General features: G+C 39.8%; 1 protein-coding gene across 1 annotated transcript; it reads left to right on the forward strand.

Annotated features, from left to right (window-relative positions):
- Positions 1-45,784: 45,784 nt before the first annotated feature.
- On the forward strand, positions 45,785-98,246 carry LOC128663814 (vitelline membrane outer layer protein 1 homolog). The gene is made up of 5 exons (XM_053718336.1): positions 45,785-46,097; positions 46,278-46,593; positions 69,533-69,648; positions 86,835-86,947; positions 97,830-98,246. The coding sequence occupies exons 2-5, from the start codon at positions 46,575-46,577 to the stop codon at positions 98,122-98,124; spliced, it is 543 nt and encodes a 180-aa protein (XP_053574311.1). The 5' UTR covers positions 45,785-46,097; positions 46,278-46,574; the 3' UTR covers positions 98,125-98,246.
- The last annotated feature ends 21,754 nt before the right edge of the window (positions 98,247-120,000 follow it).

Consider the following 120,000-nt stretch of genomic DNA (forward strand, 5'->3'; position numbering starts at 1 on the left):
CTCTGCTGTGGCCAATTAGGGACCCTTATAAATAGGTCACTAGAGTGTGCAGCCAATGGTTGTGCTGGATTTAACAGTGTTCTGCACTTCCATTTCTAACAGGAACTGAAAAGCTCACAATTTCAGAATGGAATTACAGGCAAAGAGGACAAAATAAATAATGAAAGTATATTGCAGAGTTGTTTTATATATACAATTTATCATTTTATATTACCATCTCAAAGTGTTTAATGTCCCTTTAAGTGGATACAGGGTGCTCCTATCTCTTCAGTATGGAAAGAATCTCACATTAAATTACTTAACAAATCCTTTATCACTCCAGCGAAAATGGCAATTTGGCATAATAACACTTTCAGCAAATGCCCTAAATGTAGTAATGTAAATGCTGATACTATGCATTGCTTTTGGTCTTGCAATTATGCAATTCTGGAGTGAAGTGGAATTCTGGCTGAATAGAAACCTAGATTCTAAATTGAAGTTTAAAGCCAGAGATATTATTTTTTTATTGGGGGGGGGGGGGTCGATAGGGAAAATGCTAATCTAATAAATATTGCAATTATTGTGGCCCGTAATCTGATATTGAAAAATTGGAAGAGTATGACAGCACCTACAATATCATCCTTTGTACATGCTATATATTATCAAACAATCTTTGAACAATTTCATACTTCCCCTCTCCACAATAAAAAGGTGCAGGATTTTTTAAAGAAATGGTTAAAAGTTATTTTGTCTTACCCTCGTACTATTCAATTCACACTAACATGTCAATATCATAAGACAGAATACTTCGAAGTACTAATTTTGAGGAATATTTTTCCAGCCCAATGGTATTAGTATGATTTGGTTGATAGAGAGGTTTATTTTTGAAGAGGGTGGGGGATCGGAGAGAGAACCCATTTTTTTTTTGTGTGTGTTGTCGTTGTTGTTGTTATGGTGATGTACTTTTTTGTGTGTTGTCGTTGTTGTTGTTGTTGTTATGGTGATGTACTTTTTTGTGTGTTAAGGAAAAAAGGAAAGAGTGGTAGCTGCTAAAGGATAAAAGAAATACCATGATACTTATTAAGCAAAAATAGTATGAATAAGGTAATTTTTATAAGCTGAAATTGTATGGAATTCACTATATGCTTATTGGAAATAGATGTTCAAAAACATTGAGTTATATAATTATTATTTTTTGTTTTGTTTTGTTGTTTTACTCCCAATAATTTATCATATCATATCTGGAATTCAGTCTATGTGGAATCCAAATACCCAACTTAAAAATCCAGTATATCTCACGTTTAGCCAAAAGTGGATCTAGAGGTCATTGCCTTCTCTATAGCACACAATCTAACTGTGTTCAAACTACTGTTCTGTTTGGTTGCAAAATGTTGCACCAAGAATGTGGAGAACCTGCCTGTATTTATGGTGGACAAATGTTCCCTGATACGGGACTTAATATCTCTAGTCGTGAGACCTACATATTGAATTTTGCATTGTATGCAATTGATTAGATATATTTTCTACAGATTTAAGCTGTGTAGGCGACAGAATAGATCCTAAGGTTCAAAATTTTTTGTAAGAGCAACAAATGACTTCCTTCTCTACATTAATCGATCTATCATCTACCGCCAAGATGGAAAAGTGTTTTTTTATAATGCCACAATTTTTAGAGTATTGGGCACTATACCCTGTTACAAAGTGTACCCCTCTGAATTCATTGTTGTGACTCGTTATTTGTCTGTCCTGCAAAAGTGATTCTCTTTGAACAGATTGCACATTTTGTTTAGCTCGTTGTATATCCCAGCTGGGATATCTTCATTCCCTGAGTCTCAATTGTAGCTGATTGGCCTCATTTAGGAAATCATTCTGATCACTGCAAATGCATCTGATCCTAGTGAATTGACGCTTAGCTACAGCATACGTCACATGTTTGGGATGGCAACTTGAGGCATGTAGCAATGTATTTCCTGATATAGATTTGCGATATACTCTAGATATAACTATTCTATCATTATTTCCAATGAGAGTAAAATCCAAAAAGTTAATCTGTGGGAAATTATATTCATATGTGAAATGAAGGCCCATATCATTTGCATTTAATTTATCCACAAAAGGCTGTATTAAATCTATTGGACCTGACCATACAATCAATAAATCATCTATAAAATGTTTGTACATCTCTATGTGAGATCTATATTGGTTTCTATCTCCAAAGATATGTTTAATTTCCCACCAGTTTCATCAAAAGAAGGTAAGCTCAGACGTTCCATGTAAATAAAACTTGACTTTTATTGTCCATAATTAAAATCTGGAGATACACACAAAGAAGGAAAAAGGTAGGGTGATAAACAATACTTTCCACAATAATTTCCCACCAGCCTAGAAATAAATTTGCATATGAGGGAGAAAATGTTGTTCCCATGGCTGTACCACACCTTTGAAGATAGAACACCCCTTCAAATTTAAAAAAATTGTGTGTTAGGAGAAAAGATGTAATCCTAATGATGTAAAGTTGAAATTCACTTTGATACTCTGAGAAATGTTGCAAAAAAAGTGTAATGCTTCAATGCCCTTATCATGAGGTATCGATGAATACAGAGAAACTGCATCAATTGTTAGCCAAGTATAGCCACTTTTCCGTTTGAAAATCTGAGTAAGTTTAAGTATATGCTTGGTATCCCTGATGTATGATGCTAGTGATACCACAAGGACTAATAAGATTGAATCCAACCATTTGGACAGGTGCTCCAAGAGAGAATCTATGCCACTTACTATTGGGCGACCTTGTACATTAGTTGCCGATTTATGCACTTTTGGAAGATGGTGGAACAGTGGAGTCTTGGGAAATTTCACATCTAGATATTCTGCTGTTTGTTAATCCAAGAAGCCCTGTTCATTTCCATCATCCAAAATGTGTCTCAGTTCCCTTCTGTATAGTGCAGTAGGATCCCCATCTAGTATTGTATATTCATGTGCATTCTTTAGCTGGCATAATGCCTTTGACACATAATCATTGCAGTTCATGACCACAACCGTTCCGCCTTTATCAGTAGGACGTATGACCAATGTTTCATTACCTTCTAGAGATCTTAATGCTTCTTTTTGTGCTCTTGTTAGATTATGTTTCTGTTGCCCTTGGTTCTTTTTTAGAGAAATTAAATCTGTTTCTACCGTATTGTGAAATGTTTCAATGATCGTGCCCCTACTTTGTATGGGATAAAAGTTAGACTTACTCTTGAAAGACATTCCTCTGTTGATTTCACCAGAATAGATTTGTGCTTCAGACTCAAGCATCTGTAGTGAAAGATCACGTTTCATCAAAATTGAGAAATTCTGGGACAGTAAAAGGGTGTGTTGATGGTCCCTCTCTTGTTATGTTCTTCCCACAAAAATATTTCCCCCAACGTAATATTTCTAATAAGACGATTAACATGAACCAGGGTTTGAAAGATATTAAAGACAGTAGAGGGAGCAAAGCCTAATCCATAACTAAGTAGTTGATATTGTTCAGATGTAAGTGCAATAGATGAGAAATTAATTACATTTTTTACTTGTACCTGCTCTGGAGACGTCTTCTCTGGAGTTGATATCTCTCTTGTGTATTTTGTGTTTTTTGACCGCCCCTCACGGGATCTTGATCCACTGGACAACCCGAACTAGATCCGACTGAGTGACATTATCTCTATCACTAACCTGTGTTGTACCAGCTATAGAAGAAGCAGCTGAGGTTTGACAATCAGAATATCTATTCCTTTTTCTATAAGAATTTTTCTCTTTGGGTCTCACTACTTGTTTGGTGTGTGTATTAGTACCTGTTTGTAATGTTTTTGAGTTTTTCAGAATACCTGTTCTCATGTGCGTATTCATTGTGTTAGATGTTTTTTTTTTCATCAGGGGAGTACTCAGTCTCATTATCTGAAAATGACACAGACTTTGAAATGTTGCCCCTATGCCTACAATGTTTTTCATTTTATTAAATAGGGGCTCATTGTGCCTGTATTCACTACACTTTTTCCTATTCCAAATGTAAACAGTATTTGATAAATAGATTTGTCCTTGATAAATTTAGAATGTTTATTCTCCATAATGGATTATTTCCCCTGTGCAACTGAATCGTGCAGTATGCCATCAAACTTGGCAAACACCAGGGGGTCGATCCGATAAAAATCGTCGCCCGCAAAAGCCGGCGACGCCAATATATACGCTGGTTTGGTATCCTATATACGGCGTAACCTAGAAGTTACGCCCGTATATTTCTGCCGTCGCCCGTAGTTTTTTGGGCCATAGGCAGGTATACCAAACCAGCGCAGTTTGGTATCCAATATGCAGCGTAAGGACTTACGTGGCGAAAATGGAGAAATCTTACTCCATTTTCACCTCGCCACAAAAAGCAGCCGTAAGAAGCCTTACGCTGACTATTGGAGCCCCGTAACTCCCTAAACTAGCTAGAAAATAAACCTAACACCTAACGCATGCGCAATGTCTATCTACCTGTCAACCGCGATCCCCCGCCGCAATCCCTAATAAAGTTATTAACCCCTAAACCGCCGCCATCTACATAAACTAACCCCCTACTGTGAGCCCCTAAAACCGCCGCCACCTACCTTATCTATCGCCTAATGTGAACCCCTAAAACCGCCGCCATCTACCTTATCTATCCACTAATCTGACCCCTTACACCGCCGCCACCTATATAAAAATTATTAACCCCTAATCTAATCCCCCTATACCGCCGCCAGCTATATTAATAGTATTAACCCCTAATGTAAGCCCCTTACACCGCCGCCATCTCTATTAAAATTATTAACCCCTAATATAATCTACCTACCCCGCCGCCAGCTATGTTATCTATATTAACCCAAAGTATATTATAGTTAATATAGTTATTACATTATATATATTAACTATATTAACCCTAATTATATTAGGGTTAATATAGTTAATATAGTTACTATAGTATTTATATTAACTATATTAACTCTATCTAACCCTAACACCCCTAACTAAATTCTTATTAAATTAATCTAATTCATATTATAAACTAAAATATTCCTATTTAAATCTAAATACTTACCTATAAAATAAACCCTAAGATAGCTACAATATAATTAATAATTACATTGTAGCTATGTTAGGGTTTATATTTATTTTACAGGTAAATTGTTAATTATTTTAACTAGGTATAATAGCTATTAAATAGTTATTAACTATTTAACATCTACCTAGTTAAAATAATTACCCAATTACCTGTAAAATAAATCCTAACCTAAGTTACAAATACACCTACACTATCAATAAATTAAATAAACTACAAATATCTATCTAAAAATACAATTAGATAAACTAAACTAAATTACAAAAAAAAAAACCACTAAATTACAAAAAATAAAAAAAAGGTTACAAGATTTTTAAGCTAATTACACCAATTCTAAGCCCCCTAATAAAATAATAAAGCCCCCCAAAATAAAAAAAATTCCCTGCCCTATTCTAAATTAAAAAAAGTTCAAAGCTCTTTACCTTACCAGCCCTTAAAAGGGCCTTTTGTGGGGCATGCCCCAAAGAATTCAGCTCTTTTGCATTTCAATAAATATACAATACCCCCCCCCAACATTACAACCCACCACCCACATACCCCTATTCTAAACCCACCCAAACCCCCCTTAAAAAAGCCTAACACTACCCCCCTGAAGATCTCCCTACCTTGTCTTCACCACACCGGGCCGAACTCCTCATCCGATCCGGGCGATGTGTTCCTCCAAGCGGCAAAGAAGAAATCTTCATCCCGGCGATGTGTTCCTCCAAGCGGCAAAGAAGAATTCTTCATCCCGGCGACGTCTTCCTCCAAGCGGCAGCAACGTCTTCTTCCTTCCGGCAGCATCTTCCATCAAGCGACATCTTCAATCTTCTTTCTTCGCTCCGCCGCCGCGGAGCATCCATCCTGGCCGACGACTGAACGACGAATGAGGTATCTTTAAATGACGTCATCCAAGATGGCGTCCGCCGAATTCCGATTTGGCTGATAGGATTCTATCAGCCAATCGGAATTAAGGTAGAAAAATCTGATTGGCTGATTGAATCAGCCAATCAGATTCAAGTTCAATCCGATTGGCTGATTGGCTGATTGGTTTTTTTGATTAGCCTTGGGGTGCTTCCTAGCAGAATGAGGCATTGTATGAGGTGCTCAGACACCCGTGGAGGTGGCTAGTATCAGGCCATTATGTAACCAAGAGATATACACACCACTGTATAAGGAATAAGCGGGTTAAGTGCACATATGCATTGACATTCCTAGTTCAACACAAATACCTTTAGAGCGGGGCTGGGCAGTGTGTCATGAAAAGAGCTACATCACAATGTTAACAGTCTACCATTACCTTACCAGTAACACACAAGGTAAAGGAACTCGGTGAGTGAGCTGATATGGGACTGGTAAAAATGGGCAGCTAAGGATATTATAATCCTAATCCCCATCAGCGCATAAAGCTTGTCACTCACCAAGGGCCAATAGGACCCCTTTTGACTCAGGGAGCAGGGGATATGACCCGAAGGAAGGGGAGAGGGGAAGTGGAAGTGACCAACCCAGACTAGCTGGTTTGGAAAGGGAGAGTCTCGAGGGGGTCACACTTATTACAGTACCCCAAGAGGAATTACAATTTTAAGCACAACTAAAACAAAGTAGATGAGAACCAGCTTATTGCAGAATTATATCAATCCAGGAGGCCTGTAAATGCAAGGGGTTAGAGCAAGTATGAAATGACACTACCCTTTGGGCTACTGGCTCAAAGACAGCGAAGGGAACATGTGGTCTAGTAGTGTACCCCAAAAACAGGATCCATAGAAAGGAAAGGTTTGAGTTAGATTAGTAACACTACCCTCTGGAAATTAAATCCAAAGACACCTGAGCTGACGCAGCAGCCTTAGAAAGTATAAATATTTTTTATATTATTTTTTTTTGTTTTTCTCTTTTGTTATAAAGGCCTTTTAGGCACTCTGTGGTGAAAGCGGGACACCTTCGTCTCCAGCTGTAGAATCGGGCCCCCGATGTCGCAAATGTTCCCCGGAATTCCTCCTCGTGAAGCAGTACCCCAGTGTACTCACCAAACTCCGCAGGCACCTCTGGGTCCAGTCTATTGCACCTCCCGTCAACCTCCAAGGCGTGGGTGATTGGCTGCAGTGCGGGGCATCCAGGAGATGTTCCGGCTACCCGTCTAAGGCTGAATGAGGAGGTAGGTGCTCCGGAGAGGATCCCCGGTACTCCGGAGCAGGGTGAAGCAGGTAGACGGGTGCAGGGAAGTGGTGGCAGGAGGCCGGGTGAAGGAGATGCTGCGTGGTCTTGGTGCAACGCTAGCTGGTCCCCTGTAGTTGCTGTGGGGAGAGTATCCCTTGGCTGGGTCTTCAGATAGGAGTGGCTTCTAGATCTCCGGAGTGGAGCCCCGACCCTCCGGAGAGCGGGATCCCCCACGGTCGCACTCAGCACCCACACCTACAAGCAGGAATAGATAGCCCAGGGACTGTATGTAAAAAGTCCAAAAATATGGCCAAGAGGTCCTTGGGTACCACGGCTGAAAGAATATAGAAGTCTAAAATTTCAAGTTAAATCACCAAAAAGTGAAGAAATAATTGTTTCTTGAGCAGAGCTTAAGAAAACACGTCTGTTCGTTCCAGCGGTTAACTCCGCCCCTTGATTTTTTTTATTTACAGCCACTATTTATAACCCTTTCATGACCGGGTTATAAAGTCTACATCGGAACAACGTTCCGATGTAGACAAATTGAAATCACTCGATTGTGCAAACGATCGCAAGATTTCAATTATGGGATCGGGTCTGGGGGGCTTCCATATGACGCTAGAAACGCTGTCCGCAATCAAATCCTGCAAGGACAGCTGTTGGTTATGACGTTGTATTCCGTCATAACGGCTTTAAAGCCCAGCGCCGTTGTGACAGAATACAACAGCATAACGGCGGCAAAGGGTTAATATCACTTTTTAAGGCTATTTTAAAATTCAAATTTTGAAAAGTAAAGTCTCTGCCCCATCTCTAACACTGCATGTAATTACATCTTCTTCCCTAGAACTTCTTAATTTAACAAGAAAAGTCCACATTGTTTATCAAAAAGTTTATTTTTGGAGGGTTACGTATAGATTAGATTTCCATTAATCAAAAAGTAAAAATGTTTTTTTTTTGCCATATATCTTTTTGTTTGTTTTTAAAAGAAATTATTAATGCATTACAATTTATTAAAGCAACATTCTAGGAAAAATAATGAAGTAACTTTATAGCCACTACTATAGTACCAAAAATCAATTTCATGAGAACTCCATTGCAAAAACATCTTGGGCAATTTGAGTGTCATTTCCAGAGAAGTAGAAGATTTGCAATTTAAATCAGTAAAATAACTCAAAGCTAAACATGGAAAATCTAAACATATTTAAAAACAAGCAAAACACCACAGACATTTCACAGACCTTCATGGAAGCGTATTTTATCAAAGCAAAAGTAAAATAAATAAATTCACTATTGATTATGATTGTCCAGTATTTTTTAATGCAGATTTTTTTAAAATTAAAGTAATATCAATTAATAAGATCTACAAGCAGTAATTTAATACAATTTTGATCAATTTTATAATGACATTTTTTTATAAACGTTCAAACATGTCATTGCAATCCTAAATAAATCTTACATTTTTTTGGGCTAGATTAAGAGTGGAGCACAATTTTATATTAACTTTGCTAAAAGGAGGATTTTTGTTCACGTCAGGTTACGCTCATATTACAAGTTGAAAGTAAAAAGTTTGTGCGCAAGCATAACATATTAACATATCCCCTCATAGACTTCAATAGAGCGTGAAAACTGCAAATAAAACTAACACCTATACTCGAATATTTCACATTCCCGTGTCCTTCACATAAAAGAATATGTTCTAATTATTCTCAAATAAATATTTCTATATACAGTATATCTGATTATTTTTTGGTAACGTATATATTTATATCTATATGTATATGTATATATATATATATATATATATATATATATATATATATACATAGTACTATGCAAAAGTCTTAGGCCACCATTAGATTTGTTGTTTTAGCAATGGTATAATGACCATATATAATTATTTCTCAGCCTCTTTATTATAATACAACCAGAAAATACAGGAAATGTATAAGCAGTATAAATAAACAGAAAAAAAATCAGAACAGCTTCTATAGACTAAAGTGGCATGTATTTAGTGTAACCTCCCCTTACACTTGAGCAATAGCAGGAACCTGGCTCTTGTAAACCCAAATGGAATGGAACCCTAATTAATGTCATTGCTAACACCTGTATTTGACTTACTATTTCTTGTCAAAATGACTGCTGTGAAAAAGGTCTATTACACTAGGTTTGTGCTAGACATGCTTGAGCATTACATACTCATGTGGTATGAGTTTTATCCATTGGAACTTGGTAATAAGACCAACATTCAATTACATCATTCCATTCAAAATGCCAAAAACCACAGAATTTGACAGACATAAAATCATACTTTTGCATCAGCAAGGCCACTCTCAAAGGGAAATCAGCAAACAAACTGGATACTCAATATGGGGTATTCAAGATGTTATAAAGAAATTTGAAGAATCGGGAGAGGGTATGGACAAAAAAAAGGACTGAAAATCCAACAAAACTTTCAAAAACTGATGAGAAGTTTATCAGAGTTTCTTCTTTTAGAGACCGGAAGAAGTCCAGCAAGGACCTGGCTCAACATCTGGCAGCTTCATTGGGATGCCATGTTGACCATTCTACAGTCCGAAGAAGCTTGATCAGGAATGGTCTTTGTGGAAGGGGAACAAGGTGAAAAAGCTAAGATATGCTAAAGCTCACAAAGATTGTAATGAAGATCAGTTGAAAAGAGTATTATGGAATGACAAATCCAAATTTTAAATGCTTGGGTCCAATCATCTACAATATGTAAGAAGAAGAGTTGGAGAGAGATGGAAGAATGAGTGCTTGCGGCAGTGAGGGTCTGTCCTGGTTTGGGGCTCCATTTCTGCCAGTGGTGTTGGCGATATTGTCTGAATTGATGGAATCATTAATGCTGAAAAATACTGACAGGTTTTAATTCATCATGCCATTATTTCTGGAAAGCACCTGATTGGAAATAGTTTTATTTTTTAGCATATCATATTTGGAGATAAAAACAGCTGATAAAACACTGACAGGCATGGACTGGCCTCCACAGAGTCCAGACCTGAATATTATAGAGGCAGTATGGGATCACCTGGATAGAGAAATAAATAAAAGACAACCTAAATCTAAAGAAGAACTCTGGGAAGTGATGAAAGAAGCCTGGTATAATATACCAGAAGATTAATTCAAAAAACTTCAGGACAGTTTCCCCAAAAGAGTTCAAGATGTGCTAAGTGCCAAGGGTTGTCACACTAAATACTGACTTTTGCCTGAAGAAGCCATTTTGTTCTGAAAATTGTGTTTTTTTATAGTTTGTGTACATATTTTCCTGTATTTTCTGTTTGTAGCTTAATAAAAGACCAAAAAATAAACATAGATGGTCATTAAAACCTTTCTAAAACAATATATATATGTTGCGGGTAAAGTTAGAAATTGTGTAATCCTAGCATTACCCAGGTAATCCTAGGATTACCCAAACAGCTCTGAGTAAAGCCTGAATTAAACATCATGGCCTCTAGTTATCAAGATGTCAACTTACCTGCATTCGACCGCACCAATACGCTCGGCTAAGTTCGCCTAACATCGCTGCAGCGGACCTGAATACGTTCTCTAAAATTACCAAAAAAGCTGTCAAAAAGCTGCGTACCAAGTACGGGGCGATGAGCAGCGGACTGTTGTTAACTAACAGTCATCGATCTCGCTGCTCTTCGGCTTTTTTACAGCTTTATTGGTACCCTGTCACTAAGCACCCACACTATACTATACTGTTTTACCCCCTAAACCGCCGCTCCCGGACCCCGCCGCACCTAAATAAAGTTATTAACCCCTAAACCACCGTTCCCGAAACCCACCGCCACCTACATTATACATATTAACCCCTAATCCGCCGCCCCCTATACCGCTGCCACCTACATAAAGTTATTAACCTCTATCCTGCCGCTCCCGGACCCTGCCGCAACTAAATAAAGTGTTTAACCCCTAAACCACCGCTCCCGGAGCCCACCGCCACCTACATTATATTTATTAACCCCTAATCTGCCCCCCCCTACACCGCCGCCACTATATTAAATTTATTAACCCCTAAACCTAAGTCTAACCCTAACCCTAACACCCCCTAACTTAAATATAATTTAAATAAATCTAAATAATTTTTCCTATTTAAAACTAAATACTTACCTATAAAATAAACCATAAAATAGCTACAATATAACTAATAGTTACATTGTAGCTATCTTAGGATTTATTTTTATTTTACAGGCAACTTTGTATTTATTTTAACTAGGTACAATAGTTATTAAATAGTTATTAACTATTTAATAAATACCTAGTTAAAATAAATACAAAAGAACCTGTAAAATAAAACCTAACCTAAGTTACAATTACACCTTACACTACACTATAATTAAATTAATTACCTACATTAACTACAATTAAATAAAATTAAATAAAGTACAAAAAACCAAACACTAAATTACAGAAAATAATAAAATAATTACAAGTTTTTTAAACTAATTACACCTAATCTAATCCCCCTAATAAAATAAAAAGCCCCCCAAAATAATAAAAAGCCCTACCCTATACTAAATTACAAATAGCCCTTAAAAGGGCTTTTTGCGGGGCATTGCCCCAAAGTAATCAGCTCTTTTACCTATAAAAATTACAATAGCCCCCCAACATTAAAACCCACCACCCACACACCCAACCCTACTCTAAAACCCACCCAATCCCCCCTTAAAAAAAACTAACACTAACCCCTTGAAGATCACACTACCTTGAGAAGTCTTCACCCAACCGGGCCGAAGTCCTCAACGAAGCCGGGCGAAGTGGTCCTCCAGAAGGGCAGAAGTCTTCATTGAAGCTGGGCAGAAGAGGTCCTCCAGACGGGCAGAAGTGTTCATCCAGACGGCATCTTCTATCTTCATCCATCCGGCGCGGAGCGGCTCCATCTTCAAGACATCCGACGCAGAGCATCCTTTTCTTTCAACGTCTTCTTAGGCATGAAGGTTCCTTTAAATGACGTCATCCAAGATGGCGTCCCTTCAATTCCAATTGGCTGATAGAATTCTATCAGCCAATCGGAATTAAGGTAGGAAAAATCCTATTGGCTGACGCAATCAGCCAATAGGATTGAGCTTGCATTCTATTGGCTGATTGGAACAGCCAATAGAATGCAAGCTCAATCCTATTGGCTGATTGGATTGAACATTTAGTGGGTTTTTTTTTGTACTTTAGATAATTTAATTTAATTTAATAGTATTTAATTAATTTAATTATAGTGTAGTGTTAGGTGTAATTGTACCTTAGGTTAGGTTTTATTTTACAGGTAAATTTGTATTTATTTTAACTACGTAGTTATTAAATAGTTAATAACTATTTAATAACTATTGTACCTAGTTAAAATATATACAAACTTGCCTTTAAAATAAACCCTAAGCTAGCTACAATGTAACTATTAGTTATATTGTAGCTATCTTAGGGTTTATTTTATAGGTAAGTATTTAGTTTTAAATAGGAATAATTTAGTTAATGCTAGGAATATTTATTTATATTTATTTAAATTATATTTAAGTTAGGGGGGTGTTAGGGTTAGGGTTAGACTTAGGTTTAGGGGTTAATAAATTTAATATAGTGGCAGCGGTGTAGGGGGGGGCAGATTAGGGGTTAATATATATAATGTAGGTGGTGGTGGGCTCCGGGAGCGGAGGTTTAGGGGTTAAACACTTTATTTAGTTGCGGCGGGGTCTGGGAGCGGCAGTTTAGGGGTTAATAAGTTTATTAGAGTGGCGGTGGGCTCTGGGAGCGGCAGTTTAGGGGTGAATAAATTTAATGTAGGTGGCGGCGGTGTGTGGGGGGGCAGATTAGAGGTGTTTAGACTTGGGGTACATGTTAGGGTGTTAGGTGTAGACATTACCATATAAATCAATGGGATATTGGGCAGCAGCGAACTTGAGCTTTCGCTGCTGTCAGACTCCCATTGATTCCTATGGCATCCGCCACCTCCAGGGCGGTGGATTGACAACCAGGTACGCTGGGCCGGAAAAGTGCTGAGCGTACCTGCTAGTTATTTGATAACTAGCAAAAGTAGTCAGATTGTGCCGAACTTGCATTCGGAACATTTGGAGTGACGTAAGCATCGATCTGTGCCAGACTGAGTCTGGCGGATCGTATGTTACGTCACTATATTCTACTTTTGCTGGTCTGTAGGGTTTGATAACTAAGGCGAATCAGGCTCGCCACAAATACGCTGCGGAATTCCAGCGTATTTGCGGTTGACGGCTTGATAAGTAGAGGCTCTTAAATCTACTCAGAGCTGTGGTTGAAGCCCAAAGTAAGATCATAAATCTACTCAGAGTGCATTGATTCACTGTATAAAACATAGATACAATGCACTGTATTTAACACATCTTCTATATATTTAATTAAAAAAAGACCTGATTTTTAGCACATTTCAATGACAAATACATTTATCAAACATATATACGAATCACTGTAATTCCCACATCTTTATTATCTAATTTTACCTCTGACAACGCCCCCCCTTGTAACCCGCATTCCCCAAGGTTCACTCGGGCTGGATTCCCTTGAAACCCCCAGACAGAGGCAAAAAAAATTGTGTAGATCGGGAATTTCAGTACTTTGGGCTTTACCCAGAGCTGCTTTGGTAATCCTAGGATTACCCGGATTTCTTACTTTACCCTTTATATATATAAATATATACTGAATATCCACTGGAGGTCAGTCTTCTGGGTGACTGCTAACTGATCCCAGACCGCTCCATCTGCACCACTAGGGGTGCCGTACTAAATGTGAGTGTATCTATCTGATACCTTATTTATCTTTGTCATCAAACAATATTGGGCCATGTGGCGCTTCTGTGTTCTTGTATGGGATCCCAAGCATGGTGACAGCTGTGCGGGCTCGACCCTGTCAGTGACAGATGACGGATGATACTCTGTCTGCTATGGATATCAGAGGGATGCATAGTATAATCGTGGTCAAAGGCCCTAGAGGATGTGCTGCTGTTTAGGATTAGTATTGATCAGTGTTTTAATTGCGATGTCACAATACCAACAATGTAGGAGCTAGGTGTGTAATCAGTGGAAGGTGTTTGTACCTCCCTGGTGTGACATCACAATACAGCTTTTATGGTATTAAATAGCGGATGCATATGTCCACATTGTGAGTGTTGCTTTAGGGATCCAATCAGGAGTACGTGTTTGGTCTGCTGGGTCGGCCCATGTGAGCCTGAGGCCGGGGCATAAACTGGCACAGTTATGAGGAGGGAGGGATCGATCAATGTAAATTATGCACTTGAGTTAGACACTATACAAATTATTGTAACTATTTGTTTCACTAACAGATGATATATTCTACATATTTATGATATGTTTTGATAGATAGTGGGTTCATACAGTTGGCACATTCCTTTTTGCGCACGGTTTCCAATGATTGGTAGCTTGATAGGGGAGGGTCATACAGGCCTATTTAATTGTGTTATTTCATTCACTCTGGTTGTCAGAAGAAGGGACGTCTGTGGTTCCTGAAACGTCACAAATAAAGTATTGCTTTGATGTTAGAAGTTTAGTGAGTGCTTTTCCTCTCATTTGCTAAAAATATAGATATATAGTTAGAGAAAGATATTTCTGAAAGAGGATGTTATGACTGAAATATCATATATAGAAAACACCCTATATTTAACAAAACATATATACTACATTCATCTAGGGTCGTTTAGATAGATCCATGTATTATGGGCACTTTTTATATCTAGCCTGAAAGGTGAGACACACTTTTACAAATTATACCGAGCCTTTCATTATAAGTAGAGCATAACACTATGCTATACTTGTGCATAAAAAATGATCAATTAAATAAATACATAAGCAGATTACATCAAATAAATACATTGGAGATATGGATATATAAAATATAAAAATAATATAAAAATAGGTATTTAGGGGGGGTGTGTCCTAACAACGGCTCTGAGTAGTCGCACTTTTCTTGTGCTCCGGGTGAAAATGTTATAACCCGCCGGTTATTGATATTATCTTACAGCACCTAGCAGTAATACCACTTGTATCGTATAGCTTTCCATCATTCATCACAGATATAGCACATTTTGCTGTGTTCATGAACCCAGAGGCAGAATAGGACAGTAGAGGCCTGTAGCGGCGGCTTTCTCACAGGCAGCGCTTCCCCCCCCGGAACCCCGGGGTAACTTGCCATCATCGGACCTGCTCAATATTGAATCACTCAACTTTTGCTTAAAGAGGGACACAAACAATAAGAAGACACGGAACTCCACGAAAGCAAAGTGATCAGCCACGAAAACCTTTATTATCCCAGTAATCAAAATGGCGACCGCAAGGAAAACAGAGCCGCTAGAAAACCTAAGTGACCACATGGCTAGATTTGAGGATCTATGCCGACACCTTATGGACAGCGCTCCTCTGGACTATTTGCTAAATCGGATCTCTGATGCGGATAAAGTGCTGGTTATTGCAGAGGGTAAGCTGGAGATAACTACATCTGCCATAGACACTCAGCAGGGGAAAAAACTTACACCTAGGGGCCTCTCTGGTATCAACGTACAAGCCAGCACAAGGGGATGCATCGTCAGAGTCTTCACGCAGCCATCTTGCAGAAAAGCCGGAGGAGGGACACACAAAGAAGACCAAGCACCTACCGAAATATGGAGCGACTTCCCAGAGATAAGAGGACACTTAAGTACACATGAGGATGGAAGGGAATTTGTGAAAGACTCTTGGGACTTTGCAAGTATGAAACAGGTATGCTTCTCGCTTGACATATTTATTCCGGATGACACTGCAAGCGATACCACTCCCCAACAAGTGACTCCTCAAGAAGGGTATGATAACATGCGGCCCTTAAATCCACTAGGGACTTCCAGAGGCATTTGCTTCAATTTGCTCCAGACATGGACCCAAAGAGACCACTGCAAAGAGATTAGTGCTCCTAACATAGAGACGCTTTCTTTCCTGCTCATTAAGCTTGGAGGCCGATTGAGCATTTATTCTACAATCTTTGCGTTGTTTACAGGTTAAAGACGCCAGTAAATGATCTGGGATACCGCATGGTTCCTTACACAGTTATATAGGTTATCACACCCCAGTTGGTGTTACGCTGTTTGCTGGTTTGATATTACCCTATGTTTATTTGCATGATGTATTGTTAGCCATAGTTCTAATGCACTAATCCCCATAATATTCTTAAGTTATACTGTTTATAATAGGCTGCCTCCAAATTCACAGCCCTTATAGTGTTTTTTGATACAGATATTATAACTTGTTCTGCTGCTAATGTTTCTGCACAGATGTCCTATGTGGGGGTTTGAGGGGCCCCCAGGGGGTCAATTTTGTTTTTTATATGTTATACAGAAACAAGGCACTAGCCTCAAATTTCAGATTGTTCTGGGTGGTCCCCATTGCTTCAGACTCCAAAATATTTCTGATACAGGTGCCGTTGTGGTTCCGCTGCCAACACTCTTGATGCATATGCTCTATGGGGGGGTTTGTGGGCCCCCCCCCCAGAGCGATACTTATTCACACTAACAGTGAGGGTGGCACTCTTATTAGCATACTGGGCCTGTATATCATGTTAATTCAACACTAGTCTCCCTTTTGTGGTCAGCGGCCGTGGCCACAGGAGGAATAAAAGGAGAGGAAGGAAGGAAAAAAAAAAAGGGTGAAACAAAACAAAAAATACATAAATATCAATAATAGAGGGGCTTTGCGGACCACATTTTGCGACACACCCTAACAACAGCTTGGGAGCACCGTGAAAATATCACAGTTAATACTTAATTTTTGAAACTACCTTCCATGGGATTATGTTTTTTCAAAGAGTAGCTTTTTTAATCTCTAGACTGCTACATTTTCCCTCTCCATAAATTCTAACATAAATTAATTCTGTACCTTTGGATCTGGCAGGTTTGGTGATGGACACTAGTTAGTTTGACTAGTTATGTGTATGTTTTGTTTATGTTTATTCTAGCATTATCCCTACGTGTTTTCTATATATTGCAAATAAGGACCCAAGAGTGGTCCATAATAGGTTTAATAGGGACCAAAATGAGGAAAATCAATTAAGAACCACCAGAATGTGTGTTGTATATCGCTGAATGTATATTTCTTATATCCTTTTTTTTTTTCTTTTGGTGTCTCAAACCACTGTAATATGTAAATCCTCAATAAAAATATTAAAATAAAAAAAAAATAGGTATTTAGAATAAATAAATATATGGATAAACATATTAACCATACTTGATTAAAGATCCAAATAAAAATAAATTATAGAAATATGTAGAAGAATATCTATAGCTGTCTAGCCTAATGCTTGCAAGGTGTCTAGGCGTACTTTCTGAAGTGTTAGAGCATTTGATGGTGCTTATATGAAAGGAGAGTATAATAAACCTAAGTGTAATGTGAACTGCTTCCCATGGGGAGGGTTCTAGTAATAGAATAAATAAATTTAACAAAAATTAGAAGATTGCCTCTATGCTGATGGTCAATTGCATATAGGTGTTTTTTGTACTACTATTGAGTGTTACAGAAGATGTGCCACTTTGAAGTCTGCATTTAGACCCTTAGGGTACAGACAGTCTAGTTCGAAGATCCATTTATATTCATTTAATAGAAGAATTTTCTCGAAGTCTCCTCCTCTTCAATTTTTTTTTACTTTTTGTAACCCTGTATATTTGAGAGCCTTAATATCACCGTTGTGTTTATCTTGGAACTGTTTATATAAAGGTACTTCATCTTTATTGCCTTCTATCTTCAGGATATGTTCTCTGATTCAATCTCTTAAGGACCTGCAGGTCTGACCCACATACTGCAGGCCACAGGAACATTCTTGTAGGTAAATAGTATCTTTGTCCCTACAGCGGATCATCTGCTGGATTTTGAACTTTTCTTTTGTGACATGTGACTGTACGTTTTGGGTCCTAGTACCATGCTTACATGCTTTGCATGTGTGGCAAGGGAAAAAACCTTTAAGGTTGGTGCCTTGTATTCCTCTCACTGTGTCAGGTGTTTTCCCACTTACACTGGGGGCTAGAATGGTTTTCAAGTTTGGTGTTTTTGTATATATGAAATGTGGTCTTTCGCTGAGTGTTTCACCAATGACATTGTCTTCTTTTAACACGTTCCATTGTCTCCTAATGATCCTTTCAATTCTGTATTTATTCTGACTATATTCAGTAATAAATGGAATGTCCATAGTGCCTGTGTCTGGCTGTTTGGCTTTGATGTTATAGTTGAGGAGGTTATTTCCATCAATTTTGTCCACTTCCTCTACTGTTTTTTTTTTATCTTGTCCATATTGTAACCTCTTTCCTCAAACCTTTTCAATAAAATCTGGGATTGTTTCAACCATTCTTCTTATTGGGACTAAGAGTATTTTTAAGTAGTAATTTCTATATTTATATATCTGTATATATCTATACCTATATATAATCGTATACTATAAATATATATTTTATGAAAAAATCATCAGGTATATATAGAAATATTTATTTAAGAATAATTAGAACATATTTTGTTAAGGATATTGCAATGTGAAATATTTATAATTCTTGTCGGGTTTAGCGCCCTTGAATAATCGCTGATCGCGTTAGTGCACAAGAATGGGTGTTTGTTTTTTCTTGCAGTTTTTACGCTCCATTGAAGTCTATGGGGGAATACGTTAACGCAATCGCGATATTTGAACTTCAACTCATTGTGCACATCGGGTTTTCGCTTGCGCACACACTTTTTGCTTTCAACTTGTAATATGAGAGTAAACTGACGTGGGAAAAACTCCTCCTTCTAGCAAAGTTAAGGCAAAATCACATTACTGATGAATTTTAAAAAATCTGCAATCAAAAATACAATATAGTCATAATCAATAGTGAATTGATTTCTTTTACTTTTGCTTTGGTAAAATATGCTTCCATAAAGGTCTGTGATATGTCTTTGGTGTTTTGCTTGTTTTTTTAATATTATTACAGTTTCCAATCATATATTCAGTTAATTTGAGTTATTTTACTGATTCAATTTTCAAATCTTCAAATGGACTGGAAATTACACTCAAAATTGCCCAAGATGTTTTTGCATTGGAGTTCTCATGACATTGCTTTTTAGGACTATAATGGGGGCTATAAAGTTACGTCATTATTTTTCCTAGAATGTTGCCTTAATAAATTGTAATGAATTAATAATTTATTTCAAAAGCAAACATAAAGATATATGGCAAAAAACAAAACTTTTTTAACTTTTTGTTTAGCACCTTAACAACCACGACGTACCCTGTACGTCACTGGTCGTTAAGGTATTGTCTAGTTATAAAAGTGGGGCTCTTGCCGCGAGTGGACCAAGTTCCTCCCTCCTGCAGGCTTGCTAAAATAGCTCTATTGAAAAAGTCAACCCATAGAAAGACCAGCAACATACAGGGTATGTTGCTGGTTGTTAAGGAGTTAATGAAAATCTAAACTATATGTAAACTTTTGGATAAAAAAAAAAAATCAGAGAGAGGAACAAATCCCTTTGATCGTAATGAGTATTTCATTTAAGAGGAAAAAGATTTCCACATACACATATCAAAGGTTATGCCAATAATTGCATATGTCATAATCTTTTGTGTCAACATTTCTTAGGTACTGTGTGTTATGTGAAGAATAACGTTCAGTGATTAAACTGAAATAGCACAGAATTCAATACATAGATAAAAAATATAATAAAACCCAAAATGCTTAATAAATGGCCCTATGCTGTTAACCCACAAACCACTATAACCACATAACCAAAAAAATCCTACACTATTATCACCTAAACTGCCACACCAACATCACAATAAACCCCTACATTATATAACCCCTAAACCGCCACAACTCCCATCGCAATATAGACCCCCTACTCTATTAACCCCTAAACTGACACAACCCCATATCAATAAACCCCATACACTACTTAACCCATAAACAATTGCTAGAAATCACAAGGATTATCCAGGAGCCTAGTTAAAAACGGATTTTGGCTCACCCACTAGTTGCACCTCCCTCCAAAGGTGTAACACACAAATGTCACCAAAAAACAAAGATTGTGGGGAGCGCCCCAAAGAGGCTATCCGTTTTGGCTTATTAATTCAATTTACCTAGTCTGCCAAACATTTATCATTCCATCCATATAGAGATATCATTCAATTAATAATAAACTGCTTACAGTAAATGGATTAATACAATTTTATTTTCTATTGGAAAAAATTAAAATAAAATATTGTTTACTCAAATGAGTTCAATCAGCTGCAAGACACCGGTGTCCTATCCTAAACAATTATATGCAATAATAAAAGAACTAAACTCATCAAATATAAAACAGATTAAACAACCGCTGACGAGCGGCATCTTCAGCATTACTCTGTGATCTATTATCCGACCAGGGGCAGCACAGGCACCAGTGGAATCGTTTGAGCTGCCTGTATGAAATAAAAATAAGGTATCATGTCCCTTAATTTTTAAAAGGTGAAACGTATAATTGAACATTAACGGTATTATAGAGACACAACTTTGACACATCAACAAAGCGTTTAACTGGAACCTTATAGGAGATATTGAATGGGCTAACAAACTCTTTGAACTAACCTGTGCAGTTTGTTGTAACAAGTTACAACAAACTGAACTAGATATTACTGAATAATCAATTGCTATTGCAAAGTTGTATCAAGTTTATATATGTTCACATATATTTAATAAGTGTATTATATATTGAATTTTAATATAGATGAATTTTAATATTGATGAGCTTTAATCTGTGAGTTTATATTTGATGAGTTTAGTTCTTTTATTATTGCATATAATTGTTTAGGATAGGACACCAGTGTCTTGCAGCTGATTGAATTAATTTGAGTAAACAATATTTTATGTTAATTTTTTCCAATAAAAAATAAAATTGTATTAATCCATTTACTGTAAGCAGTTTATTATTAATTGAATGATATCTCTATATAGATGGAATGATAAATGTTTGGCAGACTAGGTAAATTGAATTAACCCATAAACAGCCACAAACCCCATTGCAATGAAAACCCTACACTAAGGGCCAGACTAGGACCAAAAAGAGGCATTTTATGGTAATATAGCCCACTCCCCCCGCTGACCATTTCTTATTTAAGTATATATATATATATTTATAAATATATATATATATATATACAGTATATGCGTGTGCATGTATATATATGCCTATATATGTTTATATGTGTATTTATGTGTTTATATGTGTAAATGTGTAGGCGCACACATATATACATATATACACATATAAACACATAAATAAACATATAACATTATATATATATATATATATATATATATATATATATATATATATATAAATCCAAATACATAGAGAGAGAGATGTATCAGAAATCAAAATAAGATTCTGAAAAATGAGAGGGGTTTCAGCACTCCTTTATCCCATATTTGAAAAAGGTATAGACTGAAACGCTTCACAAGAAAGACAAATGCATATGTGGGTTCAGCAAGCAAAAAACATATAGGTTTATTACAAAGGACATAAGACATATACAAGTGAAAATTCTATCACCTATGATGTGCTACACAACAGAATAATCAGTACTGCTGCAGTAGATAAATAAAGGGGGGGGGCAAGCTTGCAAAAAGAAAGAAGTGGTTAGAACATCAATAAATCAAATCAGGATATGCAGCTTTACAACAGAGTGCATAGAAGGCAGCAAATGTCTCTGTATTTATATTATATATAATGCTCATTAAGCCTGATGAAACAGCCATTGGTAGGCTGAGAAACGCGTTGCTTTTATTATATTATTATTTTAAATAATGTAAGTACTTTTTTACTTACCTCTTGCTGCCGGACTACTATTTTTCTCCACTATCCTTGCCTACTATTATCTAGATCTCCACCTGTGGATCCTGGGGAGTTCCAGACCATTGGTTCTAAGTCTGCTGGTTGACTGTACTGAACCCAGCCTGTCTAGATTGCACCAGGGAAGGTGCTCTACTATATGTGAGTGCATTATATATCATCATATTTCACTTTGCCTATACAAACAATACTAGGCCATATAGGCACTCTTGTGTTCTATATCATTATCTGCAGATAACTGAATATCCACCGGAGGTCAGTCTTCTGGGTGACTGCTAACTGATCCCAGACCGCTCCATCTGAACCACTAGGGGTGCCGTACTAAATGTGAGTGTATCTATCTGATACCTTATTTATATTTGTCATCAAACAATATTGAGCCATGTGGCGCTTCTGTGTTCTTGTATTATTTACAGATTGCTAACCTTGAATCGTGTCCTTGATCCTCTATAGATAGCTGCCTAGACCTGCAACATCATTTACCCGGTGTGGACTCTATTATCTCTAGATGAGATTAAATCTGTGTTAGAAATTGTAGACATTACATTTATCACTTCTGTATTTTATTATATCATTACTTTGTTAGTATATGGGCATCCTAATAGGGATTATATTATAATTTTTTTACACTTATGTACCATATATAGCATTATAGTCCTATATAGATACACCATTGTCTATATCCACTTGTCTAAGAGGTGTGTGTATTTGTGCACCACTTATTTGTGTGTTTTGCGTTTGGGATGTGCATTGCACTGGAATGTGCATTGCTATAACAACATATGTTCGCATTTTCAAAGTGAACATTTTATAAGTGAGGCACTAGCAATAGAATTATACAAGAACTGCACTCACTACTTAGCACAGTGCTGCTTATTAAGACAATATGCTGCCTATTGACATCTGCTGAAGAATTGCACACTACATCAAGCTAACCCTATTCTCTCTCCTCTGCTTTCAGGTACTTGAATAGAGACCCTGTCAATCTGCAACTATTCACTGCACTTTGGTGTTTTCTACTCTCCTGTAACTCTCTTCTGGTATGTGAATAGAGACCCTGTCAATCTGCAACTATTCACTGCACTCTGGTGTTTTCTACTCTCCTGTAACTCTCTTCTGGTACGTGAATAGAGACCCTGTCAATCTGCAACTATTCACTGCACTCTGGTGTTTTCTACTCTCCTGTAACTCTCTTCTTGTACGTGAATAGAGACCCTGTAAATCTGCAACTATTCACTGCACTCTGGCGTTTTCTACTCTCCTGTAACTCTCTTCTGGTACGTGAATAGAGACCCTGTCAATCTGCAACTATTCACTGCACTCTGGTGATCTCTACTCTCCTGTAACTCTCTTCTGGTATGTGAATAGAGACCCTGTCAATCTGCAACTATTCACTGCACTCTGGTGTTTTCTACTCTCATGTAACTCTCTTCTGGTATGTGAATAGAGACCCTGTCAATCTGCAACTATTCACTGCACTCTGGTGTTTTCTACTCTCCTGTAACTCTCTTCTGGTACGTGAATAGAGACCCTGTCAATCTGCAACTATTCACTGCACTCTGGTGTTTTCTACTCTACTGTAACTCTCTTCTGGTACGTGAATAGAGACCCTGTCAATCTGCAACTATTTACTGCACTCTGGTGTTTTCTACTCTCCTGTAACTCTCTTCTGGTACGTGAATAGAGACCCTGTCAATCTGCAACTATTCACTGCACTCTGGTGTTTTCTACTCTCCTGTAACTCTCTTCTGGTACATGAATATTTATATAGAGCAAATGATTTTAGTTTGTTAGTTTAGTCCTACATCTGTTGTACTGTTATCCAATGTTTTATTTCTAATTTTCATTTAATCGCCATGTGATGTTCAATCCTTATCAATACTTGCTATTATTCTAAAATTTATAGCTGTCTTATTCCATAGTTTTAACCTCCCCCAAATGTTATTGTCTGTTTACTTAACATCTCACCCTGACCAGACCAGAATCAAACTTTCCAATTGGCCTTTCCAATTGTCTTTGATTAGCAACCAACTAAATTTAGTGGACTGTATTGCTATAACAACATATGTTCACATTTTCAAAGTGAAAATTTTATAAGTGAGTCACTAGCAATAGAATTATACAAGAATTGAACAAGGATTGGGCAAGGGGCAAGAAAAAGGCAGGTACTTTTGTAATATTATGTTTGATATACCTTACTGTTTTCTTATGTAATTGCTACTGTAATACTGTGCCTTATGTGTTTAACTGGTTCCCTCTTTTGTAAAAATGCCTAATATCTTCTTATTCCTTTTTGCTGCCTTTTTTCTCTATAACAAACTACATTATTCAATTACTCCTTCTCCTTCTCCACCTGCACTGTTCATTAGCCCATCTCTCTTAAACTCACCTTACTTTTGTACTCACAAACTTTACCTATTCCCAAACACTCTCTCTCCCCCCTGCACCTTGTCTCAAAAGCAGTCTCATTACTGCAAATCTGTATCTCATCTCATGTCACAATCCCTCTTGCTTTTACTAACTGCTGGTGACATCTTCCCTAATCCTGGTCCCCAAAAACTGCCTAGCCGTGCACATCCATGTATACCATCCCACAGACTCAAAAAAACTAAACTCTGACAACCTTACTCACATTCCTCTTGCATCAAAAGCCACTACCCCTTTCACTTGTGCACTCTGGAACTCTCACTCTGTTTGCAACAAACTCACTTCTATACATGACCTCTTTATCTCCCACTCCCTCAACCTTCTGGCCCTAACAGAAACCTGTCTCTCTCCCCTAGACACAGCATCCACTGCTGCTCTGTTACATTGGGGTCTCCACTTCAGCCACACTCCTAGGTCTGGTAATATACACGGAGGTGGTGTAGGTATTTCACTTTCCTCTCGTTGCACCTTTCAACAAATACATCCCATCTCTTCCCTCACATTTTCCTCATTCGAAACCCACATGATTTGCTTATTCTCTCCTCTTTCTATACGTGTTACAGTCATATACCGTCCTCCTGTCTCCTCAACTCAATTTCTAGATCACTTGGCTTCCTGGCTCCCTTATTTCCTTTCCTCAGATACCCCTTCCCTCATTCTTGGTGACTTCAACATCCCTCATGACAATCCCACTGCCTCCTCTGCAAAACAACTTCTGCAACTAACTTCCTCTTTCGGTTTGTCACAATGGACTGATTCTTCCACTCACAAAGATGGTCACTCCCTTGACCTGATCTTTAGCTATCGATGCACTCTCTCAAACTTCACAAACTCCCCCTTTCCTCGTTCTGACCACCATCTCCTTACTTGCAACATATCATCCCTCCCTACAACTCTCCCTCCTTCTACTCCGCAGACCAAACTTCACAGAAGCATTATGTAATTAGATCACCAACAGCTTTCTAATTCCCTCAAACCTCTCCTCTCATCCTTCTCCTCCTTTTCCTGCCCTGACCAATCTATCTGCCACTATAATTCCACCCTTACATCCGTCCTTGACAATCTGGCCCCTCTTACCATAGTTCGGAAATCAAACACTCATCCTCAGCCCTGGCATACTCCTCTGACACGATACCTATGCAGATGTTCCTGTACTGCTGAGCGGCACTGGAGAAAATCTGGGAGGTCAGCTGATTTTCAACATTACAAATGTATCTTGAACTCCTACTACTCTGCCCTTAATTTCCATAAGCAACACTACTTCTCTACTCTTATCTCTAATTTTTCTTAAAACCCAAAACATTTGTTCTCCACTTTCAATACTCTTCTCTGCCCTCCCCCACCTCCTAATACAACTTCTCTGTCAGCTCAAGACTTTGCCAACCACTTCAATAACAAAATCAACTCCATCAGAAATGAAATCAGCTCTCAACATAATTCCATTCTCTCACTCCCTCAAATGCTCTCAATCAACCACAACCCACATAACCTTAAACTTAGCTCATTCTCCCCTGTTACTGAGGAAGAGGTTTCAGGACTTATACTGCACTCTCACTTCACTACCTGTCCCCTTGACCCAATCCCCTCACAGCTACTCCCCTCCCTCTCTGCCACCCTTACCCCTATACTCACACACACTTTCAACCTCTCCCTCAGCACCGGTATATTTCCCTCATCGCTGAAACATGCACTGGTCACACCTATCCTCAAAAACCTTCCCTTGATCTTACCTCCCCATCCAACTACCGCCCTATTTCCCTCCTCTCTCTTGCATCAAAGCTTCTCAAAAAACTAGCTTATGCATGCCTATCCCATTTCCTTACAATAAACTCCCTCCTTGACCCATTGCAATCTGGATTTCGTTCTCATCACTCCACAGAGACAGCAATTGTTAAGGTTACCAACGACCTACTTACAGCAAAATCAAAAGACCACTTGTCTCTGCTTATCCTCTTTGATCTGTCCGCAGCCTTTGACACTGTTGACCACCCTCTTTTGCTCCAAACCCTCCAATACTTTGGCATCTGTGACACAGCCCTCTCGTGGCTCTCTTCCTACCTGTCAAACTGTACCTTTAGTGTAGCCTTCTCTGGAGCCTCCTCTGCCCCGTCACCACTTTCTGTCGGAGTACCACAAGACTCTGTCCTCGGTCCCCTTCTCTTCTCAATCTACACGTCATCACTAGGTTCCCTAATAAAGTCCCACGGTTTACAATATCATTTGTATGCCGATGACACCCAAATCTACTTCTCTGCACCAGATCTATCTCCTTCCTTGCTAACCCATGTCACTAACTGTCTTTCTCACATCTCCAACTGGATGTCCTCTCACTACCTCAAGCTAAATCTCTCCAAAACTGAGCTCCTTGTTTTTCCCCCTTCTTCTAAACTCTCCACCCCCAATCTCTCTATAACTGTCAACAACTCCATCATTACCCCTACCCCACATGCCCGATGTCTCGGGGTCACATTTGACTCAGATCTTTCTTTCACTCCTCACATTCAGTCATTGGCTAAAGCCTGCCGCTTCCACCTTAAAAACATCTCTAAAATTAGACACTTCCTTACACAAGACACAACTAAGATTTTAATCCACTTTCTCATTCTTTCCTGTCTCGATTACTGCAACTCTGTCCTCTTTGGTCTCCCCACCTGCCGCCTAGCTCCTTTACAATCCATAATGAATGCCTCTGCCAGACTCATCTTCCTTACACGTCGCTCTTTGTCTGCTGCACCTCTCTGCCAATTCCTACACTGGCTTCCTCTTGCCTCTAGGATCAAACACAAAATTCTCATTCTGACATACAAAGCCCTCAACTGCACTGCTCCCCCCTATATCTCAGACCTTGTCTCCAGATACTCTCCCTCCTGTCCCCTTCGCTCTGCTCATGACCTTCTACTCTCCTCCTCTCTTGTCACCTCATCACACTCCCGTTTACAGGACTTCTCCAGACTAGCTCCCATCTTGTGGAACTCTCTGCCTCGCTCCACAAGACTCTCTTCTAGTTTTAAAAGCTTCAATTGCTCCCTAAAGACTCTACTGTTCAGGGATGCATACAACCTACGTTAACCTTTCTTTATACCAGTTCCTCTCCTCCATTGCTATTTCCTGAAACCCCTTAGCATGTAAGCCTAAGAGTCCAGCTGTTTGTAGATCACCTTCTTAAGAGCTAACCACAACAGTGCAACTTTTGGCAGGGCCCTCTACCCATTTGATCCCTATAATTGTTTTGTTGTACTCCGCATTTGTTTATAGCGCTGCGGAATCTGTTGGCGCTCTTCAAATAACTGATAATAATAATAATAATAATCTGCATGTGTATGGTTGTGTGCGTGTATTCATTTGCACATTCACATTTGCCACACAGCCCTACTCACTCCATTCGGTTCATCTGAATAATTTAGTTATCATACTATTATATTATACATAGTTCCATAAGGGCGCCCATCTTCATATCGGCAACCCAGAATGTTGTAAAACGTAACTTCTGACAATATCTGGCAGGACCTGTGTCTTTCTCCATCCCCCTCAATGGGCTGCAGGGTTGACTCGCCCAGAAGCAGGGCCCGAAGAGTAGAACCCTACCAATCACCTAGGTGGCACTACCACCTGTCATGTAGCCTATACCCACAACCAATATAATCTATGTGCAAACCCGCACTATCTATACATTACCTATCGAAAACTGCATTGGGATGTCAAAAGGGAGCGCATCAAACTGAATAAAATAAATTAAAGATAAATCAAAAACGCCTCTATTAGAAGACCCAAACAGCATACCGCTAGCCAGTGTGTTAATCAACTAAGTGATCCTTCTCAGGGGGAGGAACTACCAATATTCAAAGTCACCGGGCTACCTGCTTACGGTGACCAAAGATAAAATCACCCATCGCTCTTCAGATGATGGCCCATTAATCAAGCGGCACATCATCAACAACAGGTGGTAACCCGGCACCAACCCCCCCTATCTATATCTCTCTGTCATCCGAATCAGCTGTGTGCCCTGCACATAGAAGCATAAGCAGAAGTCCAAAGCACCACCTAGGGCCCTAAAAATATCTCAGGCAACCTCAAATGAACCAGGTCGAAGCCCCCAAACCAAGACACTCACAGGACAGTTTAAAGGACTCTCTAATGTGAACTGACCTAACACCTATTGGCGACAAACAGCTTTGGCTAAAAAGGAAGAACGGTTGCTTCAAGTGTACGAGCTGTGTGACGTGCAACAGTATGCACACAGGGGCGAGCTTGCAACACCCTGAGAGAAAGAAAAAGTATAAAATCAACCATGTTGATTTCCATGTGGTTTGTTCTACACTCGAAAAACCATCTAAGATGCCAGAACTAGGATGGCCAACCACCGCTCAAGCATCAGATCAGCTTTAAAAAGTGGGAAATCCGACCAGCCGGTGGCACGGCATTTCCTGGAACAAGGCCATACAGTTACAGATTTGAGATTTAGGATCATTGACCATGTGCCCATCCCAAAAAGAAGGGGCAACAGGGCCAAGACCCTTCTGCAGAAGGAGGCCAGATGGAAACATGAACTGGGGACTTTGTTACCGAGGGGCCTCAATGTCCAGACTGGCTGTCAGTGTTTCCTTTGATGGACTTTCACACAAGAGATTCATATTTACATGAGAGTGCTTGATCTCATTAATAGCGACTAGTCTGGGGATCACCCTAAGGACAATGAGAGTTCACAGTTTCATTCACTATTACCATATATGTTTGACGGGCCTAGCAGGGCTTGTTTTGGTAATTCGTTGGTTTTCCATAGGGTCCTTTTGTGAGCATATTTAGGGATTCAATTTTATTGATATTGTTGTTTCCATTTTATTGATATTATTGTGTAATTCCGGGATATCCTGTTAAGAGTTCCTATATTTGAGGAGTCTTGAATACATTTTTCCGTTTGATTCTTGTTGACAGGTTTATTTGTTTTTATCGACTGTATGTTTAATACATTGTTTTCATGTATTTTATGTAATTACACTTTTGTGTTCATAGTTAATTTTTTCACTTGGTTTGATTGATCCCCCTTCCATGATCCTGTCCTGTGAGTGTCCCGTGTTCTGGTTTGGGGGCTTCGACCCAGTTCATTTGAGGTCACCTGAGATATTGTTAGGGCCCTAGGTGGTGCTTTGGACTTCCGCTTATGCTTCTATGTGCAAGGCATGGCTGATTCGGATGACAGAGAGATTTAGATAGGGGGGTTGGTTTTGTTTATAATGTGCCGCTTGATTGATGGGCCATCATCTGAAGAGCGATGGGTGATTTTATCTTTGGTCACATAAACAAGTAGCCCGGTGACTTTGAATATTGGTAGTTCCTCCCCCTGAGAAGGTTTCGTTTAGTTGATTAACACACTGGCTAGCGGTATGCTGTTTGGGTCTTCTAATAGAGGTGTTTTTGATTTATCTTTAATTTATTTTATTCAGTTTGATGCACTCCCTTTTGACATCCCGATGCAGTTTTCGATAGGTAATGTATAGGTAGTGCGGGTTTGCACATAGATTATATTGGTTGTGGGTATAGGCTACATGACAGGCAGTAGTGCCGCCTAGGTGATTGGTAGGGTTCTACACTTTGGGCACTGCTTCTGGGCGAGTCAACCCTGCGGCCCATTGAGGGGGATGGAGACAGACACAGGTCCTGTCAGATATTGTCAGAAGTTATGTTTTACAACATTCTGGGTTGCCTCTGAATATCGGGGATGTTGGGAGAGACCGTCAATGGTGCAGTGAGTCCCTGTGTATTGCGGTGTTATGGAAACAATAGCAGTCAAGGGCACTAATGAATGTTTGTATTGGTTGTGATCGGGTATCCCGATATCCGATGAGTGGCCTACTAATGGGTTGGCAGATTAGTGGGTTTTTGATGCCACTGTTCTGGACCAAGGTGAATGAACTTGATGTGATATGAATATAATTTTATTTTGTGTTTATGTTTACATGACTGATAGGCGGTCCTACCGAGTCATGCAGTCTCAGCCTATTACACCTATGGGCATTGATGGCGGGGCCCAATGGGAGCCCGAGCGTGGTGACAGCTGTGAGGGCCCGGCCCTGTCAGTGACGGATGACGGGTGATACTCTGTCTGCTATGGATATCAGAGGGATGCATAGTATAATCGTGGTCAAAGGCCCTAGAGGATGTGCTGCTGTTTAGGAGTAGTATTGATCAGTGTTTTAATTGTGATGTCGCAATACCGACAATGTGGGAGCTAGGTGTGTAATCAGTGGAAGGTGTTTGTACCTCTCTGGTGTGACGTCACAATACGACTTTTATGGTATTAAATAGTGGATGAATATGTCCACATTGTGAGTGTTGCTTTAGGGATTGAATCAGGAGTGTGTGTTTGGTGTGCTGGGTCGGCCCATGTGAGCCTGAGACCAGGGCATAAACCGGCACGGCTATGAGGAGGGAGGGATCGATCAATGTAAATTATGCACTTGAGTTGGACACTATACAAATTATTGTATCTATTTGTTTCACTAACAGATGATATATTCTACACGTTTATGATATGTTTTGATAGATTGTGGGTTCATACAGTTGGTACATTCCTTTTTGCACACGGTTTCCATTGATTGGTATCTTGATAGGGGGAGGTTCATACAGGCCTATTTAAGTGTGTTATTTCATTCACTCTGGTTGTCAGAAGAAGGGACGTCTGTGGTCCCGAAACGTCACAAATAAAGTATTACTTTGATGTTAGAAGTCCAGTGAGTGCATTTCCTCTCATTTGCTTTATACTTACCAATAGCAGCTGACGGACGGTGGTGAGAGTGCATATACCAACTCTTTTTTTGATTTATCTATATTTTTATATATATTTTTAATGATAGATCGATCCACATAATTGCGGACACATGTCTAAATGTTAGGATTTATATATATTCTTTATATTCTTCTATTCCATTTCAATTTTAGTTTAGTATAACTTTTCGCCCATTTCAAAGATGGCTGCAATGACCTCATTTAAAAATGGCCGTCAACACTTTGCTCTCAGCCATGTATTTCCATAAACTGCCCACACATATGTCACTTTGCCCATTTCAAAGATGGCCACTTTGACTTAATTTAAAGATGGCCACCACAACCTTAGATCTGTATATTATTTTAAACCACACTAAAGAACTACTAAAAATATAACCTTGCCCATATTATAAATGGCCGCTATTATTCTATACTTACTCATTGGTCAAAACCTCACACACCCATATTTCTGAGGGCGGCAAAATTTGGCACCTCCCCTTGGTTCTGATAGGCTAAACTAGCCTTTAAATACTTCAAAGATACACACGCTGGTATAGTCTTGACAAAGGCCAAAACGCAAAGACAGACCCCCATTCGACATACCAGCCTGACATACGGTAAGCACGTTTCCATTTACGAGCTTTGTCCTAGTAGCAGACTTCTGGTTGTATTTCTAGTTTCTGTTTAGCTCTCCGGATCAAAATTACCCTTGATTCTCTACTACAGATCAGCCTTCAGTATTTGAATTTGTTCAGAACTTTTTGTTCTCTCCATATGGCATTTTTATATTTTTTATTGTTGCATTTGCATTTTTATAATACATTTTTTCATTTTTTATGCTCTGAGTCATTTTTATTGCTGCAGCAATTACCACTTTTTAATACATGTTATAATACATTCATATTTTATCACATTTTTATATGCTCTGTTATATTACTGTATGCTATTACATTCTAATACGTTCTACTACATCAATATGTTTATATGAGATATATCATACTCATTCCGCATTTTATCCAATAAAGGGTTATGAGTAAACTATTGTATTACTAGTTACATACGGTAAGCACATTTCCATTTACGAGCTTTGTCCTAGTAGCAGACTTCTGGTTGTATTTCTTGTTTCTTTTTAGGTCTCCGGATCAAAATTACCCTTGATTCTCGACTACAGATCAGCCTTCAGTATTTGGATTTGTTCAGAACTTTTTGTTCTCTCCATATGGCATTTTTATATTTTTTATTGTTGCATTTGCATTTTTATAATACATTTTTTCATTTTTATTGCTGCAGCAATTACCACGTTTTAATACATGTTATAATACATTCATATTTTATCACATTTTTATATGCTCTGTTATATTACTGTACGCTATTACATTCTAAAACGTTTTACTACATCAATATGTTTATATGAGACATATGAGATATATCATACTCATTCCGCATTTTACCCAATAAAGGGTTATGAGTAAACTATTGTATTACTAGTTGTATGTTTATCGGAAATCTGCCAAAAATTATATTCTCAATTATTCAATATTCGATCAAGAGACATTACACTCTTTTATACATCATGCCTTATTATTTTTCGACTTTCTATTCTCATCTCAGCTCTTATTAGCCACTATTTCCATTAACGTTATATTTCTTTTAACATTATATGTTTGTTAGCACATGCAGTGATCTACAATAGACAGTGTTGCATTTTTCACATTGCTATAAAGTAGCCCTAAGGCACTCTTTTTCTTTCCTTTTTATATATGTTACTTTTTTATATACAAGTAGCTATAATGTTTTGACATTTATTTCACAAACCACTTTGCCGAATTATGAAAGGTCTTGCGGACCTGATCCGACAGTGCGGATCAGGTCCGCAAGACCTCACTGAATGTGGAGAGCAATACGCTCTCCGTATTCAGCATTGCACCAGCAGCTCACAAGAGCTGCTGGTGCAACGCCACCCCTGCAGACTCACGGCCAATCGGCCGCTAGCAGGGGGTGTCAATCAACCTGATCGTATTCGATCGGGTTGAATTGCGACGATTCCTGTCCGCCTCATCAGAGCAGGCGGACAGGGTTATGGAGCAGCGGTATTTAGACCGCTGCTTCATAACTGCTGTTTCTGGCGAGTCTTCAGACTCGCCAGAAACACGGCCCTTCAAGCTCCATACGGAGCTTGATAAATGGGCCTCCTTATTTCTAGCACACTGTGCACGATCGCACACAGTGGAGCCTTTATGATTTATTTCTCTATTGTTTAATTCTACAAAATAAAAAAAAAAAAAAAAAATTTGATTTTGCACCTTCTGTTGATTTGTGTATAACTTTTTGTTTTAACTTTTTGTTTAATAAGTTTCTCAAGCATGTTTTCTTGCTTATAATTGAATATAACTGATATAATTTGCGCATCCTGTAACTGCACATGGTCAGACATATTGCCAGGTACTGCATGCATGTTCTATATAAAGTTACACTTGCATATATAGTACATTTCTACGCCGCACTTAAGCCACTCTTCTTATGAAAACAGCGCTCCTACTTTGCACTTTGTATATTTAAAATTACTCTTACGGCTAGATTTAGAGTTCTGCGGCCAAAGGGGTGGGTTAGCTACGCGTGTATTTTTTCCCCCGCACTTTTTAAATACTGCTGGTATTTAGTGTTCACAGAAGGGCTGTGTTAGGCTCCAAAAAGGGAGCGTAGAGGCATATTTACCACCACTGCAACTCTAAATACCAGCAGTGCTTACGGACGCGGCCAGCTTAAAAAACGTGCTTGTTCACGATTCCCCCATAGGAAACAATGGGGCAGTTTGAGCTGAAAAAAAACCTAACACCTGCAAAAAAGCAGCGTTCAGCTCCTAACGCAGCCCCATTGTTTCCTATGGGGAAACACTCTCTAAGTCTGCACCTAACACCCTAACATGAACCCCGAGTCTAAACACCCCTAACCTTACACTTATTAACCATTAATCTGCCACCCCCGCTATCGCTGACCCCTGCATACTTTTTTTAACACCTAATCTGCCGCTCCGTACACCGCCGCAACCTACGTTATCCCTATGTACCACTAATCTGCTGCCGCCCCTAACACCGCCGACCCCTATATTATATTTATTAACCCCTAATCTGCCGCCCCCAACGTCGCCGCCACCTACCTACAATTATTAACCCCTAATCTGCCGACCGGACCTCACCGCTACTATAATAAATGTATTAACCCCTAATCCGCCTCGCTCCCGCCTCAAAAACCCTATAATAAAAAGTATTAACCCCTAATCTGCCCTCCCTAACATCGCCGACACCTAACTTCAAGTATTAACCCCTAATCTGCCGACCGGACCTTGCCGCTACTCTAATAAATGTATTAACCCCTAAAGCTAAGTCTAACACCCCCCTAAGTTAAATATAATTTTATTCTAACGAAATAAATTAAATCTTATTAAATAAATTATTCCTATTTAAAGCTAAATACTTACCTGTAAAATAAACCCTAATATAGCTACAATATAAATAATAATTATATTTTAGCTATTTTAGGATTAATATTTATTTTACAGGCAACATTGTATTTATTTTAACCAGGTACAATAGCTATTAAATAGTTAATAACTATTTAATAGCTACCTAGTTAAAATAATTACAAAATTACCTGTAAAATAAATCCTAACCTAAGTTACAATTAAACCTAACACTACACTATCAATAAATAAATTAAGTAAACTATCTACAATTATCTACAATTAAATCAACTAAACTAAATTACAAAAAAAACAAACACTAAATTACAAAAAATAAAAAAAGATTACAAGAATTTTAAACTAATTACACCTACTCTAAGCCCCTCAAAATAAAAAAAAATGCCCTACCCTATTCTAAAATAAAAATTGTAAAGCTCTTTTACCTTACCAGCCCTTAAAAGGGCCTTTTGCGGGGCATGCCCCAAAGAATTCTGCTCTTTTGCCTGTAAAAAAAAACATACAATACCCCCCCAACATTACAACCCACATACCCCTAATCTAACCCAAACCCCCTTAAATAAATCTAACACTAAGCCCCTGAAGATCTCCCTACCTTGTCTTCACCACGCCGGGTATCACCGATCCATCCAGAAGAGGGTCCGAAGTCTTCATCGTATCCGGCAAGAAGAGCTCCTCCAGCGGGTCCAAAGTCTTCCTCCTATCCGGGCAGAAGAAGACATCCGGACCGGCAGAAATCTTCATCCAAGCGGCATCTTCTATCTTCTTCCATCCGGCGCGGAGCGGGTCCATCTTCAAGCAGCCGACGCGGAGCCATCCTTCTTCACCTACGGACTAACGACGAATGAAGGTTCTTTTAAGGGACGTCATCCAAGATGGCGTCCCTCGAATTCCGATTGGCTGATAGGATTCTATCAGCCAATCGGAATTAAGGTAGGAAAAATCTGATTGGCTGATTGAATCAGCCAATCAGATTCAAGTTCAATTGGATTGGCTGATCCAATCAGCCAATCAGATTGAGCTTGCATTCTATTGGCTGATTGGAACAAGTTTCTGTGGTCGCAAATTTTTTTTTACAGCACCACTTGTAATCTAGCCCAAATTATTTTAGCTGTGGAATTCGATCAGTGCATATTGGTCTTCTAAGGGCCAGATTACGAGTGGAGCGCAAATTTATGTGCGCAAGCGATATTGGGTTTTTGCGATCGTTTGTGCGCAGGTTAAATTGCACTTGCATTACAAGTTGAAAGTAAATGCGAAAGTGTGAGCACAATCGAGATTTATGCTAGCATGATTACCGCATCCTCAGAGCTGTGGTTAACTGTTTTGCCAAACAAAAAGTGTCAGAAAACACATCAAAAATACATTGCAAAGTATAGTTACACTCAAGGGCCTCTATTTATCAAGCTGTCTACTTACCTGCATTCAATGGCCCCAATACACTCGCCTAAGTTCGCCTAACATCGCCACAGTGGACCTGAATACGTTCGCCAAATTTATCCAGAAAGCTGTCAAAAAGCTGCACACCAAGTACGGTGCGATGAGCAGCGGACTGTTGTTAACTAACAGTCATCGATCTCGCTGCTCTTCGGTTTATTCGCAGCTTTCTTGCTATACTGTCACTTAACACCCACACTATACTATACAGTTTTACCCCCTAAACCGCCACTCCCGGAGCCCCCCGCAACTAAATAAACTTATAAACCCTAAACCACCTCTCCCGGACCCCGCCGCAACTATAATAAATATATTAACCCCTAAACCGCCGCTCCCGGACCCCGCCGCCACCTGCATTATACTTATTAACCCCTAATCTGCCGCCCCCTATACCTCCGCCACCTACATAAAGTTATTAACCCCTATCCTGCCGATCCCGGACCCCGCCGCAACTAAATAAAATGTTTAACCCCTAAACCGCCGCTCCCGGAGCCCGCCACCACCTACTTTATACCTATTAACCCCTTATCTGCCACCCCCTATACCACCGCCACCTACATAAAGTTATTAACCCCTATCCTGCCAATCCCGGACCCCGCCGCAACGTAATAAAATGTTTAACCCCAAAACCGCCGCTCCCGGAGCCCGCCGCCACCTACATTATACCTATTAACCCCTAATCTGCCGCCCCCTATACCACCACCACCTACATAAAGTTATTAACCCCTAAATAAACTGCTGCTCCCGGAGCCCGCCGCCACCTACATTATACCTATTAACCCCTATCCTGCCCCCTGAAGATTACCCTACCTTGAGCCGTCTTCAGAATTAAGGTAGAAAAAATACTATTGGCTGATCCAATCAGCCAATCAGATTGAGCTTGCATTCTATTGACTGTTCCAATCAGCCAATAGAATGCAAGCTCAATCCTATTGGCTGATTGCATCAGCCAATAGGATTTTTCCTACCTTAATTCTGATTGACTGATAGAATCGCCATCTTGGATGACGACATTTAAAGGAACCTTTACTCTTCGTTAGGACGTTGATGGAAGAGGATGCTCCGCGTTGGCTGGATTGAAGATGGACCCACTCCGGATGGATGAAGATAGAAGATGCCGCCTGGATGAAGTCTTCTGGCCCTCTGGAGGTCCACTTGTGCCCGGCTGGGTGAAGACGGCTCAAGGTAGGGTGATCTTCAAGGGGTTAGTGTTAGGTTTTTTTAAGGGGGGATTGGGTGGGTTTTAGAGTAGGGTTGGGTGTGTGGGTGTTAATGTTGGGGGGGTTGAATTTCTTTTTTTACAGGTAAAAGAGCTGATTACTTTGGGGCAATGCCCTGCAAAAGGCCCTTTTAAGGGCTATTTGTAATTTAGTATAGGGTAGGGAATTTTATTATTTTTGGGGGCTTATTTATTTTATTAGGGGGATTAGATTAGGTGTAATTAGCTTAAAATTTTTGTATTTTTTTATTTTCTGTAATTTAGTGTTTTTTTTGTACTTTAGTTTATTTTATTTAATTGTATTTAATTGTAGGTAATTGTAGTTAATTAATTTAATTTATTTAATTGTAGTGTTAGGTGTAATTGTAACTTAGGTTAGGATTTATTTTACAGGTATATTTGTACTTATTTTAGCTAGGTAGTTATTAAATAGTGAATAACTATTTAATAACTATTGTACCTAGTTAAAATAAATACAAAGTTGCCTGTAAAATAAAAATAAACCCTAAGCTAGATACAATGTAACTATTAGTTATATTGTAGCTAGTTTAGGGATTATTTTATAGTTAAGTATTTAGTTTTAAATAGGAACAATTTAGTTAATAATATTTATATTAATTTAAATAATATTTAAGTTAGGGGGGGTGTTAGGGTTAGGGTTAGACTTAGGTTTAGGGGTTAATAAAATTAATATAGTGGTGGCGGTGTAGGGGGGGCAGATTAGGGGTTAATAAATATAATTTAGGTGGCGGCGGGGTCCGGGAGCGGCGTTTTTTGGTTAATAACTTTATTTATTTGTGGCGCGATCCGGGAGCGGCGGTTTAGGGGTTAATAACTTTATTTAGTTGCGGCAGGGTCCGGGAGCGGCGGTTTAGGGGCAATAACTTTATTTAGTTGCGGCGGGGTCCGGGAGCCACCGTTTAGGGGTTAATAACTTTATTTAGTTGCGGCGGAGTCCGGGAGTGGCGGTTTAGGGGTTAATAAGTTTATTAGAGTGGCGGTGGGCTCTGGGAGCAGCGGTTTAGGGGTTAATAAGTATAAAGTAGGTGGCGGCAGTGTAGGGGGGGGCAGATTAGGGGTGTTTAGACTCGGGGTAAATGTGTAGACATTTCCCATAGGAATCAATGGGATATCGGGCAGCAGCGAACATAAGCTTTCGCTGCTGTCAGACTCCCATTGATTCCTATGGCATCCGCCGCCTCCAGGTACGCTGGGCCGGAAAAGTGGTGAGCGTACCTGCTAGTTATTTGATAACTAGCAAAAGTAGTCAGATTGTGCCGAACTTGCATTTGGAACATCTGGAGTGATGTAAGCATCGATCTGTGTCGGACTGAGTCTGGCGGATCGTATGTTACATCACAAAATTCTACTTTTGCTGGTCTCTAGCCTTTGATAACTAAGGCGAATCAGGTTTGCCACAAAAACGCTGCGGAATTCCAGCGTATTTGCGGTTGGCAGCTTGATAAATAGAGGCCAAGGGCCTAATGATATGAGGTTTCATGTGTTAGAAAAAAAAAGTCAGGCGAAGGGATTTAACATAGAGATACATAAATATACATGTCTAAATATGGATATGTGTATATATATATATATATATATATATATATATATATATATATATATATATATATACATACATACATACATACATACATACATACACAGTATATATATATACCGAGTACAAGTACCGATACTTTTTTTCAAATACTCACCGATACCAATTACCGATACTTTTTTAATGTCATGACAGTTTACCAAGCACAATACAGACTAATGATTTAAGATCGCTTCTTTATAATTATGCACTGTATCTCAAAAGACATTTTGAAATAATAAAACAGTTTTAATGTGTTTGTTGCCACAAAGTTCACAGAACATGTTTATAAATAAAATTATTACAATAACATATATTAATATTAATAATAACAATAAATAACAGCTGCAGCAGCTGGGACTGGAAAGCTACAATTTAAAGGGGCAATTACTGAAAGCAATTGGGTTGTAGGGTGCCTATATAACTGATAAATCTGACACTTGTACTTAATACAAAGTCGTATAATTTAATTCTGAAAATAATATTGGGGAAGGAGTATCCAAGTAACCCCCTTTGAGAAAAATGGGGCATTTGTATTCTACTGACTCAACAGAAAATAGGGCTGGTCTTCATATTTTTCCAGGGCTGCTTTTTATTCCCAGTCCAGCCCTGGCTAAGGGTGTTCCTCAGACTACAGTATTTTTTGTGCAAGATGAGAGGCTTCCAGCTGTAAAGTAGCAGCTTTTGGAGCACTGCTCTGACGTACAATAATACAATAAACAGCAATTTGTATTGGCAGAACAGAAGTGAACAATTTTTAGTTAAGTCTCCACTCCAGCTTAAAATGAAATGGGAACATACAGTTTGAAAAACGCCACAAGATGGCATATGGGTAGGAATTGGAGGTATCTGTTTAAGTATCGGTGCATTTGCATGAGTACAAGTACTCATGCAAATACTTGGTATCGGCACCAATGCCGTATCGGTGCAACCCTAATATATATATATATATATATATATATATATATATATATATATATGTCTATATGTGTGTGCATATATATTTATTTATATGTGTATATATGTGTTTACAGACATATATACACATATAAACACATAAATACATATGTATACATATTATTATTATCAGTTATTTATAAAGGGCCAGCAGATTACGGAGCTCTAGTATATATAGACAAATACATAAGTGCATTGGAACTCTTTGCAGTTAAGTAGATGAAAACATGTAAAAGCATAGTTATGCAATATTCATGATTAATAAAGTGTTATACTGCATATTTACTGTATATATTTCACATTCCAATGTTCTGTACATAGCAGAATATATTCTAAGTATTTTTATAAATAGGTATTCCTATATATCTGTATATATCTATACCTATATATAATCATGTGTATATATATATATATATATATAGGTATAGGTATATATTGTACCAAAAAAACATCAGCTATATGTAGAAATATGTATTTATGAATACATAGAACATATTCTGTAATGTGAAGAACATTGGAATATGAAATATTCATATTTTCATGTTGGGTTAGTGCACATGAGAAATTGGGGCCTATCTATCAAGCTCCGTACGGAGCTTGACGCCCCGTGTTTCTGGTGAGCCTGCGGGCTCGCCAGAAACACCAGTTTTGAAGCAGCGGTGCCCCATAACCCTGTCTGCCTGCTCTGATGAGGCGGACTGGAATCGCCGGAATTCAACCCGATCGAGTAAGATCGGGTTTATTGACACCCTCCTGCTGGCGGCCGATTGGCCGCAAGTCTGCAGGGGGCGGCGTTGCACCAGCAGCTCACAAGAGCTGCTGGTGCAATGCTGAATACGGAGAGTGTATTGCTCTCCACATTCAGCGATGTCTGTCCGACCTGATCCGCCCTGTCGGATCAGGTCCGACAGACATATGATAAATAGGCCTCTATGTGATCGGGTTTGCGCGCAATTAGGGTATCAGGTTTTTTTCACTTTTTTTTCTCCATTGACGTCTAAGGAGGAATACATGAACGTGTGAGCGATATTGTAAGTTTGGCTTTTTGTGTATGTCGGGTTAGTGAGAGCACGATATCTTTTTACTTTCAACTCATAATACCAGCGCAACCAGATGCACGCAAAAAGTTTTCTTCTAGCGGAATTAGCGCTATAGAGAAAGCGCTAAATAACGCTTCACTTGTAATCTAGCCCTATATGTGTCATTAATTATCAACTGACATATTAGTGCAGTTATATAAAAATTGGTGTATACTGTCCCGTTAAAGTTCAAAATGAGGAGAAGCAGTATAGAGAGGAAGAGAAATTGGCCATCATAGAGGCTTATGTGCAGAGAGCACCACAATTTGAGAGGCCTAACTTGCAGAGCAACATCTACACTAGACATTGGGTGGAAATCATGGAGACATGCATTGCTGTTACAAACAAGCCATGCACAACAGACAGCATCAAGCACTGGTGCAGAGATTGACAGTGGGCGGTGAAAGAAAATCTTGCATTGGAGGCAGAGTGCGTCAGGCAATCTTGATGCCAACATGTTGTAGTTGTGAGAAGATGCTCATGGATATAAATTCTTAAATGGATATTAAACTATTTTTTTTAGGCATTTAAAAGAAATAGAGAAAGAAAGAAATTTAATAAAATCATGAATCAAATATAAAGGGACATTGTTGTGAAAATTAAAGGAACAACAGATTTTTATTTCATGATTTATATAGAAGTTAAATTTAAGCTTTTACATTATTAAATAAAATCAATGTACTTAGTTACCTTGTTAAGTACTTACCTAGCTAAGGTGTCATGTAAAAAGATCAATGCTAAAACAAAGAGTTCCAAGTTAAATCACTTCATATTACAATCATAAGGACCCCTGCCTGTGCTGTACTGTTGTATAGGGACTTGTCTATTAAATTGCCTGCTTGTCATGTATATATATATATTTTTTAAATATACATTTTCATATGATCTTTTTATATATGAAACATATACATATTTTCATACAACATCCCTTTTAATTGTTAAAAAATGTATGTGTTGTATATATAAAACAAATGTCCATATTCAATACACTCCCTTAATACAACTACAAAAATGACATCACTCCCAAGATACAAAATAACCTTTTTTTATTTATTGGCGGATACTTAACGGGCCATTAGAGTAGATAACACTAGTGACATTTTAATGCCACGTTTAATTTTTTTAATTTAATGCTACCCCGGTAAAGAGGTTAAAAACTTAACATAAGAACAGCTTAAGGCCCGCAGAGCACTGCTGGCCCCGAGCGAAAACTGTAACTGACAGCTGCACTAATCACACATCTTAACTGTGTAACTAGTGCTGCTGATTGGATCAGCAGCAGTTTCTGTGGGGTTAAATACATAGCATTAAACAAATTAGAGCATGTCATTTTTCAACTGTAATGTTTCTTTTACTTTTTATCTTATGTAAAAGGCTAAAAACTGGAAGATTTTCAAACATTTCACTGAAAAGTATGCCTACTCCCCTATCTGATTACATATATTAATAGACATAGTACAGTTTTTTTACAGATTCCTTTGTTATCTTGAATTGTTTGTTTTTTTAATTTATTTACTTATCTTTTAGTGAAAATATTTGTATAATCTGTTCAATAGTAAATATTGTATTTCTATATTTCATGCAGCATCACAAGAGGTAGAGCACGTTGAAGAAGCCCTTAATGAGACAAGAAATGGCAAAACACAACAGCCTGATGGTGAGATTATTAATTTTTCTGGAACAACAGAGGGGCTTCAGCTGGTGGTTCCTCCACTGATTTACCTCCTTCTCCATAGTCTGCCTTCTGGCCCTCAAGCATTTCCGGCAACTCATGTCACTAGAGCCAGGTTCCATCCTAGGAGCCAGTCTCCCTTTTATCTTCCCTCCTCCTGCTCATAAAGACTTTACGGGTTATAGTGTAAGGGTATTGGGTTGCGCTGGGGTAGGGTAGTTTAGAGGAAGAAAAATGGTAATGGCAAAATGGTAATGGCAACAATACAAAGCAGCACTAGCAAAAAAACTTAAAAACTTCCAAAATTTATTGTAGAGCTGTGAAAGACTTACAAGTCAGTGGACATACACAGAGGAGTGAAGGATTTGCGGAACACAGCTTACATCTCCTGATGCATTTCACGCCATTGTGGTGCTTTCTCAAAGACAGTTTAGAGGAGCTGTATATGTATATGCAATGTTTAAATAATATGCATTTACCTGTATAAAGGAAGCCCTAGATGAGTGAATATGAAGGAGGGGCTTTTGACCCCAGGGCAGGCCATAGGAAGGAAATGTGGCTGTTTTGATAGTGTAGGGGGAGGTGCTATGTAAAAGGGGGGTATATAGAGGTTTGTAGGAAGTGTAGGAGTCCTCTTAATTTCCGGACCGGTAGCTGAGAAGAAGCTAGCTTCTTTGGGGCCTTCTCCTTCTCACCTTAATCCGGAACTGAAGGAGTCTTACCTTCCAAGATGGCGCAATAGCAGGAGGTTTTGGCCGCAGCTGCGGCCCTATCCAATGAGTCCTGGCTGGCTATTGGCGCAACTACGGAGCGCCGGTGTCCTCCCCGAGTCAGAAGCAGTGTATAGTGGTCAAGTAAGGCCGACAAGGCATTCCAAAGCCCCTGAATGTTTGAGCTGTGATGCGCCAGTACGGTGGTCACATGGGGGACGTGGAGAGGATGGCAGCCGCAAGGAATCTGGAGCTGATGCAGCCGGAGCATGGGGAGCGCTCTGGAGTGTTGGTGGAGCCTGCGTCCAATCAGTCAGGAGCAGTGAAGTCATCACTGCGGGCGGATGGCTGCCGGGAGGCGACTTTGGCAGTTGCGGCAGGGACCGGAAGTGTCACGCTGGTGGCATCAGCTGCACAGCTTGCAGGTGAGGCTGGTTCCTCAAGTTGGTGGGGGCGGTGTTAGATTCGTGGGGCTTTACGTGGGTTTTCACTGATGTGGGCTGTATTGGGGGCTTGACGGCAGATTCGCTCACTTGGAGTTGTAAGCTAGCATTCTGTTTCAGGGTGGGATGGGTGAATCCAGCTTGTTTTGCTGGTGGCCAGGTCAGGAGGGGTTATGAGGTAGGCGGGGCTATGGGGGTTTGTATGCTGAGCTACCCAGGTACACTGGGTTGCTCCATAGAAGCATCAGGATTGGTGTTGCCATTAGACTCCTTTACCAGCACCTTTAAAAAAAAAATATTCCCTATTGGGCGGGGGTTTCTTCGTTTGCCCTGTATGTGTGTTGCTGCTCCCAGGGCCATCTTTATCACAGGGCAAAAGGGGCAGCTGCCCAGGGCCCAGTCTTTGTTGAGGGGCCCAAGAGTCCTAAAAAATATATATTTATTTTTGGTTCATGCCAGACTGCTGATGTCATGTGACATGGGACACACACACAGTAAGTCCTAATACTGTCACAGTCAAAAGTTCTCTGCTTATATTTATTTGTGAGAAACTGTGCCAGACCGTGCCGGTATCATGTGACATGCAAAGCTAGTGCCATGTGCTGTTTTAGATGTGCACTGTGCAGCACTAAATGCTAAGCCCTAACTCAGCATCCAGCCAATCCCACTGCATCAGAAAAGGTCCTGTTGGGGTTACCACTGTTACCAGGTTACTGCTCTGGTGGTGGGGATTGTTTCTGGGTAGGGATGACTGTAGGCGCATGCAGCAGAAAGCTGGAGCGACAGGCATGTGAGGATTTGGGCATCTGTGCAGCTGCACACATTGCTCTCTTCAGTCTTGAGGCTGTGTGACTCGTCTCACACTGTATCCATGCAGCCTTGGCAGATAGCATCCAGTCTGCTGGTCCCCTTAGCCCTGCTCTTTCTGCTGTGGCCCTAAGATCAACTAACTGAAGTTTTTTAGCGGAACAGTGCTTTGTAGAAAGGTGTCAGTGGGAAGAATAAGTGAGTGCACACACGCCCCTCCCCCATGCAGCATTGTCTAGTGCAGGGTGAGAGGGAACTTGTTCCTAGCAAAGAAGTGACATGTGCTGCTGTGGCTGATGTATAGTATCATGCTGTCTCAGATTTTACAGCTTCCCATAGTAGTTCTGTATTCCAGTCAGTAAACTTATATTTGTCTGCACCTCCATGCTTCCTCCTCTGTCTTTACCTTGCTTTGCTGCTATTGGCTGACCTAAATCTCTTTAACCACCTAACCTCACACCAGAATCACATTCAAAAGCATATTAAATTAATCCACAGTGGAGGAATTTATATATTTATTTACTTATTAGTACTGCTTAGGTCCAGTTTCACATATTGCAATTTATTTTTATTTTTTTAAAATTATTAGCTACTAATAATTAAAAAAGTTTAATAAAGTAAATTGATTTAGCTGTTTTTTGGGATGTTGGGGTGGAGAGCGAAATTGCATGGGGGGGGGGGGCTCAAGAAAATGTTTGCCCAGGGTCCAGTCAATATTAAAGATTGCCCTGGCTTCTCCTCTCCCTTATAGCTTCCCCATCCTCCCCAATCCCTCATGTTTGTTGTGCATTTTTGTGTGTTGGATCCCAGGTTTTCCTGTGCCCCCCAGTTAACTGTGTGGGGTATGCTGACTCCCCCCCATAAGCGCCTGTTTTCCTCCGGGGGGTTTGGGCCCCAGGTCAATCCTCTTATGCTTCCTGGTTATTTTCTGTTGCTCAGCACTGTCCTGTTTCCCTGTTGGTGGCCTTTTCTTATACACAGCAGCTGCTGCTGACCTTAGGGGCTTGAATTCAGGGTCTTTGCGGGGGGGGGGGGTGCCTGGGTCAGTTAGGGTTTTACGGGGTGCCGGATTTACACAGCTGTTGTGTTTGCAGGGAATGTGGTATGGGCATGCATAGAAATAAGGATCCCTGTTGAATTTAAAAGTGGGCCCAAGAGGTATTGTGCAAGGGGTGGGGTGGGGGGGTTCGGGACTGCAAGGGCCACAGTGGGAATGTGGTTGGGAGGGCGTGGGGTTTTTAGTTAGTGTTGAGGGGTTCATCATGATGTTCTATTTTTTAGAGGAGGAACCAGTAGTTGGTGTGGGCGTTCATGCTGAGGCTGAAAAAGGTCTGGATCATGATGGGAGCATGACGGCGACTCCATAATCTTGGGGGGCATTTTCAGTGATTTTGAGGAGGAGGACCTGGGTGAAGGCACATCAACAGGAGCTACTGCAGCTGGCCAGGTGGGAGAGTTTGACGCTTTGGCGCAGCTTTTAAATTGTTTGTCCCCGCAATTGCAAAAACATAGAGGGCAGCAGAGTAGGAGGTCTGAAGGGGTTACGGCTGCTGTGTGTAGTGAGCCATGTGGGAGTGGGGCATTTTGTGGGAGACAGATTGTCATGGGATCTTATGTGTCTTTACAGGAGAATAGGGGTCTTCTGGAAAGGGGGCCAAGGGCTGCTGGCACCAGAGCACGGCGATGCAGATCTCGCTCCCCACTACCCAGGAGAAGGGAGGCAGTTTCTTGATTATCGCCTACTTGGGCTCGCTCAGACAGGCCACCTCGCAGCAGGAGCAGGGAACGGAGGCGGCATGGGGACAGCAGGAGGAGGTTGTCTTTGCACAGGAAGCGATCTGCTGAGAGAGAAGAGCATAGAACTGTGGCTAGGCCAGTGGATCCTGTTTCTGAGGGGAGCGCAGGTCACACTTCTGGACCAGTGATGGCGCCTAGCAGAGCAGGTGAGGTGCCTTGTGGGGTGGGGGTGCCTGCGGGTACGAGCAGGAAACCAGGGAATCAGAGTGTGTTGTTGCAAGGTCTGAAAGAGCTCATTGCCAGTTTTGATAGAAGTTCATGATCCCCGGGGGCGGGGATTCAGGGTGCAGCAGGTGACTGGGGCCAAATGGCTGCGGGCGATGTAGTGTCGCAGCCTAGGGTTGTTTGTGAGCAGGGAACGACAGAAGTGGCGGGCGGTGCAGCGAGCGGAGCTTCCACTCCGGGTGCATCCGGCACAGCCGGGGGGCTGAAAGTTACAGAGGAGGCATTTCATTACCCCTACTTGTGCTCCATCGGCCCTTTGGGGCTCCATTTGGCGGCAGATGTCAAGGAGAAAATGGGTGACTCCGGGAATAAGGAAGAGGAGGAGAGGAAAAAAACGCTCTAGAAAATTGCCGAAGACTTTGATCAATTTGTCTCAGCCTTTTTGTAGTGGTTGTCCTTATTTTGTTATTACGATGAGATCTCCTCATCATACCGTACTTACGGGAGGCTGGTATGGTGGCGGTATGAAGAACAGTTTTGTCCACGACTCGCTGTGCGGCCCGAAATGCGTTGGGAGGACAGGTATATGGGCATCTGGTTGGAGAATATGACCCCTTTGCAGTCGGGTCAGTCCTTTCGAGTTAGGGGGCCCCTGCCAGTGGTGGCACAGGTGCCAGTACTGCTGTCTCTGCCTGCAAGGGGTTGTGCTTTCAGTTTAATGAGAGCCAATGCCGCTCGGTGTCTCCTGTAAGTCTAAACATGAATGCTTGGGCTGTGGAGGTTTGCATTCATTCACAAAGTGCTTTAAAAGAGGTAGAACGGGGGGAAGACCAGGAGAAGTGGCTGTTTTGGGCAAAGATGCCAGTGAGTATAAAAAGGATGGTGCCTTGGTTAAGACAGTACGCTAAGGTGAGGAGCAAGGTGGGTGATGCTGAGTTGTTGCTCCTGGGTTTCAGCTTGGGGTTTTGGATCCCCTTTCAGACAGGGGAAGGTTCTCGACTTTCGGGTAATTTTAAATCGGCCAGAGATCATCCCAAGGTTGTTTGGGAAAAATTGGCAAAGGAGGTGGCTTTAGGCTGCATGGTAGGGCCCTTCGCTAGGTTGCCTATGGCCAGCCTGCTGATTTCACCACTTGGGGTAGTGCTAAAAAAAGTCCTGGGGCAATTTCAGATGATCCAACACTTGTCATATCCGAAGAGATCTTCCGTTAATGATGGTATTGACCCAAGATTGTCTGCAGTTTCCTTTGCCTCCTTTGATACAGTGGTGGCTCTGGTTAGAGCAGCTGGGACAGGGGCACTGTTGGCGAAGGTGGATGTTGAGGCTGCCTTCCAACTTTTACCAGTGCATCCAAAATACCATCACTTGTTGGGTTGTTCTTTTGAAGGAGAGTACTTTGTGGACCTCTGCCTCCTGATGGGATGCTTAATCTCCTGCTACCACTTTGAAAAGTTTAGTTGCTTTGTGGAGTGGATTGTGAAGTGGTTGTCGGGTCTAAGATCGATGGTCCATTATTTGGACGATTTTTGTTTGTCGGCCCCTCTCAGTCCGATGTTTGTTCGAAGTTGATGTCATCATTTTTGCAGATTGTGGGCGAATTCGGGATTCCGATTGTTGGTGACAAGTCTGAGGGTCAGGGGACTTTGTTGAGTTATTTTAGGGATACTGATTCACTCTGTGATAATGGAGTGTAGCTTACCGGACCAGTCAAATTCGGGAAGATTTAAGGGTTTGGCTCTTGTTTCTTCAGGAGTACAACGGTAAGTCCATGATTCAGAGGGTTGGTTTGGGTGCTGAGTTGAACTTGTTCATTGATGCTTCGGGGGCTCATGGGTTCAGAGCTTATTTGGATGGAAATTGGTATGCTGACACCTAGCCGGCTGATTGGGTGGCGGGGGAATTGACCAAAAACCTTGTGTTATTAGAGTTGTTTCCTTTGTTGGTATCATTGGAATTGTGGGCATTGATGTTGAGGGACAGGTAGGTTACTTTCCATTCAGACAATATGGGGGTGGTTTTGGCAATCAAAAACTTTTTGGCCTCCTCCCCCCGGTGGTGTTTTTGCTCTGTTTGTTTGTGTTGGAATGCCTGAGATTGAACGTGTGGTTTAGGGCAGTTCATGTCCCTGGTGCATCTAATGACATTGCCGATGCTCTTTCACATTTCCAGTGGGAGTGTTTCTGGGCCTTGGCACCAGAAGCATCAGTGGAAGGGGATTAATGTCCAGCGGGTCTGTGGAAGGAGGCTTTCCCACATTGCTGAGTGTGGTAAGGGCGGCATTAGCCGAGAGTATGTGGAAGGTGTACATCCAGGTATGGGGGGATTGGCAACGGGTCTTGCAAGAGGGGGGTTACTCCTTTTTGAATGGTGATTGGTTTCAGGCATTAGTAGGCTGGATTGCGGTTTAGAGTAGGTTTCAGGGGTCTAAGGCAATGGTGCAGAGATGGTTAGCAGCCCTGGCTTTTTTTGTGTCAGCTTTTGAGTTTGTGGGATATTACCAAATCTTTTGTGGTCAGAATGGCAGGGCGTGGCTTGTGGAAAGGCCGATCTAGAACGGATGGAAGGCGGCCTGTGATATTCACTATACTGCAGAAGGTGGTGGGGGTGTTGCCCACAGGGTGCTTGAATGAGCATGAGGTGTTTTTATTTTGCGCTGCCTTTGTTTTGGTCTTTTTTTGCGGCTTTCCGCATATCAGAGATTGTGGCGCTTAATAAACAGGATAAAAGTGGTATTCCGGTGGGAGATGTTGTGATGGAGGAGTAACAGCTTGTCATCTGGCTCCAGAGGTCCTAGACAGATCAGTCAGGGAGGGGTCATTTAATCCATTTGAAGGTTATTGGGGGGTCCTGCTGCCCGGTCAGGGCAGTCTAAAAATTTTTGCAGTTGAGGCCAGTTGTTGGTGGGCCATTATTAAATCATTCTGACGGTTTGTCATTGTAGAAATTCCAATTTATTTCTGTGTTTCGGAAGGCTTTAGCGATGGTTGGGCTGCCAGCGTTTTAATTTGGCTCACATTCCTTTTGCATTAGGGCAGCTACTGAGGCGAGGATGCTGGGGATGAGTGATGAGAGGATACAGGGAATTGGGAGGTGGTCGTCAGGGAGCTTTAAGTCTTATGTTTGTCAGAATTTAGTTTTATAGTTCTTTATATTGTTGTTTTGTAGGTTCCGTGGACTGTTGGGTTATCGGCACTCATACATCTATTGAGCCCGATGTGCTGCAGCTGTAAGAGATGATGGGTGTTTGCCTACCGAGGAGGTGGTTCTGCGATGGCTTGGTGTTAGGGGCTTGAAATGAGATCAGGTCCCTTTGAAGGTTGTTAAATATTCCAGGCTGTTCCTCCTTCCATGTATTTTAGTGCATCATGCGGGAGGCAATGATTTGGGTTATACTGCACAGAGAAATCTGGTGTCCAGGATAAAGGAGGATTTGGGGAGATTGTGGGCGCTATTTTCTCAGCTATGGGTTGTTTGGAACCTAGGGTTTTCTGAAGGGCGGCATGGGATAGTAAGATGTTGGACACTTCTAGGAGGAAAATTAACAGGGTCTTAAGTAGTTTTGAGAGGGGGGTTTCTATTCGACATGTGGAATTTGAGGGAATCAGGTAGATGATGTTTTTTGAAAGATGGAGTGCACCTGAATGAAGTAGGGTTGCAGTTATTTAATTTTAACCTGAAAGAAGAGGTTTTAAAGGCTTTGGGTGATTGGCAGGGTTTGGCCAGTGGCTGTGCCTGTGGCGGTGTGCTTGCTGTTTGAGAAGTTGCGGAAGCAATGTGGGTACCACCTGTGGGTTCAGGAGGAGAGGTTAGCAATATGTTTACTTGAAAGAGTTTTAAGAGTTATTAAACTTCCTATGGCTGCGGCCTTTATAACCCCAAGTTACAGTGTGTTTGATTTTGTGGGTATGGGAACATAGTGCCTAAGTATGGGGTCATGCATATTAATTTGTGTTTTTTATTTCCATGTTAAAAAAAAACATGTTTAAACTCAATACAATATGTATATTAATATACATTATACAGTAAAATGCATATAATTTAAACATTGTGGGCTAGATTACAAGTGGAACACTACAAATGTAATCAACCATTACAAGTGACTGGTTATTGCTACCGCAAGTTTGCAGTAGCAATTAGCGCTTATAAAATTAACTAGAGGTCAGATCTCTGGTTCATTTTATAAATGTGCCTCAAATGTCCCCAAAATACAGTATAGTGTATTTTATTAAAAAATAAAGATAGCGCCAACATCTTTATTTTTTAATAAAATAAATGCACTAAACAATATTTTGAGTAGGGAGTGCCTTTACATTGCGTTCTATGGGAACTGTGTGTTCTCTGTAAATATATATGTATATGCTTATATACTGTACATATATATTTATGTGTTTATATGTGTATATACACATATTAACACATAAATCTATATGTATATAATCATATACATATATATTTAAATTTGCTACCATCACTGCGCTACTTACCCCCTTCGCTGCAATTAGGTTTTGATGTCGTCCCTGACGGCATTAGAATGAGGCTCCCATAGGAGACTATGGAAACGCACTCTTGTGAGCATAATGCTTCCCAGCACATTTGCATTGCTGACAACTTGTAATACCAGCGCATGAAAGCAATATTTAGTGCCCCCCTTATATCTGGCCCTATATATATGTGTATCAACATAGCTCCTAGAGTTATAATAGGGAAGGTTTTGTGTCTTTATTAGTCAGGTATAGTGAAGACATGATGTAGATGTAGGCGTTCTGTGGGAGTTAGCTTGGCATTCCAGGGGAGTAACCTGCATTTTAATTGGGTTACCAGTAGTGCAATATATTCCAATCAAGTACAAGTTACAAGTTTCAGCCATGTTTGTCTCGCCACATTTTCCATGGCTAGACTTTCCAGTGTGAGGCAGGTAGTGTAGGTATAGTTACAGTTAGCTTACACAGGCATTATTTGAAGGCCAACGAGGTCAGAAAAGTAGTTTCTCAGTGGTCTGTCGATGCTTTGAATATCGCGGCCTAATTCATGTAAAAAAAGTAATTTCGGCTTCAGGTCCCTTTAAATTGAAATAAATATTGTGGTAAAAAAGCACTTGGCCAAATTGTGCATCCACTTGCCTGTGACTCACATAAAGTATGAAGCAATCGCTGGCTGCATATGCTTCTAACGTTGGCACCAAAGGTGTGCAAACATTCTTAATGTCAAAATATAAAAAAGAGAAGTTGTTTTGAAGCAATGTAAATTGATTGTATAGCAGCTCATGTGGTTTTTATTTTGCTTCCGCTTAGGTATTAAAAAGTTATTTGTGTCAAGCTTCTTGATATTGTCACTGGTGTCTCTGATACCTTTATGGAAGACAGTTATAAACAGTTAAAGGAATGTCACATAATAAATTGTAAATGAGATAAATTTCATTTGTGTGGATGGCAGGCTTCAGGCATCATCAACATTATATACACATTACATATACATAGATAACACATAGAGCATAAAAAAAACACCAAAAAAAACAAACAAACAAACAAAAAAAAATGCTTAAATATAAGTTACTTAATAGAATATCTAATTGGATAAAGCATGATTTAACTAATGTATTATTATTAATAAAAAAATTAAGAAAATATATCTTTAATTTGAATGTTTAAAATATCTAAGCACCACGACTAGCGCTGTAACACATTTGTCACAAAATATGCCTGTGCAATGGAATGTGTAATGTCACATATGCCTTGGATTTAACCTGGGATTCCTGTAGCCCTGTTTCTGCACCACCAGAGGTATAGCTTGTGCTGATGCTTCAGGAGACCTGTTGCCTGCACTGGTTGTGCTCTTTAGCTCCACCTGCCTGCAAGCTGCTGGCAGTTACCTTGCCAGCACTGCTATAAAAGACAGCCTCACTGACCACTCCCTGCCCTGACATTGTGGTTCTACCAGTCTGTCAGTGCCTCTGACCTTGTCTGGTTTCCTGTTTGATTTTTTCCTCTGGTTCCTGAATTCTGCTTGCCTCCTGACTACCCTTTGGATCTCCCTTAAATTTGATGTAAGAGTAGACTGCTTCCCTGTTTTCTAAACTTGGCCTTATATCCTGAATATTCTATGGGATTCTCCCTGGATTTGGTCACTATTCTGACTGCTCTCCACTATCTGACCCTCGACTTGACTCCTGGCTATTCTCTCCGTACTAGCCTGTCTCTTGCTCCCTGTGGCATCATCCAGCTTTTCTGGCATCCTGTTTCTGTAACCTAGTCCTGTAGAGAATGCCTGTCAAGCTCTGATATCCTGTTTCAGTGCCTAGCCCTACAGTGGGTGCTTGCCAAATTCCTGTATCCAGTGCATGTAACCAAGCACTGCAAAGGATATCTGCCAAGTACCAGTCACCCGCTTCTGCATCCAAACTCTGGCAATGGTCTCTGCCAAGTTCCAGTATCCATTACCTGTGCCAAGCTCTGCAGAGGCTTTCTGTCATGTACCTGTCTCCAGCTACTGTGTCCAAGCTCTGCAGAGGGTCTCTGCCAAGTTCCTGTATCCAGTACCTGTACCAGCTCCACAAAGGGTATCTGCCAAGTGCCAGTCCCTGTTACTGCACCCAAACTCTAAAAAGGATATCTGCCAAGTGCCATTATCTCTGTCAAGTTCTTGTGTCCAACTCCTGAGCTCAGGCCCTGCAGTGGGACCTGCCAAGCATCTTTACCCTGCTCCTATCTTCGGCCTCAAGTGGGCATTCCAGTATTTGGCCTTAAGTGGACATTCAAGACTTCTGCCTCAAGTTGGCATTCCAGTATTCTACCTCAAGTGAGCATTTCAGTCTTCTGCCTCAAGTGGGCATTCCAGTCTTCTGCCTCAAGTGGGCATTCCTGTCTGCTGCCTCAAGTGTGCATTCCTGTCTTTAACCTCAAATGGTCACTTCAGTCTCAGCCTTAGAGTGGGTATTCCAGTTCCTGGCCCTATCATAGGCATTTCCTCCAAATCCAGATCTGGAACAGGCTCACCTGTTCACCTATCCTGCTTCCAGTATCTGAGTCTTCAGTGTCCTGTACAATAAACTTATGACTGTCTGTTTCTTCAGCTATGCCTAAAAGGGGTATTTCCATTAAAAAGTCGATCTCACTGGCTCCTTTTAGTGCACAAGATAACCTTAAGTCTGACACCTCCACACATGAACTTAAAACCCCTGAACCTGCTCTGCCGAGCATGACAGCAGCATTGCTAGCATCTTTTGTAGTCAAACTAAGTTAGTTTGTGGAGATAAAAAGTACAGTATATGGTCATATACAATTGATTCTAGATCTAGTAATACAAGACTTAGCCTTGGAACAGGAATATTTATTTTAAGACATGAGGACTTCATCATAATACCTAATTTCTGTAAAATAAAACATTGAATAACACATAATAATTGATTGATCAATTAATTAATATGCAGACATTTAAAAAAATGTATTGCTTTATGTGTATTTTCTGCACTTAGTGTAATGCAATGATATATTTGGATCATTAATACTATTTGTTTAATTAAATATATATGTATACGTAAAGAAATGCAATGCTGATTTAATCATTGAATATGTGTATCAAGTGATGACGATTTATGGTAATGATAAGTGAAACTAACAATTGTCTCTTCTTACAATATGCAATGCATTCATTTGATAGTATATGTGATTATTGAAAAAAAATCTTATACAAGGTAAAAAATTAACATTTCCTTATTTAAAAGTGAGCACAAGAAGCAATATTCCACCATACCTAATATAAAGTTACATGAACAATTATACCATGTGCAGTGTAGTCATATAATCTATTGTTTTGTTAAACCAGTGTTTTTCAACCAGTGTGCCGTGGCACACTAGTGTGCCGTGAGAGATCCTCAGGTGTGCCACGGCAGACTGACAACAGTGTGACATATTTTTTTAAACTTTTCTTGTTTTTTACTCCCAGTGCAGGGGTAGTTTGTAGGAGGCATGGCATAACAGCACAATACATACAGTATGTGTGTGTTTGTGTGTATGTGTATATATATGCTGTATTAGGTTACAATGTGTGATTTTTTAAAAATTTTGGGATGGTGGTGTGCCACAGGATTTTTTAATGTAAAAAAGTGTGCCACGGCAAAAAAAAGGTTAAAAATCACTGTGTTAAACAACCATGTTCCATTGTACCTTAAATGAGGCTTATTTATACTTTCACTATGTAACTTGCATTAATATAATGCTCATCTATAATTTAAATATAGTTTACAATGATTGTATATGCAATTCTATTAATTATAAACGGGTAGATTACGAGTTTTGCGGTGAGCTGAAAAAGCAGCGTTAACAGGTCCTAACACTGCTTTTTCACTACCGCTGCTATTACGAGTCTTGCAGGTTTAGGGGTCCCGCACACTTTTTTGGCCTTACAGCAAACCGACTTACGTAAACTTTGTAAACCCTTTTTTCTATGGGACTTCCATAGCGCTGGTATCACGAGTCTGTCCTGGGAGGCCAAAAAGTGAGCGGTACACCCTATCCCGTCAAGATTCCTAACGCATTTTAAAGTCAGTAGTTAAGAGTTTTATGGTACAACGCTGTAGCATAAAATTCATAACTAAAGTGCTAAAAAGTAACCTAACACCCATAAACTACCTATTAACCCCTAAACCAAGGCCCTCCCGCATCGCAAACACTATAATAAAATTTTTAACCCCTAATCTGCCGCTCCGGACATCGCCGCCACTATAATAAACATAACCCCTAAACTCCTGCCTTGCAAACACTAGTTAAATATTATTAACCCCTAATCTGCCACCCCTAACATCACCGCTACCTACATTATATATATTAACCCCCAATCTTCCGCCCACAACGTTGTCGCAACTATATTAAAGGGACAGTCTACACCAGAATTTTTATTGTTTTAAAAGATAGATAATCCCTTTATTACCCATTCCCCAGTTTTGCATAACCCTCACAGTTATATTAATATACTTTTAACCTCTGTGATTATCTTGTATCTAAGCCTCTGCAAACTGCCCCTTTTTCAGTTCTTTTGACAGACTTGCAGTCTAGCCAATCAGTGCCTGCTCCCAGATTACTTCACGTGCACGAGCACAGTGTTATCTATATGAAATATGTGAACTAACACCCTCTAGTGGTGAAAAACTGTTAAAATGCAATCTGAAAGAGGTGGGCTTTAAGGTCTAAGAAATTAGCATATGAACCTCCTAGGTTAAGCTTTCAACTAAGAATACCAAGAGAACAAAGCAAAATTGGTGATAAAAGTAAATTGGAAAATTGTTTAAAATTACATGCTCTATCTGAATCATGAAAGTTTATTTTGGCCTAGACTGCCCCTTTAAATGTATTAACCCCTAAACCTAAATCTAACCCTAACCCTAACACCCCCTAATTGAAATATAATTTAAATAAATCTAAATAAAATTACTATTATTAACTACATTATTCCTATTTAAAACGAAATACTTACCTATAAAATAAACCCTAAGCTAGCTACAATATAACTAATAGTTACATTGTAGCTATCTTAGGGTTTATTTTTATTTTACCGGCAAGTTTGTATTTATTTTAACTAGGTAGAATAGTTATTAAATAGTTATTAACTATTTACTAACTACCTAGCTAAAATAAATACAAATTTACCTGTAAAATAAAACCTAACCTATGTTACACTAACACCTAACACTACACTACAATTAAATACATTCCCTACATTAAATACAATTAAATACATTAAAATAAATTAGCTAAATTAAAAAAAAAAAAACACTAAATTACAGAAAATAAAAAACAAATTACAGATCTTTAAACTAATTTCACCTAATCTAACAGCCCTCTCAAAATAAAAAAGCCCACCCAAAGTAAAAAAAAACCCTAGCCTACAATAAACTACCAATAGCCCTTAAAAGGGCCTTTTGCGGGGCATTGCTCCAAATAAATCAGCTCTTTTTCCTGTAAAAAAAAATACAACCAACCCCCCCAACAGTAAAACCCACCACCCACACAACCAACCCCCCAAATAAAATACTAACTAAAAAAACCTAAGCTCCCCATTGCCCTGAAAATTGCATTTGGATGGGCATTGCCCTTAAAAGGGCATTTAGCTCTTTTGCAGGCCCAAAGCCCTAACCTAAAAAATAAACTCACCCAATACATCCTTAAAAAATCCTAACACTAACCCCCGAAGAATCACTTTCCCGGGAGAAGTCTTCATCCAAGCGGCAAGATGTCCTCAATGAAGCCAGCAGAAGTGGTCCTCCAGACGAGCAGAAGTGGTCCTCCAGAGGGGCAGAAGTCTTCATCCATATGGCATCTTCTATTTTCATCCTTCCGGCGCGGAGCGGGTCCATCTTCAAGACATCCGACGCGGAGCATCCTCTTCAAACTACGGCTTCTTCGTAATGAATATCTCTTTAAGTGACGTCATCCAAGATGGCGTCCCTTAGATTCCGATTGGCTGATAGAACTCTATCAGTCTATTGCAAATAAGGTAGAATTTTTTTTATTGGCTGATACAATCAGCCAATAGGATTGAGCTGGCATTCTATTGGCTGTTCCAATCAGCCAATAGAATGCAAGCTCAATCCTATTGGCTGATTGAATCAGCCAATAGGATTGAAGTTCAATCCTATTGGCTGATTGGATCAGCCAATAGGATTTTTTCTACCTCAATTTCGATTAGCTGATAGAATTCTATAAGCCAATTGGAATTTAAGGGACACCATCTTGGATGACGTCACTTAAAGAGATATTCATTACGAAGAAGCCGTCGTTTGAAGAGGATGGTCCGTGTCGGATGTCTTGAAGATGGACCCGCTCCGCGCCGGAAGGATGAAGATAGAAGATGCCATCTGGATGAAGACTTCTGCCCGTCTGGAGGACCACTTCTGCCGGCTTCGTTGAGGACATCTTGCCGATTGGATAAAGACTTCTCAAGGTAAGTGAATCTCCAGGGGTTAGTGTTAGGATTTTTTTAAAGGTGTATTGGGTGGGTTTATTTTTTAGGTTAGGGCTTTAGGCCTGCAAAAGAGCTAAATGCCCTTTTAAGGGCAATGCCCATCCAAATGCCCTTTTCAGGGCAATGGGGAGCTTAGGTTTTTTTAGTAAGTATTTTATTTGAGGGGTTGGTTGTGTGGGTGGTGGGTTTTTCTGTTGGGGGGGTTGTTTGTATTTTTTTTTTACAGGTAAAAGAGCTGATTTCTTTGAGGAAATGCCCAGCAAAAGGCCCTTTTAAGCGCTATTGATAGTTTAGTTTAGGCTAGGTTTTTTTTTTATTTTGGGGGGCTTTTTTATTTTGATAGGGCTATTAGATTAGGTGTAATTAGTTTAAATATCTGTAATTTGTTTTTTATTTTCTGTAATTTAGTGTTTGTTTGTTTTTGTGATTTAGCTAATTTAATTTAATTTATTTAATTGTATTTAATGTAGGTAATTTATTTAATTGTAGTGTAGTGTTAGGTGTTATTGTAACTTAGGTTAGGTTTTATTTTACAGGTAAATTTGTCTTTATTTTAGCTAGGTAGTTATTAAATAGTTAATAACTATTTAGTAACTATTCTACCTAGTTAAAATAAATACAAACTTTCCTGTAAAATAAAAATAAACCCTAGGCTAGATACAATGTAACTATTATCTAACTTAGGGTTTATTTTATAGGTAAGTATTTAGTTTTAAATAGGACTAATTTAGTTAATTATAGTAATTTTATTTAGATTTATTTAAATTATATTTAAGTTAGGGGGTGTTAGGGTTAGGGTTAGACTTAGATTTAGGGGTTAATACATTTAATATAGTGGCGGCGACGTTGGGGGCGGCAGATTAGGGGTTAACAAATGTAGGTAGGTTGCAGCGACATTGGGGGAGGGAGAGTAGGGGTTAATAAATATAATGTAGGTGTCGGCAATGTTGGGGCAGCAGATTAGGGGTTAATAAGAATAATGTAGGTGTTGGCGATGTTGGGGGCAGATTAGGGGTTAATAAGTGTAAGATTAGGGGTGTTTAGACTCTGGGTTCATGTTAGGTGTAAACATAAAATGTGTTTCCCCATAGGAATCAATGACGCTGCTTTTTTGCAGGTGTTAGACTTTTTCTCAGCCGGCTCTCCCCATTGATGTCTATGGGGAAATTGTGCACAAGGACGTACGAACAGCTCACCGCTGACTTAAGCAGCGCTAGTATTGGAGTGTAGTGTGGAGCAAAATTTTGCTCTACGCTCACTTCTTGCCTTTTAACGCCGGTTTGTAAAAACTTTTAATACCAGTGCTGCAGGTAAGTGAGCGGTGAGAAAAAACTGCTTGTTAGCACCGCATAGCTCCTAACGCAAAACTTGTAATCTCGTCGAAAGTCTTGTCATATAATGTAACATAAGAAGTGTTACTATGATGTAATAGAATTGAATGTGATGATACAACATCAACTTCTAAAAAGATATATATAAATATATATATATATATATATAATAAGTCCAGTATGAATGGCACACACTAACATAAGCAGCTCCCTGGAGCACTGCCAGTAAGTAATGTAGAATTCCAAAAAGTATCCCAGAGCCGGCCGGAATCCCAAGGACACAGAGCAGGCATACACAGGTAGATGGTAAATACAAAGGGGGATATTTATCAAGCTGTCAACCGCAAATACGCTGGAATTCCGCAGCGTAATTGTGGCGAGCCTGATTCGACCCATTTATCAAAGCCTACAGACCGGCAAAAGTTGAAATTTGTGGCGTAACATACGATCCGACAGTCTCAATCCGACACAGATCGATGCTTACGTCATTACAGATGTTCCAAATTCAAATTCGGCACTATCTGCCAACTTTTGCAAGTTATCAAATTTCTAACCAGTATGCTCGCCACTATTCCAGCCCAGCGTACCTGGTTTACAATCTGCTACCCTGGAGGCCGCGGATGCCATAGGAATCAATGGGAGTCTGAAAGCAGCGAAAGCTTATGTTCGATGCTGCCAGATATCCCATTGATTTCTGTGGCATAAAACAAATTACGTTTACACATAACACCCTAACATAAGCCCCGAGTCTAAACACCCCTAATCTGCCGCCCCGACATCGCCGCAACAAAATAAAGTTGTTAACCCCTATTCCACTGCTCCCGGACCCCACCACAACTAAATAAAAGTATTAACCCCTATCCCACCGCCCCCCGGACCCCTCCGCCACTAAATAAATCCCACAAATCTACCACTTACTAGGGCATTCAGCTCTTTTACTGCCCAAAGTCCCTAACCTAAAATTAAAACCCACCCAATAAACCCTTAAAAAAAAACTAACACTAACCACCGATGATCCACTTACAGTTCTCAAGCGGCAGAAGTCATCAGCGAAGTCGGCAGAAGTCTTCATCCAAGCGGGCCGAATTCTTCATCCAGACAGCATCTTCTATCTTCATCCATCCGGCACGGAGCGACTCCATCTTCAAGACATCCGGCGTGGAGCATCCTCTTCTTCCGATGGTCAATGACGAATGAAGTTTCCCTTTAAGGTACGTCATCCAAGATGGCGTCCCTTACATTCCGATTGGCTGATAGAATTCTATCAGCCAATAGGAATTAAAGGTGAAAAAATCAGCCAATAGGATTGAGCTCGCATTCTATTGGCTGATTGAATCAGCCAATAGGATGAAAGCTCAATCCTATTGGCTGATTGCAACAGCCAATAGGATTTTTTCACCTTTAATTCCTATTGGCTGATAGAATTCTATCAGCCAATCGGAATGTAAGGGATGCCATCTTGGATGATGTACCTTAAAGGGAAACTTCATTCATCGTTGACCATCGGAAGAACAGGATGCTCCACTCCGGATGTCTTGAAGATGGAGCCGCTCCGCGCTGGATGGATGAAGATAGAAGATGCCATCTGGATGAAGACTTCGACCCGCTTGGATGAAGACTTCTGCCGGCTTCGCTGAGTACTTCTGTCGCTTGGATGAGGATGGATGTTTGGTCTTCAAAAACTGTAAGTGGATCATCGGTGGTTAGTGTTAGGTTTTTTTAAGGGTTTATTGTGTGGGTTTTAATTTTAGGTTAGGGACTTTAGGCAGTAAAAGAGCTGAATGCCCTTTTAAGGGCAATGCCCATACAAATGCCCTTTTTAGGGCAATGGGGAGCTTACGTTTTTTAGGTAGGATTTTATTTGGGGGTGTTGGTTGTGTGGGTGGTGGGTTTTACTGTTGGGGGGTTGTTTGTATTTTTAATTTACAGGTAAAAGAGCTGATTTCTTTGGGGCAATGCCCTGCAAAAGGCCCTTTTAAGGGCCATTGGTAGTTTAGTGTAGGCTAGGTTTTTTTTTGGGGGGGGGGTCTTTTTTATTTTTATAGGGCTCTTAGATAAGGTGTAATTCTTTTTTATTTTTTATACTGCGGTTTTTTATTTTTTGTAACTTAGTGTTTTTTATTTTTTGTAACTTAGTGTTTTTTATTTTTTGTAACTTAGTGTTTTTTTATTTTTGTAACTTAGTTGTTATTTTTTTGTAATTTAGTAATTTTTAATAGTAGATTTAAATAATTTGAGTAGGGTTAGGTTTTTTAAATATGTAATATAGTTAATTTAATTGGTAGTTTAATGTAATTTTAGTATAATAGTTAGGGTAGGTTAATTAATAGTTTAATATAGTTTAATGTAATTGTAGTATAATAGTTAGGGTAGGTTAATTAATAGTTTAATATAGTTTATTTTAATTCTAAAGGTAAGTTTAAATTTATTATAAGATAGGGATGAGTTAATATTTAATGTAAAATTAGCAGCTTTTTAGGTTTAGGGGTTAATAGCTTAATTTAGTTTATGGTGATGTGGGAGGCTGGCAGTTTAGGGGTTAATAGGTTTAGTAAGTGGTAGTGATGTGGGAGGCCAGGGGTTTAGGGGTATATTACATTTATTTAATTGCGGTGGGCTCCGGGAGCGGCGGGATAGGGGTTAATAACTTTATTAGAGTTGCGGTGGGCTCCCAGAGCGGTGGGATAGAGGTTAATAACTTTATTAGAGTTGCGGTGGGCTCTGGGAGTGTCGGGATAGGGGTTAAACATTTTAGTATAGTGGCGGTGTTTAGTGACAGAGTATAAATAAAGTTGGGAAAAAGCCAAATAGCAGCGAGATCGATGACTGTTAGTTAACAACAGTCCGCTGCTCATCTCCCCGTACTTGGTGCGCATTTTTTTGACAGCTTTTTTTATAAATATGGAGAGCGTATTCAGGTCTGCGGCCGCGATGTTAGGTGACCGTATTGGTGCCGTCGAATGCAGCATAGTTGACGGCTTGATAATTCGGCCTCAGTGCCTTTAATTCAAAAGGTAATACGAGTTGGCCTGTTGACAAAAGTTTTAGCTCGCACAGGAGCTTTCCTCAGTGTCTTCTTGGACCTCCACTCCTGTGCGAGCTGAAACGTTTGGTAACAGGCTAACTCGTATTACCTTTTGGATTAATGGCTTTGTATTTACCATCTACCTGTGTATGCCTGCTCTGTGTCCTGGGGATTCTGGCCGGCTCTGGGATACTTTTTGGAACTCTCTCTCTCTCTCTCTCTCTCTCTCTCTGTATGTATATATATATATATATATATATATATATATATATATATATATATATATATACACTCACCGGCCACTTTATTAGGTACACCTGTTCAATTGCTTGGTAACACAAATTGCTAATCAGCCAATAACATGGCAGCAACTCAATATATTTAGGCATCTAAAGATGGTGAAGACGACTTGCTGAAGTTCAAACCGAGCATCAGAATGGGGAAGAAAGGGGATTTAAGTGACTTTGAACATGGCATGGTTGTTAGTGCCAGACGGGCTGATCTGAGTATTTCAAAAACTGATGATCTACTGGGATTTTCATGCACAACCATCTCTAGGGTTTACAGAGAATCATCTGAAAAAGAGAAAATATCCAGTGAGCAGCAGTTGTGTGGACAAAAATGCCCTGTTGATTTTAGCGGTCAGAGGAGAATGGGCTGACTGATTCAATATGATAGAAAGGCAACAGTAACTCAAATAACAACTCGTTACAACCAAGGTATGCAGAATACTATCTCTGAATGCACAACACACCAAACCTTAAAGCAGATGGGCTACAGCAGTAGAAGACCACACCGGGTGCCACTCCTGTCAGCTAAGAACAGGAAACTGAGGCTACAATTTGCACAGGCTCACCAAAATTGGACCATAGAAGATTGGAAAAACATTGCCTGGTCTGATGAGTCTCGATTTCAGCTGCGACATTTAGATGATAGGGTCAGAATTTGGCCTAAACAACATGAAAGCATGGATCCATCCTGCCTTGCATCAACGGTTCATGATGGTGATGGTGGTGTAATGGTGTGGGGGGGGATCTTTTCTTGGCACACTTTGGGCCCCTTACTACCAATTGAGCATTGTTTAAAACACCATGGTCTACCTGAGTTATGTTGCTGAACATGTCCATCCCTTTATGACTACAGTCTACCCATCATCTAATGGCAACTTCCTGCAGGATAATGCACCATGTAACAAAGCTCAAATCATCTCAAACTGTTTTCTTGAACATGACAATGAGTTCAATGTACACCAATGGCCTTCACAGTCACCAGATCTCAATCCAATAGACCACCTTTGGGATGTGGTAGAACGGGAGATTTGCATCATGGATGTGCAGCTGACAAATCTGCAGCAACTGCATGATGCTATCATTTTAATATGGACCAAAAAGTCTGAGGAATGTTTCCAACACCTTGTTGAATCTATGCCACAAAGAATTAAGGCAGCTCTGAAGACAAAAGGGGGTCCAACCTGGTACTAGCAAGGTGTACCTAATAAAGTGGCCGGTGAGTGTATATACAGTGTATATACAGTGTGTATATATATATATATATATATATATATATATATATATATATATATATATATATATATATTATATATATTCTAGTTTTGAGATCCAAGCACTCACTGTAGGTTGTGTTGCCTGGGTGCACTCTATGGTAGATAGGTAGAAACTTTCATGAAGAGAAGAGGCACTCACAGGACATACAAAATGTATTAATAGTTCATCAATTCAGTCAGTCAACGTTTTGGTCCTCGCAGGGACCTTTATCAAGACTGTTTCTCAGTATGAGGGTGAATAATGTACTCACCGCTGAGTACATTATTCACCCTCATACTGAGAAACAGTCTTGATAAAGGTCCCTGCGAGGACCGAAATGTTGACTGACTGAATTGATGAACTATTAAAATACATTTTGTATTAATTAAGTCCTGTGAGTGCCTCTTTTCTTCATGAAAGTTTCTATATATATTTATATATATATATATATATATATATATATACATATACATTGTATATATAACACATCTTTGTGATACATGTAGGCTTTTAGACATGTTAGTAGTAAGAAAGTAACAACCATAGCTTCATGATTACATTTAATTGTACAATGCTAACTTATATACGGCTAGATTATGAGTTGTGCGTTATGCTTAAAAAGCAGCGTTGTCTGGTCCCAACGCTGCTTTTTAACGCCCGCAGGTATTACGAGTCTTGCAGGTACAGGTGTACCGCTCAATTTTTTGGCCAGACTCAGAAATACTGCAAATCCACTTACGTCAATTGCGTATCCTATTTTTTCAATGGGACTTGCATAGCGCCGGTATTACGAGTCTGACAAAAAGTGAGAGGTAGACCCTCTCCTGTCAAGACTAGTACCGCATGTTAAAGTCAGTAGTTAAGAGTTTTACACTACAACGCCGTAGCATAAAACTCTTAACTAAAGTGCTAAAAAGTACACTAACACCCATAAACTACCTATTAACCCCTAAACCGAGGCCCTCCCACATCGCAAACACTAAAATAAAAATTTTAACCCCTAATCTGCCGAACCGGACATCGCCGCCATTATAATAAATATATTAACCCCTAAACCGCCGCACTCCCGCCTCGCAAACATTAGTTAAATATTATTAACCCCTAATCTGCCGTCCCTAACATCGCCGACACCTACCTACATTTATTAACCCCTAATCTACCGCCCCCAACGTCGCCGCCAATATATTAAAGTTATTAACCCCTAAATCTAAGTCTAACCCTAACACCCCCCTAACTTAAATATAATTTAAATAAATCTAAATAAAATAACTATCATTAACTACATTATTCCTATTTAAAACTAAATAATTACCTATACAATAAACCCTAAGCTTGCTACAATATAACTAATAATTACATTGTAGCTAGTTTATGGTTTATTTTTACAGGCAAGTTTGTATTTATTTTAACTAGGTAGAATAGTTACTAAATAGTTATTAACTATTTAATAACTACCTAGTTAAAATAAAGACAAAAGTACCTGTAAAATAAAACCTATAAGTATAATAATTTACAATTACACCTAACACTACACTATAATTAAATAAATTAAATACAATTAAATACAATTAAAATAAATTATCTAAAGTACAAAAAAACCCCACTAAATTACAGAAAATAATAAACAAATTACAAGAATTTTAAACTAATTACACCTAATCTAATCCCCCTAACAAAATAAAAAAGCCCCCCCAAAATAAAAAAGCCCTACCCTACACTGAATTACAAATAGCCCTTAAAAGGGCCTTTTGCCCTTTTAAGGCAAAAGGGCAAAAGGGCAAATCCCCCCCAACATTAAAACCCACCACCCACACAACCAACCCTACTCTAAAACCCACCCAATCCCCCCTTAAAAAAACCTAACACTAACCCCTTGAAGATCACCTTACCGGGAGACGTCTTCAAGAAACCGGGCCGAAGTCCTCAATGAAGCCGGGAGAAGTCTTCATCCAAGCCGGGCGAAGTGGTCCTCCAGATGGGCATAAGTCTTCATCCAGACAAGAACATCTTCTATCTTCGTCCATCCGGCGCGGAGCGGGTCCATCTTCAAGACATCCGACATGGAGCATCCTCTTCATCCGACCGCTCTTCTGGAATGAAGGTTCCTTTAAATGACGTCATCCAAGATGTCGCCCCTTCAATTCCGATTGGCTAATAGAATTCTATCAGCCAATCTGGATTAAGGTAGAAAAAATCCTATTGGCTGAGGCAATCAGCCAATAGGATTGAAGTTCAATCCTATTGGTTGATCCAATCAGCCAATAGGATTGAGCTTGCATTCTACTGGCTGATTGCATCAGCCAATTGGATTTTTTCTACCTTAATTTTGATTGGCTGATAGAATTCTATTAGCCAATCGGAATTGAAGGGGCGACATCTTGGATGACGTCATTTAAAGGAATTCTATCAGCCAATCGGAATTGAAGGGACGCCATCTTGGATGACGTAATTTAAAGGAACCTTCATACCAGAAGAGCCATCGGATGGAGAGGATGCCTTGAAGATGGACTTGCTCCGCGCCGGATGGATGAATATAGAAGATGCCGTCTGGATGAAGACTTCTGCCCGTCTAGAGGATCACTTCTGCCCGGCTTGGATGAAGACTTCTGCCTGTCTGGAGGACCACTTCTGGACGGTTGGATGAAGACGTCTCCCGGTAAGGTGATCTTCAAGGGGTTAGTGTTAGGTTTTTTTAAGGGGGTATTGGGTGGGATTTAGAGTAGGGTTGGTTGTGTGGGTGGTGGGTCTTAATGTTGGGGGGTATTTGTAATTTTTTTACAGGTAAAAGAACTGATTACTTTGGGGCAATGCCTCGCAAAAGGCCCTTTTAAGGGCTATTTGTAATTTAGTGTAGGGTAGGGATTTTTTTATTTTGGAGGGGCTTTTTTATTTTGTTAGGGGGATTTAGATTAGGTGTAATTAGTTAAAAAAATCTTGTAATTATTTTATTATTTTCTGTAATTTAGTTTTTTTTTGTACTTTAGATAATTTTATTTAATTTATGGAATTAATTTAATTATAGTGTAGTGTTAGGTGTAATTGTAACTTAGGTTAGGTTTCATTTTACAGGTACTTTTGTATTTATTTTAATTAGGTAGTTATTAAATAGTTAATAACTATTTAATAACTATTCTACCTAGTTAAAATAAATACAAACTTGCCTGTAAAATAAAAATAAACCCTAAGCTAGCTACAATGTAGTTAATGATAGTTATTTTATTTAGATTTATTTAAATTATATTTAAGTTAGGGGGTGTTAGGGTTAGACTTAGGTTTAGGGGTTAATAACTTTAATATAGTGGCAACGACGTTGGGGGTGGAAGATTAGGGGTTAATAAGTGTAGGTAGGTGGCGGCGACATTGGGGGTGGCAAATTAGGGGTTTATAAATGTAATGTAGGTTTCGGCGATGTTGGGGGCAGCAGATTAGGGGTTCATAAGTATAATGTAGGTGGCGGCGATGTCCAGAGCGGCAGATTAGGGGTTAATAATATAATGTAGGTGTCGGCAATGTCGGGGCGGCAGAATAGGGGTTAATAAGTGTAAGATTAGGACTCGGGGTTCATGTTAGGGGGTTAGGTGTAGACATAAATGTATTTTCCCCATAGGAATCAATGGGGCTGCGTTAGGAGCTAAATGCTGCTTTTTTGCAGGTGTTAGGTTTTTTTTCAGCCGGCTCTCCCCCATTGATTTCTATGGGGAAATCGTGCACAAGCACGTTTAGCCAGCTCACCGCTAACGTAAGCAGCACTGGTATTGAGGTGAGATGTGGAGCTAAATTTTGCTCTACGCTCACTTTTTTGCGGTTAACGCCGGGTTTGTAAAAACCTGTAATACCAGCGCTGTCTGTAAGTGAGCGGTGAGCATAAACTGCTCGTTAGCACCGCACCCCTGTTACTGCAAAACTCGTAATCTAGGCGATAAAGATTTAAAAAAAATCTATGTGGTATACTGTATGTAGGCTTGTAGTCATGTTATTAATAAAAAAAGTAGCAACTGTCATATGTATTTTTTTTTTGTGATAGTAAAATCATTGTCTAACTCTGCTTTTTTTCTATTAACTATTTTTAAATACACATATTTAAATTGTGTTACTAAGGTTTAACCATGTACTATTACATTATGCCAGACTATTTTATACAGTTGTCAATTTTGAAGTGTCCCCAACAAAAGGAATCTGTTTGTAGATGAATGAAATTAGACTGACAAAAAAGTAATACGCATAAATTCCACACACAAAGAACACACAGCTAGATAACGAGTTGTGCGTTATGGTTTAACGCTGAACAAATCACCATTTCAGTGTAAAAACAGTAACGCAGCGATAACGAGTCGTGCAGGTATTGCTATACCGCAAGCATTTTAGCCTGTAACGCAACGTCAACCCTGCACTTAAAATAATGACGTTTTTGCGTGGGATATTCATAGCGCCAGTATTACAGGTTGTGCGTTCCGGCTAAAATGCTTGCGTTACAGCCTATACTGACACAATCCATACCGCCATCTGAGAGCAGTAGTTATGGATTTTGTGTAACAAAAATGTTTCACAAAGCTCATAACTAAAGTGTTACAAAGTACACTAACACCCATAAAACTACCTATTAACCCCTAAACCGAGGCCCTCCCACATCGCAAACACTATTTAAAATGTATTAACCCCTAATCTGCCGTCCGCCCACATCCTCGCCACAATGATAAATTTATTAACCCCTATTCTGCCGCTCCCCGCCACCGCTGCCACTAACAAAACCAAACTAAAGCTATTAATCCCTAAACCGCCAGCCCCCCCACATCGCCACTACCAAATAAACCTATTAACCCCTAAACCATCAGCCCCCCCACATCGCCACTAATAAATTAAACTATTAACTCCTAAACCTATCACCCCCTAACTTTAAATTAAAATGACAATATCCCTATCTTAAAATAAATAAAAACTTACCTTTTTTAGTAGTGTTTTTTTAATGTGTAATTTAGTTTTTTTAATTGGTAGTTATTTTAATTTTAGTATAATAGTTTAGTATAATAGTTATGTTAGGTTAATTGTTAGTTTAAACTTAGGTTTTTTTAATTTCACAGTTAAGTTTTTATTTATTTTAAGATAGGGATATTGTAATTTCAATATAAAGTTAGGGGGTTGTAAGGTTTAGGGGTTAATAGTTTAATTTAGTGTTTTGCAATGTGGGGGACAGCAGTTTAGGGGTTAATAGGTTTATTTAGTGGCAGAGATGTGGGAGGCCAGAGATTTAGGGGTTAATAACTTTATTATAGTGGCGGCGATGGCGGGAAGCGGCAGAATAGGGGTTAATAACTTTTTCTAGTGTTGGCGATTTCGGGAGCGCAGATTAGGGGTTAATAACTTTATTTAGGTGTCGGCGATGTTGGGGCGGCAGATTAGGGGTGTTTATACTTGGGGTTTATGTTAGGGTGTTAGGTTTAAACGTATCTTTTTTCCCCCATAGACATCAATTGGGTTGCGTTACGGAGCTTTTCATTCCGCCCTTCAGGTGTTAGTTTTTTTTCTAACACTCTCTCCCCATTGATGTCTATGGGGAAAGCGTGCACGAGCACGTATTCTCAGCCCTTGGATTTTGTGCGGTATGGAGCTTATCGCCACCATATCGCACGCACAAGGCGGCTTTTCAAAAACTTGTAATGGCAGCGCTAGGGAGGGGGAAATAACGCAACTTTTGTCGTGTTCCTTTCCAACCCTCTATAGAGCAAAACTTGTAATCTAGGTGACAGTAACTTACGCAACTTTTCTATATATGTTTTCTTTATTACGGAAGAAATCAATTTTGTTTATTCAAGAACACTGTAAGTTTTCTTTGTACATATTAAACAAATGTTTGTATTGCTCTTTGGCACAAGTATGTGTCTACGGTAGGAATGAGTAGGGTGGGGTGAGATTATGACTGACAGAATCTGTCTCATTAGCTATATAAATAGTCCTCTCCCCGGACAGACATGAACAAACAGCTTCACATCTATCTAATAGAATTTTTTTATTTACATCATGATCAAGACTTTCCTGTCTTCACTTCTGTTCTCTCTCTTTTTTCAAGAATATCAAGCTTGGGGTCCATATTCCATTGAGGTCCCGAATGGAGGAAAATGGGGAGACTGGGGGCCGGTTAGCTGGTGTCCCTCAGGTTATGTGGCCAGAGGATTCTCTGTTAAGGTGAGGAATCTTTAAATACAATATATTCTTATTTGCCTAATAATATAAATCTGATTAATATAAATGTATTGGGGTTTTATCTTCAGATTACATGAAATGTAATTCTTACAGTAAATTGTGTTTTGTTTTTTTGTGATATATAATATAAATTAACAGTCTTCATGAGTTATTTTTCTTTCCTCTAAATGAGCACATAAAGGGCCAGATTACAAGTGGAGTGCTATTTATCTCCCCCACTCATGTGTTAACTGTGCTAGAGGTCATTTTTTTGTGCTTTGCGTAGCACTCGTATTACAAGTTGAAAGTAAAAATGTTTTGCTCGCTTCCAAACCTGACACACGCAAAAATCCGGTTAGAATATTGCAACCGTGTTAATGTATTTTTGACAGGTAAGTATTAATTTAAGATAGGGGAGAGAACAAAAGAGATGGGATAGAGCTAAAGATAGGATAAGAGAGGGGAAAGAGCAAGAGAGGGGGGAGAGAGAAAATAAGAGGGAGAAGAGAGAGAGCAAAAGAGAGGGGAAGAGAGAGAGAGCAAAAGAAAAGGGGGAGAGAGAGCAAAAGAAGAGAGGGGGGAGAGAGAAAGAGAGAGAGAGGGGACAGAGAGAGAGTGGGAGATAGAGAGAGGGGGGAAATAGAGGGGGGGAGAGGGGGGAGAGGGGGGGAGAGAAAGGAGGGGAGAGAGAGGGGGGAGATAGAGGGGGGGGAGAGAGAGTGAGGGGGGAGAGAGAGTGAGGGGGAGAGAGAGAGAGGGGGGAGAGAGAGAGAGGGGGGGAGAGAGGGGGCAGAGAGAGAGAGGGGGGAGAGAGAGAGAGGGGGGGAGAGAGAGAGAGGGGGGGAGAGAAAGAGAAGGGGGAGAGAGAGGGGGGAGAGAGAGGGGGCAGAGAGAGAGAGACAGGTGAGAGAGAAGGGGGGAGAGAGAGCAAAAGAGAGGGGAGAGAGAGCAAAAGAGAGGGGCAGAGAGCAAAAGATAGGGATGAAGAGAGATAGCAAAAGAGAGGGAAGAGAGAGAGAGCAAAAGAGAGGGGGGAGAGAGAGAGAGTAAAATAGAGGGGGGAGAGGGGGGAGAGAGGGGGGGAGAGAGAGGGGTGAGAGAGTGCAAAAGAGAGGGGGGAGTGCGCAAAAGAGAGGGGGGAGAGAGAGGGGGGAGTGAGAGAGGGGGAGAGAGTGCAAAAGAGAGGGGGGATAGAGAGCGCAAAAGAGAGGGGGGGAGAGAGAGAGCGAAAAAGAGAGGGGAAGAGAGAGAGTGAAAAAGAGAGGGGGAGAGAGTGCAAAAGAGATGGGGGAGAGAGAGAGCTCAAAAGAGAGGGGGAGAGAGAGAGCCCAAAAGAGAGGGGGGAGAGAGAGAGCTCAAAAGAGAGGGGGAGAGAGAGAGCGCAAAAGAGAGGGGGGAGAGAAAGCAAAAGAGAGGGGGGAGAGAGAGAGCAAAAGAGAGAAGGAGGGAGAGAGTGCAAGGGGTGGGACCGCTGTACTGCAAAAAATGGCCGTGTGAACGGGCTTTAGGACTATTATATCCATATATACACAGCGCTTTTGTACATACTGTTGCTGTAATATGCATTTGACAAAGGGAATGTAATATCCTCAAAACGTAATGCTTTTTATTGACTAACATTAAAGTTATATTTTAACTTTGTAAACCAGAGAGTGCCTTTGTTTCTTTGGTTCTATTTTTATATATCCATATAGATATATAGATATAGATATAGTTAAAATAAAAATATAGATATATATTTAAAAATATAAATAACGTGAAGAACATTGCTAATATAAGTTTTTCTTAACGCACTTTTGTCTTTCGCGCAGATGGCCTAGAGCACTTCGGGTTAGCACATGATAAAAGCAATAACAGGGTTTTTTAGGGTGCCCCATAAAAGTCTATGTAAAGATGGACTTAGTGAGGCCACTAGACAAAAAAGGAAAAGAGAGAGGCGCCAACCATAAAACAGTATCACAGGAGCAATAAAACCGGTGGTTCCCAACAACTCCCCCCGTGCTGGATATACTCACAAGCGATGCAGCACACGTACTGTGCCAAAAACAGCAGGTCGGGACTGTTAGGAGTCGCTTAGTGAGGCCACGTAGTCCAACCTCTAGACATTAGAGCTCCTTAGGCTTTTGCTGATGCGCAAACTTTTACTTTCAACTTGGTAGATCCATACATTTTATTACGTCTAGTGGGGATGTAGTACCAATGTGTTAACAACTTATAATATGTTTCAAATAGCGTGATACAGTGTAGGGCCTTCTTGGTGAGGGTAACAACAGTTTGCCATGTTTGTGGGGAAATGGTGGTGTCCAAGTATAATTCCCATTTAAGTAAGTGGGATAGTTTACTTTCGCTGTCTGCGTTACCTATTAGGGAGTAGTGTAGAGATAGGGGTTTAAGTAATCTATCACCTTGCCGCCAAATAGTTTCCCAAAGTGTACGGGGACGAGATAGTTCAGGTTTAAATCCCCAACTGGTCAGGAAGCTCCTCAGTCTAGTGTACTTGAATGTCATGTATTGGGGTAAAAGAGAATTGATTTTTAGTAATTCTAGTGTAGAAGTGCGGGTTAGAGGAGGAAGACCAGAGATCCGAAACTACTTGTATGCCTAGTTGAGTCCACCTCTGATGGTGGGAGTCGGGTAGTCCCAAGAGCAGGCCTTGTCAGAGAGGTGATCGGTGAGGGGTGTGGGGCTAATGTCTGATTTTGTCCCACACCGCGAGACATTCACAGATTATGGGGTTAGTAATGTTCAGGGTTCTACGTGAGTGGGGGGGGATCCAGATTAGGTCTGGTATGTATGTGTGGTATGGCAACGAAGCTTGTTCTATAGCTTTCCATTTGCTTAAAAATTGTACTGCTTCCCACTGTGAGATATGTGTTAGCATTGCCCCTTCATAGTAGCGAAAGATAGAGGGGGGGCGCTATTCCCCCCCGATGTAAAGGGCTCTGTAAAATTTTATGGGCTACTCTGGGAGATTTGTGTGGCCAAATTTACGGCTAGATTACAAGTTTTTGTCGGTAAGGCTGTGCGGTGCTAACGCTCCTTTTTTTCTCACCGCTCACTTAAGACAACGCTGGTATTACGAGTTTTCTGCAAGCCGGCGTTAGCCTCAGAAAAGTGAGCATTGAGCAAAATTTAGCTCCACATCTCACTGTAATACCAGCGCTGCTTACAGTAGCGGTGAGCTGGCTAAACGTGCTCGTGCACGATTTCCCCATAGGAAATAATGGGGCTGAGATGGCTGCAAAAAAGCAGCGTTCAGCTCCTAACGCAGCCCCATTGTTTCCTATGGGGAAATACTTTTTATGTCTACACCTAACACCCTAACATGAACCCCGAGTCTAAACACCCATAATCTTACACTTATTAACCCCTAATCTGCCGCCCCCGACATCGGCGACACCTGCATTATATTAGTAACCCCTAATCTGCCGCTCCGGACACCGCCGCAACCTACATTATACCTATGAACCCCTAATCTGTCGCCCCTAACATCGCCGACACCTACATTATATTTATTAACCCCTAATATGCCGCCCCCAACGTCTCCGCAACCTAACTACAATTATTAACCCCTAATCTGCCGCCCCCAACCCGCCACTATAATAAAGTTATTTACCCCTAAACCTAAGTCTAACCCTAACACCCCCTAACTTAAATATAATTTTAAATAAATCTAAATAAATTATTCCTATTTAAAACTAAATACTTACCTATAAAATAAACCCTAAACTAGCTACAATATAACTAATAGTTAAATTGTAGCTATTTTAGGATTTATTTTTATTTTACAGGCAACTTTGTATTTATTTTAACTAGGTACAATAGTTATTAAATAGTTATTAACTATTTATTAACTACCTAGTTAAAATAAAGACAAATCTACCTGTAAAATAAAACCTAACCTAAGTTACAATTACACCTAACACTACACTACAATTAAATTAATTACCTAAACTAACTACAATTAAATACAATTAAATTAAATAAATTAAAGTACGAAAAACAACAAAAACTAAATTACAGAAAATAAAAAAATTACAATTTTTTTAAACTAATTACACCTAATCTAATCCCCCTAATATAATAAAAAAGCCCCCCCAAAAAATAAAATTGCCTACCCTATACTACAAATAGCCCTTAAAAGGGCCTTTTGCAGGGCATTGCCCCAAACCCACCACCCACACACCCAACCCTACTCTAAAACCCACCCAATCCCCCCTTAATAAAACCTAACACTAACCCTTTGAAGATCACCCTACCTTGAGACGTCTTCACCCAGCCGGGCCGAAGTCCTCCAAAAGCCGGGCAGAAGTGGTCCTCCAGATGGCCAGAAGTCTTCATCCGATCCAGGCAGTAGAGGTCCTCCAGAAGGTCAGAAGTCTTCATCCAGGCGACATCTTCTATCTTCATCCATCCGGAGCGGAGCTGGTCCATCTTCAATCCAGCCGACACGGAGCATCCTCTTCCAATGAAGTTCACCAGTCAAATGAAGGTTCCTTTAAATGACGTCATCCAAGATGGCGTCCCTTGAATTCCGATCCAATCAGCCAATAGGATTGAGCTTGCATTCTATTGGCTGTTCCAATCAGTCAATAGAATGCAAGCTCAATTCTATTGGCTGTTTGCATCAGCCAATAGGATTTTTCCTACCTTATTTCCGATTGGCTGATAGAATCCTATCAGCCAATCGGAATTCAAGGGACGCCATCTTGGATGACGTCATTTAAAGGATCCTTCATTCGTCTGGTGGACTTCGTTGGAAGAGGATGCTCCGCGTCGGCTGGATTGAAGATGGACCCACTCCGCGCCAGAAGGATGAAGATAGAAGATGCCGCCTGGATGAAGACTTCTGCCCCTCTGGAGGACCTCTTCTGCCCGGATCGGATGAAGACTTCTGGCCGTCTGGAGGATCACTTGTGCCCGGCTTCTTGGAGGACTTCGGCCCGGCTGGGTGAAGACGTCTCAAGGCAGGGTGATCTTTAAGGGGTTAGTGTTAGGTTTTATTAAGGGGGGTTTGGGTGGGTTTTAGAGTAGGGTTGGGTGTGTGGGTGGTGGGTTTTAATGTGGGGGGGGCATTGCATTTTTTTTTACAGGTAAAAGAGCTGATTACTTTGGGGCAATGCCCCCGCAAAAGGCCCTTTTAAGGGGTATTTGTAATTTAGTATAGGGTAGGAAATTTTATTTTTTTTGGGGGGGGGCTTTTTAATTTTATTAGGTGGATTAGATTAGGTGTAATTAGTTTAAAAAAATATATATATTTTCTGTAATTTAGAGGGGTTTTTTTTCTCGTAATTTAGTTTAATTTAATTGTAGTTAGTTTAGGGAATTCATTTAATTAAAGTGTAGTGTTAGGTGTAATTGTAACTTAGGTTAGGGTTTATTTTACAGGTAAATTTGTACTTATTTTTAGCTAGGTAGTTATTAAATAGTTAATAACTATTTAATAACTATTGTACCTAGTTAAAATAAATACAAACTTGCCTGTAAAATAAAAATAAACCCTGAGATAGCTACATGTAACTATTAGTTATACTGTAGCTAGCTTAGGGTTTATTTTATAGGTAAGTATTTAGTTAAAAAATAGGCTTAATTGATTTAATTGTAGTAATTTTATTTCGTTTTATTTAAATTATATTTAAGTTAGGGGGTGTTAGGGCTAGACTTAGGTTTAGGGGTTAATAAATTTAGTATAGTGGCAGCGAAGTTGGGAGCGGCAGATTAGGGGTTAATAAATGTAGGTAGGTGTCGTTGATGTTAGGGATGGCAGATTAGGGGTTAATAATATTTAACTAGTGTTTGCGAGGCAGGAGTGCGGCGGTTTTGTGGTAAATACATTTTTTTAAGTGACGGCGATGTCCGGTCGGCAGATTAGGGGTTAAAAACTTTAAGTGTTTGTGATCAATCTATCTATTGGGTTCTTGTAAAGCGCGGCTATTCACCTGTAAGGGTCTCAAGGCGCTGAGGGTTGCAGTTCAGTTGAAGAGCCAGGTCTTGAGGTCCTTTCTGAACTTAGTTAGGGCAGTAGCTTGTCTGAGGTGCAGCGGGAGGGTGTTCCAAGTCTTTGCTGCCAGGTGAGAGAAGGATCTGCCTCCCGCTATGGTTTTCCTGATGCGGGGGATGACAGCGAGGGCTTGGTCGGCCGATCGAAGTTGTCTGGCAGGGGTGTAGAAGATAACGCGGTGGTTCAAGTATTCGGGACCGATGTTGTTGAGGGCCTTGAATGTGTGTGTGAGAAGCTTGAAGGTTATTCTTTTGTTGATGGGAAGCCAGTGCAGGTCCCTCAGGTGTTTGGTGATGTGGCATTAAAGAGGGATGTCAAGGATTAGTCTGGCCGAGGAGTTCTGGATGCGCTGTAGTCTCTTTTGGAGCTTGATGGTGGTGCCGACGTAGAGTGCATTACCATAGTCCAGTCGGCTGCTGACGAGGGTGTGAGTGACAGTCTTCCTGGTCTCGGTTGGGATCCTTTTGAAGATCTTTCGCAGCAGGTGAAGTGTGTGGAAGCATGCAGAAGAGACGGTGTTGATTTGACGGTCCATGGAGAGTGATGAGTCCAGGATGGATTTCGTGCATGGTCGGTGGGGGTTAGAGGGTGTCCGAGGGCTGTGGGCCACCAGGAGTTATTCCAAGCGGATGTGGTGGGACCGAGGAGGAGGACTTTGGTCTTGTCTGCGTTCAGCTTTAGGCAGTTGTAGCTCATCCAGGTGGCGACTGCTGTCAGCCCTTTGTGGACGTTTTTCTTGGCGGTGGTGGGGTCACTGGTGAGTGAGATGATTAGCTGGTTGTCGTGGGCGTAGGAGACGATGTTGAGGTTGTGTCATCGGGCGATGGCGGAGAGAGGGGCCATGTAGATGTTGAATAGGGTGGGGCTCAGCAAAAAGCCTTGGGGTACACCACAGCTGATTTCTGTGGGCTTGGAGGTGAAGGGTGGGAGTCTAACTTTCTGAGTTCTGCCGGTGAGGAAGGAGGTGATCCATTCCAGGGCTTTGTCGTGTATGCCGGCATTGTGTAGTCGGTTGCGGAGGGTGAGGTGGGAGACAGTGTCGAAAGCTGCTGAACGGTCTAAGAGAATGAGGGCGGCGGTCTCTCCTCGGTCGAGTAGGGCGAGGATGTCGTCTGTGGCGGTGAGGAGGGCGGTCTCGGTGCTGTGGTTGCTCCTGAAACCGGATTGGGAGGGGTCCAGGGTGTGGTTGGCTTCGATGTAGTCAACGAGTTGCGCGTTGATGGACTTCTCAATGACTTTGGCCGCAAAGGGGAGCAAAGAGATTGGGTGGTAGTTCTTCGGATCAGTGGGGTCAGCCGTGGGTTTTTTCAGTAGGGGTTTTAATTCTGCATATTTCCAGTCATGCGGGAAGGTGCCGGTTTTGATGGAGCAGTTGATGGTGCTGCAGAGCTCAGGGGCAATGGTGTCACCCGCTTTGTTGAAAATGTGATGCGGGCATGGGTCCGAGGGTGCTCCGGAGTGGATCGATCTCATGATTCTGATGGTGTCCTCTGTGGTGAGGGGGCTCCAGATGGTCAGTGGGGGGTAGGTGGTGGTGTATTTGGGTGAGGTATCGGTGGGAGTTGGTGGGTGAGTTGGGGCGCAAAGCTGTCATAGATGTTGATGATCTTGCGGTGGAAGTACATTGCAAGGTTATTGCAGAGGTCCTAGGAGGGTGGGATGTCATTGGTGTCACTGTTAGGATTGGAGAATTCCTTGATGACTATGAATAGCTCCTTGCTGTTGTGGACGTTGGCATTGATTCTATCTTGGATGGCTGTCTTCTTGGTGGTTTTGATGAGGTGGTGGTGGGTAGTGATAGCTTCTTTGTAGGCTGTTTTATTTGAGGGGGTCTTGCTGTATCTCCAGGTCCTTTCCAATTGCCTGCAGTGGCGTTTGGAGTCCTGGAGGGCAGGGGTGAACCAACTAGCCTTGTTGGTGGGTTGGCGGTTGGATGGTTTCTTGAGTGGGGCGAGAGTGTTGGGGCAGTCTGTGAGCCAGTGGTGGAGGTTGTGGGTGGAGGAGTTGGCATTTGGAGGTAGCTGGGGGGCACTTGTTCAGGGTGGAGTGCATGGGAGAGACAAGCAGGAAGGAGAGCAGGCTAGAAGAGGCTGCAGTCTCAGAGTAAGGCAGCAGCAACTTCCATTAAATAGGTACTGGGAGGTGGGAGGGCTGGGAGGCGGGGCAGGGCAGTGGCTGTAGGAAGAAAGTTAACAAAAGGAGTTACCTGTGCTGTGCTGGTAGGCGGGGAGGGCAGTGGCTGTGGCATGGGAGAGGGGCTCGGTTTAGGGGTTAATAGGTAGTTTATGGGTGTTAGTGTACTTTTTAGCACTTTAGTTAAGAGTTTTATGTTACGGCGTTAGCCCATAAAACTCTTAACTACTGACTTTTAAATGCATTATGAGTCTTGACTGGAGAGGGTGTACCGCTCACTTTTTCCAGCAATCGTAATACCGGCGTTAGGAAAATCCCATTGAAAAGATAGGATACGCAATTGACGTAAGGGGATTTACGGTATGCTAAAATCGCAGAAAAAAAGTGAGCGGTACACCTGTTTTGTCTTAGTTTAATTTATGTAAAGACATATGGCCAAAGGATTCAATAGTGTCTTTTAACTTGGGGAATGAGGATAGTGGGTCTGATGAAAATATTGTGACATCATCAGCGAATAATGCTATTTTGTGATTTGTGCCATGTAGGGTAACCCCGTCTATCTTTCTATCAGATCTAATTTGTTCCGCAATGGGGTTCAATTGCTAGGGCAAATAGTAAAGGCGAGAGGGGGCACCCCTGTCTGGTGCCATTAGAAATTGGAAAGGGGAACAAGTGAAATCCTAGGCCTTTAACCATCGCTGTGGGGGTAGAGTAAAGCGTTTGAATAGCTGTCAGGGTTTGTTCTGGAAAACCGAAGGTCCTGAGGACCTCCCATGGGTAACTCCATCGTATGCGATCAAAGGCTTTCCTTGCATCGAGTGAGATGACAGAAAAGGGCCTATTCAATCTACTGGATTCAGTAAAGATATTGAGTAAATGCCTGGTGTTATCAGGCCCCTCCCTAAATTGATGAGGTGGGGGAGTAGCATGGATATACGATTAGCTAACAATTTGGCATAGATTTTGACATCTAAGTTTATCAGAGAAATTGGCCTATAGCTAGAGCAGAGGGACGGGTCTTTTTGGGGTTTTGGAATAGTTATTATTGTGGCTTCTAAAAACTCCTTAGCAAATTTTCCCTCCTTCTTGACCTGGTTAAAAAATGTGAGGAGTCAAGGTATTAATTCCTTGACATAAGTTTTATAGACGAGTATCCATATATACCCAGTGCCTTAAAGGTCTTTAAGCTCTTGATTACATTTTTAATATATTTAAGTGTAAAGGGGGTTGTAAGGGACTCTCGTTGTTCATCCGAGAGAGAGGGGAGCTTAAGACGTTCCAAGAACGCGCAGATGTCTTGAGTGGGGGTTAGTAAGTGACCTGCCTCCTTTTCTAAGTTATATAAGCTGGAATAAAATTTCTCAAAGCACTTGCCTATCTGTGAGGGTAATTGATAGGTCTGACTCCCAGATTGGATATGGTGGATTCTGGATATGCTTGTCCTTTGTTTAAGTTTATTAGCCAAGAGAGTATCTGCTTTATTACTCTTATAATAAAAAAGTTGTTTCATCTTAAGAAGGTTAGCTTGAGTATGTTTTAGTTCTATCTGGCTAATGTGGTTTCTGAGTGTCATGATTTGTTCGGTAATGGTGTCTGAAGGTGTAGACCGGTTAGAGGTATCTAAGCGTCGTAGTTCTATATGGGAGCGAGAGAGGGATAAGCCCGACAGTTTTCTTAAATAGGCTTGTCTCCTTATTATGAGACCTCTAAAGGTGGCCTTAGCAGCACCTCAAAGAATGTCGTCTCTTACCTGATTGTTGTCATTCGTTTGGAAATAGAAAATTATATCTTTTCTAAGTTCTTCTTTAAAGGGGATGTCCAAAAGGACCTGTTGGAGAAAGCGCCAGGAGTACTTTGTGCTATTATCCTCCGTCGAGCGGAGGTCTACTGTGACAAAGTCATGATCTGACCATGAGCATAGCGATATTTTGGAGCTCTTAACCAGATCCATGGTTTCCGCTGAGCAGAATACGTGGTCCAGTATAGTGTACGTTTTATGTGGGTGAGAAAAGTGGGTATAGTCTCTGTCCCTGGGATGGAGTGATCTCCAGATAGCATAATAGTTAAACTGAGTAATAATCTGACGGAATTTGGTCAAGAGTTGTGTGGTGTGGGTAGTCTGTTTTATATGTCCAGTGGATTTTCTGTCAAGAGTTGGCTCCCAGATTATATTGAAGTCTCCCGCTAATATAACTCTACCAACTTTAACCCGGTCACCTGCAAGGAGGATTCGTTTGAGATACTTAGGTTGGTGAGAGTTGGGGAGATAGATGGACACTAAAGTGTAACTAACATGGTCTAATTTGCGCACTAAAATGAGAAACCTAGCTTGAGGGTCTTTTATGACCTGGATTTGCTCGCAACCTGTTCTTTTGTGTATCAGGATTGCGACACCTCTGGCTTTCTGTGGAAAGGGGGTATACTCTAGTGTAGTATAGTCCTTCTCTATTATTTAATCGTGTTTATCAGGTGTCCAATGTGTCTCCTGAAGAAAGAAGAAGAAATTTGAGCGATCTGGCCAGAAGGTTACGCTTGTGTGGGGAATTTAAGCCCCTGACATTGTGTGTTAGAATCTTGAGAGTGGACATAAAAGTCAATAACAAATTGTATGGGTAATTTCGGGTAGTTTAAATGACTGGAGGTGAGGGGGGGGGAAGGATTGGAAGTAAAAGGGGATGGAATTTGGCGGAAATAGTCTGCCTCAGTTGAGCCCTATCATGGTCTTCTGTTGGGGGGGAGAACAACAGTAAAGAGCAAGAGTCAACCATGTGAACCCTGCTCCGCAGACATAGTAACATTAAACATGCAAAAAGAAAAATGTAGGTAGAATAACAAAGAACTAGCAGTGCAAAATTCAAACCTACACGAGGTAAGTTTCATAAAGTGCATGTAAACCTGTGAAATAACATTAACTTTACAGATATATTTCTATCAGTAGGTCCAACAATATTTAAGACTAGGTTGGTCCCACAAACCGAGGTTTAGGAGTGGTGATGTTCAAGTAGAACCCTAGGATGGGACCACTTTAGACCTTTTTGCTCTCTGCTTGTTAATGGACCATTCAGGAGCCAAAGCTCTTAGTTTTGGATTGACAGTCTGTGGTGGGGGAGAAAGTCCTGAGTGAAGACCCCAAGAAGCGAGAAGAGCCAGACCCTGAGGAAGAGTAGAGATTACATGAGATCGGTTATCTTTTGTGACCACTAGGTTCGTGGGGAGCCCCCAGCGGTATTTGATGTCGGCTTTCCTGAGGGCTGAAGTGACCAGTTGGTAAGTCTTGTGGTATTGTAAAGTGTGCGCAGATAAATCAGGTAAGAGCAGGATGTCGCTAAATTTCTCTGAAAGAAGTGGTTTCTTGAAGGCAGCCTGCATCAGCCTATCTTTAAAGACGTAACTATGGAAGCAGACTATTACATCTTGTGGCTTTTCTGCGGGGGCAGTTCTAGATCTCAAGGCCCTGTGGGCTCTTTCCATAGTATCCACCAGTCCTTCTGGGGAGCCCACCAATTCTAAGTAGAGTTCTCTTAAGAAAGCTTGTAAGTCTGGAGTCCCGACACTCTCCAGAATCCCTCTAAACCGTAAGTTGTTTCTACGGGATCTATCTTCAATGTCAGCCATTTTGAACTCCAGCTGGGTTAGCTGTTCCACCAGATTTTCAGTGTAATATAGGAGACTGGTCTGATCAAGTGCCAAGTCATCTCGTTTACGCTCGAGTGCATCCACTCTCTCGCCTATCTCGGATATATCTTTTTTCAATTCTGCAGAGGAACACTGAATCTCTTGCGTGATAGAGCATGTCTGGTTGGCGAGCATATTCTGTAAAGTAGACTTTGTGATGTAGTGATGTGATGGTGTAACCGAGCGTATGCTCAAATGAGATTCTGCATCTAATGATTCAGGGTCACTTAGCTCTGTGTTTTGATCAGCAATGGGTACTTTCCCAGATTGAGAAAAATGATCATATACTGTCTTTTTACTAACAGTAGGGGTCTTCACTTGTCTTCTAGACATATGAGGCATGTCTCCAAAATTTTAGGGTCTATTACCTGAAAAGAAATGTGGTTATGCAAAGGCACTACAAATTTGTCTTGTAAATAGAAAACACTCCTAGTAAAAAGAGGTTATCCCAGATTACATATATTTACTGCGGAGCAGGGGCAGCTGACATCCCCTCGAGTCCTAGGCCATCTTGGTCTTATCAGGAGTTGGGCAACAGACCCCTCAGCCCCAAGGAGGGGGGTGACTACCTGTAAACCTCCCTAGGCTGAAGGGGACCCTCGGGGGATAACCCAGGGCTAGAGGGGATGCAACCCAAACCTAAGCAGAACTGATGTGAAAGGGTCACTGTGGTACAATAATGAACTCCCTCTCAATTCAGGGAATGGAGGATACGACCCGAAGGAAGGGGAAAAGGAAGATGGAAGTGACCAGCTAAGAAAGGGAGAGTTTCAAGGGGGCCCCACATTTTCCAATGTACACAGAAAAAGAAACGTTTCAATAAGACCTTCAGTACAGTTAGACCTTATGACCTATGGGATTAAAACCCTGTGGAAATAAGGTCAGAGGTTAAACAGTGAAATGACACTACATTTTGGGGCAATACCCCAAATACAATTAAGCTGACGCAGCAGCTGTTGGGTTATGGAAACAACTCAGAAGAATGGAACTGAGTCCAAGGTGATTAGTTTAAAACCAATTAGGGAAAGTTCCTTGGTGTCGCCTTCTCCTAGAACCTCTTCTAGAATCTCCACGGAAAGGGGAATCAAACTTTTAAGAGCTGTGGATTAATCCTAGTAAAATAGGGGTAGGCCCAGGTTAGGGAGGGGCTTAAATTTCTGGGTCTCCTCACTATAGGGTATAGGCACTCGATCCCTCTTATAGGTGGTAGTTGAATCAAGGGGAAGAGCAATGTTCCCAATGGGGTCATTGAAATATAGGCCAAGAGGCAGGAAAGCTGTCCAGTAGAAGCCATAGGGTGCACCACCAAAAGGGGTATAATAAGGAGGCTGTTAAAGCAATGGGATAAGCTTGGACCTCTCTGTGATGCTGTATTAGCCGTGGTTGTGTGATGTATTTTTAATGTCCAAGGACCAGGGTAAAAAAGAGCCTTGGTGAAGGTCTATATAAAACAGTTTGGGGTGGTATGGCATATATAGTAAGACACAGTTCTCACCTAGTTCCTCCGAGTACCTCGAGTACCTGCAGTACTCGCGATGGCTGTAGGGCTAGGGGGCCTTGCCAGGCCATTCCACCTACTTCTTGGACTATGTTTGCTCCATTTCCTGAGTTGCTGTTGTGCTAGCTAGGGTAGGGGAGCCAGAAGAAGCAGAGGGAGAGCATAAGGGTCACTATTCTTAGGTGCAAGCTGGGTCACTTGGCCTCTAAAAAAGATCCCAATATGCAATTATATATCAGGGTCCTGGTTGAGCTAGTGGCGATTGTGATCCGGCCCCTAATGGCTCACAAAACAATTTAAGTGTGCACAGGTTAGTTGTAGGGAATCCCCGACCCTCAGGAGCTCAAAGGGATAGGTAAGAGTCTGGGTGAGGTGGTGGTTACAGGTCGGTAAGTTCTGGCCGCAGCTGTTGTAGTTCTCCCGTAGTCTACCTCCCCAATCTGTCCGGAATGAGTAGGGGCTTATCAATCAACGTTATCTGCTACCTTAGGAAGTGTTCCTTGCACTTTTAGGACTAGATCATAATCTTAAAATTGATTAAGTTGCTTAAAAATATACGGAGCTCACAACTAGTGCGTCCTTCCTGCTCGACAGTTGGCTCCGCCCCCCGTCTTAATGCTTTTTGATGGTGTATACTATCTTTTTCTTCAGGATGACACTATCGTCAGGATTTAAAAATGTTGGGGGCACGTCTACACATTTGATATTACATTGTCATTCATAAGATTTCATCAAATGACAATTTAAGTCACTGGAGCTATAGGGATTACCTTTGCATGGAGACAAGTCTTTTATTCTCTTAACCCTTAATTAGGCAACTATTATAATATCCATGATGTGCACAAACCCTTTTGGAAAAAAAAGTCATCTTATAAGCAAGTAACACAAATATTTTTACAAGAAAGTGGTGTTACATAATACTATTCCCAGTCACCAGATATGAGTAAAAACTTTTAATATCTTAGATCTCTTTGTCAATGCAGTATTTGGTATGGGGATAAACAATACAGTATATCAAAATACAAAATACATCACATATATTCCAATTAATATACCTGTATTCCTGTTCTGGTTAAGATACTTATCTTACATAATTGTCATTTTAAATTATTTCAATTTAATTTAAATAAAACAAGGAATTTAGAAAGATCAATATTTTTTATTAAGACCATGTGGCACTAGTGGTGGGAATCCAGATTATTTGGTTTGTCCTAAATTACAATGTTCTGTCACCATCCTTCGTCTTGGTTTAACACATTTTAAAATGGTACCTTTAGGACACTTTTGATTTTTATTGTGAAAGTTGAGATAATGGGCAAATAGATTATGGGATTTTTCCACTGTCATCATTTTCAAAATAAATAAAAATCTAAAATCTATTTTAACTCCGAGACAACAAAGGAAGGCACCAGCAAATAAATCAAATTGTTTACAGAAAGAGAAGCACTCTCTCAGGAACGAACAACAGCTCAACAGCTTGTTCTATGGCGATTTAACACCTGGGAGCAACTTCTTTTAGCCCTGTAATGCTTTTAATAGAGAAGAACTTTCCTGAAGTATATCATGTCGTATTCCTCAGCCTAGGGGTTGTCACTAAATGAGTATTTAGCAACAGATGTATGATTCTCCCAAAAGAGATGCTGTAAAAATTATTCTTTAATATCAATATGATTAGACAAAACTAACTAACTATAGACAAATATTCAATCTGGGTTATCTAACAGATTAAATTAATACTTATATCTATCAAATATTAGTTGACATAAATCATTTTATTGATCACAAGATCAATACATACCTTGAGATCTGAAGGTACCAGATAACAACAGCTTAATACAAATGCAAATCTTATATACACAATTTAAACCAATCAAATTAGAGCATACCATAAGTGAAAGGCTAATTCTATATATGTTAACTTCCTTAAAAGTACTTATAATTTTGGCTGACATATAGAAAATTCTATTTAAACGTATTCATGCGCAGTCTATATAATCTGTATCTAAATATCAGTAAGTAGTGTCTTGATTGACAGAGCAACTGAATGTAAGAAACAGTAAAAAGTGTTTTTAATTGACAAGAGCAACTGAATGTACATGTCACAGTTATAAATGCAATGCCCTTGAAAAAGCATTAACCCATTACTAACTAAATTCTGACTAATCCTATCTATCGGCTAGATTACGAGTTTTGCATTATGACTCGGGGTGCGTTACTAACTTGCACATAATTGTCACCGCTCACTTACCTACAGCACTGGTATTACAGGTTTTCCTAAACCCGGCGTTAACAGGCAAGACGTGAGCGTAGAGCAAAATTGTGCTCCATACCGCACTCCAATACCAGCGCTGCTTAAGTCAGCGGTGAGCTGGTTGTATGTGCTTGTGCACGATTTCCCCATAGACATCAATGGGGAGAGCCGGCTGAAAAAAGCCTAACACCTGCAAAAAAGCAGCGTAAAGCTCCATAACGCAGCCCCATTGATTCCTATGGGGAAACTAAATTTATGTTTACACCTAACACCCTAACATGAACCCTGAGTATAAACACCCCTAATCTTACACTTATTAACCCCTAATCTGCCACCCCTGACATCGCTGACACCTGCATTATACGTATTAACCCCTAATCTGCTGCCCCCAACATCGCCGACACCTACATTATATTTATGAACCCCTAATCTCCTGCCCCCAATGTCGCTGCCACCTACCTACATTTATTAACCCCTAATCTGCCACCCCCAACGTCGCCGCCACTATAACTAAATTTATTAACCACTAAACCTAATTCTAACCCTAACACCCCCTAACTTAAAGGGCCACTAAACCCAAAATTTTTCTTTCATGATTCAGTTAGAAAATACAATTTTAAACAACATTCAAATTTACTTCTATTATCTAATTTGTTTTATTTTTTAAGATATCCTTTGTTGAAGAAATAGAAATGCATATGGGTGAGCCAATCACATGAGGCATCTATGTGCACCCACCAATCAGCAGCTACTGAGCCTATCTAGATATGCTTTTCAGCAAAGCATATCAAGAGAATGAAACAAATTAGATAATAGAAGTAAATTATGATGTTGTTTAAAATTGCACACTCTTTCTAATTAATGAAAGAAAAAAATGGGGTTTCATGTCCCTTTAAATATAATTAAAATAAATCTAAATAAAAATTGCTATTACCTAAATAATTCCTATTTAAAACTAAATACCTATAAAATAAACCCTAAGCTAGCTACAATATAACAATAGTACCTTCTCTGCTTTCTGAGGCATTTTCAGGAAGTCTAGTCAAAGGTTATGCAGTTTATGAATTAGTTTGTTCTGCATAATAATATAATAATCTTATTGGGGCCGATTTTTTTAAGGGCCGAATGGTCCCTGATGCCCCTGTTTCCGCCTTCAGGCTCGCCGGAAAAAGCAGTTATGAAGCAGTGGTCCTAAGACTGCTGCTCTTTAACTGGTCCTCTGCCTCTGATTGGGTTGATTGATACAGCCTGCTAGCGGCCGATTGGCCGCAAAACTACAGGGGGCAGCATTGCACAAGAAGTTCACCAGAACTGCTTGAGCAATGTTAAATGCCAAATGCTATCGGCATTCAGCGATGTCTGTCAGACATGATATGCTACCGTGTGTCATGTCGGACAGACATTGATAAATCGGCCCCATTATGTCAATCATAATGCTTGATCATAGTGTTTTGTCCTATAACTAAAACTTTACAGGCTCCAGTTTTTGTCACAGTTCACTATCTTTCTGCAGTCAACATTTTCTCAAGTAAGATAAAAAAACATATATTATGTACATGACAAAGTAACAAATCGATGAATTTAAATTGTTAACATTTATATCACATTTTATATTATGTCTGCTGACACAGGTAGAGCCTTCACAAGGAAAAGGAGATGATACAGCTTTGAATGGCATTCGTCTACATTGTGTTAATATCCAAAATATTCAAGAGCAAGCTATTATCTCTTCTGCAGAAGGAGGGTGAGTCAATCATTAATCTTGTTTAGAACTTGCATGATTTATATAGATAATATTAAGGCACTTTTAAATTCACTTGTCTTTTATTTCTCTTGGTATCTGTTTTTAAATGCATATGTGCATATGCTCTGTAACAATGCACTGCTGGGAACTTGCTGCTAATTGCTGGCTACACTCATTTTCCTCTTCCTCATTGACTCACCAGCTCTGTTTAGCTAGCTCCCAGTCATGCTAGAGCTATCGGCTAGATTGTGAGTTTTGCGTTATAAGTAAAAAAGCAGTGTTATGGGTTATAACGCTGCTTTTTGACTACCGCTGCTATTACGATTCTTGTAGGTACAGCTGTCCCGCACACTTTTTTGGCCTTAACACAAATTAACTTACGCAATTTGCGTAAAGTCTTTTTTCAATGGGACTTCCATAGCGCCGGTATTACAAGCTTTTTCTGGGAGGCCAAAAAGTGAGCGGTACAGCCTATCCCGCAAGATTCGTAAACGCATTCTAAAGTCAGTAGTTATGAGTTTTACTCTTCAAAGCTGTAGCTTAAAACTCCTAACTAAAGTGCTAAAAAGTACACTAACACCCATAAACTACCTATTAACCCCTAAACCGAGGCCCTCCCGCATCGCAAACACTAAAATAAAATTATTAACCCCTATTCTGCCGCTCCTGACATCGCCACCACTATAATAAACATATTAAGCCCTAAACCGCCACACTCCCGCATCGCAACACTAGTTAAATATTATTAACCCCTAATCTGCAGCCCCTAAAGTTGCCCCCACCTACCTACATTTATTAACCCCTAATCTGCCGCCCCCAACGTCGCCGACACTATACTACATTTATTAACCCCTAAACCTAAGTCTAAACATAACCCTAACACTCCCTAACTTAAATATAATTAAAATAAATCTAAATAAAAATTCCTATCATTAACTAAATTATTCCTATTTAAAGCTAAATACTTACCTGTAAAATAAACCCTAAGCTTGCTACAATGTTACATTGTAGCTAGCTTAGGGTTTATTTTTGTTTTACAGGCAAGTTTGTATTTATTTTAACTGGGTAGAATAGTTACTTAATAGTTATTAACTACCTAGTTAAAATAAATACAAATGTACCTGTAAAATAAAACCTAACCTGCCTTATACTACAACCTAACATTATACTACAATTAAATAAATTAAATTAATTAAATACAATTACCTAAATTACCAAAAAAACAAACACTAAATTAGACAAAATAAACTAACTACACCTAATTACACCTAATCTAACAGCCCTATCAAAATAAAAAAGCCCTAAAAAACCTAAGCTCCCCATTGCCCTGAAAAGGGCATTTGGATGGGCATTGCCCTTAAAAGGGCATTTATCTCTATTGCTGCCCAAACCCTAATCTAAAACTAAAACCCACCCAATAAACACTTAAAAAAACCTAACACTAACCCCCGAAGATCAACTTACAGCTTTGAAGACCGGACAGAAGTCGGGAGAAGTCCTCAGTGAAGCGGCAAGAAGTCCTCAACGAAGCCGGGAGAAGTCATTATACAAGCTGGCAGAAGTGGTCCCCCAGACGGGCAGAAGTCTTCATCCAGATGGCATCTTCTATCTTCATCCATCCGGGGAGGAGCAGGTCCATCTTCAAGACATCCGGCGCGGAGCATCCTCTTCTTCCGATGACTAACGATGAATGAAGGTTCCTTTAAATGATGTCATCCAAGATGGCGTCCCTTTAATTCTGATTGGCTGATATAATTCTATAAATGATGTCATCCAAGATGGCGTCCCTTTAATTCTGATTGGCTGATATAATTCTATCAGCCAATCAGAATTAAAGGTGAAAAAAATCTTATTGGCTGATGAAATCAGCCAATAGGATTGAGCTTTAATCCTATTGGCTGATCCAATCAGCCAATAGGATTGAGCTCGCATTCTATTGGCTGTTCCAATCCAAATCGGAAGAAGAGGATGTTCCGCGCCGGATGTCTTGAAGATCGACCCGCTCCTCACCGGATGGATGAAAATAGAAGATGCCGTCTAGATGACGACTTCTGCCCGTCTGGAGGACCACTTCTGCCGGCTTGGATGAAGACTTCTTGCCACTTTGCTGAGGACTTCTCCCGGCTTTGTTTAGGATGGATGTCCGGTCTTCAAAACTGTAAGTGGATCTTCGGAGGTTAGTGTTAGGTTTTTTTAAGGGTTTATTGGGTGGGTTTTAGTTTTAGATTAGGGTTTGGGCAGCAATAGAACTGAATGCCCTTTTAAGGGCAATGCCCATCCAAATGCCCTTTTCAGGGCAATGGGGAGCTTAGGTTTTTTAGGTAGGATTTTATTTGGGGGGTTGGTTGTGTGGGTGGTGGGTTTTACTGTTGGGGGTTTGCTTGTATTTTTTTTTACAGGTAAAATAACTGATTTCTTTGTGGCAATGCCCTGCAAAAGGCCCTTTTAAAGGGACAGTAAACCTTAAAAATAATGTTATATAATTCTGCACATAGTGCAGAATTATATAACATTACATTAGCCAAACTTTTTAAATCATAATATTGCCTTTTTATTTTGTAAAAATATCGCTGTTTTACAGACCCGCTCTCTGTACTCTGCTGATCGGGTCTGTTGTTTTTACTGAGCGCATCGGGCCAGCTGTATAGTCACAGCCCGGCCCGACCGCGCCATTAGACACAGTGCAGCTCGCTCCCGCTGTCAGACAGAGCAGGAGCAAGCTGCACTGTGTCTAATGGCGCGGTCGGGCCGGTCTGTGACTATACAGCTGGCCCGATGCGCTCAGTAAAAACAACAGACCCGCTCAGCAGAGTACAGAGAGCGGGTCTGTAAAACAGCGATATTTTTGCAAAATAAAAAGGCAATATTATGATTTAAAAAGTTTGGCTAATGTAATGTTATATAATTCTGCACTATGTGCAGAATTATATAACATTATTTTTAAGGTTTACTGACCCTTTAAGGGCTATTGGTAGTTTAGTTTAGTTTAGGCTAGAGTTTTTTTTATTTTGGGGGGCTTTTTTATTTTGATAGGGCTATTAGATTAGGTGTAATTAGTTTAAATATCTGATAATTTTGTTTTTTATTTTGTGTAATTTAGTGTTTTTTGGGGTAATTTAAGTAATTGTATTTAATTAATTTAATTTATTTAATTGTAGTGTAATGTTAGGTTGTAGTGTAAGGCAGGTTAGGTTTTATTTTACAGGTAAATTTGTATTTATTTTAACTAGGTAGTTAGTAAATAGTTAATAACTATTTAGTAACTATTCTACCTAGTTAAAATAAATACAAACTTGTCTGTAAAATAAAAATAAACCCTAAGATAGCTACAATGTAACTATTTGTTATATTGTAGTTATCTTAGGGTTTATTTTACAGGTAAGTATTTAGTTTTAAATAGGAATAATTTAGGTAATGATAGGAATTTTTATTTAGATTTATTTTAATTATATTTAAGTTAGGGAGTGTTAAGGTTAGTGTTAGACTTAGGTTTAGGGGTTAATAAATGTAGTATAGTGGAGGCGACGTTGGGGGCGGCAGATTAGGGATTAATAAATGTAGGTAGGTGATGGCAATGTTAGGGGCGGCAGATAAGGGGTTAATAATATTTAACTAGTGATTGCGATGCGGGAGTGCGGCAGTTTAGGGGTTAATATGTTTATTATAGTGGTGGCAATGTCCGGAGCAGCAGATTAGGGGTTAATAAGTAGTGTAAGTAGGTTGCAGCGACATTGGGGGTGGGAGATTAGGGGTTAATAAGTATAATGTAGGTGTCGGCGATGTTGGGGGCAGCAGATTAGGGGTTAATAACTATAATGTAGGTGGCGGCGATGTTGGGGGCAGCAGATTAGGGGTTAATAAGTATAATGTAGGTGTCGGCGATGTTGGGGACGGCAGAATAGGGGTTAATAAGTGTAAGATTAGGGGTGTTTAGACTCGGGGTTCATTTTAGGGTGTTAGGTGTAAACATAAATTTAGTTTCCCCATAGGAATCAATGGGGCTGTGTTATGGAGCTTTACGCTGCTTTATTGCAGGTGTTAGGCTTTTTTTCAGCCGGCTCTCCCCATTGATGTCTATGGGGAAATCGTGCACGAGCACGTAAAACCAGCTCACCACTGACTTAAGCAGCGCTTGTATTGGATTGCGGTATGGAGCACAATTTTGCTCTACGCTCATTTCTTGCCTGATAACGCTGGGTTTATGAAAACCTGTAATACCAGCGCTGTAGGTAAGTGAGCGATGACAATAACGTGCAAGTTAGCACCACACCCCTCATAACGCAAAACTCGTAATCTAGATGAATATGTTTTAATCCCTTTGCCCAGAGGTTAAACATATAGGGCCAGATTGCAAGTGGGGAGCTAATTAACGCTCCTGCTCAAGCGTTAATTGCATTAGAAGTAAGCTTTTTGCACTCGTTGGAAAAAGCCGAACTTAGAATATCGTGTTGGCATCCCACTCTCGCACAAACCTGATTGCATATTCTCATGTGCGCTAACCAGACATGAAAATATGAATATTTCACATTCCAATATTCTTCACATAGCAGAATATGTTCTATGTGTATATATATATATATATATATATATATATATGACTGTTTTTTGTTACTATATATTTATACCTATATATATATTTAAGCAAAAGTTCAGAAGGTATATTCACTCTCACCACCATCCTGCAACTGCCAGGGTGCTCTTAAGGAGTATATAAACAAATGAGTAAAGTGAAGCACTCACTGGACTTCGAATATCTGAGTTAAATTTTTTTCTTCTGAAGGGACGTTTGAGGTCCCAAAATGTCACAAATAATTTTTTTTAACTCAGATATTCGAAGTCTAGTGAGTGCTTAACTTTACTCTTTTGTGTATATATATATATATATATATATAAAGGTGTAGATATATACAGATATACATAGGAATATCTATTTAGAAATACTTTACATATACTATACATATTCTGCTATGTGAAATATTTACAGTAAATACATAGTTAAACCTTTATTAAATATGAATATTACATAAATATTATTATGTGTTTATATGTGTATATATGTCTGTAAATACATATATACACATATAAATACATATGTATAGATATAGACATACATATACTGTACATCTTTATGTATGTATCTCTATGTGAAAGCCCTTTGCCCTTTTTTCTAACACCCGAGACCGCAGGGTATATTTATTATGGTGCGAGCGGAAATGATCCGATATTGCGGATCATGTCCGCTGCACATTGATAAATGTTGACAGTATACGCTGTCAGCATTTATCATTGCACCAGCAGTTCTGGTGAACTGCTGGTGCAATGCCGCCCCCTGCAGATTTGCGGCCAATCGGCCGCTAGCAGGGGGTGTCAATCAACCTGATCGTATTCGATCGGGTTGATTTCTGTCCGCTGCCTCAGAGCAGGCAGACAGGTTGTGGAGCAGCGGTCTTTAGAGCTTGATAAATATGCCCCTTCATATCTTTGAGCCCTTATAACTTTTTTTGCAATATTTTTTTTAATTATTTTTATTAAATGGTGTTATTACGAGTGCAACTGTGTAATGTATTTTTGAAGTGTTTTGTGACACTTTTTAGTTTTGCAAAACAGTTAACCAGTCGCGGTAATCATTCTAATGTAAATCGCGATTGCGCTCAATCAATCGCGTTTACGTTCAACTCGTAATATGAACGGTAAGCCCGATGAGCACAAACACCCGCGATAAACCCCTTATCGCTCGCACTCCCCTTGTAATCTGGCCCATAGTTTTTAGCTATATGCAAACAAGAATGCTGAAGTAAAATGCTCTGATATATAGAGGATTTTCTTCTAACACTTTATATCCCTTTAATAATACGTTTAAATCACACTTTTAATTATAAAACTTGTACACGAATTACTAGTTAAATGAAAAAAAAATACAATAAAACGTATTAGCCTCCAGTAATGATAAATACTGAATTAATTAGGTGGCCCAATTTATTTTGTAGTGACTGCATTTATTTTGCTTTCATAAATGTCTGTGAAAACCTTTTTTTCAAAATCCCAAAATGCCAGTTTTGTACAGATTTTTATTTTGTTTTGATGAGTTTAACGAGCCTTTATGTAACTCATATCGATTTCTAATAGGTTTTTCTAATAGAGGGATTAATCAATCGACTGAGGCATTTTTGGTTCTTTTTCTGGCTGAAAAAGCCACTTTTCGTTTCAATGTGATCAGTATATCGCAATTTTGGCTATTGCCTCCAGCCTTGATTCCGTTTTCAGAAAGGCCCTACTTTTAACATGGAGCTGAAAAGTTCTTGGTGATTACTATCCATTTTTAAGATAATTTTAGATACTAATACCTATAAAATTTGCCTTTTCAAATTCAATACCTCAAGGCACTTGAAAAAGCCTGAAAATGGCCATCTTTGAACATCTTTGCTAGTATTCCAAGACTATTATGTTACACATGTGCAAGGCACTGACATGGCCTATGTCTGATTAGACTAGGGGTAAAAAGAGCAAATTACTATTAAAAAAAAGAATATAAATATGTACAAGTATTAGACTTGTGAAGGCTGCAGTATGAACTTAATTTTTTAAATATTAAAAAAAATTGATTTGGGGGACCTCATGTTCTATCTTCCCACTGTTATCTATTTCACTATCTCTTTAATTAACCTCTCCTTGATTTGCTTAGATCACTGAAAATGAAAAAAATGTACTTTGCCTATTCTTGGGCAGCTTGAACCTTTAAGGCCTTGAGGTACTATAGTGAGGATCTAGTTAGCTAGAGAAAGTTTTTTTCAACGAGCAGTTAAAAGGACAGTCTACTACAAAATATATACTGCTAGATTACGAGTCTTGCGTTAGGGTTAAAAAGCAGCATTGAGAGGCCCCAACTCTGCTTTTTAACGCCCGCTGGTATTACGAGTCTTGAAATGACAGGCTCACCGCTCACTTTTTTGGCCAGACTCGGAAATACCGCAAATCCACTTACTTCAATTGCGTATCCTATATTTTAAATGGGATTTGCCTAACGCTGGTATTGCGAGTCTTCCTAAAAGCGAGCCGTAGACCCTCTCCTGTCAAGCTTGGTATCGCATTTGAAAGTCAGTAGTTAAGAGTTTTATGGGCTAATGCCGTAGTATAACACTCTTAACTAAAGTGCTAAAAAGTACACTAACACCCATAAACTACCTATTAACCCCTAAACCGAGGGCCCCCCCCACATCGCAAACACAAATTTTTTAACCCCTAATCTGCCAAACCGGACATCACCGCCACTATAATAAATATATTAACCCCTAAACCGCCGAACTCCCGTCTTGCAAACATTAGTTAAATTTTATTAACCCCTAATCTGCCGTCCCTAACATCACTGACACCTACCTACATTTATTAACCCCTAATCTGCCGCCCCCAACGTCGCCGCCACTATATTAAAGTTATTAACCCCTAAATCTAAGTCTAACCCTAACACCCCCCTATCTTAAATATAATTTAAATAAATCTAAATAAAATTACTATCATTAACTAAATTATTCCTATTTAAAACTAAATACTTACCTATAAAATAAACCCTAAAATAGCTACAATATAATGAATAGTTACATTGTAGCTATCTCAGCATTTATTTTTATTTTACAGGCAAGTTTGTATTTATTTTAACTAGGTAGAATAGTTACTAAATAGTTATTAACTATTTAATAACTACCTAGTTAAAATAAAGACACATTTACCTGTAAAATAAAACCACTTAACACTACACTATAATTAAATTAATTCCATAAATTAACTACAATTAAATACAATTAAATACAATTATCTGAAGTTCAAAAACAAACAAACACTAAATTACAGAAAATAATAAAATAATTACAAGTTTTAAAAACTAATTACACCTAATTTAATCCCCCTAATAAAAAAAGCCCCCCAAAATAATAAAAAGCCCTACCCTATACTAAATTACAAATAGCCCTTAAAAGTTGCCCCAAAGTAATCAGCTCTTTTACCTATAAAAAAAGTACAATACCCCCCCCAACATATAAACCCACCACCCAAACACCCAACCCTACTCTAAAACCCACCCAATTCCCCCTTAAAAAAACCTAACACTAACCCCTTGAAGATCACCTTACCTTGAGAAGTCTTCACCCAACCGGGCCAAAGTCCTCAATGAAGCCGGGCAAAGTGGTCCTCCAGAAGGCCAGAAGTCTTCATCCAAGCCGGGCAGAAGAGGTCCTCCAGATGGGCAGAAGTCTTCATCCAGACGGCATCTTCTATCTTCATCCTTCTGGCGCGGAGCGGGTCCATCTTTAAGACAACTGACATGGAGCATCCTCTTCATCCGACGACTCCCGACGAATGAAGGTTCATTTAAGTGACGTCATCCAAGATGACATCCCTTCAATTCCGATTGGCTGATAGAATTCTATCAGCCAATCGGAATTAAGGTAGGAAAAATCAGCCAATAGAATGCGAGCTCAATCCTATTGGCTGATTGGATCAGCCAATAGGATTGAAGTTCAATCCTATTGGCTGATTGCATCAGCCAATAGGATTTTTCCTACCTTAATTCCGATTGGCTGATAGAATTCTATCAGCCAATCGGAATTGAAGGTACACCATCTTGGATGACGTCACTTAAAGGAACCTTCATTCGTCGGGAGTCGTCGGATGAAGAGGATGCTCCACGTCGGTTGTCTTGAAGATGGAGCCGCTCCACGCCGGAACGATGAAGATAGAAGATGTCGTCTGGATGAAGACTTCTGCCCGTCTGGAGGACCTCTTCTGCCCAGCTTGGATGAAGACTTCTGCCCGTCTGGAGGACCACTTCGCCCGGCTTCGTTGAGGACTTCGGCCCGGTTGGGTGAAGACTTCTAAAGGTAGGGTGATCTTCGAGGGGTTAGTGTTAGGTTTTATTAAGGGGGGATTGGGTGGGTTTTAGAGTAGGGTTGGGTGTGTGAGTGGTGGGTTTTAATGTTGGGGGGGGTATTGTATTTTTTTTTCAGGTAAAAGAGCTGATTACTTTGGGGCAATGCCCCGCAAAAGGCCCTTTTAAGGGCTATTTGTAATTTAGTATAGGGTAGGGCTTTTTATTATTTTGGGGGGCTTTTTTATTTTATTAGGGGGATTAGATTAGGTGTAATTAGTTTAAAAAACTTGTAATTATTTTATTATTTTCTGTAATTTAGTGGGGTTTTTTTCTCTCGCAATTTAGATAATTGTATTTAATTGTAGTTAGTTTAGGGAATTAATTTAATTATAGTGTAGTGTTAGGTGTAATTGTAACTTATGTTAGGTTTTATTTTACAGGTAAAATTGTCTTAATTTTAACTAGGTAGCTATTAAATAGTTAATAACTATTTAGTAACTATTCTACCTAGTTAAAATAAATACAAAGTTGCTGTAAAATAAAAATAAACCCTAAGCTAGCTACAATGTAACTATTAGTTATATTGTAGCTATCTTAGGGTTTATTTTATAGGTAAGTATTTAGTATTAAATAGGAATAATTTAGTTAATGATAGTAATTTTATTTAGATTTATTTAAATTATATTTAAATTAGGTGGGGTTAGGGTTAGGTTTAGGGGTTAATAACTTTATTATAGTGGTGGCGACGTTGGGGGCGACAGATTAGGGGTTAATAAATGTAGTTAGGTTGCGGCGACATTGGGGGCGGCAGATTAGGGGTTAATAAATATAATGTAGGGTTCGGCGATGTTGGGGGCAGCAGATTAGTGTTCATAAGTATAATGTAGGTGGCAGCGGTGTCCGGAGCGGCAGATTAGGGGGGTTAATAATATAAAGCAGGTGTCGGCAATGTCGGGGGCGGTAGATTAGGGGTTAATAAGTGTAAGATTAGGGGTGTTTAGACTCGGGGTTCATGTTAGGGTGTTAGGTGTAAACGTAAATTTGCTTTCCCCATAGGAATCAATGGGGCCGCGTTAAGAGCTGAACGCTGCTTTTTTGCAGATGTTAGTTTTTTTTTCAGTCGGCTCTCCCCCATTGATTCCTATGGGGGAATCGTGCATGAGCATGTTTTGCCAGCTCACTGCTACCGTAAGCAGCGCTGGTATTGAGGTGAGATGTGGAGCAAAATTTTGCTCAACGCTCACTTTTCTGCGGCTAACGCCGGGTTTGTAAAAACCCATTATACTAGCGTTGTCTGCACAGCCTTACCGAAAAAACTCGTAATCTAGCCGATATTTTTAAAAGATAGATAAGGCCTTTACTACTCATTCAATATACTTTATAACCTTGAAACCCCTAAATTTCGGCCTGTCTCAAAGCCACTACAGACTGCTTCTTATCTCAGATAATTTTTAGAGCTTTTCACAGCAAGACACGGCTAGCTCATGTTAGACATATAGATAACATTGTGCTCACTTCCATTGAGTTATTCATGAGTCAGCAATAATTGCCTATAATGCAAGTCTGCAAATAGCACTGAGATAAGGAGACAGTCTGCAGAGGCATAGATACAAGGTAATCAAAAAGGTAAAAAGTATATTAATATAACTGTGTTGGTTATGCAAAACTTGGGAATGAGTAATAAAGGCATTATCTATCTTTTTAAACAATAAAAATGTTGGTATAGACTGTCTCTTTAAGATATGAGAGCTGTTCCTGTAATTTTTCAGAAAGCAGCTAAGCTGGTTGTGGTTTATGAAGGTTTTCAGGGAACAATGAAGATAAGTTGTGTATTCATGTAGTTTATTATGATTATCAGAAATATCTATGTCTACAGATCGAGCCATTAACAAGTAAAGGGAAATGGAAATATATGATGACATTCATTTGTTGGAAATTTCTACAGTTGGGGTTTTCACATCAATGGAAGAATATTGTATTACTTATTTACACTTTTAAACAGATCTTTATCTTCTCCTACAGGTGGGGATCCTGGTCCTCAGCATTCTGGTGTCTTGATAGCCAACTTATTGCCTTTTCTTTAAGAGTCGAGCCACATCAGGGAAGCGGTGATGACACAGCAGCTAACAACATTAAATTTAAATGCTCAAACAACCAAGTCATTGAGGGTTCTGGACTTCAGTGGGGTTCTTATGGACAATGGAGCTTGGACTGTGCTAATGGTATATGTGGCATCCAAAACAAGGTGGAAGGTGCACAAGGACGTAGAGATGACACAGCCCTCAATGATGTTCGTTTTTTCTGCTGCTCAAACTGATTCTTCTTTATTTTTCATGGACAATCTTTAAACATCTTTAAACATATGTTAAAAAAGTATATATAAATCCATATCAAAATGTCCAAGGCAAGGTATACTTTATTAAATAATTGGTGAATAAACCTAACATGTCATTTGCATTGCTTCAGTAAAAATGTATCTTTAAAGTTTAATTTAAAATATTTAAGCCTTTAAGTGCTGTGACATTGTTCACTCTTGTACTTATGTAGTGTTTGACAGTTATTTTTATTCAAACATCACTTTGATTTGAGTGTTCTCTGTGAGTAATCTAGACTAGACTGACCATTCATTTGAATGATTTGACTTCTTTCAAATCAGGTGTCTCTTGACCCTATCAATAAGGGAAAAGGTACATTAGAGGCTGTGAAACAGCACATCTAGTACCTCCATAAAAAAAAACATGGGCCCATATAACAAATAGAGCGCTATTCATAGGGCAGGGTGCTCAAATTAGTGCACAAATTGGAATTACAACTCCATGGTAAAACTGAATAACCAGAGCAGGTTTAGCTTGGCTGACATCCCTTTAGCATGCCCTGTACTTTCAATAAACATCGTGACTGCACTAAACATTGCTCATATTACAAGTTGAAAGTTATTTTTGCCCTTGAGAGCAACACAGAATAGTGCTAGAAGAAATAGCTTGACTTGAGATATGAAGTAAAGCGTTAGGGCTACAAAAAAAAATATTCACCACAACCCACCCACAGACAGGAGAGAACAAAAGATAGGGGCTTATAGCACTCACCCTCAACGTAATAGAATATTAGGCTAAACCATAACATTTAAAACCGCCGGTGTACCTCATTATCACAGCTCACCACCATAAATGAAAGTCGTCTAACACCCCCCTGTTTCCTGGCATCAGTGTCATGTGTGCCCACCGCTGAAATCAACAAGTTTGAGATTATAAAGGATGTCCACTTATTTACAAGGAAAATACTGCTTAAATAAATATTTACCAACTCTGACTCAGGGGTGTTAGATAACACAGATATGGCAGCTATACAAGACTTAATTACACTATTAGATGAGTCAGAAACAACTAGTACTGACCCTAGTGTCAATGAATGGTGCCATATATTGAAACTGAAGTCAGACTTTTCTACCTCCCAGTAGTGTGTCACATAATGCTTTAACCTTCTTGAATCTGGTTTGTAATGACATTTTTGTTGATTAAAGAGAACCTAAGAACAGGTAATGACAACCTCGCAAGTGGGGAGAGAGAAGCACTGAAAGAGTTATCTAAAATGTCTAATATACAGTTTAAGAAAAGTGACAAAGGAGGGAGTATAGTGTTATGGCCTACCTCTATGTATATGGAGGAAGCCAAAAGACAGTTAATGAATACCAAAAACTATAAAAAAAAATTGGGGAACCCCACTGAGTAATTTTTGGAGCAATATAATAAAATAAATACTGAGGCTCTCAAGAATGGTACCATTGATCAGACAGAAGGCAAATTTCTAATGAGGCAAAATACAAAGGAAGCGACTCTCTACATGTTGCCAAAGGTGCACAAGAACCTGTTATGTCCCCCTGGTAGACCTATAGTGTCAGGGTTAGACTCCTTAATGGAACGTGCAAGCCAATACCTAGATGCGAGGCTTAGAAATATGGTAACCTCCCTACCATCATAGACTAGAGACTCGATGCACATTCTAAATAAGATTAAAGATCTGGAAATAGCACAAGAATCAGTATTAGTGACCAGTGATGTGAAATCTCTCTATACCAGCATCCAAACCCAATGGGGATGACGAGCGGTATCTCATTTTTTACAAAAAGACACAGGGTTGGAAGAGAGTACTAAATATTTCATCATCAGATTACTTAAAGGGACACTGAACCCAATTTTTTTCTTTCGTGATTCAGATAGAGCATGCAATTTTAAGCAACTTTCTAATTTGGACAGCACTAATTTGAACCTTGGACAGCACTTGTTTATTGGTGGATGAATTTATCCACCAATCAGCAAGAACAACCCAGGATGTTCACCAAAATGGGCCGGTATCTAAACTTGCATTTTTGCTTTTCAAATAAAGATACCAAGAGAATGAAGAACATTTGCTAAAAGGAGTAAATTAGAAAGTTGCTTAAAATTGCATGCTCTATCTGAATCACAAAAGAAAAAATTCAGGTTCAGTGTCCCTTTAAATTTGTGCTGAACCTCTCGTGTGCCCCTACATATGCCAATATTTACTTGGGATGGTGGAAGGAGACAATAGTCTATCATGAGTCAATGGTACAATTCACACAATATATATCCTACTGGTCTAGATATATAGACTATATTCTATTCGTCTGGACTGGACCAGTGGAGATATTTCAGGAGTTTGTGACAGTTTTTAATAACAATCCGTTATTTTTAACCTATTCAGTGAGTAAACACAAGGTGGAGTTCCATGATCTTACTATTTCTAAAACAGTTAACAAATTAGAGACTGCAACTTATAGGAAACCTACTGCCACAAACAATATATTGTGTGCTTTGAGCAGCCATCACCCTTCTACGATCAAAGGACTACCAGTTGGGGAGTACCTGAGGATGAGGAGGAACTGCTCAACTGAAGAGTCTTTTAAAACAGCAGCAAGGGACCTAAGGGATAGACTGTTACGACGGGGAGACTCATACAAATCTTTAGTGAAGGCTTATAACATAACCATGAGGAAAGATAGAAATTAGTTATTAAAACCCAGAACTGTATCGAAGTCTAAACCCATAAGGTTTATCACCACTTATTCACCTTATAGTGAACAAATTATGGATATTTTTAATAGGCACTACATGTGTTGAAGGCTGTTGATCAGCTAAAATCAATACTAGCAGATAACCCAATGTTCACTTATAGAAGGTCCAACAATTTAAATGACTATCTAACCCGAAGTCACTTTGACAGGAATGCTAATAAGCCCCCATTACACAAAGGTTCTATCCCCTGTGGTGGTTGTAGAGTTTGCCAACATATGGTGGTGACTAAATTTGTCACTGACCAAATTAATAAAAAATGGTTTATAAATAACCACATCAACTGCAAAAGCGACAATGTTATTTACTGCTTAACATGCAATTAAAACCTTTTTTATGTTGGAATGACAACCAGAAGTCTGGGGACTAGAGTTACTGAGCATTTAAGCAATATAAGGACTGCCAGAAAAGATGTTGATAAAGGGAAATAAATTAACAAATAAAAAAGCCCCCCCAAAATAAAAAAAAACCCATAGCCTGCAATAAACTGCCAATAACCCTTAAAAGGGCATTTAGCGGGGCATTGCCTCAAAGAAATCCACTCTTTTACCTGTAAAAAAAATACAGATACCCCCCCAACAGTAAAACCCACCACCCACACAACCAACCCCCCAAATAAAAACCTAATAAAAAAATTAACAACTAAGTTATACAAAATAACAAACACTAAGTTACAAAAACAAATAAACACTAAGTTACACAAAATAAAAAAGAAATTATCAAATATTTAAACTAATTACACCTAATCTAAGAGCCAATGAAAATAAAAAAAAAATAAAAAAAAATAAAAAATCCTATCCTACAATAAACTGTCAATAACCCTTAAAAGGGCCTTTTGCAGGGCATTGCCCCAAAGAAATCAGCTCTTTTACCTGTAAAAAAAATACAAATACCCCCCCAACAGTAAAACCCACCACCTACACAACCAACCCCCCCAAAAGAAACCTAATCTAAAAAAACCTATGCTCCCCATTGCCCTGAAAAGGGCATTTGTATGGGCATTGCCCTTAAAAGGGCATTTAGCTCTTTTTCCTTGCCCAAACCCAAATCCTAAATTAAAACCCACCCAATAAACCCTTAAAAAAACCTAACACTAACCCTCAAAGATCCACTTACAGTTTCTAAAGACCCGATATCCATCCTCAATGAAGCGGCAGAAGTCCTCATTGAAGCCAGCAGAAGTCTTCATCCAAGCGGGCTGAAGTCTTCATCCAAGCCGACAGAAGTTTTCATACAGACGGCATCTTCTATATTCATCCATCCAATGCGGAGCGGCTCCATCTTCAAGACATCCTCTTCTTTCGACGTCTTCTTCAGAATGAAGGTTCCTTTAAATAACATCATGCAAGATGGCGTCCCTTAGATTCCGATTGGCTGATAGATTTCTATCAGCCAATCAGAATTAAGGTTGAAAAAATCCTATTGGCTGTGGCAATCAGCCAATAGGATTGAGCTTTCATCCTATTGGCTGATCCAATCAGCCAATAGGATTGAGCTTGCATACTATTGGCTATTCCAATCAGCCAGTAGAATGGATGAAGACTTCTGCCGGCTTTGCTGAGGACTTCTGCTGTTTCGTTGAGGTTGGATGTCGGGTCTTCAGAAACTGTAAGTGGATCTTCGGGGGTTAGTTTTAGGTTTTTTTAATGGTTTATTGGGTTTTAATTTTAGATTAGGGTTTGGGCAAGGAAAAAGAGCTAAATGTCCTTTTAAGGGCAATGCTCATCCAAATGCCCTTTTCAGGGCAATGGGGAGCTTAGGTTTTTTTAGATTACGTTTTTATTTGGGGGGTTGGTTGTGTGGGTGTCAGCCGTAAAGGATCAGCCCAGGATTCAACCCAACTGCTAGTGTGAAAAGTAAAACACACGCTAACACACTGAGAAATATCCAGGACGTGACCCACTCAGGAAACAAAATAAGTAGGATACAATGTATTCACAAAAGAAGTAGAATCTCTGTATAATTTCTTGAGGTCTGAATTGATACACAAGAGATTGCGAACTTTAAGTAGTAGAAAGGTAAAATGATAAATGTCCCTTTAAGCAGGTTTGCAACAAAGAAATGATAAATGACCCTTTAAACAGGTTTGTATCCAATAAATGATAAATGTCCCTTTAAGCAGGTTAACAACCAATAAATGATAAAGTCCCTTTAAGCAGGTTTACAGCAAACAAATGATAATGTCCCTTTAAGCAGGTTTGAAGCAAACAAAAGATAATGTTACTTTAAGCAGGTTTGCAGCAACAGAAATAAATGTCCTTTTAAGTAGGATTGCAGCAAACAAAAATAAATGTCCCTTTAAGCAGGATTGCAGCAAACAAATGATAATGTCCCTTTAATCAGGTTTTTCAGCAAACAAAATATAAATGTCCCTTTAAGCAGGTTTGTAGATAAAAAATGATAATGTCCTTATAAACAGGTTTTTGCAGCAAACAAAATATAAATGTCTCTTTAAGCAGGTTTGCAAGGGTTAAGGCAAAAGCAAGGTCAGGCAGGCAAGGGTCAGTATATCCAGGCGACAGTTTGAGGGACTAGGCAAAAGCAAGGTCAGACAGGCAAGGGTCAGTATAGTTTGAGGGACTAGGCAATAGCAAGGTCAGGCAGGCAAAGGTCAGCATTTCCAGGAGTCAGTTTGAGGGACAAAGCAGAAGCAAGGTCAGGCAGGCTAGGGTCCGAATATCCAGGAGACAGTTTCAGTGATACGCAGAATTCGTAGTCAGACAGGCAAGGGTCAAATTCAGATTCAGAAAATAGTACTCACATAGCACCGGAGTCAGCAACAACAAACGGGCCCTGAGTAGGATCTCCCGCCAAGTTTTAAAGGCAGAGAGAGGGCTGACGTCAGGGAGGAGTGTGCTGAGGAGCGCGTAACGTTGCTAGGCAATGTGACGTAAGAGACACAGGAGATCCGGGAGCTGCGGCAACACAGCGATGAGCGGATCGAGTGTGACAGCACCCCCCCTCAAGGACCCCTCCGGGGGACAGGTCCAGACCTAGCAGGATGAGTTTTGTGAAAGGATTTAATCAAGGCAGGAGCGTGTACCTGTTGGGCTGGTTCCCAAGTCCGCTCTGTGACAGGATAACCCTTCCAATGGATGAGATAGTACAATTTCTTGCCACGAAGTTTGGAATCCAGAATGTGACTAACTTCAAACTCAGGTTGTCCATGAATCAACAGAGGGGAAGGTTTGGATAGAGACTTAGAATATCTATTTTATACCATAGGTTTCAAAAGAGAAACATGAAAAACAGGATGAGCTTTGAGAGTTCTGGGGAGAGCAACTCGATAAGCAGTAGAACAAACTTGACCCAGTATTCGGAAAGGACCCACATATCGTGGTCCCAATTTAGTAGAAGGTTGTTTGAGACGAAGATGACGCGTAGAAATCCAAACCTTGTCCCCAGGACGATATTTGGGAGCCTTCTTCCGTTGGCGATCCGCAAAGAGCTTATATCGCTTAGAGGCTTTGGATAGAAGAAGACGTATCTTCCGCCAATGGCGAGTTAATCTCCGAGCAGAAAGATCAGAAGCAGGATTTTCAGTGGAAGAAGTATGCAGAGAAAATGTTCTGGGTTGAAATCCGTAAGCTGCATAAAAGGGAGAAGATTGAAGAGACTAATTGTATCGGGCATTATGAGCCAATTCTGCTAATGGAAGATATCGAGTCCAATTAGAATGATGATGGTCCACATAATGGGGGGTAGTTATCAAGCCGTCAACCTCAAATACGCTGGAATTCCGCAGCGTATTTGTTGCGAGGCTGATTCGCCTTAGTTATCAAGCCCTAGATACCGGCAAAAGTAGAATTTTGTGACGTAAGCTTCGATCCGCCGGACTCAGTCCGACACAGATCGATTCTTACGTCACTCCAGATGTTCCGCATACAAGTGCGGCACAATCTGACTACTTTTGCTAGTTATCAAAAAACTAGCAGGTACGCTCGGCACTTTTATGGCCCAGCGTACCCTGGAGGCGGCGGATCCCATAGGAATCAATGGGAGTCTGACCATAGCGAAAGTTCATGTTCGCTGCTGCCAGACATCCCATTGATTCCTATGGGAGATGTCTGCACCTAACACCCTAACATGTACCCCGAGTCTAAACACCCCTAATCTGTCCCCCCTACACCGCCGCAACTAAATAAAGTGTTTACCCCCTAAACCGCCGCTCCCGGGGGCCCACCGCAAGTTATAATAAACATGTTAACCCCTAAACCGCAGCTTCCTGACCCCGCCGCAACTATAATATATGTATTAACCCCTAAACCGCTGCTCCCGGACCCCGCTGCAACCTATATTAAATTTATTAACCCCTATCCTGCCCCCCCTACACCGTCGCCACCTATAATACATTTATTAACCCCTATCCTGCCCCCCACTACACCGCCGCCACTGTAATAAAATTATTAACCCCTAAACCTAAGTCTAACACTAACCCTAACACCCCCTAACTTAAATATTAATTAAATAAATCTAAATAATATTTCTATTATGAACTAAATTAATCCTATTTAAAACTAAATACTTACCTTTAAAATAAACCCTAATATAGCTACAATATAAATAATAATTATATTGTAGCTATGTTAGGATTTATTTTTATTTTACAGGCAAATTTCAATTTATTTTAACTAGGTACAATAGCTATTAAATAGTTATTAACTATTTAATAACTTACCTAGCTAAAATAAAGAGAAATTTACATGTAAAATAAAAACTAACCTAAGTTACAATTACACCTAACACTACACTATACTTTAATAAATTATTCCTATTTAAAACTAAATACCTGTAAAATAAACCCTGATAGCTATAATGTAATTAATAATTACATTGTAGCTATCTTAGGATTTATATTTATTTTACAGGTAACTTTGTATTTATTTTAGCTAGTTAGAATAGTTATTAAATAGTTATTAATTATTTAATAACTACCTAGCTAAAAGAAATACAAAATTACCTGTAAAATAAATCCTAACCTAAGTTACAATTAAACCTATCACTACACTATCATTAAATTAATAAAATAAATTAACTACAAATAACTACAATTAAATACAATTACATTAACTAAAGTACAAAAAATAAAAAAAGCTAAGTTACAAAAAATAAAAAAAATAAGTTACAAACATTTAAAAAATATTACAACAATTTTAAGCTACTTACACCTAATCTAAGCCCCCTAATAAAATAACAAAGCCCCCCAAAATAAAAAAAATGCCCTACCCTATTCTAAATTTAAAAAGTTCAAAGCTCTTTTACCTTACCAGCCCTTAAAAGGGCCTTTTGCCGGGCATGCCTCAAAGAAAACTGCTCTTTTGCCTGTAAAAGAAAAATACAACCCCCCCAACATTAAAACCCACCACCCACATACCCCTAATCTAACCCAAACCCCCCTTAAAAAAAACTAACACTACCCCCCTGAAGATCATCCTACCTTGAGTCGTCTTCACTCAGCCGAGCAGTGATGGAACCGAAGAGGAGATCCGGAGTGGCAGAAGTGATCCTCCAAGCAGCGCTGAAGAAGTCTTCCATCTGATGAAGTAATCCTCCAAGCGGCGCTGAAGAAGTCTTCGATCCGGGCGATGTCATCTTCCAAGCGGGGTCTTCAATCTTCTTCTTCAGATCCATCTTCATTCCGCCGATGCGGAACATCCTTCTTTCCCGACGGACTACCGACGAATGAAGGCTCCTTTAAGGGACGTCATCCAAGATGGCGTCCCTTCAATTCCGATTGGCTGATGAAGTGATCCTCTATCAGCCAATCGGAATTAAGGTAGTAAAAATCTGATTGGCTGATTGAATCAGCCAATCAGATTGAGCTCGCATTCTATTGGCTGATCGGAAAAGCCAATAGAATGCAAGCTCAATCTGATTGGCTGATTGGATAAACCAATCGGATTGAACTTCAATCTGATTGGCTGATTCAATCAGCCAATCAGATTTTTCCTACCTTAATTCCGATTGGCTGATAGAGGATCACTTCATCGGATGGAAGACTTCTTCAGCGCCGCTTGGAGGATCACTTCATCGGATGGAAGACTTCTTCAGCACCCCTTGGAGGATCACTTCTGCCGCTCCGGATCTCCTCTTCAGTTCCATCGCTGCTCGGCTGAGTGAAGACGACTCAAGGTAGGATAATCTTCAGGGGGGTAGTGTTAGTTTTTTTTAAGGGGGGTTTGGGTTAGATTAGGGGTATGTGGGTGGTGGGTTTTAATGTTGGGGGGGTTGTATTTTTCTTTTACAGGCAAAGGGCAGTTTTCTTTGGGGCATGCCCCGCAAAAGGCCCTTTTAAGGGCTGGTAAGGTAAAGGAGCTTTGAACTTTTTTAATTTAGAATAGGGTAGGGCATTTTTTTATTTTGGGGGGCTTTGTTATTTTTTTAGGGGGCTTAGATTAGGTGTAAGTAGCTTAAAATTGTTGTAATATTTTTTAAATGTTTGTAACTTATTTTTTTTATTTTTTGTAACTTAGCTTTTTTTTATTTTTTGTACTTTAGTTAGTTTATGTAATTGTATTTAATTGTAGTTATTTGTAGTTAATTTATTTAATTAATTTAATGATAGTGTAGTGTTAGGTTTAATTGTAACTTAGGTTAGGATTTATTTTACAGGTAATTTTGTATTTATTTTAGCTAGGTAGTTATTAAATAGTTAATAACTATTTAATAACTATTCTAACTAGCTAAAATAAATACAAAGTTACCTGTAAAATAAATATAAATCCTAAGATAGCTACAATGTAATTATTAATTATATTGTAGCTATCTTAGGGTTTATTTTACAGGTAAGTATTTAGTTTTAAATAGGAATAATTTATTAAAGTATAGTGTAGTGTTAGGTGTAATTGTAACTTAGGTTAGGATTTATTTTACAGGTAATTTTCTCTTTATTTTAGCTAGGTAACTATTAAATAGTTAATAACTATTTAATAGCTATTGTACCTAGTTAAAATAAATTGAAAGTTGCCTGTAAAATAAAAATAAATCCTAAGATAGCTACAATATAATTATTATTTATATTGTAGCTATATTAGGGTTTATTTTAAAGGTAAGTATTTAGTTTTAAATAGGATCAATTTATTTAATAAGAGAAATATTATTTAGATTTATTTAATTAATATTTAAGTTAGGGGGGTGTTAGGGTTAGACTTAGGTTTAGGGGTTAATAATTTTATTACAGTGGCGGTGGTGTAGTGAGGGGCAGGATAGGGGTTAATAAATGTATTATAGGTGGCGACGGTGTAGGGGGTGCAGATTAGGGGTTAATAAGTTTAATATAGGTTGCGGCGGGGTCCTGGAGCGGCGGTTTAGGGGTTAAACTATTTATTTAGTTGTGGCGAGGTGCGGGATCAGCAGGATAGGAGTTAATAACTTTATTATAGAGGGCGACAGTATAGGGGGGCAGGATAGGGGTTACTAGGTATAATGTAGGTTGCGGCGGTGTCCGGGAGCGGCGGTTTAGGGGTTAATACATTTATAAGAGTTGCGGCGGGGTCTAGGAGCGGCGGTTTAGGGGTTACTAACTTTATTTAGTTGCGGGGGGCTCCGGGGGCGCCGGTATGGGGGGTAGAACAGTGTAGTTTAGTGTGGGTGCTTAGTGACAGGCTAGCAAGAAAGCTGTCAAAAAGCCGAAGAGCAGCGAGATCGGATGAGTGATAACTCTCACAGTCCGCTGCTCATCGCCCCGTACTTGGTGCGTGGCTTTTTGACAGCTTTTTTGATAACTTAGGCTAATTTTTGCAGGTCCGCGGCGGCGATGTGAGGCGAGCTTAGGCGGGCATATTGGGCCGGCGAAGGAAGGAAAAGTAGACGCATTGATAACTACCCCCCAATGTCTAAGATAAATCTCCAGGCACTGGTTAACTCTTTCAGTTTCGCCATTGGACTGCGGATGATGTGAAATAGACAAAGAGACTGTAGTACCAAAATGTTTGCAGAGCAATTTCCAGAACCGATAAACAAAATGTACCCCTCTATCGGAGACGATATCCAGTGGGAACCCATATAATTTCACAATATGTAAAAGAAAAAGCTCAGAAAGTCTTTTGGGAGAGGGTAAATCAGGCAAAGAAATGAAATGAGCTGTTTTAGTGAACCTGTTGACAACCACCCAAATAGTGTTGTTTCCAGCTGAAAGAAGGAGGTCGGTAATAAAATCCATAGATAAATGGGTCCAAGGCTGGTGAGGAATGGGCAAAGGCTGAAGCAATCCAGAAGGGAGTTGTTGAGGAGTTTTATTGGTAGCACATTGTGTGCATACTGAAACATAGTCTGTAACATCTTGAGTGAGAGTTGGCCACCAGACATACTGTTTGAGATTCTGAACAGTGTTACTGATACCTGGATGTCCGGAGAGAGGACTATCATGAGCCCAATGGAGGATCTTGGAACGAAGACGTTCAGGAACAAATAGTAAACCATCAGGAGGTTTGCAGGACAAAGGAAGATCCTTTTGAGCAGTCTGTAATTCCTGTAAGCAAGAAGTTGATAACTGAGCAATGACTTTATGTGCTTGAAGGATGGTACCAGATTCAGGAGTAGAGGTAAGTTGAAATTGTCTGGAAATGGCATCTGCTTTTATATTCTTAGAACCAGGTATATAGGAAAGATTGTCATGAAAACGTGAGAAGAATAAAGACCAACGAGCCTGCCTGGAATTCAAACGTTTGGCAGTTTGGAGATAAAGAAGGTTTTTATGATCTGTGAGTATGGAAAACGGTAAAGCAGTACCCTCCAACCAATGCCTCCATTCGTCCAGAGACATCTTGATGGCAAGCAACTCTTTATTGCCTACATCGTAATTTAATTCAGAAGAGGTAAATTTCTTGGAGAAGAAACCTACAAGATGAATCTTTCCTGTGTCAGGTAATCGTTGGGAAAGAATAGCCCCAGCAGCAACAGAAGAGGCATCCACTTCTAGGATAAATTGAAAATCCGGATTTGGGTGGCGGAGTATAGGTGCAGAAGAAAAGGCTTCTTTGAGAGACTCAAAAGCCTTACTAGCCTCCGGAGGCCATTCTTTACAGTTTTGCCCCTTTCTAGTGAGAGAAGTAAGAGGTGTAGTGATAGTTGCAAATCCCTTGATAAATTTTCGGTAATAACTGGCGAAGCCCAGAAAACATTGTAGAGCTTTCAGAGAATCAGGTCTAGGCCAATCCAAAATGGCAGAAAGTTTAGTTGGATCCATTTCAAATCCAGATTCGGATATTACATAACCCAAGAAAGGTATGGATCTTTGATGAAATGAACATTTCTCCAATTTGGCAAACAAATGGTTATCTCTCAACCGTTGCAATACTTTCCTGATGTGATGCACATGTTCTTGATAGGTTTGAGAAAAAATTAGAATATCGTCAAGGTATATGATGACAAAAGTGTTCAAAAAATCCCAAAAAATCTCATTCACAAAGTGTTGAAAAACAGCAGGGGCATTACATAGCCCAAAAGGCATGACCAAATACTCATAATGCCCAAATCAAGTGTTAAAGGCTGTCTTCCATTCATCACCCTTGTGCATACGGACAGGATTGTACGCTCCACGAAGATCCAGTTTGGTAAATATTGTGGATCCTTGAAGATAGGTAAACAATTCAGGAATAAGAGGTAAAGGGTAACTGTTCTTGATTGTGATTTGATTCAAACCCCTGTAATCAATACAAGGTGGCAAACCTCCATCCTTTTTCCCCACAAAAAAAGAACCCAGCCCCTACAGGAGAAGAGGAGGGTCAAATAAATCCTCTAGACAAATTATCTTGAATATATTCCTCCAAAGCTACATTCTCAGGCCTTGAAAGCGGGTAAGTCTTGCCACTAGGTAAAGGTGCCCCAGGAATAAGATCAATGGGGCAATCAAAAGGACAGTGAGGAGAAAGACGTTCTGCTTCTTTCTTGGAAAACACATCAACAAAATCTTGATAAGGCGTGGGTAATGACCCAGAAGTATCGGTAGTGAGAGCAATAGTAAGCAGCACTTTAGTGGGTACTTGAAGACAACTGGTTTGACATGAAGATCCCCAAGAGGTGAGTTCACCTTGAGTCCAAGAGAAGATAGGGTTATGTAATTGGAGCCATGGAAGACCCAAAATTATGGGAAATTGAGGATTTGAGATGACGTCAAAACATATTGTCTCAGAATGAAGAACTCCTACAGTAAAGAGAATGGGTTTAGTAGCAAACTGGATGAGTCCGGAACCCAAAGGATATCGACTAACAGTAGAGACAGGAACTGAATAATCTTTTCTAAGTAAGGGTATAGTGTGAGTAGATACATATGTGGAGTCAATGAAGAGCTTGGGTATAAATCTTGTTTCCTCCAAATTGAAGAGTCACTGGAACAAAAAGTTTATTATTGAGGGAATGAAATCCAATTTGGCTTAACTCAGTCCCCCGGTCAGAAGTTAAGCCCTGGCTTTTACTGGCCTCGTGGGACAATCCTTTAATAAGTGTCCTTTAAGGCCACAGTACAAACATAGGCCAAGAGTGTCTTCTCAGGCGTTCAGTTTCAGTTTGTCTTATGGTGCCTACTTCCATTGGCTCAGCCTGGTCAGAAGGAGGAGAAGCGGGAGTTATTGGGTTAGAGAAACGAGGAGCCAGACGAAAAGAAGGTCGATTTGAAGATTTCTGACTTCTCTCTCTTTCTTGTTGGCGTTCGTGGTATCTGGAGTCAAGACAAGTACAAAGATTAATCAGAGCTTCTAGGGAGTCTGGAAGATCCCGGTACACCAATTCATCTTTGAGACGTTCAGAAAGTCCTTTACGAAAGGCTGCTCTAAGAGCTCCCTGATTCCAAGTAGTTTCTGATGCTAGAGTGCGGAACTCAATGGCATATTGAGACACAGATTGACCTCCCTGTCGTAGGTCTAAAAGGGAGGCTTCAGCAGCGGAGGATCTTCCAGGTTTGTCAAAGACATTTGAAAATACAGAGAGGAAAGAATCCACATCCAGGAATATTGGATCATTCTTTTTAAGCAAAGGTGATACCCAAGCTAAGGCTTTTCCTTTCATTAAGGATATAAGGAAGGTGATTCTAGAAGAGGGAGTAGCAAAAAGGACTGGGCTGTTACGGAAGTGAAGGCGGCATTGATTCAAAAAACCTCTACAGTCTTCAGGATTCCCATCATATTTATCCGGAAGGGGTATCCTAGGACTGAGTTGCCCTTGTGACTGGATAGTAGGATTCGTAGGAGGAGAGGTCTCCAAAGGAGTAGGATTGGGAGGTATAGGAGCAACCAAACTCTGTAGTAATGTAGTTATCTGATCCAATTTTGAGTCCAAGGATTGCAAGTGAGTAGCATGAGATCCTAGTAATTTTCCCTGGTGGGCCACGGCCATGGATAATTCAGTCGGTCCATTCTGGTCCATTTGTATTGTCAGCCGTAAAGGATCAGCCCAGGATTCAACCCAACTGCTAGCGTGAAAACTAAAACACACGCTAGCACACTGAGAAATATCCAGGACGTGGCCCACTCAGGAAACAAAATAAGTAGGATACAATGTATTCACAAAAGAAGTAGAATGTATAATTTCTTGAGGTCTGAATTGATACACAAGAGATTGCGAACTTTAAGTAGTAGAAAGGTAAAATTATAAATGTCCCTTTAAGCAGGTTTGCAACAAACAAATGATAAATGACCTTTTAAACAGGTTTGTATCCAATAAATGATAAATGTCCCTTTAAGCAGGTTAACAACCAATAAATGCTAAAGTCCCTTTAAGCAGGTTTGCAGCAAACAAATGATAATGTCCCTTTAAGCAGGTTTGAAGCAAACAAAAGGTCAGGCAGGCAAGGGTCAGTATATCCAGGCGAAAGTTTGAGGGACTAGGCAAAAGCAAGGTCAGACAGGCAAGGGTCAGCATTTCAAGGAGTCAGTTTGAGGGACAAAGCAGAAGCAAGGTCAGACAGGCTAGGGTCCGAATATACAGGAGAAAGTTTGAGTGATAAGCAGAATTCGTAGTCAGACAGGCAAGGGTCAAATTCAGATTCAGAAAATAGTATTCACATAGCACCGGAGTCAGCATCAACAAACGGGCCCAGAGTAGGATCTCCCGCCAAGATTTAAAGGCAGAGAGAGGGCTGATGTCAGGGAGGAGTGTGCTGAGGAGCGTGTCACGTTGCTAGGCAACGTGACGTAAGAGACACAGGAGATCCGGGAGCCACGGCGACATGGCGATGAGCGGACCAAGTGTGACAGTGTATTTTTTTTACAGGTAAAAGAGCTGATTTATTTGGGGCAATGCCCTGCAAAAGGCCCTTTTAAGGGCTATTGGCAGTTTATTGTAGGTTAGGGTTTTTTTTTTTTCATTTTGGGGGGGCTTTTTTATTTTCATAGGGCTCTTAGATTAAGGGAATTAGTTTAAATACTTGATAATTTATTTTTTATTTTGTGTAACTTAGTGTTTATATTTTTTTTTGTAACTTATTGTTTGTTATTTTTTGTAGCTTAGTTGCTAGTTTTTTGTAACTTTGTAATTTTTAATAGTAGATTTAAATTATTTGAGTAGGGTTAGGTTTTTAAATATATAATATATTTAATTTAATTTGTAGTTTAATGTAATTTTAAAATAACAGTTAGGGTAGATTAATTATTAGTTTAATATAGTTTAATGTAATCTTAGTATAACAGTTAGGGTAGGTTAATTATTAGTTTAATATACTTTAATTTAAATCTAAAGGTAAGTTTAAATTTATTATAAGATAGGGATTTTAATATAAAGTTAGCGGGTTGTTAAATTTAGGGGTTGTGGCGACCAGTATTATCCAACCCTGCGCCAGTCACTTATTTGGCACAGATAGGGTTATCAAACCCCTTCTACTCTCACTAATATGTCACAATCTAGCCACACCAGGCAAGCTCAGTGGATGCAAGGGTTAACAACACTCTCCAGTCTGTACTAGACGTAAAAGAAATGCCCAAAACTCCCCTTTTAATGCTACCCACACTAAACTAACTATAATATCTAGCTGCCACCACTTAAGATTATATGATATGGGAAATCTTAAGGAACCCCAGATTTACACATTAACTCTTAGAATACAATTTAGCTGAAAATAACCTAAAATATACAGTTCTAATATTCCAGTCTCTTTCAGTAACATGGTTCAATTATTAGACAAAGGCCAAAGCTTAATAAAGGAATTATTTATTATGCCAAAAATATTATGCACAATTTATTATTAATAAAAGTTGTTAGAAATAAAATTACTCACAAGCAAACAGGTTAAAATAAAATGAAGAAAATAACATACCTTATACTTTCCTAGTTTATAAATCTGCCCCAGGGAGATGGGCAAGAGAAGATGGTCACTCACACTGTAGCAGCCTCCCTTATAGAATGAACCATTTTACATGTTGAAACATCAAACTTTGTACATATTTTCCAGAGATCAAGTTGCTTGACTACACCCCCTTAGTTTTTATGACCTTCAATAAACTAAGTCTTTGCCTGAAATTATAGAACCTATTATAATTTCTGCTAGGTAAATCTATTTTCATATATACTGACCGGCAATCTCTTGATTGGGAGAATCAATCTGATACCAAGTATGACAGGGTTGTCATATTTCCCTTTATTTAATGTCCTAATCTGCTTTAAACACATATATACATTAGACCAATGTCCTTTTATTGACCTCATCAGGATATTGTGAAAAAGCACTGTGTTGTATCTCTGGAGCTGACAGGTTGACTGATTTTATGACTCAATGCATACACAATAACATTTGGTGGAAGGGGCTTTAGAAACTATTTATGAGGCTCCTGGCACTTCAAAGAAAACACAAACAGACAGTTCTTCTTGAAAAACAAATCTTTTTTAGCTCACAGGCTAAACAGAATTAACCCCTTAGCAGCTAAATCCTGAGGTATTCGTGACAGGGGTTAATAAATTAATTTAGTTTATGGCGATGTGGGGGGCTGGTGGTTTAGGGGTTAATAGGTTTAATAAGTGGTAGTGATGTGGGAGGCCAGAGGTTTAGGGGTTAATACAATTAGTTAGTTGCGGCGGGGTCTGGGAGCGGCGGAATAGGGGTTATTAAGTTTATTAGAGTTGTGGTGGGCTCCAGGAGTGGCGGGATAGGGGTGAATAAGTTTATTAGAGTTGTGGTGGGCTCTGGGATCGGCGGGATAGGGGTTAATACGTTTATTAGAATTGCGGTGGGCTCCAGGAGCAGCGGCATAGGAGTTAATAACTTTATTTAGTTGTGGCGGGGTCAGGGAGCGGCGGGATAGGGGTTAAACATTTTGTATAGTGGCTGTGTTTAGTGACAGTATATAAATAAAGCTGGAAAAAAGACGAATAGCAGGGAGATCGATGACTGTCAGTTAACAACAGTCCGCTGGTTTTCAATCCACCGCCCTGGAGGTGGCGGATGCCATAGGAATCAATGGAAGTCTGACAGCAGCGAAAGCTCATGTTCGCTGCTGCCCAATATCCCATTGATTCCTATGGGATTCCTATGGGAAATGTCTGCACCTAACACCCTAACATGTACCCCGAGTCTAAACACCCCTAATAATATTAAAGTTATTAACCCCTAAACCTAAGTCTAACCCTAACACCCCCCCTAACTTAAATATAATTTAAATACATCTAAATAAAATTACTATTATTAACTAAATTATTCCTATTTAAAACTAAATACTTACCTCTAAAATAAACCCTAAAATAGCTACAATATAACTAATAATTACATTGTAGCTAGCTTAGGGTTTATTTTTATTTTACAGGCAAGTTTGTATTTATTTTAACTAGGTAGAATAGTTATTAAATAGTTATTAAATATTTAATAACTACCTAGCTAAAATAAATACAAAAGTACCTGTAAAATAAATCCTAACCTAAGTTACAATTACACTTAACACTACACTACAATTAAATACATTAAATTAATTACCTACAATTACCTACAATTAAATAAAATTAACTAAAGTACAAAAAAATAAAATAAAAAATAAATTACAAGAATTTTAAACTAATTACACCTAATCTAAGCCCCCTAATAAAATAAAAAAGCCCCCCAAAATAATAAAATTCCCAACCCTATACTAAATTACAAATAGCCCTTAAAAGGGCTTTTTGCGGGGCATTGCCCCAAAGTAATCAGCTCTTTTACCTGTAAAAAAGAAATACAACCCCCCCAACATTAAAACCCACCACCCACACACCCAACCCTACTCTAAAACCTACCCAAACCCCCCTTAAAAAAACCTAACACTAACCCCCTGAAGATCACCCTACCTTGAGCCGTCTTCACCCAGCCGGGCCTACGTCCTCAACAAATCTGGGCGAAGTGGTCCTCCAGATGGGCAGAAGTCTTCATCCAATCCAGCCAGAAGAGGTCCTCCAGACGGGCAGAAGTCTTCATCCAGGCGGCATCTTCTATCTTCTTCCATTCGACAAGGAGTGGCTCCATCTTGAAGACATCCGACGCAGAGCATCCATCGATCCCGACGACTAACGACGAATGACGGTTCCTTTAAATGACGTCATCCAAGATGGTTTCCCTTGAATTCCGATTGGCTGATAGGATTCTATCAGCCAATCGGAATTAAGGTAGGAAAAATCTGATTGGCTGATGCAATCAGCCAATTGGATTGAAGTTCAATCCGATTGGCTTATCCAATAAGCCAATAGGATTGACCTCGCATTCTATTGGCTGTTCCGATCAGCCAATAGAATGCAAGGCCAATCCTATTGGCTGATTGGATCAGCCAATCGGATTTTTCCTACCTTAATTCTGATTGGCTGATAGAATCCTATCAGCCAATCGGAATTCAGGGGACACCATCTTGGATGACGCAATTTAAAGGAACCGCCATTCGACGTTAGTCGTCGGGATCGATGGATGCTCCGCGTCGGATGTCTTCAAGATGGAGCCGCTCCTCGTCGGATGGAAGAAGATAGAAGATGCCGCCTGGATGAAGGCTTCTGCCGGTCTGGAGGACCACTTCGTCCCGGATTCGTTGAGGACTGGTGAAGACAGCTCAAGGTAGGGTGATCTTCAGGGGGTTAGTGTTCGGTTTTTTTAAGAGGGGTTTGGGTGGGTTTTAGAGTAGGGTTGGGTGTGTGGGTTTGTGGGTTTTAATGTTGGGGGGGTTGTATTTCTTTTTTTTACAGGTAAAAGAGCTAATTACTTTAGGGCAATGCCCCGCAAAAAGCCCTTTTAAGGGCTATTTGTAATTTAGTATAGGGTAGGGAATTTTATTATTTTGGGGTGCTTTTTTATTTTATAAGGGGATTTAAATTAGGTGTAATTAGTTTAAAATTCTTGTAATTTATTTTTTATTTTCTGTCATTTAGTATTTGTTTTTTTGTACTTTAGTTAATTTTTATTTAATTGTAGGTAATTGTAGGTAATTAATTTAATTTATTTAATTGTAATGTAGTGTTAGGCGTAATTGTAACTTAGGTTAGGATTTATTTTACAGGTACTTTTGTATTTATTTTAGCTAGGTAGTTATTAAATAGTTAATAACTATTTAATAACTATTGTACCTAGTTAAAATAAATACAAACTTGCATGTAAAATAAAAATAAACCCTTAACTAGCTACAATGTAATTATTAGTTATATTGTAGCTATTTTAGGTTTAGGGGGAGCAGGATATGGGTTAATAAATGTAATGTAGGTGGCGGTGGGCTCCGGGAGCGGCGGTTTAGGGGTTAAACATTTTATTTAGTTGCGACAGGCTCCAGGAGTGGCAGGATAGGGGTTAATAACTTTATGTAGGTGTGGAGGGTCCGGGAGCGGCGGTTTAGGGGTTAATAACTTTATTTAGTTGTGGGGGGCTCCGGGAGTGGCAGGATAGGGGTTAATAACTTTATGTAGGTGGTGGCTTTATAGGGGGTGGCAGATTAGAGGTTAATATGTATAATGTAGGTGGCGGTGGGCTCCGGGAGCGGCGGTTTAGGGGTTGATAACTTTATTTAGTTGCGGGGGGGCTCTGGGAGTGGCGGTATAGGGGGTAAAACAGTATAGTATAGTGTGGGTGCTTAGTGACAGGGTATCAATAAAGCTGGGAAAAAGCCAAAGAGCAGCGAGATCGATGACTGATAAGTAACACAGTCCATTGCTCATCGCCCCGTAGTTGGTGCTCGGCTTTTTGACAGCTTTCTTAATAATTTTGGAGAGCGTATTCAGGTCCACGTGGCGATGTTAGGCGAACTTAGGCGAGCGTATTGGGGCCGTCGAATGCAGGTAAGTTGACGGCTTGATAAATAGAGGCCATAATGTAAACTTAGCTATGGTTATACTAGTTATGTATAGTATGTGTGCGTGTATATATATATATATATATATATATATATAATAGCACACACACACATTATAGAGGTTTGTACCTTTTAAAAAAAAATCATGTTAGTGGTCCACGGGATTCAAAATTGTGAGTTTACTGGTCCCTGACGTCCGAAAGGTTGGCGACCCCTGCTCTATAGTTAAAAATAATTTGATGTGCATATTTTTGGTTTTTTAATGCCCCCGTTTTTGTCTAGCTACAGAATAAATGAACAAACTTTATAATCTCCACTTATAGAAAGAATCTATCTATCTATCATCTATCTATCATCTATATAAGCACACAAACTGATAACTGTGGAAAAAAATGCAAAGATGAGACGCTATATGTTTTACATTTATGTACTGTTATTATTGTACATTGAAATTTTTATTTTTGAATAAACTTTTCTTTGCTTAAAGTGAAGGTAAAGTTATCCTAAACTGAATACAATCTACCATTTCTCATTATCACCTTGCACTAGTCGCTAAGTTATTTTTGTGATTTTTCCAGTATTTTTCTTAAAAACATTATTTCCAATTACCTACCGTTTGACTCCCGACTCCTCCCCAGCCCTACTTCCTTGTTCAAAATTTTGTGATGTCTTCAGCAGTACCACCCGCTCTCTCCGCCTCTCAAATACGTGTTCACAATTCCAGATTCAAATGTGCATGCGCTACTCGCCGATCCTAATTTTCAATGCGCATGCGGTATTCGCTGCTTGCCCGTATAGAAGCCATCTGTATCCGTAATAGGCCCATGACCTAGTCTGGGATTCCTACCTGGTAGTAGGACGCATGTGCGAAACGGGAATGCACATGGTTTCCAAGCTAAAGAAATTTTTTATAGCGAGCTTAAGAGTCGGGCGGATGACGTGAAAAATCAGTTGGTTAAGAAAAAAACGTGATCTATAGGAAAATATATATATATATACGGGTTGAATTTGTGCACGGATAGAAATCGCTTTATACAGGTAATATCTTTCTTTATACGGATTAATATAAAATATGATGAATGAAAGTTATAGTGTTTTTACACACATAATGCTATTCTACATAGACATTAGGGTAACTTTACTATCCCTTTAAGTAACTGAACTTTGTACTTTATGCAAAATGACATTCCAGAAACAGTTACATTGCAACATTTTTGTGTGGGTTTTGCTTACTGGAAATCATTGGTTATATTTGAAAATAATTTTTATCTATGTTTCTGGAATTTCTGAATTTTTATCCTCTTCCAGTAATTTTTAAAGACCTGTTGTTGGGTCAGTACATGAACAGTTAACAAAACCTGTTCTGTTGTAATAAAATATTAATGTTAATAAGCCACAAAAAAACACAATAAATTTTATTGCGTAGAATTAAATTTGTATTATATTTGGGTGAAATGCAATAAGTGCTTTAAAAGCCCTTTGCAGTCATATTATGAAAGGTCCAATCCAAAAATGAGTTAATTAAACCCAGTAGGTTGATCACAAGGATCAGGCTCCAACAGAATATTCAGTAGCTTTATACTCCATAGTTAAAAATAAGTTTATGTGTATATTGTTGAAGATTTAATGCCTTCACCATCATGTATATTCACATTAAAAGGACACCGAACCCAATTTTTTTCTTTTGTGATTCAGATAGAGCATGACATTTTAAGCAACTTTCTAATATACTCTTATCAAAATTTCTTAATTCTCTTGGTATGTTTATTTGAAAATCAAGAATGTAAGTTTAGATGCCTACCCATTTTTGGTGAACACCCTCGGTTGTCCTTGCTGATTAGACAGCACCAATAAACAAGTGCTGTCCATGGTCCTAAACCAAAAATTTGCTGGCTC

This window comes from Bombina bombina, chromosome 6 (assembly GCF_027579735.1).
Source record: "Bombina bombina isolate aBomBom1 chromosome 6, aBomBom1.pri, whole genome shotgun sequence".
NCBI classification, from domain to species: Eukaryota; Metazoa; Chordata; class Amphibia; order Anura; family Bombinatoridae; genus Bombina; species Bombina bombina.

Excerpts from the sequence above, each read along its gene's own strand:
- LOC128663814 (XM_053718336.1), top strand. Across the intron at positions 69,649-86,834 it reads CCAGAGGATTCTCTGTTAAG|GTAGAGCCTTCACAAGGAAA; the intron begins GTGAGGAATCTT and ends CTGCTGACACAG. Across the intron at positions 86,948-97,829 it reads ATCTCTTCTGCAGAAGGAGG|GTGGGGATCCTGGTCCTCAG; the intron begins GTGAGTCAATCA and ends CTTCTCCTACAG.